We start from the raw sequence: 143,873 nt of genomic DNA, 5'->3' as shown, positions 1-143,873 counted from the left end.
GCCTCTGGTCTCTGCTCTACAAATGACCACATGTATGTCCCTTTGAGCAAAGAACACACACTCTCTCTGATGCTTCGTAAGATGGACAGCAACGCACACCTGCATGCCATTCCTCACCTAAGGAGGAAGAATTTTTCAGGTTCTGGGAATCGAACCCAGGTCCTTGGGCATGCTAAGCAAGTGCTCTAAGGATGAGCTATCCCCCTAGCTTCCATTCTGTTATATTCAATATCTAAACAGAAACAAGATTATTAAAGCCAGCATGTTCCATAGACTTTTCCCCTCAGGAAAACCAAACATTGGTATTTCATTGACTTATGGTTGGCTTGCTGAAAAGCCCGTGAAAACTGTGAGTACCCGTACAAGAAATGATGGAAGTGTATCCATGCATGAGTATAAACACAGCTAGTTAAAAATCAACGATTCAGCCTTTACTCAAGTCTAACCCTGTGGTTAAGAACTTTCTTTTTTTTTTTTTTTTTTTTTTTTTTCGGAGCTGGGGACCGAACCTAGGGCCTTGCGCTTGCTAGGCAAGCGCTCTACCACTGAGTTAAATCCCCAACCCCAAGAACTTTCTTTTTATTTAAAACATATTTATACTTTTACTTGCCAAAAGAGACTTAAGATAAAATGAACAACAAAATGGTAGCTGCATTTGACCAGAAGCTAGTTCGGCATAACCAACCGGCTTTCCTCCTCTTGGGGCTGTAGCGGAAGTCAGTGCGGTGGAAACCTCTTTTCCTTCCTCCACGTGGAGCCCTGAGTCTTTGAGCTCTCTCCAGGGCTGAGAACGGCACAGCTGTCTGGGTTACCAGAGCGCCCGCCTCACCCACCCCCATGCGCCTTTCCTTCTTTGGACAAAAGGAGGTGAACCAGAAGAGCTGGGAGGAGGCTAGGCTATCAGGGGTTGCTCCTCCCCATATTAGAATGTACTAGATTGCTGGTTCTCAACCTGTGAGTCACGACCCCTTTGACACCTCTAGATATACTTACATGATGACTCATAACAGTAGCAAAATTACAGTTGTGAAATAGCAATGAAAATAATTTTGTAGCTGTGGGTCACCACAACATGTGGAACTGTATTAAAGGGTCACAGCAGTGGGAAGGTTGAAAACCACTGTGCTAGATTTTAATTCCTGGGGAGGTGGGGGAGGCACACTGAGAACTTGCTTTCTTTCTGTTGTGACTGTTGAACTTTAGTCCAGTTAGTTAAGTTCTGACAGTGCGGAAAGATCATGGGTTACACAGTGAACTGAATGCCACGGGGACAGAACTCGACCTTCACTCTGACACCGCCCGCAGCCAGTGCAATGTTCAGGCTCATTCATGGTCAAGCCTAAAGCTCAGCCTGCAACTTGAAAATGGACCACAGTCCACAGATGTTGACAGGGATCAGTTATGGGAAACTTCCAGGAAATAAAATTATCAGCTGTGGCTGGGTCCTCAAAATTGTACATAAGCCTTTTTTTTTCCCTCCAAATGAGTTGCCTCTAACGATTCTTAGCACTTACATGAATTTTTGACCAGTGAGAAATAAAGGCCCAAACCAAACTGCTACTGTTAACAGCGCCTGTTCTTAAGGCTCCCGGAATCAGTTTTAGACATTTCTTCTTCCTAGCCACCCAGTGAAACAGCCCAGCTATTGTCTCTTACCTCTAAGGGTTAAAGGTTCTATCAAATGCCCCACTTCAGTTACAGCAAATCTTAGTTATTCTCCAAAGGTGTGACTACCTAAGAACCAACTTAGCAAGATCAGACAGCAACAAGCCAAGTGTGGTGGTGCACATCTTTAGTCCCAGCTCGCGGGATGCAGAAGCAGGCAGATCTGAATTTGAGGCCAGCCTGATCTACAGATCAAGTTCAGAACTATATGGAGAAACACTGTCTCCAATATATATATGGTAATAATAATAATACCTCCCTCCCAAAATGTCACAGTCATTCTCATTCATCTGCAAAGAAATCAGTCTAGATGTGTTCACTCATACTCAGCAGCTGAATGACAGATAGACCAGAAAGGAAGGACGGCTCTTTCCTTTAGAAAAACAGGCCAGGCAGTTCAAAGTAATCTTATTTCTAAAGCAGCATATGATCCAGTAAAAAGAGACAGAAAAATTTAAAACATTTATTTTGTTTTTGTGAGACAAGCTCTTGCTCTGTAGACCAGGCTAGCCTAAAATTCACTATGCACCCTGGGTAGGTCTGAAACTCATAGGAATTCTCCTCCCCCTGTTTCTCAATACTAGGGTTAGAGGTAAAGATCATTGTTAACAGAGATGCTGAGTGAATCTGACGGTGAATCTAACCTGAGGCTGACTCTCTCCACTGTCTCTCTCCAAATGTGCGCTTCTGTCCCTGCATCTGAACCCACAGAGGCAGCCACGTGCTTTTCATAAGAGCTGCAGAGCAACAACATGGCTAGCTGTCAGGTAAGAGGAAGCATTGGAAAAGGAGGTTTTAAAAAGAGGAAAGAGGAAGGCAGCTTTGCCCATGCATGGCCGGGAAGAATCCCTAAAACACCTTTAGCTTCTGGGAAGCTTGGAGTATTTTGATGTTACAGTCTTACAGTTTGACATGGAGTGTTGGGATGTTACAGTGTTACAGTTTAACATGGAGTGTTGGGATGTTACAGTGTTACAGTTTCACGTGGAGTGTTGGGATGTTACAGTGTTACAGTTTAACATGGAGTGTTGGGATGTTACAGTGTTACAGTTTAACATGGAGTGTTGGGATGTTACAGTGTTACAGTTTAACATGGAGTGTTGGGATGTTACAGTGTTACAGTTTAACACTTGCAGAATAGATTGTAGAATAGCCTGCAGCTCAGAGCAAATCAGCTGCTGTCAGTCAAGAATTCATAGTTTCAGGGAGTCATCTGGCATCTAACCTACAAACTTCCAGCTACTTTCGTCTCCCATCAATTTCCAAAGTTGAGCTAATTAGCATAATGACTTCTAAAAATGGCCTTTTTGCTCTAGAAGTTAGTGACTTGACAAAAAAAAAGCACATTGTTTGCCAGAAAAGGGCTGGGGTGGTATAAATTAACTGGCTTTAAGATATGTGAATGGGGGCTGGAGAGATGGCTCAGTGGTTAAGAGCACTGACTGCTCTTCCACAGGTCATGAGTTCAATTCCCAGCAACCACATGGTGGCTCACAACCATCTGTAATGAGATCTGATGCCCTCTTCTGGCCTGCAGTCACATATGCAGGCAGAATGCTGTACATAAAATAAATAAATAAATCTTTAAAAAAAAAAAAAAAAGACATGTGAATGGGCAAAGTATATATTTAGTGATATGCCCTACTGTTGGATAAAAGAATAGAAAATTCTAGCCAGCTCATCCTTGAAGATGCTTGAGCCTCCAAGCAGAAGATGTTCTTGGTTGATAATGATACAGAAACCAAATCAGAAGACATCACCATACCTCACCACAGAAAGTGTTTTGAGACATCCAAAGAGCTCCCAGGCTCACAGAGACTTTGTTGAACTTGCTGAGCTCGTATTTGCGGAGTATTTGGTGACAGCTCGCTGATATCCATGGAAGAACTGACCTCCTCCAACAAGGTGGTATAGTGAACCTCGCTGCTCACTGGTTCGCTCCCAACATTTCTATCCTTACTAATTCGTAAGGGGAAGTCAAACTCCCAGTGGGACAATATTTGACAATGAGGACTTTAGGGTTGAAGAGGTCAAAGGGGTCTTGCTCTTGTGGTGAGGATAGTGTCCTTAAAACAAGAGATACTGGGGAGTTTGCTCTGTCCACGCTTGAACAAAGAAAAGTTCATGTGAGTCACTGAGGAAAGCAGGTCTGACACACAGGGAGAACCCTCACTGAGCACTGGCCATGCAGCATCCTAACCTCAAAGCTCTAGCCTTCAACCTCAGAGGAAACAAAGTTTGCGAGGATGCTAGTCTATGGCGTTATGCTATGCCAGCCCACGCTGAGTAATACAAGACACCTACATTAATCTTCCTCAGACTAAAATTTTTAAAATGTGGAAGCTATAGTTACCCATCAATCTTACTTCCTTCCCCTCCTCCATCTTATGTTCCTGATAAAGTGAGAGTGAAACACAGCATGCCCAACCCCAAACCAAAACCCCCTCTCTTTCTTCTTCACCCAAGCCCCCTCTCTTCCTTCTTCACCCAAGCCCCCTCTCTCCTCTCTTCTTCATTTTACCACACAGTCATCCAGAGCAAATGCTACAGTACCCCGTTTCCTTTGCAGCTCACCACCACCCCATGACTTGAAGCAGAAAACAGATATAGGTTTGAGTGGCTTGTACAATTTCCAGGATATGTGCCTGTGGAGATGGGCATGTCCTTTTTCCAGTTCCCCGAAGCCAGCCATTTATGCACGATGGGTGAAGACGGACCGCCATCTTGGGCCATAAAGTAGGAGCGCATATTGAGTCTGGTATAGGAATAAGCACTAAGCTTATGCCAGCCTGGACTTCCATACTTAAGTGGGAGCGAAAAGCTTCTCCCTTATTTTAGCCTTTGGTACACTCTTTTTGCCAAGTCTAGAGCTAACCAGTATGATTACATTAAATATGTAATTGTTTACCACAGAACACCAGTGCTTCTGAGAGGTCTCTTACCAGGGAAGTTCAGTCAGTCCTCCTTGCACAGCAATAGCGGATTTAACCCTGTTGGCAAACTGAACCGCATCTTCTCCTTCCTGGTTAAATGAAAAAGTTACACATCTTGGGTATGAAGCTTCTAAACACCTTAAAGTGTTTCGTCATCACTTTTATCCATTTTTACAGTACTAAATACAATACTAAGAAGCAGCCCCATTCGCTAAGAAAGAAGAAAGGCCTGCTGGGAGGAAAGGAGGTGCCCCCGGTTTCAGGCAAGGGCTTTCGTGCTTTCATCTGATTGGATAAATCAAAGACTGAGCATTATCTAAGCAGTACCTCTCTGGTCATGGGAGGCATGTACCACACATCGCAGACAATGGCCCAGCTTGTCATTATCCGAAGCAAATAGCTCACCAGGTTGTATTTACTACTGTTCCAGAAGGCATCGCCGAACTGAGGGTTATACTGAGGAAAAAGGAAAGATGAGACATTCCAGTCAGGAATCCCACATTGCTCTCTCTTCCAAATCAGTGTTTTTCAGGAGCTGAGACAAATGGGCCTTGCAGACCCCAAGGGCATTTACTTCACTTGATAGAATTTTTCACAAGAACTAAGTAAGCCAATCCTAACAATGCCTTGTGTTAGTGCCAACGGCTTCGTGTGACTCCACACTTAACTAAAAAGTCAAGGAAAGCAGAGATCAGATAGCCCACCACTAATTCAACCTACTCCTCCAAGTCACCCCGCCTGTCTGTCCAGCTACCTACCCTCTCTATCTTTCTGTATCTATGCATCTGTCTAGCTATCTCTGTATCTAAATATCTACATACCATCTATGTGTCTACATATCATCTGTGACCTATCTAAGCCTCTATCTAGCATCTGTCTGTCAACTGTCAACTATCTGTCTAGAGAGATTGAGCACAAAATGTTCTGTACACAGAGCCAAAGAAGCTAGATACACAAGTGTTCTTCATTCTTGCAAGTTTGTAACAATACCAAATAAAGTTAACACTCAAATACTCCCTCCCACCCTTAAAAATAAAACCTTTCGTTTTACCTTTATTGCCACTGGATATATGGTTCCTCCAATTTCAAAGCTTCCCTTTTTGAACATCATGACTGAAGTATTGTTGATGCAGGTACCTGGCAGGGTGGTAAGGAAGTGAGTCACTTTCTAAAAACAAATTTTAAAGGGAATTGCTTTAAAGATTGCTACGTCGGGGGTTGGGGATTTAGCTCAGTGGTAGAGCGCTTGCCTAGGAAGGGCAAGGCCCTGGGTTCGGTCCCCAGCTCCGAAAAAAAAAACCAAAAAAAAAAAAAAAAAAAGAACCATCATCTTCGTCCACTTTGTGGATCCCAGAACTTGAATTCAGACAAGCTCCCCCACCTACTGGCCCAGGAATTACTTTCCTATAATTTAAAATATCAGCAAAGCGGTAATACTTTACTGCCACTTTGCAAGTCAACCCTCGCTTAAAGAAAAGTGAGCAATTTTAACTGCAAACTCTCATTTTGCCATTAAAAGCTCAGCAACAACTCCATCACAGCAGTTAGTAATGTCAATACATTTCACAGATAACACCTAAAAAGTCATAGCTGGTGCTGTTTAATACCCTTATAGAAAAATTACTTTAAAAGTCAAATAGGTTCTGTGACTCATCAGAAAGCAGGAAATGAAAAGACACACACCGCCCCCCCCCATGAGATAGGGGAGACCGTTCTAGAACGTTCCTCAGACGGCTTGTTGCTGCCTGCTGTAGCTTGTTAGCAGTCCCTGTTCTTACCTTCAGGGAAGATTAGAATGGGTAACTTTTTCTTATCAGCGATGTGTTCTTTTAACCTGTAAGAAAAAAAATAAAGAATAAATGACTGTACCTTGAGAAACAGGGAAATAAAGAGTTCTTTGCATCCATAAAAAGAGAAGTACGAGATAAAAAGATAGAGATCAAAAGCAAACGGAAGTCATCACACTCCCGTTTTCTCTGAGTGAAGTGATGACGTCACCCTGCTTTGTTTGTAACAGGGTCTCATTAGCTCAGGCTGGCCTTGAACTTGCCATGGAGCCAAGAATGAGCTCCAACTCCTGACCTTCCTGTTTCAACTTTCCAAATACTGAGACAACAGGTAATCAGTACCAAACCCAAGTCTTCTATCTACTCTCTGGACAGCCATGTGCTGAGAGTTCCTTGTATGAAAAAAGAAAAAGAATTCTAAGCATACTGATTTGTCTGTGTTATGGCCATTAAGTAAGAAAGTCCTGAAATGAATCAGGGTGAACTTCCCTAATAAATAGAACACCATAAGCCAAGTATGGTAATCCCAGATTCCAGGAGGCTAGCCTGGGCTACACAAGAAGAGAAAGGGTTTTCATGAAGGATGTGGGGCATCCCTGAATGTCTAAAGAGTGAGCAGAACCTCATCGGGAACAGCTTTTCCACAGCTCCTTTCTTGGCGGTCCATCTCTGCAGAGCCCAGAGACTCTATCTTTTCCTTTCCCTTCCTTTCCCTAAAGATCTCTGTAGTCTGGATGCAGCCATGAGTTCACAGCTCATCTGTCACCTGTGGCATTCCCAAGGGGCTAGAAGAAAGACTGGGTACCAGCCCTCCATGGAAAACCTGAGACCCTGGTCTCTCCACTCTCTCGGTTGCTCTGTCCCCATGGAACAAATGGGTCACCTCCGCCACAGACTTTTAGTTTGTGTAGTCTCAAGCCTGACTGAGCATAGGAGCCAAGGGACCACACACTAACTGCACCAAAACCACGAGCCATCATAAGCCTTCTCCCTGGTAAGTTGATGTCCTTATGTTTTGTGATGACAACAGAAAGTTCCAGCAGTGGTCATCACTCTGGTGAATGGAGTCAAGTGACAGTGGCCATCCAGCAGAAGAAAAAAAAAAACCAACAAAGATTTACTCAGCCAGTAAATTATCAATTATTTAACCCTCAAGGTGGGAATTTTAAACTTTGAAAGTTCGGTGGTCATACCCTACTTAGCTCTTAGCAACACAGAACAGTTGAGCGTTCCAGTCTGGTTTTCTGTAGCCTTACACCCCACAGGCGACAGGATTCTCATATCACTCCTCTCAATAACAGCAAACAAATCCAGCTGCAAACAGCTTTGCATGATTTTGTTTCCATTTTAATAACCACTGCTCCCCCCCCCCATCCCTTTGGCAAAACGACCCAAACCAACCCACTTTTCTGTTTTTCCAGTGAAAGCCACTGTTTACCTCTTAGTCACCAGATGCCGGTCCTTCATTTCTGAGCGCTCAAACCAGACATGTGGACAAGCCTTAACCATGGCTCTCTGAATGATCCCCATCAGTCCACCATGAACCTGCCCAACCTAGAAGGATCAAGAGAAACAGAAAAACATTAAAGGCCTGGCGACCAGAGAAAGCTAGGGGTCTTTCCAGGGTAAGGGAAGGGGACAATACACTCGTAGTTTCCTCTCAAGGCAAAGGCTGCCTGCCTTCTGCTGGTGGATAAGTCCTAAAACTAATCAAAGGATCTGCAAAGCTAGGCAAGAGTCAAGGTGTGCTCTTCAGCAGCTCGAGCTCAACTTGCTCGCTCCACTGCCTGTCCTGGAACTCTGAAGAGCAGAGATCCCTCAACTGCATCAGGACTGTGGGAGTGAAAGTTAGAGCTACATTGAACTATGACTTTAAATGCACCCAAATGACAAGGATTTAGCGCTTGACAGCGCACCTGATTCAAGACTTTAGGACAGGCATGCTCACGCCTTGCTTGGGGAAAGAAATGAAGAAGACATTTAACAGCCCTCGAGATTACATATTCCAGGTTGGAGATATGGCTCAGTGGTTAAGAGCACTGGCTGCTCTTCCAGAGGTCCCGAGTTCAATTCCTAGCAACCATACAGCGGCTCACAACCATCTGTAATGGAATTTGAAGCCCTCTTCTGGTGTGTCTCAAGTGTACTCATATACATAAAATAAAGAAATTAATCTTTAGAAAAGATTACATATTCAATTATCCTTCATTTCAATCATTTCTCTTCTTGGAACTCTCCCTGAAAATATAACATCAATAAAATGAAAATACATTCTCAAAAAATTATGATCTATGACATTGTTTATTATTGCAAAATATTGAAAACTGCCTAAGTGTCTAAATGGATAAAAATGAACGGATAAATGATAGTGTTGATGATGTATTGGTGGATGTATGCATGTGTATGCATGTGCACACACAAGTATGTATGTGCACATGTGTGCACATGTATGTGTGTCTACACATGCATGCATACACCTGCATATCTACAACATAATATTGTGCAGCTGACCAGAGGACGAATCTGACCCCTAGGACAGATAAGGACTACTGACTTCTGGAACACAGTGTTAAACAACAAAGACAAAGGAACAGTTGAGTGCGCGTCTTTTAAGCTAGATGAAGAGTAATACGTTTGCACTTTTTAGCCTTTCAAGAAGAAATAATTCTTCTAGAAAGAGTACAACCTTGGGAAACTACAGAGACCAACAATTTGAGGTCGTCAGTTTCAACTGTACTATAATCAATTGTGTTGGCCAGAGAACAGAAAGATGGGGTGTGGTCTCAGTAACCAAATCATAAGTAACCAGTTGTTGTTATGGTGTGAACATGTCCCCAGAAATTCAGTCCCCAGTACAACAGTGTTGGAGAAAGGACCTAATGTGAAGGGTCTGGATGACAACACCTCTGCTCAAATGAACAAATTAAAGCCACTGTAAAGGGCTCTTGCTGAAGCTAGAGAGATAACTCAGCAGTTAAGAGCACTCACTGCTCTTGCAGAGGACCTAAGGGACAGGAAACTGCTATCCAGACGTAGAAAATCCAATGCCTTCTGTTGCTAGCTTTTACTACTTTTTCCTACCCTTTACCCATCTCCACCCCACCCTACCCCACCCCATTTCATCCCCTATCACTAGGCAGTAGAGAAAGAAGGATGGGGCAGGGGAGGGAGGGAGGGAGGGAGGGAGGAGGAGGAGGAGGAGGAGAGAGAGAGAGAGAGAGAGAGAGAGAGAGAGAGAGAGAGAGGGAAAGAGAGAAAGAGAGAGAGAGATCTATGAATCTTTCCTCTTGTTTCTCCTTTGAGCAAGATTACCAGCAAACTGCAATCAAGTCACCCACCCTGCCTCTCAAGACCCTTGCAACTTCTGATCATTCACAGAATCGCAAATGTCACACAATCGCAGAAACTATCTGCAGCTGGCAAAACCACACCTCAGCTAGAGCATGAGGCAAATCATAGTCAGCTGCTGCAAAGCTGATCCCCTCATCTGGGATTAAAATGAAAGCATTATTCTAATAATATTTCTGTGGTTTTTAAAGAAACCCAAAATCCAGAATTCTCACTATATAGAGCCTTTTTCTGGCCTCCTAGGGAGTTGCAAGCACATGACGCATAGACATACATACGGTCAAGACATTCAAACGTAAAATATTAATAGATATCTTTACAAAGAGGGGAGGCTCTTGGGAACAGATCCTCCTCTTGCAATTCCAGTCCTTCTGATGTGTAAAGACAAGACAGTCAGATCCTCACTAGAGGTCTTGACATTAGACTCTTCAGCCTGAAGTAGGCCAATAAATTCTGGTCCTTACAAATTACCTCATCTGCAGTACTCAGCACGAGACGGATTGGCTGCCTAGGTATCTGCTTCCCCTTCTGCATTGAAATCCCAGGCCTGACTTAGCTGCAGTGGATGGGAAGTGCATGTCCACATGTGTCAAAGATTGATACAATGTGTCCTGGCCTGCGCTAGGGCTACCTAAATACTGAAACAATATACATAATTGTGATTTTAAGACACACTGTATATTGTTTTACAGTTTTTATTTTTCAAGGCATATAACTATAGATTATTCCTATCTTATAAAAGGACAAACAACCAATTCCCATCTCTTTTCCTGAAGATGACAAAAAAAAAAAAAAAAAAAAAGCTTTGGGTTCAAAACAACTCGATTATACAAATTAGTGATGTGTTAAAATGTACTTGCCTGAAAGTTATGTGTTCTGAAGACTTTATTCCACCTACTTATTTACTTTGATAGGGGAATGGGTACTGTGTAGCTCTGACTGGCCTGGAACTTGCTACTTAGTCTAGGCTTCGAACTTACAGCTATCCTCCTGCCTCTCTCTCCCGAGTGCTAGGATTATAGGACTATGCCACCATGCCCAGCTTGCATATTTGTTTTAGATGGTGTTGTTTTGTTTTGTTTCTGAGAGTACTGGGGATAGATCCCAGGGCTTCACATGTGCTGGGCAAAGCACTAGGCCATCTGAAGCCATGGGACTTACCATTATAGACATATCAAACATGTAGCAGTAAGTGGGGATATTAAAAACGTTTGAATATGCTTGACCCAGGGAGTGGCACTATTAGGAGTTGAGGCCTTGTTGGAAAAAGTATGTTGCTGTGCGCTTGCTTGGGCTTTAAGACCCTCGTCCTAGCTGCCTGCAAGTCAGTCTTCTCCTAGCAGCCTTCAGATGAAGATGTAGAACTCTCAGCTCCTCCTGCACCATGCCTGCCTGGATGCTACCATTTTCCTGCCTTGATGATAACAGACTAAATCTCTGAGCCTGTAAGCCAGCCCCAATTAAACGTTGTCCTTACGAGAGTTGCCTTGGTCATGGTGTCTGCTCACAGCAATGGAAACCCTAACTAAATCCAATGCATGGATAGCGAAAGCCAGTAGTATACACTCTGGCAGTCCCACTCACTCACCGTGCACACCTAAAAGCCTGCAAAGGCTCTCCCAGAAGAAGAGCATCCCACACCACACTGTCAACTTGGAAAACTGACCAGTGAGCATACCATCCTCACAGCCCAACCCCACAACCCACAACCCACTCCTGCGAGACTAGGAGACTCCGCATCCGGCCATCCTGCTCCATGCATCACTCAGGACGCACTTAACCAGCGAGCAGGAAAGGGAGCTCTGGTCAGCGTCAGAGCTTCCTTTGCCCAGCAGGTGAAATGCCAAAGCAAACTGTTCGAGCAACGGAAAACAAGACAGAGGGGAAGCACGGATGGAATGTGGTTTCTCTTCGTGCCCAGCAAAGGGCGCTTGGGGACGTGGTTTTGCTGTGGACTCTGTGGTTGTTGTTTTCTGCTCTTTTCCTTTCTCTTCTTTGGAGACTGTAGACAAGTTTGAGAACTGGTCTGTGGCACAAACACTCTGGCTTCCTTGCCAGATTTTCATTAAAGAAACAGGATCTTTTTTAATTGCACTTATCTTTCTGAAGAGAGAACTAATTGGTGGCAGAAATCTCTGAAGAGGATGACTTTAATTTTTACAGCATAATTAAACACTGGCTGGGATGTTCCAAGCAGGATCAACTCTACCACACTCTGCCAAAGGAGACCTGCGTTTCAGCGAGGCATTCCTCCACCTCAGCTATCACAGTAATTTTCTTTCTTTTTTTTTTTAAGATTTATTTTATTTGTTATGTATAAGTACACTATCCCTGTCTTCAGACGCACCAGAAAAGGGCATCAGATCCCATTACAGATGGTTGTGAGCCACCATGTAGTTGGTGGGATTTGAACTCAGGACCTCTGGAAGAGCAGCCAGTGCTCTTAACCACTGAGCCATTCCTCCAGCCCCACAGTGATCTTCTTTGCATTGTTTGTTCCTCGGGTAAATATACTGCTCAGCCTCGCAGGCTGTGTCTCAGGCAAATTCCTAATAAGAGACAGGCTTTCTAGTTTGCAATCAAGCAAGCACGCATGCGTGAAGCACCCGTGAGCTGCTCTTACCATGGCATAACATCCATCCGTCGCCAAGATTAAGACATCGATGGGAGAGGTGTGATTGGCGACACAGATGCCTCCCTTCTGGGGTCTGTACTGCCTGCAATTAAAACAACGGTAAGCACTGTGCCTCAGGAAACACTCGCTAGTTTACAGAACAGCATGGACAGACTTGTCTTACTTAAAGCGCATAGGCCCTGTGCACCTAAAAAAATCTTTTTTTTCCCCTCTGGAGCTGGGGACCGAACCCAGGGCCTTGAGCTTGCTAGGCAAGCGCTCTACCACTGAGCTAAGTCCCCTACAAAAATCTTTAAAACATTATCATCATGCAGTAGGAGTTGGGTAGGAGCTATGGCATTCTCTCTATAATTCATGTTTTACTTATGAATTATTTTTTATTTATGTTGGTGGCTCTTAGTACAATATTATGCTGTTGAGACTGGATCTCTGGTGGCCCAGGTGCTAGGATTGTGGAGTTGGCCACCATACTCGGCCAATTTAAAAAAATGTAAGGAGCCCTTTGTTGATAGACACCTGGTCAAACCAAATGACAAAATGTTCCCTCCTATAGGAAACAGAAAGACTGGATCAGGGTGGAAAGAGCTCGCTCTGGAAGTTTCACAATTACGGTGTTGTTGCCGGGCAGCGTGGCTGGAGTCCACGATCTCAGCACTTAGGAGGCCAAGGGAAGGAGATTGTGGAAGCTCACCGGTACTACTTAATGAGCTCTGACAGCCAGAGCTATGAGGCAAGGTCTTATCTCAATAATAATAATAATAATAATAATAATAATAATAATAATAATGGTGGTGGTGATGATGATGACAATGTTATTTAATAACATCGAATTAAGATAAAAAATAAATTCAAAAGCAGTCATAATCACTTTCATTTAGTAGATGACTTTGCCTAGCTACTTGTATCTTCTGCTTGGCGTAAAAAGAACAGAATTAAGTATTTTGTCTTAAGAACCAGATAGAGAACTTTAGAAACAGGGAGACTAAGTGTGGACAAGTCCTCAGCCTCTGCTGCCAACGGCATCTTCTTCAAAAGAGACAGATCCAACTCAAAGCCGGACTTGGAACCACCCTTAGCATCCAGACAAAGAGTTTCCGCTTTTCATCTAGCCCATAAGAGCAGTGCCCACACCAGGAATCACCGATGACAGAAGCTCGCCCCACTCAGCGCAGCTGTCTATGCGCACTACTCAGTGTTAATTTTATATTCCTTCTGGAAGCACAACGCTTTGCTATGTCTGAAGCACCTCAAAAGGCGATGGTGAATGCAGACTAAGTTCTCAGATCTCATGCTGCCTCCCCACCTCCTCCCAGCCTCTCACCCCTGCTGGACCTGCCTGAAGCAGGGCAGCCCTGGACCAGACACTCACTTGTTATGGTAATGGATGGTGCCAGACAGGGAGCGAACACAGATCCTGCAGCAGGTCAGGTGCACCAGTTCACTCAGCCAGTTCTTGAGGCTGAAGGAGGAAGAAATCATTTTCATTATTCCTCCTAAGAAACCCAGAAAGAGCTTCAGCGTGCCCGTCACAGCAGCATCCTGCGTTCTGCTACACTGAATGGCAGTTTGATGCTTGCCAGCTCAGTAAATGCATTTGCTATTGAAGGCCCAAAGTGTACCAAGAGAATTAGACAAGATTCTAATAGGAACTAGCTTCCGCCTGCTGGACTATAAGGAAGTCCTCACCAAGGACAGTGGAGGTTCTTTGGGCTCAGCCTTCCAGGCTCTCTCTATCTCTGTCTCTGTGTCTGTCTCTATCTCTGTGTCTGTGTCTGTCTCTGTGTCTGTGTCTGTGTCTGTCTCTGTGTCTCTCTCTGTCTCTGTGTCTATCTCTGTGTCTGTCTCTGTCTCTCTATCTCTGTCTCTATGTCTGTCTCTGTGTCTGTCTCTCTGTCTGTCTCTGTCTCTATCTCTGTCTCTGTGTCTGTCTCTGTCTGTCTTTCTCTCTCTGTCTGTCTCTCTGTCTGTCTCTCTGTCTGTCTCTGTCTCTCTCTCTCTGTCTCTGTGTCTGTCTCTGTCTGTGTCTGTCTGTCTTTCTCTGTGTCTGTCTCTCTGTCTGTCTCTCTGTCTGTCTCTGTCTCTCTATCTCTGTCTCTGTGTCTGTCTCTGTGTCTGTCTGTCTTTCTCTGTGTCTGTCTGTCTCTGTCTCTCTCTATCTCTGTCTCTGTGTCTGTCTCTCTGTCTGTGTCTGTCTGTCTTTCTCTGAGGCTCTCCCACTCCCTCTGGGTCCCTCACTCTACTTCCTTTTATCCCGTCATTTCTCCTTTGAGAAAGCACTTCCAGTTTGAACCAAAGTATAATGAAAAGTCAAAGACTATGAAGATGATGTGAGAGCGACTAAACACGAGCTTTGTAGACACAGCTAGGGAAAGAAGACAGTCCCGCTTATGGCTGGGTGGAGGGAGACAGGTCACCTGCTGTCCGGAAGCTGGCCAACCAGTGTTGTTCCTATAATCAGCAAGCTGATCCCAATGAAAGCCAGGGTCACCCTGAAAGAGAAAAGAAAGGCTACCACAGACGTTCCCGGGGGAGTAGGACTAGAGCCTGAAGAAGTCACTCGTAGGCTCACAAACCGTGAAACTGCAACTTGTAGAGCATTGCGGTGTACAGTGCAGCAATGAAAGGGGTCAGTAAATCGATCGGCTCTGACAGGATTCTATTGATTGTCCTCCGGTACATTTTGAGAGGAAGATAAAAAGATGGCAGGTTCTAATAATTATTCCATGGGGACACATGCTGGTAATCTCAGCATTTGGAGGTAAAAAAGGCAAGAGAATTGCGAGTTCAAAAGATCATTCTAGGCTGTAGAGCAAGTTCAAGGCCACCCTGGGCCACATGAGACCCTGTCTCAAAAAAAAAAAAACAAAAACAAAAACCATCAGATAAACAAGGCAAATTAAAGCTTCTAGTATTTCCTTCCCAAATGTCAACAGATAATCCTATGCATCTTCGGACTCTGGGAGCACTGGGTTAAGGTTCTAGTAACGGTTTATATACAGTCCTGAGCCTCACTGTTCATCACAGCTGCAACAACGTCCAAAAGACAGCCCTAGGTACAGTGTTAGGACATGAAGGAACTCTCTCTCTCTCTCTCTCTCTCTCTCTCTCTCTCTCTCACACACACACACACACACACACACACACACACTCAGTTAGATGTTTTCTCTCTCTCTCACACACACACACACACACATGGAGTTAGATGTTTTCTCTCTCTCTCTCTCACACACACACACACACACACACACACACAGCTGAATGTTCACACACACATAGCTGAATGTTCACACACACAGCTGGATGCTCACACACACACACACGCACACATTCATACACACCCAGCTGGATGTACACACACACACACACACACACACACACACACACACAGAGTTAGATGTTCTCTCTCTCTCTCTCTCTCTCTCACACACACACACACACACACACACACACTCAGAGAGAGAGAGAGAGAGAGAGAGAGAGAGAGAGAGAGAGAGAGAGAGAGAGAGAGATTTGGAGGCACATCTTCATTTAGAAGAAAAAACGATGTAAAAGATGTGGATAGTTAAAACATTGCCGTAACATGGGATGTGATGGTGTTTCCTAACTGGCCAGAGGTGGAATCCATTCCACAATTCTCTTAAGCAGCCGCTAAATGTGTGATGAAAAGGAAGTCTAAACTGAATGCCATCGAAGCCGGCGACTGACTTACCTCAGAGGTAGCAGGAAGCAATAGCGTACGAGGACGCCCAGCACCCACACGATGGTGAGCTTTGGACTGATGTAGTGAAAATTGACATTGGTTCTTGTGAGGAGGTTCCATGATACTAACTCCTCGGAGGAGAACCTCTGGGTCACTTCATCCTCCACAATGGCTTCCAACCCCTTCTTGGAGAAATAAAACACATCGGAGAGCTCGAAGTCCCTTCCTCGAAGACCAGAGAGCCCTTTTTCCATGGGTGACTCATCTCTTTGGATAATACCTTAAAAGAAAGCATCAGGACATGAGAAAATGCCATTGGAGCACAGAGCAATTGATCAAAGGGGCAACATTAACTTCACAGAATACAGAACACAAGCTTAGTGAACAACGACGTAGAGACGTTAGAGCCGAAGAGAGGAAGTCATGACATCTCGGACAGCCTCCACCCAGTGACGTCATAAAAACTATGTAGAGGCTGGGGTATATGCTCAGTGACAGAATGCTGGCCTGGCATGTATAAGGCCCTGAGCTGAATCCTCATTACTACCTAAAGTTACTTAATAAAAAAATGTACGCCTTATATACTGGCGCTCAGGAAGCAGAGGCAGACAGATCTCTATCTACGGGTCTGAGGCTAGCCTGGTCTACATAGTGAACTCCAGTCCAGTCAGAGCTTCACGAGACCCTGCCCCAAAGCAAAACCACAAGCTGTTTCAGAAAAATAAGCACAGCACAACTGCATTGATAGGAATAAGTGTGTTAATAAAAAGATAGATACTTTAGAAAATAGATACTCGAACAGATACTTTGTTAAACAGATGTGCTTGAGTCAGTCATAAAATCTGGTGACTGAAGTGGTACTCTCATATCTCCCTTACGTAGAACAGAATGACTTGCTGCTGGTTTTAAAAGTAACTCACCAGGAAAGGACTAAAGTGTTCTGCTGAGGACTAGTAATCCCGCCCTTAGGAAGTTTCCTAAGAGATGTAGGGAAGACATTCACTGCAGCACTCTACCCAGACAGTGGTGCATAACGCCACCGTTAGTGAGGCTCTAGTATCAAGTGGAAAAAAGACAAGAGCTTAAACATATTTAAAATATATGTGAAATATATGTCTGTAGGAACAAAACACAAAGGAGAAACTATGATTCTCTTTGGGCAATGGTGTTAGATTTTCTTCTCTGCCGAGACTACTTTCCAGAAAGAAAATAATTGAAGTTTTCAAAGCCAGGTTTACCAGAAATGGAGAGACTGGGATGTTTCTCTTTCCTTTTGATTTTCTGAAGGAATAACAGCAGGATGCCCTGGGGGAGTGTGCAGAGCTCCGGAAGTCCTCAGTGTGTGTACTGCTGGCATGGGCATAGCTGTGTGTGTGCAGAGCCCCGGAAGTCCTTAGTGTGTGTGTGTACTGCTGGCATGGGCATAGCTGTGTCAAGGACACCAATGCCCGCAGACCTGCAGACACTAGCAAAGCCTTCCTGGAGTGAGGCTCAGAGGCTGGCAAAGTCTTTCTCTGCCCAAGTGATGGCCAGGGCATGTGAATATTGGCAACCACTTCCTCCTCCCAGAGGACAGCAACCTGAGACCGACTACCAAGGCTAGCTAACTCCCAGTGCCTGAGGTTCCCTGTGGTTCTTGTGGTTGCCCAGTAACTTCCCCCCCATCATTCCAAGTGTCCTGTATGTCTGTCCTTGTATTTGTCCTTTCTACATAGCACCAGTCAGGTCAAATCCCAGCTGCTCTGGGTTCTGAACACAGCAGGGGAAGAAGGAAGAATGACTGGAAATTGAAAGCCAGACTGTGTTTAAGACAGTCACCAGCTCCACAGTGGGCGTCTTTTACATATAACAAAAAAGGAAACATTTTTAGTTTCTTTACAGGGCTAATGCTTTAGAATCTAAGAGGAGGGGAGGAGGAAGGGGCTGGGAGAGGGTGAGGAAGAATACGTATGTGGTTTTGTATAATTGTTTTATCTAATAACTTAATTATAATCATAAAGTTAACCAAAATAATTAGAACAATAAAGCAAGCTCTCAAATGTCTATTGGATTGTCTTTTTTTTTTTTTTAAGAAGGTAGGTCAAATCTTTCTTGCTTTTAATTGGTGCCAGCGGACAGTCCAAGGCAGTGTCCCTATCAAGTCACCCTCTTGCTCCACAGACTCTGCAATGCCACTCAGGCAGAGCGCTCTACCCAAGTACTGCCCAATACTTGGCAGTGCAACAGTTTCATTATTTAGCAATATATAGATTTCTTAAACATCTACAATGGGAAGAAAGTGCGAGCTATTCAGCAAATCTCTGAATGAAATACACCGGGGACAGAAGATATACCTCCTAAAATATCGTTTCTCAGAAAGGCCAAAAATGAGCCAACACAACTTTTGAGCTGATTATGTAACTGAACTAGAGAAGCCAGGCTTCCAAACCCACACCTGATCTGCAATATTTCCTCTGCCCTGGGACCTAGTTTGTTCCCTGCCAACTCTCAATAAAATGCAATGCAACCCTAAATTTTTTAGTTAAGCATCTTTCGAAATTATGTATGTGGACAACCGTGATGGCACAAAATTAACAAAGAATGGATTTATAGAATATGCTAAGCTTTGCAAAATAGGTCTCTCTAGCTGGTCTCACTTTTCTGTGATCTGAGGATCAGACCTACAGCTCTTCTGATCCAAGCCAGCACTGTACTGACTGAGCTGGTTTCTTGATCAACCAAGGTTTCAGTGGGAGGGCGTTTGGAATAATGGGCTTCTGACCTTCCAAATGTGGGTAGGTTAAGGGTCTACTTGTGTGTTAATTACCGCGTCCTCTTTCGGGCGGCAGCAGACCCGATTTTCTTGATTGGTTGCTTAGAAAGTTCCCTTTATAAGCAGGGAACAGAACACTACTGTGATTTATAACCGGGTAGTTATTCCAAAAGTTCCCTCAGCTAATTTTGAGTTAATTATGGTTAAGATGGTTTGAGCCTCTGCCTCCGTTTCTACAGGCCTTTCACATGTGCCGTTATTTATGTAGCGCTGACTTGTTAAAGGCAGGAGGCCACGGGCAGCTTGTGCAATTAATCTCTTGCATGAGACACAGAGCTAGCATTAATTTTCTTTTCATGCAAGAGCAATGGTCTCTGTTGGCTCAGCCCGAGCATTCGGTGTAAGGACAAAGTTCACACATTCATGACTTTATTTTCTGAAACCGAGCTGTAAAGTTAAAGGAAAAATTTCCTAGAACAAATCTGACAGATGGAATCACTTCACGGAGTGTGGGATCTGAAGTAACAGGATTAATCTGTTAAGAATAAAGACTTTCTTTAAAAATCATTACTATTATTTTATTTTATGTGCCTGAGAGTTTTACCTGCGTGCACATTTGTGTACCATGTGTATGCCAGTCCCCTTGAGAGGAGTGTCAGATGCCCCAGATGGAGTTAAACATAGATGCTTGTAAGACGCCTGTGGGTGCTGGAAATGGAACCTAGGTCTTCTCATGGAGCAGCCGGTGTCCTTAGCCGCCGAGCATCTCTCCACCTGCTCCTGGTTTTCTTAATGATAGTGTAAGAATTAACTCCATGTGTGTGTATGAGTTGTAAATTTCGGTCCCCTTCTAGGACACTCTTAGGTGCTCAAAGAAATATTTCCATTTTTCTAATTTCTAATTTACACGCAGTTTTTCAATGTAAATTGATTACATTAGTTTTTTTTTTTCTGCCAGAAGTTTATAATTTGGCAAATTGGATGCATACGTTTGACCTGCAATGGTTACCATATCTCAGCAGGAAGGAAGAGTTGCGATTTGAGGAGTCCCTCCTTTTAGCACCTACTTATCAATGGAATTCACCTTCACACATTGTGTGTTGACATTGCACCTTAGGTGGTAGCTGCTTGTTCACAATACAGATGTATTTTCCTGTTGTGGTTAGTACACAGACACACACAGATATACATACATACACACAGATATACGCATGCATACATGCACAAATATACACACAAACACACAGATTTACATACACACATACATACACACAGATATACATACATACATACGTACATACATACATACAGACAGACAGGCAGATATACATAGATACACACAGATATATACACACATACACACACATATACATACAAACACACAGATATACATACATACACACATACATACATACAGATATACATACATATATATACACATACATACACATATACACACATACATACACACAGATATACATATATACACATACATACATGCATACATACGCACACATATACACATACATACATACATACATACACACATGTTTCTCGTGTGCATTATTATACGGGTGCTCAGCATCTGGTCAACAATAACACCCTGAGATATGGGAGGCTTATGTATTTAAGGTTGCCTAAAGATCTGACATGTTAATGTGCTATAGGAGCTTGGGTTGAATGGTTGAATCTGGGATCAGGAAAAAATTGGTTTAAAGGATCCTATTGTGAAAATCTGAATCAGGAAGATTAGGCAACAGCCTTGCATTAGTGCCAAACGCTTTGATTTTGACACAGTTGTTCTGGTTAAATGTCCTGGAGAAATGTCTGTTGGGAGATAAAGAGCGTGTTGCGTACAACTCATTCTAAGTGGGCCAGAAAGAGTTATTTTTATACACAGAGCTAGAACAACAAAGCAAACGTGGCAGAAGGGAGGTAGTGACGCATCCGCACAGTCTTTCTATGAATTGTGTGTTTTATGACAGATCTTCTCTGAGTGGAGTGCCTGAGTCATACTCTGGATGTCTGGTTCTCCTCCACAGTGCTGAATGGGTTCCCAGTACAGTTATATTAATCATGTTCCCCCGTTCCCATTCTCAGAGCACTGGGATCATCCTATGGTGGTGGAATTGACCCTCTCTTGGTTTACTGGGGCTGGACATCTTTCAGAGTATCGGGTCAAAGGCTGCATTCCTACCACTTTCTCGGCCTTTTCTCTCTCTGAGCTTGGAAGTTCATTTTCCTGCTCATTTTATTTTGCACATCTTTTTTAAAAGATTTACTCATTTATTTTATGTCTATGAGTACACTGTAGCTGTCTTCAGACACACCAGAAGAGGGCGTCAGATCCCCTTGCAGATGGTTGTGAGCCACCATGTGGTTGCTGGGAATTGAACTCAGGACCTCTGGAAGAACAGTCAGTGCTCTTAACCACTGAGCCATCTCTCCAGCCCTTATGTTACAGTTCTTAACAGTAGCAAAATTAAAGTGACAAAGTAGCAATGAAAATAATGTTCTGACTAGGGTCAACACAACATGAGGAATTGTATCAAAGGGTCGCAGCCTTAGAAAGGGTGAGAACCACTGCTCTTGATGAAAAAGAATTATCTTTGCAAATACAATATATTGTGCGTTTTTAATTTCCTACATATACTGTCCTATTTCACCCCCAGTTTTTGAGCAAGTTGGGCAGAGAGGAGTTTACCCACCCCCAAACCAACTACAAAGCCCAAAGCCCCTTTTCCGGTATGGGAGGATCCTCCTACTTGTGGTCTGAGTAAGGGTCCCTCCCTATAAAAACCCAGCTTCCTGCTGCCCCACAGATATGCTCGATTTTAAACAGACTGAGAGAAAACAATTCAATGCACAGCTGTACGTTAGAGCTGGGGAGGAAAATGAAGGCCTGCTGGGATTGAAGAACAGAAGGACTTAATACCAAGGGAGCGGCTCGGCAGAGATCCAGTGACTTGTCATTGGTCTTATCATTCTCCCGGCTATCTGTCACTGTGAACATTGGTGTGTGACTCACTGCACCAGCTACACAGGCAAAGAGCAGGCCCCAGTCCACCTTTCCCCACCCCTGTTCACAATGACTTAGCAGTAACACAGCAGGGATGGGCCCCAGACTCACCACACCCAAAGCATCCCTCGGGGGCCACCAGGCAAGTCTCACCCTCAGGGCTTAGTTAGTTAGGCACCGGCTCTGCTTGCCTCACAGTGACTCTTGGAGTTTCTGGTAATCACTTCCCGAGTACTTTTTGATGACCACCTCCTGATCCTCCTACCTCCAGCCTTGCACCGATGATCAGAGACATGAGCCACCCCTGCTAGCTTATGCAGTGCCGGGAACTGAACCCAGAGTTCTGTGCACACCAGGCCATGAGAGTGTAGGTGACTGTGGAGGCCAAAAGAAGATGCCCAGGCCCCTAGAGCTGAGGTCACAGTTGTGAGCTGTCTGGTGTGGGTGCTGGGAACTGAACTCCGTCCTCTGACCAAGCAGTTACTCCCCAAACTGCTGAGTCAGCTCTCCAGCCCAGCACATGCTATTACTTAGGTGTAAATTCTAAACTTTCCGAGTCCTGTATTCGCTTGATTTACAATTAGAGTTTTAAAGATAGTTCAACCTTCCGTACTTGGATACGGTGGGTGGCTGACAGCTAAAATCTCCACTCTGGGGGCTCAGGAAGGAAGATTAATGTCCTGTCTCAAATCAAAACACAAATACCGGGGTTGGGGATTTAGCTCAGTGGTAGAGTGCTTGCCTAGCAAGTGCAAGGCCCTGTTCGTCCCCAGCTCCAAAAAAAAAAAAAAAAAAAAAAAAAAAAAAAAAAACTCCACAAGTAAACCTGGGGGGAAGATGCATGAAGCAAACGTACCAAATGGTTGATAAGTGCTCTAGAGGGTCTGTGCAAGCATTGCGGAATGCCATTGGCCGGACAGTTAGTTGCTTATCCTACGACCAAAAGATTTGCCAGGATTTCTGTACAACAATGTTCTCAGCAGCTCTGTCCCCAATGGTTAAACACTAAAAATAACCCAGTGTCAATCAACAGAACCACAAATAAACTATCAGTGTTTGTGTAAAGGAATATACCACAAAAACTGTTTTTAAAAAAACTGTTTCATACAATAAAAGGATGCCTGTGACTAGGCTGTGGGGCGGGATGGGGAAGAACGTTGTGAAGGCACAACCTCCCCACATTACCCAAATCTTATATCTTAAACATGAGTGTCAGATCTTTGTGTGAGCCATTCACAATAGCCTGCTTCATATAACAAAAACAAAAAAACAAAAAACAAACAAACAAAAAAAAAAAAACACCTCCGTATCTTCACTTCTAGGCAGGTTGATAGACATCTATTCTTCTTGAGAGGGAAAATAAGCCCAAAAGAGAATCCGTGGGCAGAAGAACGAGTGGGAGAGAAAAGGCACAGCCTGTTTATCTCCTGTTCCCATCCTTTCCTGGCTGAGCTTCCCCTCGCCCTTTCCTAGAGCACCTTTCTAGCCTGCGTGCACTCTTTCCAGTAATTGGGTACTTGTCTGGCTGGCAGGAAGGAGGTGGAAGGTTCCGTTTCCAATGGGAGGGAGATGTGGAAAATGAGGGAGAGGGCAGGAGGAAGGAAGGGAAGGAGAGAGGAGGGGAGGAGGGGAGGAGGAGAGGAGGGAAGATGGGAGGAAGGAAGATGGGAGGAGGGAGGGGAGGAAGGGAAGAGGAAGGGGGACTCCTCACTTCAGCTTTCACTGCAGTGCTCCCAAAGGTGAATCTGCAGTGCTGCCTTCTTGCCCAAGGCTTCTGGCTTTTCAGATTCAAGTCGCTATACCTTGAGGAATGGCTCCAGCCCCACCGTACCTCTACCTGCCCCACCGTCTCCCATCTCCTCCTACTCCTACTCATGCCGCACCTGTCAGTCAAATTAGGTCAGTTCCTGAGCTCCTACCATTCCCTGGGCTCCTTCTCTCCTGCCTTTGCTCAGTCGTTCCTACCTGATACCCTTTCCCTCAGGTCAGTAAGGGTCATTGCACCAACAGACCCCCCCACGTCTGTGTTTGCTTTGAGATTAGATGCCCCCCCCCATTATGGGATGTGGTCTTAACCAATTACATAAGCAAGGACAAAAAAAGAGCAAGTCAGGAGGCAGAGGCAGGGGGATCTCTATGACTCCAAGGCCAATATAGTCTACACAGGGACTTACAAGACAACCAGGACTACACAGTGAGACCCTGTCCAAAAAAAAAAGGGAGGGGGGGCCTGGAGAGATGGCTCAGTGGTTAAGAGTGCTGACTGCTCTTCCATAGGTCCTGAGTTCAAATCCCACCAACCACATGGTGGCTCACAACCATCTGCAATGGGATCTGATGCCCTCTTCTGGTGTGTCTAAAGACAGCGACAGTGTACTCACATACATAAAATAATTGTTTTAAATCATATCAATTGAAATATGATTTCAAAACTTAAAATTGAGCTTGATTAAAGGAGGTAATGCATATGTGTCCGTTGCATAGAAACCTGGGCAATATATGAGTTGGAAACCTGCCAGCACCACACCCTGACACTGAGAGGTCCTGTGGGCTGGGCCAACGTAAGATTGCGAGCACACACTGATTTAGACACATGAGCTCAAGCACACATGCTGGTGTGAGTCAGCAGAAATGAGGATGTTAACTCAGTCAAGCAGATCTGTGCCGACGTCACTGCAGAGGCAGGAAGAGGAAGGGCCATAACGAAACACTGATAGGCACCAAGGTAGCAGAAGCCGTGCCACATTCTGTCAGAGGACGTATGCTGTGACGTCTTGCAAAAGCTTTGATCTTGTGCTGTGTTTGCTGAGAATAGGTTTCCTATGTAAATCAGGCTGGCTTTGAACTCAGAGATCTGCCTCCCTCTGCCTCCCAATTACTAAGATGAAAAGCACGTACCAACACAATTCATAACTTGGATTACTTTATGTATTCAAGCAAGTAACCAGAACGTGTCTTCTTTACCTAGTCTCAACGTCTTATCTCTTAGCACCTCTCTCTCTTTCCACAACTTGGCAATCTGAGTTCAGTCCCCTGCACCCAGGGACTTTGCCCTCTTCTGTCCTATGAGGGCACTTGCACTTATATGCACATATCCACACAGGCGCGCACACACACACACACACACACACACACACACACACACACACACTTTCAAAACGAGTTTTAACATAATTGTGATGTAGGTGTGTATATGCAAGGGAGTTCAAGGGCTTGTAGAGGTCAAGTCATCAGATTCCCCTGAGGCTGGAAGAAGAAACACGGTTGTGAAGTGCCAGATGTGGGTGCTAAGAACCAAACAGATCTTCTTTGAAAGCAGAAAGCAATACACACTCTTGAGAAGTGAGCCATCAACCCAGCCTGGATTCTTCTTTTAAAATACGAAGAGTTTCATTATTTAACAAAGTTCATAATTCTCAACTGTCTAATTCTAACTTGGTCTGGTTTTCCAATCATTTTAACCAATAAGGAGAGTTCCCTTACATACAATTTAATGATTTGATTTTGATTTAAGCCAATCTTTCATCCTGAAGAAAAAAGTAAAGTTTCTAATAGTTAAACAAGTAATCCCCGCCCACTAGTGACTAAGTCCCACCCACTCTAAGACTAAGCCCCACCGACTCTAAGACTGAACCCCACCCACTCTAAGACTAAGTCCCACTAAGCTCTGCCCACTAGTGATCCCTCTTTTTCTCCTGGATTTGATAAATAGCCATCTCAGATCCTATTCATTTCTGTTTTGCTGTGTGTGTGTGTGTGTGTGTGTGTGTGTGCGCGCGCATGTCTACGTGTGCATGTGTGTTCTCTCCCCTTTACTGCCTTGGGATGAGGTCTTTTGAACCAGAAGCTCCCCATTTCTGATGGGCTGACTAGTTAGTAAGATCTCAGAATCTGCCTCTCTCTCTTCCCTCCCAGCCCAGGTGCTGGGGTTGCAGGCAGGAGCAGCCACTCACAGGTTAAACCACCACGCCACAGATGCCTCCTTATGCCCATCTACACAAGCTGACTGTTTGCCTTCCTCCTGCAAACTAGCACATGGACGACTATTTCCCTAGTTTAAAAATCTCCTCGCCCTAATTCTGACTCATTTCCACAAGGCAGGTTCAGCATCGATTTGTCCACCCGAAATGATGTCATCTCACGAAGTACTCAAGAACTATCTTCCTCAAATTAATTGCATGTATGCATTTCTGGAATTCAGTGACACATTCCCTGGTTCTCATTAATACTTAGGTACTGGTAAACACCACCCCACGTTGAACCTGAGTAATGTAAACACACACACGCCCAACAGCGCCACAGTACAGGCTAAGATTACTAGGTGTGTGGAGACAGGGACGTGGCAGCAATGCTTCTCAGTGAGGGATGGCTTGAGCAGCCTTTTATTGCACGTCTGAACCTACAGGCTCTGGAGGAGGCTCAAGCAGGCTATTGTGCGTCTGGAGGCTCTGGAGGCTGAAGCAGCTGGCATTGCAAGTCATCTGCATCTTTCTAGGTTCTAGCTTTGCCCTGTTTTTCACCGTAGCTATTTTTCTTCCTCTGACATTTTGTAGCAAACCTTTCTCTAGTATGTAACCAAGCGTCCTTGTTAGAGCATCAGGAAATCCGTAAACTCAGGAGTTGGGAGGTCAAGAGACTAGAATGCCTGGCCCGATGCTCGCCTAACATTCCAGCTGAGCCAGCCCCATCACCTGGCCAAGGCAATCACAGCTAGGAAGGCAGGCTCATCTCAAACCATGCTAAAGAGATAGATGGGGTAATTCTCCCCTTCATGAGATCCTATCTTTTCCTTCCCTGAAGTCCAACCCCCACAGACCAGGCAGCCATGAGCTGCTTCTGAGTCCTGACTCAGAAAGGGACAACTTTTCCTCCTCTTCCTCCTCCTCCTCCTTGTCCTCATCCCCCCCTCCTCCTCCTCTCCATCTTTCTTCCAGATGCTGACCAGAACCCAAGTATATTTTTTTCTGAAACTTTGTCTTCCTTACTCTTTTTATTAAGCTGCCCCTCCCTCCCATGTGTCTGCTTCTCTGACATCCATCATGGCTTGAACAGCCTGGTTATTTTCCTTTTCCCTCTCCACTCTCCTCCTCCACATAACTGCTGAGACTTACAGCTTGTCTGTCCTGTGCTCTGTGGTGTTTTTCTTTTCAACTTAAAAAAAGTTGTCATCCAGCTCCCGTTTAAATCCAAAAAACACACACTAATAATATAAAATATTAAAGACCTCAGGGAAAAAAAAACCCTTATCCCTTCTGCCACTTAAAGGCACAGCAAAAAGAAAAAGTTTGTCTACAGAACTGAAATACCTAGTCTCTGAAATAAGAAAAATAAATTTCTGTTGCTTCTAATCCATCCAAATTATCATATTTCATTATATAAGCCAAAATATACTAAAGTCACGCTAAGATGGACATATTAGAAATTTACTCTTTTACTGAAAACAGTGAGTAAGAAAAATCTATTTCCGTTTTAATCACTGTATGCTCTGCGGAGGATATTTATAAAATAATTAATGATGAACATAAGATGAGCTCTCTAACCCAAATATGAGTATTACTTATGAAATGAACCCTGTGCTTTGAAGCATGAAAGGAAGGGGCGGGTCTTAGACATTGTCATCGGTTGTCAGTCAACGCCACAGCATAACGAAAAAGCATTTGGATTAGTAGGTACAATTCCAGTCTAACAGCTCATTCGATATCCTGGCTGACAGCCCACACCAAATGTGTTGTTTGATACAGTTAACTCAATTAAGCAAGAATTCCACAAGACAGAAACATCTGGAAAGCTCCCTTGCAGAATGAGCCAGCGAATCCATAAAAAATGTTAGATTTTATGGTTTGGCATATCTGTAGTGTCCGCAACTGTAAAATGAAAAAAAAATTTATTTTTTGCTTTGTTTTTGGAAGACAGGGTCTGAGTTCTGGCTAGCCAAGAACTCACCTTGTTGTCCAAGCTAGCCTTAACTCACCTGAGAGACCAACACTAAATGTTCTTTTTGAAACAGGACCTCTCTATGTACCCTGACTGTCCTGGAATTCGCTATAGACCAAGCTGGCCTGGAACTCGGAGATCTGTCTGCCTCTTCCTCCCATGAGCTGGAATCGAAGGTATGGAGTCAAATAAGATACAAAGAATTAAGAGTTGAGTCTCACAAAACCACTTCAGGTGACCACATCAATTCTGAAGCCCCCGACACTTCTAAGAGGCTATACCAGGGATACCCAAAATCAATCCCTTCTCAGAATCAATCAGCCCTCGGTAGGAATGACTGCGGAACCAAGATAACATCCTACCTGCCAATGCCCATTACTAGAGGGATATTTTAAAGGATACACATGTACAACCAAATGAAGAAACACATAGGGCAAGGTTCAGAAAGGTCTAAAGCATGGGCAAGTCCATCCTCGGGAATGGGATGTGCCTCCAGGGAGCTCTTTGAACCCTGTTCGTTGGGGATTTGTGGAGGCCTCATTAGATTGGCATAATTAATTAGATCATTACTACACAGACACATACTGTAGCCATTACTGTAACCACTCATTTTTGCAGGAGTTTGAATGAGAAATGTCCGCCATAAACTCAGGCATCTGAAGAGTTAGCCCCAAGTAGGTGGCACTGTTCAGGAAATCTTATAAAGCAGCACTCTGCTGAAGAAGCCTGTCACTGGGGCTGAGCTGAGACTTTAAAGCTTTACCCCATTCCAGTTCACTCTCTGCCTCAGGTTCAAGACAATGCTCATTTGCCCCCAGTGTTGCGTGTAGTTTTGAAAGCATCTACTGCCTTTGTCCCGGGTGGTCCACTGCCTTCGCCCAGGGCGCCGTGCTATCAGCCCCTCCTGGATCCCTTTGTTCCACCCGGCCAAGCTCTGGTTCGGCGCAGCCAGCCCCAAGCCCACTTCCTTTTCTACCCACCTTCGCTCCGGGAGGGGTAACATTACTAGGCCGCTCCAAGACACTTGAATCCCCTGATAAAAGACACATACACACACACACACACACACACACACACACACACACACACACACACAGCTCCATCACCGTTTAACTTGCCCACTAAGCATAATTGCTGCTCCTGTGGGCCTGCCACATGCCACCATGCCTCCCGGCCTTGATGGATTCCTATCCTTCCGAAACAGTAAGCTCAAATAAACTCTTCTTTTTATAAGCTGTCCTAATCATGGTTTAACTAACACAGTTCCTATCCCCTGGGGTTGGAATTAATAAAGATCATCAGCCCCACCCTGAAGCTCTGCAGGATCTCCAGCGCCAACCTTTCCGCTGGTACAGCAGAAGACACTGCATTGTCAGGGGTTCTTAACACTGTGCACAGAGCATCAGGAAAGGGGTTGAGGTAGGCTGTAAGAGGTGGTTCTGATACTAATTGATTCAATAAAGAAGGCCAGGAGTCATCTGCTGGGTGGAAGGTACACGCGGGACTTCCAGGTCGTAGAAGGAAAAGGAGCATCAGGGAGAGGGGCTTTTCTGCCATACTTTGGAAGAAAAGGAACATTGCAATCATGTAAGGCCTTGGGACATGGAGACAAAGTTTGGAGCAGAGACTGAAGGAAAGGCCATTCAGAGCCTGCCCCACTTGGGGATCCAGCCCATATACATACAACCACCAAACCTACACAATATTGATAAAGCCAAGAAGTGCATGCTGACAGGAGCCTGATATATCTGACTCCTGAGAGGCTCAGCCAGAGCATGACAAATACAGAGGCAAATGATAGCAGCAAACCATTGAACTGAGAACAGGGCCCCCATTGGAGGAGTTAGAGAAAGGATTGAAGGATCTGAAGGAACTTGCAACCCCATAAGAACAACAATACCAACCAACCAGAGCTCCCAGGGACTAAACCACCATGCAAAGAGTACACATGGACAGACCCATGGCTCCAGTTGCATATGTAGCAGAGGATGGCCTTGTTGGGCACCAATGGGAGGAGAAGTCATTGGTCCTGCCAAGGCAGGACCCCCCTACCCCTAGTGTAGAGGAATGTCAGGGCAGGGAGGCAGGAAGGGGGGGTGGTTGGGAAGGGGGAACACCCTTATAGAAGAAGGGGAGGGGGTTGGGCTGGGAAAGTGGGAAAGGCAATAACATTTAAAATATAAATAAAAAATGTCCAATTTAAAAAAAGAACTAAGCATCAGGTAGTAAGATATACACATGCATCTGAAACGGAATATGAAGGGATACGGGAGCATAGACAGCCATCCCGGTTCAGAATGAATCCTTAGAGAGCCTGCAACATACGACAGTATCAGAGTATAACCTCTTGGTTTAGGAACTTTGTGCTTACTTTAGGGTTAAAGAAATTTAATTTAAAGGTTAAAAAAACGAATTAGGATACTTTGTTGCTTCTTTTCATTTGATTTTATATTTTATATCCTTCAGGGATGTGTAAATTAGGCTAGTAGTTTCACAAGTTATTAAAACCTCTCTATCTGTCTTTGCTCAGAGTAAATCTATTCTGTATATGTCATGCAAATATTTGCAATACCTGGTATCAATAAAATGTTCAATAAAAGAGAAAGAGTGATGACTAAAACAAAAAGATTAGAGCCGGAGAAACGGAGATAATAAATTGTTGCGGGCACACCTTTTCAGGCGGGAGGTATCAGTGTCCCGCAATTGTGCTTAGTAGGCGAGTTAAAAGATGACGGCTGTGTGTGTCTTTTATCCGGGGACTCAAGGGTCTCGGCACGTAGGCTGGTGACGTGACCCCTCCCGGAGCAAAGGTGGATAGGAAAGGAAGCCGGGTTGCTGCTGGCTGCAGCTAGGGCAGGCTGCGGCTGGTCCAGAGCTAGACTGGGTGGAAACGAAGGAAGCCAGGAGGGGCTGACAGCGCCTCAGGCCCAGGGCAAAGGCAGTAGAGGTTTTTAAAACTACACGCAACAGTGGGGTCAAGTGAGCATTTCTTGTTAAGCCACCGTGACAAAGGCAGAGGAGGAGATATTTTGAGCCACCTCAACCCAGTGGGTGAGAAGTAGGTGCTGACCAGAGGAGCAAGAAGGACAGCAGGATTCTAGCGTGTGCATTTGGGAGGGAGGGGTTTTGCAGGGACAGGTCGGGATTCTGTTTCAGACTGCCTCGACTTGCGGTGTGGTCTGGCTCCAGCTGCTTGAGTTTCCTCACAGTTTCTCCATCCAGAGAGTGGGGCTAGTAAGACTTGTCTCATATAGATAAGGTGCATCTTGTGGGGGTGGGGCAAAGATTTCACACGATCAGTCTGAGGGCAGCAGGCATGCAGGCGTGCGGAACCTAATGAGCCGGAGACACATAAGTCTCTTATCTTCAGTGTTAAGCAAATCCTTGGCTCTGAGATGAGACCTAGACCCACACAGTGCCTTCTCATTGGGTTACGAGTTGCAGAGGCCTAACCTGGCTCTACCTTTCCTATAGGAGCATGCTTCCTTGTGAGCCAGTGTCCTCTACTAACGTGCTACTCATACGGCCTACCCTCTTCCACCCTTCCTTTTCCAGACTAGCCACTGGAAACTGGAAACCAAGTCCTATTAGATGCAAAATTTAGCCATGTTAATAACGCTGTATATATTAGCTGAATGCACCATTGTAAGACGGTAGCCAGCAATCCGGGCGGACACAGGAGGGACGGCACAGGGTCCTGTTGGCCAGGTGGGTGCACACTACTGTTGGGCACCAGGCAGGAATTGCTGCTAGGTATCTTACAAGTAGGAGACTGTGTTGCCCACCACACACACACAAAGAAATGACCAAGTCTCCCAGTCTAAAACATCTACAGCGGGGACGTTCACAAGCCCCAAAGTCATATACTTGGCATCCACCATGGCTTGCTTTCTCTGGTTTCAATCCTAGACACCAGTAAGGCTAAAGGAAGGTGCGTTTTGCAGGAGGCAAACTCCTGAGGCAGGTACCTAGTTTCCATTCCTATGAGACTATCTATGTTATTTATCAGATTCCTCATTCAAAAAGGGCCAGGGAGTTGGTGTGTCGGTGGGGAAAGGCATGTACACCCAGTCTCTGTGTGGCTGGGGACTGAGCCCAGGGCTGGCTGCATGCACTTTGAGCAAGCATTCTACCAACCAAGCCACATCCCCAGGCCCAACTTCACACACCTTCACAGAAAAAGGTCTACCTTGCTGTCTCCTTCCTAGAAGACAGCTCTCCTGAAGGATTTATCATTTCCAATACATCTATTTATCATGCTCAGTGATAAATTTTAACGTGTGTGTGTGTGTGTGTGTGTGTGTGTGTGTGTGTGTGTGTGTTTATGTTGCTAAATATAGGGTTTTCATGCCGGGCATGGTGGCAACACCTTTTATCCCAGACTTGTCTACACAGTGAGTTCCAAGACAGCCAGGGCAACACAGAAAAAAAAATCTATCTCAAGGAAAGGAAAAAAAAAAAAAAAACCAAGGTTTCTCACATGCTAAGCAAGCATTCTACCACTGATGGATGGCTGATGTGGGAGGGCCCAGCCCGCCATGATGGCACCGCCTCTGGGTGAGTAAACCTGGGTTGTTTTTTTTTGTTTGTTTGTTTGTTTTTTAATTCTTTTTTTCGGAGCTGGGGACCGAACCCAGGGCCTTGCACTTCCTAGGCAAGCACTCTACCACTGAGCCAAATCCCCAACCCCGTAAACCTGGGTTTTACAGAAGAGCAAGCAGGCAGGCAGTAGCCGTCCTGACATCCTGACCACATGAAGCCTACTCTAGATTGAGAAAGGAGGGATAGAAAGAATATGTGAGCCAGGGTCTCACTGTGGATTCCTGGCTGGCCCAAAACTCACTTTGTAGCCCGGGCTGGCCTGAGACTCCAAGATCCTGCTGACTCTGCCTCCCAAGTGCTGAGATTAAATGCCTTGTGGGAGGCAGAGGCAGAGGCAGAGGCAGAGGCAGAGGCAGAGGCAGAGGCAGAGGCAGAGGCAGAGGCAGATGGATCTCTGTGAGTCTAAGACCTGAGTGGTCTCCCTGCTGAGCTCCAGGCCAACCAAGGCTACACAGTGAGACCTTATCTCAAGAAACCAGAAACCCAAAACAAAGAAACAAACAGAAGGCCACGGTGGTACTTTATTACTTCTGTGCAGATATGGACTGGTATCACCATAAGCAACACCTATCCAAGAGGAAAATACTAACAAAACCAGAAAACAGGTAGACATCTGGCCATGAAAAATAAAAAATAAAAAAACAACCATCAACACATCTCCTGCTATGGTTGAATAAGATGTCCCCCCCACCAAGGACTATTTCTTATTGGCTTGGTCGTCAGCTTATAGCGTTATTAGGAGTTGGTGGAATCTTCAGGAGACAGGGCCAAATAGAAGGAAATTTGACCACGAGAGGTAAGCCCTTGGAGGAAACACTGAGATACTAGCCCCTCTCCATCTCGCCTCTCTTTGCTTCCTGTGCAACAGGAACAAGCCTCCCCCAGCTCCTGTATTACATGGTTCCACCAGATTGTTGTCAAAGCAATGGGCTGAGCAACCAGGATTGGACATGGTTGGGCAGAGAAAACCTTTTCCTTTAAGTTGATTATCTCAGGCATTTTTTTTTTTTTGTCACAGTGGCAAGATGTGACAAACACATCCTCCAAGACCTGACTGGGTTGGTTTGCTCTAAACCGCTATACAATGTCAGTTTAGTATTTCAGTAATAATAGAACTCCATTAAATTCATTACACTCCACAGACTACTGGGCTGAGGGGCAGCACAGTGGTTCAGCACCTGCCTACAACATACACGAAACCTGAGTTTGATCCTTAGGACCTCAGCAGGCAAAGAACGGACTATCAAAGACAACTTAATAACTTTCCCTCGTATAGAACAAATGAAACGTGTTCAAATTTCTGCTGCCAAATTATTATCCCCCATTCTCTGTGGACTTAATAGACTACTAATGTAATGTAATCAATGTTTACGGTCTGCCGAGACGTTTAGTCTAATGCCTCCTAGAAAGAATTCCAGACAGAAAGTAAGAAGGAAACGCTTAGGCAACCCCCATTCTCTCTGAACCAACTCTCTGTACCACATTAGGTTCACCTGAGCACTCCGTCCTCGCCGAGGGCTTAGATGAGCAGAGGCTGTGAATCTGAGGTGCGAACTCAAGAGAGCTGTGTCAGTGAGCTAAACTAGGTAAGCTGGGTAACCCCAGATCTCCCTGTGTCGCTTCAGATGGAGCTATGGAGGTCACATGCATTCCTCGAAGTGTCTAGGAAGGCCAGAAGCAGGTTCGGGGGCAGGGCCATACATACGACTGCCCCAGCTCAGCACAGCACTTGCCTGTGTGACTCACTCTCAGATCACTGCCCTTCCCTCAGACCAGCTGACTCTGGGTTAGTAATCATTCTAGTATCCTAGTGCCACTTAACATGATTTGCATACACTGATGCAGAAAACGGCCAGTTCAAGCCTAACCGTGCACTGACATCAGCCACATTCCCAGAGGAACGCAGAGAGTTCCAAGCCAGACCCTATCTTTATATTAAAAATTAATAATAATTTCCCAAGTCTCAAAGGCGTTTTACTGTTTATAACAAGTTAAAATGAAAGTTCCTAAGATGTCGGGTAGATCACATCCCAGAGGCCTGTGGCTGAAGTGATAGAAGGGAACACAGGAGCTGTTCCTCCTCAGTCTCGCCCTTCCTCCTCAGTGTCTGCGGGATGCTTGCGATCCCGGAAAGAAGAGGAGGAAGGGAGTGGTTCTATTCCCAGCAACTGAATGCCAGTGTGGCAGGACTTGAAGGGGTTAACCTTCACCTACATGTTAACAACGGAAAAACTAAGAAACCCTCTAACCTTAAAGATGGTGAAGCAGAACAAGGAAGATCCCACTCATATGCATATCTGAGCCCAATCAAGGACACCACCTTCTTCAGCCAGCCCAAAGAATCCGGTTAAAGACAGAAAAAGATTTACTTCTCCATGAAGATAATATTTTCCTAGGTTTGGGTTTGAGGATATAGCTCAGTGGTAGAGCACTTGCCTAGCAAGCGCAAGGCCCTGGGTTCGGTCCCCAGCTCCGAAAAAAAGAAAAGAAAAAAAAAATATTTTCCTAGGTTCAACTGCTGACGGCTTACATAGTAACAGCGAGGAATATGAAAGGCACTTTGCCAGTACAGAGAGAGACCTGATGTGTCCTGAAATACGTGTTTCATTAGGTAAGAAAGCAGCAGGAGGAATCAGTGTGCGGAGTGTACAGAGGGTAGTCACCATCACTGCCTAGCCGACAGCACCTCTGTGTAACTCAGAGGGCATGTCATATATCCTGCCGCCCGGGGCCCAGGCCTGCCATGACACTGCCTGTGACCCTTGCCTGAGCTGGCTGGCTCCCCACTGCCTTGTGCTTCTGTTGGCCTCAGTACAGAGACACAATGCTCCACAGACGGAAGGTTGCGCCAGCCCAGCATACGAGAGCTCTGAGTGTTTCGTCACCTTCTACTGTCTAGGGTTGTGACACCATTTCCCCAGTGACTCCAAACACAGGATGGGTCAACAGGGCCACACCCCCTAAGTGCAGGTTTCCTAAGCAGAGTCAGAAGTGGGGCAGAGGCACACAGCACACGGCCGTGAAACAGGCCATAGATTAGCGCCGATTAGTGCAGACGAGGATACCCTTACGCTGTCTTTGGCTTATTCGCCTATCTTAGCACCTGTCACAGTGGCCCAGTGGATGACATCTCCAGGCGGACACATTTTAATGAACGTAGGATCCCATGCCAGGCTTAGATATCACAGATGTCCAATACCTTTGAAAGTTTATTCTGATTTCCCAGGCTGAAGGACAGCCATTCTGATTTAAATATAGCAAATTCCATAGGTGCTAGCCTTGTTCTACATTATGACACGGTTTCTCCCACTCTTTCCTTTGGGGGTCTTATGTAGCCCAGGCTAGCCTCAAGCTCTAGTCAAGGATTACCCTGACCGTCTATCTATTCCTTCTGCCTCTATCATCCCGGGTGCTTGGGATTACAATGCACCCCACTTCCTTCAGTGTAATGGGGGAAGGGGGAGGACTACTATCAAGCTTTCCGAAACACTGAAAAGTTTAGCCTTCTGATTAATCCAGTGATCTATGTCTTCCTTATTGCTTGTTCACTGCTATGAAATTTGACTTCCTGTGAATCTAGTGTCTGAATTCTCACTCCAACTAAAATGGTTTCTTTAGAGACATAAACAAACAAAGACTGGTTTTGAACTCACTTCTACCAGGAGCTAAGAAGTGTTACATGGGAAAAGGAAAGACTGCAGTCAAGTAACCTCAGAAAAAGTATTTAATAAATCTCTCTCTCTCTCTCTCTCTCTCTCTCTCTCTCTCTCTCTCTCTCTCTCTCTCTCCTCTCTCCTACCAGGTTTCTCTGTAGTAGCCCTGGCTGTCTTGCTCTATAGTCTTGCTGGCCTTGAACTCCAAGATCCACTTGCCTTCCTCCTAAGCATTGGGATTAAAGGTGTGCACCACCACCCAGATTATTATTATTATCATTATTATTATTTTCATTATGTGTTGATATGTGTACATGAGTGAGGCCAGAGGTATCATCTCTCCTTGGAGTTGCAGGCAGTGGTGAACCACCGAACACGAGTACTGGGTACTGCATTCATGTCATCTACTTGGTCTGAACCACTGAGCCATCTCTCCAGCCTGTATTTTTGTTTCTTGTTCAGTATTATTGATCAGCATTCAGCAGTAAAATGTATTGTAGATAACATACTTTGAGAACCTCTGGTTAGAACCTCAATTTCTAAGTTCTAACTAACTCAGATTAGTCTCTGCTGTGGCTTAAGTGTAAAAGTCTCAAAATTAGGATGTAAATGATCACACCTTTAATCGCAGCACTTGGGAGGTGGAGGCAGGCCAGTCTGAGTTCAAGGCCAACCTGGTCTACAGAGAGTTCCAAGAAAGCCAAAATAATAATAATAATAATAATAATAATAATAATAATAATAATAAATAATGTCTAAAACATCTAAATTCTAAATGTGAATAATTAAGAGCCATACAATCTCTGCAACTGGAAAATGTATCAGAGACAACAATAACCCCACCCAAAACAAAGACACACGAAAACAAATAAACCAAACTAAGTAGTGAGCTCATTAGCACCGTGGGAGACTGAACCACGCCATGCATGTATGTCAATGAGCCGAACACACATGTTATCTGGCAGGAGTCCTTAAACAAAACACACATGGTCTGTAACCTTTTCATCCTTGACATCTTTAAAGCCGTGAACATTCTCTTGAAACACAGTCCTTGGAAATAAGATAATATGTGGAAGAACACACAGGAGCTAACACGCACTGCCCAATCCTCCTGATAATAACCCTATCCGAACCCAGGCGACTGCTAAATTGTGAACAAAACTATGAGTAACCAGAGGCCAACTTTGAATTTGGAGGGAGGCTCTAAATGATTCAGTTCATGGACAGCCATAAGGAAGGGAGGACTTACCCATAGAAGCTGGGCTTTTGAGAACTGACTCCTTAGGGGCTCCTTTCTCGATCCGTAACGTAGCCCACTGTTCAAAACAAGAAGCATCCATTAAAACTCTTCCACAGACACATGCAAACGTTGAAACATACTTAGACAGCGGTGAACTTAAACACCAAGGCTGGGCACTGTCTGAATTAGGGAGAGAGGCAGACCCCAGAGAATCTCCCATGTACACGAATGCTTGTACAAAGCTAAAGTCACCTTTTAAGTTTTAATTACTGTGGTTAAGAGATCTACAGAACCAAAACATCTCTAGCCTGTAAGCCCCACTTCTCACGGATAGATAATGCCGTAAGCCCCACTTGCCCAGGCCTGGTGTGTTGGGGGCTGTCGTCATGTTCAATACCCAGCCAGGTGTTTTCACCTCCATAAACAAGCCTGGTTGCCCCAACAGCACAGGATGTGCTTGGTCACAAGTAGGCTAGAGGTCACAAGCCCAAAATTTGCAGGAGTCTTATTCTCGCCCAGTGGAATCAACACTGGTCCTTCGAATGCTCCTCCAGTGGTCACCGACGACACCCTGGTAAATACATCAGTTGCTTCTCGAGAGAGCTGTGAAGCCCGTGCAGCAAAAGTACAGCAGACGATGGCTTCAACGATGTCTGGGTTGGGAAAGGCTAACAAAACCAGAACCAACCCAAAACCCAACCAACCAAACCAGACCAAATAAAGGGGAAGAGTGTACATATCCACAGAGCCCTCAAATGCTGTGTTGAAATAAATCCACCAGAAGCCATGAGGTGGTGGCACAAGCCTGTCATCTCAGCACATGGAGGCAGAGACAAGCAGATCTTCTGAGTTGGAGGTCAGCCTGGTCAATAGTAAGTTCCAGGGTAGTAATAATAATAATAATAATAATAATAATAATAATAATAATAATGATAATGATAATAATAGCAAGTTCCGGGCAATAATAATAATAAATAGTAAATACTAATTCCCAGCACTGCAAAAAAGTCAGTAAAAATCACATACACGCAAAACCATCTTATTTTTTATCCTCCTTACCTATTAAAAATGCATAGAGAAAATGTGAGAGGAGGGCATCAGGGAAGTCAGAGACCAAAAAGAACAAGTGCCAGCTTGCTCTGAATACACTTAAAATGTGATGAAGACTGTCGTGGCTAATGACATTTTAGGCTTATGGTTCCCCACACCAAACATCATAGAGTCCTCCAAGTTCCCATCGCACCGGTTGGTCCTGCACCAGTGTGATAACAAGGTGTCAGGGTTACATGCCACACAGTGGCAGGCGGACCCAGTCATCACACTAGAAACTAAACACACAAGCAAACAGATCCTCATAGGTTTCCCACACGTTTGTTTGGTTTTTGGTTTGGTGTTTGCTCATTTTTTCAGACATCATTCTAATACAGCCCAAGGCTGGCCTCAACTCTCTAAGTAGCCGAGGATAACCTTGAACTTTAAAACAAAACAAGAACTGAACTCAGTGCATGGAGCCTTCCAGGCCAGCACTTACTGCTGACTGCACCCAGACCGTCAGCACTGGACCCCTGACCTTCCTGCCCCGCCCCACCCCATCCCCCACACCCCCACTAGCATTACAAACAACACCTGGTTTGTGAAATCCTAGTGACTGAATCCAGAGCTTCATGAACTCAAGGCAAGCACTGTCGGCTGAGCATTTCTAATGTTACCTTACAAGGTGCAATGGATTTTTTTTTCAGCATAGCATTTAAAGAACCTACGGATATTATACCCCGCTCCTTTAAGTCGGTCGAGTTGAGTTTTAAGTTTAGCAAAAAGGGCTGGAAATATAGCTCAGTGATAGACGAGTGCTTGCCAAGCACATTCAAGGTCCCAAGCTCAATCCTTACCAGCACATAGATGATAGACAAATGGGAGATAGATAGATAGATAGATAGATAGATAGATAGATAGATAGCTATAGATAGATAGATAGATAGATAGATAGATAGATAGATAGATAGATACATACATACATACATACATACATACATAGATAAATAGATACATAGATAGATACACAGTTACATAGATAGATAGATAGATAGATAGATAGATAGCTATAGATAGATAGATAGATAGATACATACATACATACATACATACATAGATAAATAGATACATAGATAGATACACAGTTACATACATAGATAGATAGATAGATAGATAGATAGATAGATACATAGATACATAGATAGATACATAGATAGATACATAGATACATAGATACATAGATGATAGATACATAGATACATAGATACATAGATAGATACAATAGTGTGGCAAGATTGGATTTCAAATCCCAAGAGCCCACATAGAAGCCAGATGTCTTACAACATCTGTAATCTCTCCTCTAGCATGGATGGGATGAAGAAACAGGAGAACCCACAGAGGTTCACTGGCTGGCTAACTTCACGCATACATCAGAAAAGCTACGGTCTCAAACATAAGAAATGGACTGACACCCAAGGCTATCCTCTGCATACATGTCACAAGGGAACCCACATTCACACACAAGGATGTGTATGCACACAAGAAAGAAAGAAAATAAAAGAAAAAAAGACATTGTCAGGGATGTGCGTGAAGACTGTGAAGACACAGTGAGAATTGAAACCAGTCCCATGGACCCCATGACCTGAGACTTCCAGGCTCCAGAACTCTGTAGAAATCTTTATTGTTTAGCCTGCTAGGCCTGTGGTATTGTCATACACAGTGACATCCCTCAAACAGCCAGACCAACCGCAAAAAACATTTGAAAATTCATGAGATTTCCTCACTTGAGTCTGTCCCACAAAGGCTGCTTAAGATAAACACATTTCAAGGCTGAAGAAGCTTCAGTGCCCACGGCGATCTGTAGTAGATGCCTGCTTGGGGCTCTGTGTGGACACCTGATTTCCAGAGCCTGTTCACCCTGGAGAGCAAAGAAGCGTGGCAACCAGTCTGGTGTCAGGGAGAATTTGCCTTCCTATTTCCGGCTGAGACTTTAAGCTCTCGGGGCATCTGCTTCATCATCTCTCTAAGGAGGGTCAATATCAAAGGTGACAGTAAAAAATTAGAGAGCCAGGCAAGGCCTGGGACACAGGTCTGTAAGCCCAGCTGCTTGGGACGCCGCAGCAGCAAGGTCATAATTCAAGGTCTGTCTACACTAACTGCAGTCACTAGAGTAGCGAGCCAAAGGCCAGCCACGTAACTCACGGCTGAGACCATATCTCAAAATACAGAGTAAGCTGAGGACTGGGGGGATAGCTCAGCGGTACAGAGCACTTGCCTAACTGTGCAAGTGCTTAGGTTCAAGCCCAGTGTGGGATGTGGAGCATGTAGAGGGACAGTAAAAAAGGACTATGGGTGCCCACCAGATGATGGCATACAAAACAATTCTGAACGACCGCTCTTTCCTCCCAACACCTCATACTTGGCTCAAGTACCAAGGAGGAGCATCAGTGCATCCCCCAACAGGTCACTGTTTATCGCTGACCACGCAGCTTCTCCGCCCCAGTGGGTGAGCCCCAGTACAGAGACAGTATAGTTCTTCTGAGGACTCTATGTCTCCTCGGGATAATCTCCGAATGCTTCTGCCTCAAGACCTTGCAAACAGGAGGAGCCTGAGGTGCAGAAGCAGCATTAGCCACCGCTGCTGCCACACCCACGCCTGCCCACAAGCCCCAAGGAAAGCCATAAAACAGAGCTTCTGCGCACTTACTTTCCAAACGTGAAGGGGGAAAACAAGCTAAAATTCGTTTCAAGCCACATTTCATGAAGCAAAGATCTCGCGGTTTCCAGGTTACATAGATGGAGATAACTTTACATGAGTGCCATTTTGATGCCATTTTCATCCATCCTTCCCGTTTTCCATGTCCCCCACTACTCCCCCTCAAATTCATAACCTCTTCCTTTAACTATTAGTGACAAAGATATTTGTGTGTGTGTGTGTGTGTGTGTGTGTGTGTGTGTGTGTGGTGTATTCCTGCCTCTAGACCCCGAGTGCTGAGACTACGGACATACTACGCCATGTTGCCCAGTTTATGTGGTGGTCGGAATCAAACCCGAAGTCCTGGAGGACACTGGACCAACTGGGCTACATCCCTAGCCCTCAAGTTTGATTCTCAGTTATAAGGTTTCCACCCTAAACAACTATAACTTCCAAATGTTATGCCCGTAAAGATCCAAGGAGTGGCTAAAGGCAGGGGAAGAGATGTGGAAGCTGAATGAAATGGCCTAAAAATTCAAATGGCAAGGATTATCTGTGGGCAACGGAGCACTTCTCGGCGGAGCCTGTCACTTTGACAGACTGAAAATCCCAGCTCCAGGTTCAAACTGACAACCCAACTCCACAACAGACAGACCCATGCCACTGGCTCTAAATCAATAGCAATAGTGACAGGCCCCTGCAGAATTAAGATAAATGAAGGGCCAGCTTTTCTTCATAGTCCTCGCTCATGTAAACAGCCTGGGCCTTCGAGCACACTGATCTCCATCAGAGACTTACACAAACATGGTAACAGCCTCCTGGGAATTATGGGTATGCCTCTTCCAAAACATGGGAAAATCTTTGGTGGATGGAAGAGAGCATAGAGAGACGAGAATCTGGATGCAATCGGCAGGAAGAATGCGCTGAGAATGTGCTCACCCATCGAAGTGAAGAAGTTAAATCTTAGTCTCAAGCGAACAAACAATACAGTGCCAGTCACACTGTCCCCTGGCGCCTTCATTTTCTCTCCTAATTTAACCCTGGAATAATCCATTAGGATACACTCCATCCGTACACAAAGAACCCAAGGCTGTGATGAAGTGACCAGCCAGGGACCGCAGAGCCAGAAACGCCAGAGAACTTGTCCACGCTTCCATTTTATTTCTCAATAGGGAGGGAGGGAGTCACTCCTTGCAGTGCCCACGTTATCAGAAACAATTTGCATCTCACAAATCCTTTTCTTTCAGAGTTGGCTGTGCCCCATAGGCACTGTGTCCACAGCTCTCTCACCTTCTTCCTGTCAGCAATTTGATTCTCTTTCTGTTCCTTGTTTCTTTCTAATCATAAACCTCAGACCACGGAGAGCAAACCCTGCCTCCTCTCACCTTAATCCTGAACCTTACAATTAACTTGGAAAGCAATGGGCACCTTACAATGTTCAACCTATGCTCCTGTTGGATAAACATGAAACACACACACACACACACACACACACACACACACACACACACACACCCTCAGTCTGAAGGTTTACTTTTTAGTTCATATCCCCAACCAATTACTTCCCCTAATACTAATCTTTGGCATACCTAATACCTATCAGGTTCTTATCAACCCCTGAGAAATTACTGGTTTAAAGACCCCTTCAACTTATTCTATCCTCGGTACTCTAAGCATTGTCGTCAAATAGTTTGTCATACCAGAGACACGTAGACATGCATTCATACCTAGGGACACCTAGCAACAAAGGTAGCAAGAGGTAAATGCTCAAAAAAAAAAAAACTGTTCAAGCACATATGCAAATGCACACACAATAAATAAGTGTAACAACTTTCTTTTTTTTTTTTTTTTTTGGTTCTTTTTTTCGGAGTTGGGAACCGAACCCAGGGCCTTGCGCTTCCTAGGCAAGCGCTCTACCACTGAGCTAAATCCCCAACCCCAGCAACTTTCAAATTAGAAATACTTTGTTTAAACTAAACACCAAAGCAAGGATAATCAATGTTGCCTGTCAGTGTCTTAATGCCCCATTGCAAGATTCTGCCCCACTTAGTGACAGAAAAGGTAGAGAAATGGAAGGAGGGAAAGGAGGCATCAAACAAGAAGATAAAGCAGCCATTAGTCACAGAAAATGTAATGTCTACTAGAGTATCTGAGGACATCTACACGGGTGTGGTGGTCAGTGGTCGGCGGTCATGGTAAGCCATGTCGCCCCCCTCCTAGCACACACCACTGCCCCCATTGGGTTGCAGGGATCAAACTCAGGTCATCAGGCTTGGTGACAACTGCCATTTCACCAGTCTCCTGATGTCTTTTCCCCACTTTGAGATTGGATCTTACTCTGTAGCTCAACCTGACCTCATAACAGCCCTGTCCCAGCCTTTTGGGTGTTGAGATTATAGGCGTGATCACTATGTCAGACAAAGAGAATATTGGTATCTCTAACTCCATGTTGGCGTTTAAAGGGTTTAGCATACACCCTTTAGCAGATCAAAAGAATTTGTTCTGTGTCTACCTGTTAATAACTTAAGACATATCAGCATATACTCGCTGTAGAGAGATGGGTTTCATAAAGCCGTCTTCCTTCAGACATATCATGTACTTTGACCATCATTACCACATACCTGCCCCTCCCCCTCTCCCCACAAGTTCCTTCCCTTCCCCAGAGACTCCTTTCTACTTTCATGTCATATGTATCCATATGTAGCTACATAAAATCCATGTCCTAAAGAGAAAATGTAACAATCAAATTCTTAGAGCCTTCTCAGAAAGTACTAATAATACTTTCTTTTTAATTGTTTTAATTGTTTAATTGATTTATTTACATCATGTGTGTAGGTGTTTTTGCCTGCTTGTATGTTTGTTCACTACATATGTACAGAGCCCGAGAAGGCCAGAAGAGAGCATTGGAATCCCCTTAGAACTGGAGTGAAAAGGCCACGTGGGTGTTGGGACTTGAACTTAGGACCTCTGGAAGAGCAGTCCATGTCCTTTGCCACTGAGCCATCTCTCCAGCCCTAATAACAACAATTTTTATGGCCATCAGGATGGCCCACAGATTTTTTTTTTTTAAGACAAGATCTCACTCTTTAACCTGTCCTCAAGCTGGAAGCAATCCTCCTGTCTCAGCTTCGCTGACGTGCTAGGATTACACTTGTGATGGTTTCAGTGAGCCACCTGGCAATGTAACAAACACCACAGTGAGCTATTCAACAGGCATCCAAGCCCAATTCAACCTCCAGAATTCGAGTATGGTCATTTAAAAAGCTGCCTGTTAACAATAAAAATGTTCAAAGTATACATACAGTGGGCAGTGGAGTGTTTGTATGTGTGTGTGAGTGACTGTGTGTGTGTGTGAGTGTGACTCGTGAGTGTGTGTGTGAGAGTATGAGTGTGTGTGATGTGTGTATGATGTGTGTGAGTGTGACTGTGTGTGTGTGATGAGTGTGAACGTGTATGTGTGAATGAATGTTAAAAGTAAACATACAATGGGCAGTGGAGTGTTTGTATGTGTATATGAGTGTGTGTGTGTGTGTGTGTGTGTGTAAGTGTGTGAGTGTATGTGTATTTGGCTTGTGGTGGCAGGTTGTGGTATGAGTGTGGTGCTGTGTGTCATGATGTGATTGTTGTGTCAGGGTATGGTATGAGTTCGCCATGTGTATTAACTTGGGTTTAAACTCATGTACATGTGGAGAGAAATAGAGATCTTCTCTGAAGTTCCTTACTGCTCTGGATGGAAAACTCTTGGGGCCCTGACAAACTGAAAAGTCAGAACCTGGGAGGGAGTGGGAGGGAGTGGGTGGGTGGGTGGGTGGGTGAGAGAGCACCGTCATAGAAGCAGGGGGAGTAGCGGGTTTCTGGAGGGGAAACCAGGAAAGGGGATAACATTTGAAATGTAAATTAAAAAATACCCAGTAAAAGAAAAAATAAATTAAAAAAGTCAGAACCTGGACCAGCAATCATTTCGTCAAATACAGTAATTTGACAGCTGAGAACAACTGGGTGGTGCTACCCTCTGGAGATTAAAGCAGGGCCGTAATAAGCACCCAAAGGCTGCATGTACCTGTGATTCCCCTTATCTGGTTCTCCAAAGGACACCGCAGCCCAGGAACGCAGCCTAATCATTCAGTGAGGGCTAAGGAGCATCATCCCTGTCTGTGGAGTTAGCAACCTGAGGAACGTCCAACTTACGGAGGAGACGAAAATCCACAGCATAGTGGGACTACACTGTGTAATGTCAAGACGTAAAAAAGAACCTTAAAACTTTGAGGGCTACCTGGCAAGGTAGTACACACCACCCAGTGCTTGAGAGCCTGAGGCAGCAAGAGCCAAAGATCAAGGCCAGTCTGGGGTACTTTGTGAGATGCCATTTTGGAAGAGAGAGTGGGACGGACTGGAGGTAAAGAATCTAACAGCTTCAAGGACCAAAGAAGTGGCCAGCAGAGAGACCTAGAGGAAAAGCATTAGCAGGCAGGCAGCAAGCACAGGTAAAAATATGTATCTAGGAGCTGCTCCTGTTCTAAGAAGGGACAGAGACAAGTCCTATGGGAGGACAGAAAATAAAGGCCAAAAAATGCACAGCTCAAAAAAGCTGGAGAAACCAAAGGCAGCAGACTCTAAGCAATCACACTATTCATTTAATCATAAAGACAGAGCACCCACCCACCATACACGAGCGCCCCCCTACGGGCTCAATGCTCAGGCTCAATGCTTGGATGTGTTTTCACTCCTCAAAACAACTGTGTGGAAAGCTAAGTCCTGCCGGTCCCAGTCCCAGTAGGTACACTGTCAAGACCCTCAAAGCCAGCCAAGGCTCCAAGGGCAAGACCCTGTCTCAAACCCAAAACAAAGTCTGTATGCAAATAGGCGTCTGTCGTTACTCCTATTTCACGGACGAATGCAGTAAGGTACAGGGATCAGAAGACCTTGCTAGATCAGACGCTGAGAAACAGGGATGAGATGTAGGTGGTAAACCTATCCAGTCTACAGGGCCTCTGCACGAAGACCGCTGTCTGTCACGCTTAATTCAAGCAAACCTTTGGACTCTGATTCTCACATCGCTTGCCTCCCAGCCTGGAGAAGCCTTCTAAATCTCACTAAAGGCCTGTATAAACTTAAGCTGAAGTCACCTCCTCTCAGGTGGACCTAGCACCTTTGTCCACGGAACCTGCCACAAACCCGGGGCCAAGCTGAGGCCAAAGAGGAAACCTTGGTGATGGTATTCCAGTGCACCCGATTAGATAAAAAAAAAAAAAAAAAAAAAAAATCCCTATGACTCCACTAAAATAAAATCAGATTCTTCTCTGCCACCCGGCCATTGGTTTTCTTATCTCGGGCACCCAAGTAGAACAGAGATGCCTCTGTGGTCACAAAAGGACCTCTGAAACCTGGGGCTGTAAAAAACTCAGCAAAGGGACAGCCCGCGAGGCATAGTGGGTAATAAAGCTGCTGATACAGCAAACGGCTGGCTGTCATCGAGTTAGTCTAGTAAGTAAAAGATTGCAGTGAAGATGAAACCCAGGTAGAGGTTCTCTCAGGTTCCCGTCCCATCCCCACCCCCCGCGGCCCCACTACTGACCCCTTTCCCAAAAGACTTTCACGGTTCTATTCAACCCCTGACACTCCAAGCTCCCTAAGTCCTCAGAGCAGCCGGGGCTCCACCTCCTTCCCTGCACTCACCTCCAAGGTTTTCACCAGGATCTTCATGTAGATCTCCGAGATGCCCAGGGATAGTCCGAAGGCCGAGGGCAAAAGGATGAGGCTGCCCACCAGCGTCAGCCAGGTGGAGAGGAGCTTCACCGCCAGGTCTGTGCCCTCCATGTCTCGGCAAGCCCTCTGGGAGAGGTCCCCAGGAAAGCCAAGCGCGGTAGGTGTCGGAGTCCCCTGGCAGTTCAGCCGCAGCTCGGAAAACACAGCGTCCAATCCGGAGTTGGGCTCCGGGGAGTCTGCGCCGCCTGCCTCGCTCTCTTCAGCTCTGCGGAGCGAAGAGGAAAGGGGAGACGAGAACTCTCAGAACTACTGCGATCTCTTTGGTTCTTCCCCTTGGGTCCCCGTTGTCCCTGGAGGCCCAGGCCAAGCTGTGGCCACGGCAGCTGGTTCAGACCTGAGTGTCTCGGGCGAGAAGACCCAGCTGGGTGACCTAGGGGACACCCTAGTGCAGTCAGAGCGCACGGAGGCAGCCAGGAACGCGCCCCACCCCGGGCCTGGTTTCCTCCGGGTAGCGATTGCGACAACCCGGCGGTGACTCACCGAGGCCCTCGGGCAGCGAGGATCCCTGCAGGCTCCCTGCACCTTGGCGTGGGCTGCGGGATATGCGGGTAGCCAGTAGCTTTCGGGCGCCGGGCTCCCTTTTTCTACACTCTGCCCTTGCCCCACCCCCCTCGCCACCCAACAGGGAGCTCCCTGGCACCACCGCGTGCCGGGGGCGCCGCCGCCTAGAGAGCCGCCGCCCTCTGCCCCGCCCCGCCCCCCGCACTCCCAGCAAAGGTTCTTTCGGTAGCAGACTTTCCATCTTCACCCACAGAGTGGACCTCTGACGTCTCCAAGACGCCGAGGAAGACCTTGTTTGTGAGCGTGCAACACGACCTCCTGGGAAGGGCTTTCGGGAAGAGGAAACTACAGAGCCAGGGTGAGCAGTCACGCACCGCCGCTCGCGGCTCTCCCACACCTCCTTCCTCACCCTAGCCAGCTGCAGTCAGGGAAAGAGAAAGCTCGCCCGCTCTCTCCCTCTCCACAAGTCGCCTTAGCCACTCTGCCACTACCTCCCTGGCCCGGAATAGACCCAGAAAACTGAAGCGGTGGTGTCGCAGGAGACTGGAATTCCAGCACTTACACTCGGGAATCTGCGACTGAAGGATCAAGAGATGGGTCTGGGCTGTTTTGAGTTCCAGCAGTGAGCCTAGGGCTAAATAGGTAAATCCTTTATAGACCTTTCTTTAAAAGGGCAGGCGAACCGGTGAGCGGGCCGGGGGAGGGGAGGACGGGACACCCTAGAGGCTGTTTGTCACTCCCCTCCCTAGAGGAGATTCCACTCTGAGCTTCTCTTGCGTACGTACACAGAGCACAGACTGCAGAAAACGCTGCGCAAACGCTAGCCTTAACCCAACCGACCTGAGTTTCTCTGGGGTCCACGTCCCACGCCGCTACGGTGCTAACCCTCACTAGAACAAAGAAGAAAAGAATCCTGCATGTGCATGCCACTGCGGGTCAACCAGCTTTAAAGATGAACGTAAGAAGGGATGTTGAGAGCAACAGTACTCAAAACGACTGACGAAGATCCAAACCATCACTGAATCCGCTCTAAATTCTTCGAAGGACTAAACTCTTTTACAGTTGACAGTCGCGAGTTGGTTTTGGAACTGGAAAAAGTGGGAGAGCCAGCAAAATGGACTGAAAGTATTTACAGCAAATAAATATTGCAGAGAACGCTGTCTCTTCTTCCCCCCTCCCCCCCCAGGAGTGGAGGAAGGAGGAAGCTGGCCTTCAAAGACTGTACAGGTTTGGCCTCCTGCCAGTTGCAGACAGGCTTTCCACTAAGAAGGAGGGCTGGGAATAATGAAGTTGTGAAGGAAAAAGCGTCAGGAGCTTTCTCTGAATGCAGCTTCTGGGGCCAGTGAGACGGCTGTCAACAAAGGTGCCTGATGCAAACCAATTATGATGAACCGTCGGTCAATCTTTGGACATCACCACTACCGCCCCACCCCCACCCCACCCCGCATAAAGGGAGAGCAAATTTATTTCCTGACCACACGTGCTCGGTGGCATGCCTCCCACACACACGAAATACATAAAACATAGTAAAAAATTGTTTTCTGAAAAGTATTCACCAGCTATGATGGAGAATCCCAGCACTTAAGAAATGGAGACAAGAGGATCAGGAGTTCAAGACCAGCATGGGTTTTTAGACCCTCCCCCCCCCATCTAAAACAAAAACAAAAGTAAACATCTATGGATATGCAGAAAGACACTGGAAGCTGGCCAACACATCTGGGTACATGTGTGGTTTGTACAGTTAGCCCACAAGCTAGGGTTTATTAGCTCATTTAATGTTCAGGTAGAATATTTAACCTCCATTATTTCCTCCAGCTGAAGTAACAAAGGGCTGCTGAGTGACTGCTCCCTTGTCCACCATGCAGAGGAAACATACAGGAGGCCCTGTTTCTGCTTAGCCCCACACTGTTGCTCAATACACACACACACATACACACACCAGGAAGTTTTGTTGTGTATAACCAAACCTGTGAACCGCTTTGGTTTAGGTCTTTTTTTTTTTTCTTTTTTAATGCCTTCGTAAGTAACCAGAAATCAAAAAACAGGCCACGGGGGCAGTGTTCCTTCCAACCTGACACACAGCAATGTCAACAAAAAGCCTCCTATAAGACACAGGCCCCCCACTTGGCAACCTTAAGAAAGCAGAGGCTCAGGGCCTGCCTCTCCCTATCTCCCTTTATCCTCAGAAACTCCTTCCCTTCCTGCAGTGAGGGCTCCCCGGCCTTAACAAATCAGCTTTTACCTTTATGGAAGCCAGAAATCTGAAATTAAGGTGTGTGCTTTATACATGGTCAGGCTCTTCGCAAGAGCTCTAGGGGAGACTTTTCTTGCCTCTTCAAGCTTCTGAAGTTCGAAGACTCTGGTCTCTGCCCCTGTTCCCATGACCTTCTCCCTGGGCATCCCTTTTGGCATTTGAATGAACTCAAGGAACAGGCAGGAGTCTGTCCTGGTGATTTTTACTTAAGTCTCTTATTCTGGGGCAGACTGAGACCTCAGGGTGGGGTGGGAGAGAGTTTCAGGTTCAGTTCTGCAGTGTGGCTTCAATGCAGATAAAGGAGTTCCAGAGATGTTCTTCCTACCCTGCAGTGCTTTAGATCAGATGTTCAGCCAAAGGACAAGATCTCCACTTGGGGTTTGTTTCTTTTTTCTTCCCTAAGTCCAGTGGCAGAATGATCCAGGGAACAATCCTCAGCACTACGTTTGGGTTTCAGTCTCAAGGGTCACCATTTTGGTCTTCTGTAGAGGGATAGAAGGAATTGTGTTCCCTTGGGAGAGATGTGGTCAGATGCAGCAGATAAGGAAACAAGTCCCTGCCTACAAAAAGGAGGGAAAGGAAGGAGGGAGGCAGCCTGAGAATGCATCTCACCAGTAGAGCGCTCGCACAAGGCCCTGGGTTCAAATGAAATAACATGCCAGCATTCTATCTGTTTGGTTAGTTGTTGCAGTACTAACAATCAACGACAGTTGTCTCTCTCTCTCTCTCTCTCTCTCTCTCTCTCTCTCTCTCTCTCTCTCTCTCTCATTGTCTTTTCTTGTTTGTTTTGAGGTCTGTTAGTCTTTTGTTGTTGTTTTGGTTTTAGACAGGGGCTGTCTATGGCCCTGGCTATCCTGGAACTTGCTGTATAGATTAGGCTATCCCTGAACTCACAGAGATCCACTTACCTCTGCCTGCAGTCGGTTGGGATTAAAGGTGTGCACTACCACACTCAGTTCCTAAGTTGTTCGTTCGTTTATTTGTTTGTTTTTTGAGACAAGGTCTCCTGTAGCCCAGTGCAGAGGAATTTTAATCCAGCAACATGGCTGCTCTGGCAAGGGATCACAGTGTCTAAAGACCTTCTAGGTCTATGTGATCTAACTGGAAGGACACACCTTTTATCCCTCTGACTGGAACAGAGACAGTCCCTGAGTACACACCTTTAATCCCAAACCTTGAAGGTAAGGTTGGTTTGTAGAAGGAAGCAGCCATTTTGGAAGTGATGTCTAATTGGGGGGCAAAGTTATGAATCAGAGAAAAATATGATAGAATGAGTCAGAGATGGGATACACCCAACTCTTGGTAGAACAGACAGGAAAGAGAGGCAACTTAAGAGCAGCAAAGACTGAGTCGTGGAGGAAGGCAGTTCAGTTGAGTTTGTGCAGTCAGTGAAGTCAGTTCGGTTCAGTTCAGTTCAGGGAATTCAGAGGCAGTTTTCCCAAGCAGAGCAATTCAGTGAGAAGCCAAGAGAAGCCAGTTTGAATCACTCAACTGGAGAAGAGTTTTGAGTCAGAATAGCTGAGTTGAACGAGCCAGCCACAGTTCAGAAAGAACTAGAAAAAAGCGAGCTTATTCAGCAGTAAACCTCCAAGATGACAATTACATCTAGCAAATAAAAGCAACCCTTCTAAGTAGACAAGGCTAGACTTGAACTCCTAGTTCCAAAATAGGATTATAGACCTGGGCCCAAATACCCAGTTTAGTTCCACAAGGCATCCCAGTTTGGAGAGACAATACCATGAATTCTCCACGTTCCACAGTCTGCATTAACTTGAACACATTTCAACAAGACCTTTCTTATGTGCTTCCTCCAACTCCCAAACCCTGACTCCCCTTCACACAGGGACTCTTCTGTAGACCATTTTACCAGGATGCAATGCTTCTCTCTGTGGCCATATACACTCCTCTCCCTCAAATCTCTCATGCCACACATCAAGGAGCCAATACAGATCATATCGATTGCTAAAGATGGCTACAGCACTTGAGCATTCTAGAACCGGGAAAAACAACTACGGTGTGTTTAAGGGCTCACTGGATCCACTGCTGATGACCTGAACTTAAAGTCCATCATCACCATAAGGTCCTGTGTTTACTACTGGACAAAGTGACGTTTGGAGTATCCAGGTATTGATCCAGAAACAGTATCCACATTCCCTGAAAGTCTAATTACCTCTCATTCAATGCACGGTCACTTCATGGGTCCCTCTGGGGAAGACGGAGAAACACATTAGTCAGGGTTCCAGCAGCTTGGCTTTCGAGAGGTTCTAGGTCCACACACTGGATCAAGCTCAAGAACTGAGTGAAAGATCATGACTGTTTTCTGATTCTGGCTGGACTTCAGCGCTCTGTTCAAATCACATGGAAATACAGTAAAGCACTGGTCTATTTCATTATAAACCACAATTCAGTGCTAAGCCAGCCATTCTGATACAGTTACCACATCACACACAGCACGTCTGTGGGGATTGATATGCCCTCTTATCACTTATATCACTATAGACTTGTAAAATAGAGCTCAATGGTACATTGCATATACCATGCCAACAGGGGTCGGCCAAGTCTACATGAAAGCCAACACCAAAGCACACCTTTAGTCCCAGCACTTGGGAGGCAGAGGCAGGTGGATCTGAGTTCAAGGCCAGCCTGGTCTACAGAGTAAGTTCCAGGATAGCCAGGGCTACACAGAGAAACCCTGTCTCAAAAAAAAAAAAACAAAAAAAAACAAAAAAAATAAACAAAAAGCTAAATTGCCAAGAACTGAGTATTCAGGAAAACTACAGGGAATCAGAACTTAAGGGATATTCAGTCTTAGAGATTTACCAGCTCTGACCATTTTACTGTTGGTCAGTAAAAGCCAGTCTTGAAAACGTTAGTTGAAATGAAGAACAATATTTTTGGAAACTGGAGTCAAGACCACCAATATTAACAAGATAGCTAACAGAAGGAACTTAAGGAAGGATTTATTTTTGGTTCAGTTTGGTGATTTACTGTTCTTTCTCATTTTTGATTCATATACCACACACACATGTATACCACACACAAACAAACACACAGGCACACACATATGCATACACATAATACACACAGAAACATACACATATACCACACACAAACACACACACATGCACATACACCCACGTCCATACACATATACATACATACACACAAACGTATATACACACATGTACATACATATGCATGCACAAACACATGTACACACATGTACATACATAAACACACATGCACACACATACACACATATGTACATACACACATGCACACACACACACATTTGACCACATTCCCCCAATCATCCCTCACGCCTGCCAATCCCTTTCTTCCGAACAAGTCCTCCCTACTCTTCTCATGCCTTTCCTTTTGTAATGTGCCCCGATACTTTTAATAAGTCCTGATTTCATGAGGATGGGTGGGGTGTTACTTGTTTGAGAAATTCTCAATGGCTACACCATTGAGAAATATATTCTGCACTCCCACTCTATGGTGGTTTGAATGAGAATGTTTGTCATAAACTCACTGTGATGGTTTGTATATGTTTGGGCTAAAGAGTGGCACTATTAGGATGTGTGGCTTTGTTGGAGTAGGTGTGTTACTGTGGGTGTGGCTTTAAGGCCCGCCTCCTAGCTGCCTGGAAGTCAGTGTCCTCCTAGCAGCCTTCAGATGAAGATGTAGAACTCTCTGCTCCTCCTGCCCCATGCCTGCCTGGATGCTGCCATGTTCCTGCCTTGATGATGATGGACTGAACCTCGGAACTATAAGCCAGCCCCAGTTAAATGTTGTCTGTATGAAAATTGCTTCTGCCCTCCATACCTCTGTCTCTGTCTCTCTATGTCTGTCTGTCTGTCTGTCTGTCTGTCTGTCTGTCTGTCTCTCTCTCTCTCTCTCTCTCTCTCTCTCTCTTTTTCTCTGCCCTCCCCTTCATGCTTGTGATTCAAGATGTGAGCTCTGAGCTTCGTAAGCCCACACTTCTCCACACTTACTCTCCTTACTGCCACACTGTCTTCACCATTTTGGACTCTAACCCATAAGCCCAAATCATTTTTTTTTCCCTCCATACGTTGCCTCTGTCATGGTGTTTTATCATTGCAATATAAAAGTAACCAATAAACCTCTCTCAACAAAGATTAACTGCTTACAGCTCCTGGGGGTAGGGGAGGGCCTGTTAGCCCTCCCCCTCCATGATGGAATGTTGATGGGCTGCATGTTTGTGCAGGTAGCAGAAGCTGTGTGAGTTCTGGCGGGGGGAGGGTGGGGGGGAGGGGGAAGTGGGGGGCAGTCATGTCACATCCAGGAGGCTGTGTTTCCCTGCACTCCTTCCCATCATCCACTCTCACATTCTTTCTGCTCGTGTTTTCTCCTTTTAACCTTTAACAAAACGTTGTTTTTGGGGATGATGCTCACTTGGTAAATTCATGGTTGTAGATTCGCCTCCAATAGCCATGACTTGCCTAGCTAGGTTTCCAGTGCCAGGCACTGTATCTGTCTTTTAGAACAGGTCCTAAGTCCTCTTAGAGGACAGTTGGTTACCACTGAGGCATATGTGCCACTACCGCACCCACAGGGTTATCGGGACATGATGGTCATCGATGTGACTCAAGGTGGCATAGCTGGGTAGGATTGTTGGTGGCCTTCCTCTTTTGGAAAACTCTAGTCTTCATGGAGGGAACATTCAGGTCAGTTGCAGAAAGCCTAGGTTTTAATGGAGCCGCCAGGATGTTGGAGATGCCAGGACCTTGGCATGTCTGCTGGGAAAACTGAAAGCATGGAGTGGAACTGGGGCCAGAGAAAGGCTACACCTGCTGCAGGCAGTAGAGCTGGGGTGGGGGTGGGATAGAGCTACCCAGGCCTTTGGGGGTCCACACTCGCCTATCAGTAGCGCAGATGTCGGATACATTGTTGCAGAGTTTGGTGTTTTCCCAGCTGGGTTTCAACCTTGAGTCTGATCACTTCTTGCTGTGCCCCACTCTACCCTTTGAGAATGGAAGTGTTTATTCTGTGCTATTGTATGTTAGAAGCGCATAAAGTAACTTGTTTTTTTTTGTTTGTTTGTTTGTTTTTGTTTTGATGTTATAAGAGCTCACAATTGACACAGCGCCTGAGTCTCAAAGGAAACAGCACTTAAGCTTTTGAACAGTTTTGGAACTGTTAAAGACTCTAGGCACCTTTGAAGTGGACTGAATGCTCTCTGCGTTATGTCATGAGCCTGTGGTCACAAGAAGTGGGAGATATGGCTTACCGGTAATAAGTCTGGGTATCAAGCCGATGAGGGGGTGGAATTATTACGGTTAACACTGATTGTTAACTTGGCAGGATCTAGAATCACATAGTGACAAATCTCTGGGCCTGCTTGTGAAAGATTATCGAAACTAGGTTAATTGAGGAGGGAAGCCTCCCACTATTGGAGCTGAGGACGACTTTGAACTTCTGATCCTCCTGCCTCCACCTTCTGAGTGCTGGGATTCCAAATGTACATTGCAATTTGGGGTTTTTGTGTTGCTGGGGATCCAACCCAGGACACTCTGCACGCTAGGAAAGCATCCTATCCAGTGAGCTCTGTCTCCACCCCTCATTATTGCCTTTCTTAATAAAACATTGGTTCACTTTTGTTAGTTTGCTTGTTTTTAGAGACAGGGTTTCTCTGTATAGCTCTGGCTGTCCTGGAACTTACTCTATAGACCAAATGTACTGGCTTGTTTTGTGTGTCAACTTGACACAAGCTGGAGTTATCACAGAGAAAGGAGCCTCCCTTAAGGAAATGCCTCCAGGAGACCCAGCTGTAAGGCATTTACTCTATTAGTGATCAAGGGGGAGGGCCCAGCCCATTGTGGGTGGGGCCATCCCTGGGCTGGTGGTCCTGGGTTCTATAAGAGAGCAAGCTGAGCAAGCCAGGGTAAGCAAGCCAGTAAGTAACATCCCTCCATGGCCTCTGCACCAGCTCCTGCTTCCTGCCCTGCTTGAGTTCCTGTCCTGACTTCCTTTGGTGATGAACAGCCATGTGGAAGTGTAAGCTGAATAAACCCTTTCCTCTCCAACTTGCTTCTTGGTCACGATGTTTGTGCAGGAATAGAAACCCTGATTAAGACACCAAGCTAGACTTGAACTCAGAGATCCATGGCTCTGCTTCCTTTAAGCTGGGGTTGAAAGTGTACACCACCAGTCCCAGCTCTTTACTTACCTTTAAACCCATCAGATCTGTCCGCTCCAGAAGGCTAACAACGTTTGGTTGGCATTTGCCAGAAACTTGGAGAAAATTACTGAATTACCATTGGCCCCCTGAGTAAACTAGGTGACTGTAACTGCCTCCCTGGATTCCACAAGAGACACAGACAGGCAACCGAAAGTCCCTAGGTCCTTTGTGAGTTTTCTGCTTTGAATCAATGCAATAATGTACAAACATTACAAGCTATGTAGAAACCTCATTTCATTGTTGCGATGGTTAATTTCCCTTGTCTGCTTGATCTGGTTAAGAAATACCCGGGGCAGTGACTAGACACATCTTTGGATGTGTCTGGGAGGTCTTTTCCAGAGACCATGAACAGATGGGGAAAGAGCCACCCTGGAAGTCAGTGGCACAGTCCCACGGCCCACGGTCCTGGGCTGAATAAAGAGGAAGAAGAGAAAGTGATTTGAGCACCTGTAGTCCGTCTCTCGGCTTCCTGACGCATGACATCATGGACCGAACTGCTACAGGCTCCTGCGGCCAGAAAGCCCTGGGCTGCCAAGGACCGAATGAACTCAAAACTAAAATAAACTTCTCATCCCTTAAGCTGCTTTGTGTCAAATCACGGCTGTGAGAAAAACACCAGATACAGGTGTCTACCGCCTCGTTCGCACTTACAGGTTGGGCAATGCCAAGCAAGTTCACAAGCCTTTAAACCCAGCATGCACACGCAGCATCCCTGAACTCCAAGAGTTCCCAGGTTTGAGCGTCTCAAAGGGGAAGGAGAAGGCGGGAGGGGAAGAAGGGGGAGGGGGAGGGGGAGGGGGGATGTAGTTCTGCAAGTACCTGCCACTAAGCCTGGGGACCTGAATTCAATGCCCAGGATCCACATAGCAGAGGGACAGACCAACTGCTGCAAGTTGTCCCCTTACCTCCACATGAGTGCAACGACACACCAGCCCTACCATGCCTAAGAAACAAACGTTCAACCCAGGACTACCCAGGACTATGGAAAGAGTCCCTTTGAAAGAGTCGGTGTCAACCTAAGGCCAGTGGGAAAATTCCACCACAAACCTCCAAGCAAAGAAGACCACTCCCTTCCAGGAGGGGTAGAGCTAGTTTAAGTTCCTGGAACGACTGCAAGCCAGACTGTTAGACGAAGCCACCTGTGACTCCCAACCGACCCCCTTGGAAAGTCCTGAGTGGTCCACTGACCAGGAGTCAGTTTGAAGGTCGATTCACCCCACCTATAGTACCCTCCCAGTTACTATTGTTTGGAATCCGCCCTTATCACAGGTCTGAAACTCCATGTTAGAGTCTGCTCAGTGTCATCTCCCCCTCAAAGTGGGGTGACCCCAGCATGCTGGAACAATAAAACTCTTCTTGCGTTTGCGTCAGTCACTGCCTCCAGAAGTCTCATTCAAGGGGTCCCAGAGGAGAGAAAGTCCATCCTGTGTGAGTACTTGCAGAGTGATTCATTCACAAATACGCCATTGACTGGGTCGAAGGTTAACATTGTTAACTGAAGTTTTAGTCATTCATGTTAAAGGGTTGGAGGGCATTTTCTTTGCGATCCTTCTACCTGGAAACTACGGTGACCCATGATACCCCAAGATTCTTAAGGGCAAGCCCACACGAATGTGTAAATATCTTACAGAGATTCAACACAAGTGCCCAACTGCGAGTTCCCTGGTTCTGTAGCTTCCTTCGGTGTAATTCCTGGAGAGAATGAGATGCCACATGAAGCTGAGCACTGAGCCCCACATGATGACTTCTGTTTTATAGCTGTGGTGGTCCTTACCCAGTGTCTTAGTCGGGGTTTCTATTCCTGCACAAACATCACGTCCAAGAAGCAAGTTGGGGAGGAAAGGGTTTATTCAGCTTACACTTCCACACTGCTGTTCATCACCAAAGGAAGTCAGGATTGGAACTCAAGCAGGTCAGGAAGCAGGAGCTGATGCAGAGGCCATGGAGGGATGTTACTTACTGGCTTGCTTCCCCTGGCTTGCTCAGCTTGCTTTCGTAGAGAACCCAGGACCACCAGCCCAGGGATGGCACCACCACGATGAGCTGGGTCCTCTCCCCTTGATCACTAATTTAGAAAATGCCTTGCAGCTGGATCTCAGCTTTTCCATTGTCATAATAAGGAATTTTACTTCCTTTATAGGAGACTAAATTGCAAATCAGACCCCAGGAACCTTTTTGTATATTTTTCTAGTATCCAGAACATTTTCAAAATTGTCCTTCACTGTGTCAAAAGGATGTGCTATTGAGGATTCTCTCGGTGAGCCTGAAGAAGCCTGGGGCAGGATGGGTGGTGTGTGGCCAAGAATGGGCACATCGCCCAAGTCAGTACCTTCCTCCTCCTCCTTCCTGATTCCATCCACTCTCTGTTCCTCCTAGAAAGGGCAGTTTCTCTTTATTTCAGTCCCATTCTAGTCAACTCTAGGAAAATATACTCGTTGGGTGTTATCTGTCATCAGCAACACATTTGCTAGTTTGGTCTCGGGGACAGTTTGTCTGTTTTGAGACTGTCTTATGTGTATCTAAGCCAACCTTTTACTCAGGATCCTCCTGCTTCAGCCGCCTAAGTGCTGGGACGACAGGCGTGTGCTCCAAGCCGGCTCTACCAGGTGTTTTTGCTTGTGTGGTTGGTTTTGTCCTGAAGGACGTTATTGGTAGAAATGGTGGAACACCTTTATAGAAGAAGGAGCGGGAGGGGAAAGGGGGCTAATGGACGGGAAACTGGGAAAGGGAATAACATTTGAAATGTAAATAAAAAATAAACAATAAAAAAAAAAGAAATGGCTCATCATGGGGGATTCGTTCATCCTCTCGGATCAGAATAAGTAATTGAGGGAGCTGATGGAGAGTCTGTGTTTATAATCTCACCACTCCACAGGCTTGAGGCAAGGAGTTGCTATAATCTCTAGATAAGTAATATGTCCCCGGGACTATGCAGTGAGTCCCAGGCAGCCTGGGATGCTGTCTCTGGGGAAAATGTAATAGAGAACCAAGGAGAAAAATGATATGATTTTGGTTCTCAAAAGGGGCTCATTTCTAAATTCTAATCATCAAGGGATATCTTACTTCACACTCTGAATAATGATGTTATTAGGTATACAGAATGAAAAAGTTTATTTGTTCAGAAAGCAAGTATAGGGGACAGACACACTGAAAGATAGATAAATATGTAAGGGTCCATGATTTGCCAAAGAATGACATCCTGGTCTCAAATAGTATGTAAATGCAAAGAGTGTTTTATTCTGCAAAAGTCCAGCATGCTGGGGTCTCCCATTACCGAGATGGAGAGACAACCAAATGAGCTCTCAGGCCTAATTTAAAGCACATTAGGGGTTTCCATGATAGGGGACCATTATCTTGCTCCCTCTGTAGAGACATTCCATTACTAGGGCTTAGGGACTGGAAACTGTTGCTGGGGAGGTCCTGGAAACTGCTGAGGAAGTCTGGGAACTGTTGCTGACCCATTGTCCTTGCTTCAGGCCAGGACGGCTTCTGATGGCCAGGCAGTTTCTGACGAGCTGCCTGAAGCCTGGGGTTTCTTCTAGTATCTGACATGACTGGACTTGCCTAGTTCTTAGGCCTAGTCTCCTAAAGTGCCAGTTTGAAGCCTGCCATGGAGTCCACCTAGCCTTCTCAGATAGATAGATAGATAGATAGATAGATAGATAGATAGATAGATAGATAGATAGATAGATAGATAGATCTATCTTATGGGTTAGAAAGAAAATGGAAGGAAGAGGGAATGGAGAGAGGTTCAGTGGTTAATAGCACCTCACGCTCTTTCAGAGTACCAAGTTTAGTCCCCAGTACCCAAGATGGGGGAACATACCGTCTCAGAACTGTCTGTTACTCCCACTCTGGGGACACTGGGGACTTTCTGGACTCCATGAGCACCTACATTCACATGTGTGCACATTCTCACACGCAGACACAGAATTAAAAAGAAGTAACTTATTAAAAAAGGAAAACCATGAAATGACTTAGTGCATGGTGAAGAAATTAATAAATGCAGAATAATATAAAGCAGGTCCGCTTTTCTCTTTTTAGATTTATTTATTTATTCTATGTGAGTACACTGTCGCGGTCTTCAGACCCGCCAGAAGAGGGCGCCAGATCCCATTCCAGATGGTTGTGAGCCACCACGTGGTTGCTGGGAACTGAACTCAGGACCTCTGGAAGGGCAGTCAATGCTCTTAACCGCCGAGCCATCTCTCCAGCCCAGCGGGTCCACTTTTGCTTCAAACAATCATTGGCCATATGGGTGCGTTTCGGGTTTTCTTCTTGGGGTTGTGTGTGGAGCACTAAATACACAGCACGGCCTGATATGTGCTGAGCGCAGTTCCTCTGTTTCACTGTCTTCTTCCTGAGGGTGAAGGCTCCAGGTCCTTCCTGCGGGTCTGAGGCAAAAGCTCTGCCCCACTGGCGACCAATTCTTGACAAACAAACAGCACCGTTCTGCACAAGGTCAAGCCTCCTCCATTGTAGCACGCACTCTGGGTGAATCGAAGTCTGGGAACACATCTTAACCCAGAAGCAAATGGGTCCCCGGGATTGGTTGGTAATAAACCAACTGTACAGGGTTCTATGAGGCAGAACGCAGTGCTGACTAAAACTTCACTCTAAGTCCAGTGTGGGAGCAAACGCCTTGAATCCAACAGTCTGGTGGCAAAAAGCAAGAGGATCTCTGAGTTCGAGGCCAGCCTAGTGCACACCCTGAGTTCCAGGACAGCCAGAGCTATGTAGAGAGACCTTGTCTGAAAAGAACAACAACAAAAAAGACTTCTAAGATTTCCATACTGCTTTGGTTTTCTACCAAAAGCAAAGGGTATAAGTGCTTGCTTTATGTTTGTTTAGCTAAGGCTCCAGAGAAAGTCTTGAAAGGAGATTTAAAAAAACAGTTCCTCTCAGTTCAGCTCGCCCTTTTCCCAGGTTTTGCACTCTACCAGGGGGGTGATAATCCACCCAGCGCCCAGAGAGACAAGGCCAGCAGGAAAGGGCCAAAGAGTGAGTGACTGCCAGGTAAGCGGACAGATACACAGACGAATGTCACTGTATGAGTTATCAGGGGACTTGGCTAAACCTGTCAGCAAACTGCAGGACCCGTGGTGTCTGCAGTGTCTTAGCCAAAACTCAGGGAAAGCTGAGAGGCTTAAGAGTTCGGTTCTCAGTGCCCACATCAGGTGACTCAACCAACTGTAACTCACACTCCAAAGTGACCCAGCACCGTCTTCTGCACTGCACAGCGCCTGTGCCCACATGTCATACCACGCAGGCACACTAATTAATTAATCGATTAATTAATTACCTTTACACCCTGTCTGAAGTTTCCTCTCTTCTCTTCCCAGCCTCCCCTCCCTTCTTCCCCTTCCCCCATCCACTCTTCAGTTTCTCCTCAGATAAGGGGAAGCCTCCCATGGATGTCAACCAGCCATGGCATATCAAGTTGCAGTAAGGCAAGGGAGGTCCTCTCCTACTAAGGCTAGACAAGGCAACCCAGTAACATATGCAGGCACATAATTTAAAATAAATATGTATCGTTGAAATAAAAAGGATAAGGGAGGCTTGGTGTGTAATTCTCAGACTGAACTCAAAAGGCTGGGCCCCTATGAGAGTCTTCAAGTACCAAGGCCAGGGGCATAGAGTTTGGTGTCTAAGAAGAGAAGTTGTAGATCCCAGAGATCACTAGCTCCATGCATTTCACCCTGTCTGGTTTTATTCTGTCTCCCTGACCAATTTCGTGGTACCCACACACATTCAGGGAGGATTTTCTTACCTACTCTACCTGTTAGCATTCTGTCTAAGCTCCACCCCCACAGTTGCCTGGCAACAGCCAGGTATGGCTGACACTATAAAAGGGGCTGCTTGCCCCCTCCTCACTCTCTTGCGTTTGCTCTCTTGCCCCTTTGTCCCTTCTCTCCCCGTTCCCCTCCCCTCTTCTCTCCACATGCTCATGGCTGGCCTCTACTCCCCATGCCCTGAATAAACTCTATTCTATACTATAATGTCATGTGGCCGGTCTCTCAAAGGGAAGGGATGTCTCAGCATGGGCCCGCTGAGGCACCCCCTTCCCCCAGATCCCCATAGAACATAAACCCCCTCTCTCTTTATCCTTTCATTAACAACATTGGTGCCCAAAACCTGAAACCGAACCAGGGACCTGGGACATATCCTCTCTTTATCTTTTTATAAACACATCATCACCGAGCCTCACACCTCCTCTGGACACACCTTCACAGGCACACCTCCAAAACAATGCTGTACCAAGTCTCTTAGTTACTTTGCTATTGCTGTGATAAGACGCCATGATCAAAGCAACGCACAGAAGAGTTTATTTGGGCTCACCGTTTCGGAGTGGGGAAGAGTCCATGGGTACCAGAGCATGGCAGCAGACAAGCATGGGACTGAGCAGCTGCTGAGAGCTCACATCTCGAGACACAAGCATGAGGTAGAGAGGACACTGGGGATGCTGTGGTCTTTTGAAACCTCGAAGTCTGACCTCAGTGACATACCTCCTCCAACAAGGCCACGCCTCTGAACCTTCCCTAACAGGTCCACCAACTGGGGATCAAGTAGGAGCCTATGGGAGCCAGTCGCCTTCCAGCCACCACCCCAAGTTTCTAGATTTTCTTTAGAGCAGTCAAATGGGCACCTGTGATTCACCACAACTGAGGTGGCAAGGCTGAGAGCCGAGAACTGAGCTTCCCTGAGCTCAGGGACCCACCCTGTACCCGGCTTACTTAGCAGAGCCATTGGCTCACCCACAGAGAGCTTAAGGCCTTGGAGTCAGATAACAGAGGATTTGGATCACAGGAAGGCACCTAGACTCACTTGCTTCCTAAAGAGTTTGTGGGAAGGCCCTGGTCGGATTAGTAAAATGAGGTTGTGTAGTCCAAGGACTGCAGGGTGCCTGATCCAAAGTAAGCATGCATCTGGCAAATGGATCAACTTCCATAAGCAGTGGTGGTTTCCTTCGATGGCTTTGCTGCAATCATGATTTGCTCTGAAAGGACAGAACACACAGCCACAGCATGTGAAGTATTCTCTCTCATCGCCCCTCATTGCCCCGCTAGCCAGCCAACTTTTGGGTTACACAAAACCCTGACACATCTTTGTGAAGAATAATTTACCTTAATCAAAGCAGCGAGCAGAGAGCATGGGGGAAAAGCTTAGTCAGTCAGGTCCTTGCTACACAAGCAGAGGAGATGAATTTGATCACCGGCCCTCCCCTAAAGTGCTGCCTATGGGCCAGTGTCTGTAATCCCTGCGGCTGATAGGAGGATCCCAAGGTTTACTGACAGCTAGCCTCGCCAAATCGGGGAGCCCCAGGTCTCAGTGGGAGATGCTATCTCAAAAATCATACACTACAGTCAGCTCAGAACACATCAGACACCAAATTCTCAGCACAAAGGAAATTTGTTACCTCTAGAGCAGGGTGCCTCTGGATCAGACAAAGGCAGACAGCAATAACAGGTGTTTTTTGGTTTGGTTTGGTTTTTCAGGAGTGGGTTTTTAAGGAGAAAGTGGGAAGTCTGTGTTAGGGTAAGTAAGTAAGTCTTGATTGGACAGGTTAGCTGTGTAACCAAATAATAAATTTTTATTGCTGGAACTAGGTGTTTAGTCTCGGGAATGAGTCAGTGGCCAAATGAAGGAACAGACCTTGAGGCCTAGCTTTAGGAATGTAACCTAAGAAAGGACTGAAAGAGCTGAAGGGACTTGAGACCCCATAAGAACAACAATGCCAACCAACCAGAGCTTTCAGGGACTAAGCCACTACCCAAAGACTATACATGGACTGACCCTGGGCTCCAAATTCATAGGTAGCAATGAATAGCCTAGTAGGGGCACCAGTGGAAGGGGAAGCCCTTAGTCCTGCCAAGACTGAACCCCCAGTGAACAGGATTGTTGGGGGGAGGGCGGTAATGGGGGGAGGATGGGGAAGGGAACAACCATATAGAAGGGGAAAGGGAGGGTTTTGGGGATGTTGGCCTGGAGACCTGGAAAGGGAATAACATTTGAAATGTAAATAAGAAATACCCAATTTAATAAAAATGGAAGAAAAAAAAAAAGGATTGTAACCTAATGTTTAGCAAGGGAGAGGGAAGGGGTGGGCAGACCTGTCAGCAATGCTTGGGCCTATTAGAAAGAGCCCTTTGAAGAAAACCCAGGCCCACATAGTAAGGCAGAACACAAGTGCTCCTCCATGTACACCACCAGTAGGGCATGCAACAGGGCACTGAGGCCTCCTGTGATGGTAAAGAACGTTTGAGAGAAGAACCAGACTCTTACAAATTGAGCCACTTCCAACACAGCTGCTTAGTGGGAAGTCATTTCAGTTAGCACTCAGAAGGATGAGGCAGGAGGATTACCTTGGGTTCATGGCCAGCCTGGGCTACAGAGTTCAAGAAAGCCTGGCTATAGAGTGAGATCTCTCTCTCTGCCCCAACCCCAGACCAGCATCCCTAAAAAATAAAGGGTCGATGCTGTGGCTGAGCAGGTAAAAATGCTGTACAACACAGACACACACAGACACACACAGACACACACACCAATACACACACAGACACATACACACACACACACACACACACACACACACACACACACACACACACACACACACACACACAACACACACACACACACACACACACACACACACACACACACACACACACACACACACACACACACACACACACACACAGACACACACACATACAGACACACACACAGACACACAGACACACACACAGACACACACACACACACACACACACACACACACACACACACACACCAACACACACACACACCCACACAGACACACACCCACACACACACACACAGACACACACCAACACACGCACACACCAACACACACACACATATACACATACACACACACATACACCAACACACACACACATACACCAACACACACAACACACACACACACACACACACACACACACACACACACACACACAGAGGCTACTGTCTCTGATAATAATGATGCTACGGCTGCAGCTGACTTACCAACTGACTGTTTACTTATTATGCTTCAGGCCCTGGGTTTTCAGCATTGAAACAAAATAACAGAAAACAAAAACAGGGACTGGAGGGATGGCTCAGTGGTTAAAAGTACTTGCTACCGGGTTGGGGATTTGGCTTGGTGGAAGAGCGCTTGCCTAGTAAGCGCAAGGCCCTGGGTTTGGTCCCCAGCTCTGAAAAAAAAGAAAAGAAAAGAAAAAAAAAAAAGTCTTGCTTCTGTTAAGGAGGACCACGTGGAAGGGGCGAGGTGGGGGAAAGGAGTGTTCCCTACTCCCTGCAACTCCAGGTCCACGGCATCTGGTGCCCTCCCTCTTCTGGACTCTGAAGGGGTTTACATCACACGTGCACAGAACTACACTCAGAGATACATATACACTGATAATTGAAAAATTCTAAAAACAATATTTTAACAGCAAAACCACGATTAACTAAAAACGTCTTTCTTTTCTGTATGTACACTAGAGCCCACATGTTTCTAGGTTAAAAATATTAATGACATATAATTATTAGAAAAGTTTTGCAATCAGAGTTTAACCCAACAAATTTAACCTTCTCTCTGCATTTACATGTTTTTATTTGCTTATGTGTTTGTTCAAAGGAAAAATGTTAAGGAGATAAAAACCATCTCATGAAAAATTTAAATAAACTCATTTATTTTATGCTACTTTATAAGTAATGTTTCTACTTTAGACTAAATATGATTTACAAAGGAAGAAAATATGTTAAAATTCTCTTTATTGATTCATTAAATATTTATTTGTGTAAAAATTTATATAAAGGAATGTTCTATGATTATATATTACATATATTATATATATAATATATATTATATATATTATATATATGTTACACACACATGTATATATATAGAGAGAGAATGAGAGAGAGAGAGAGAGGTTGAGAGAGAGAGAGAGAGAGAGAGAGAGAGAGAGAGAAAGAGAAAGAGAGAGGTTTTGCTGTTTACTCCAAGAATTCATTATTTCCCTGCCTCCACTTCCTCAGAGCTAGGATTGCAAACATGAACCATCATGTCTGGCTACTCTTTATAGATCTTTGAACTACAACTGGAAACTTAGTTACAGCTCAGTATGTGACTATTCGGCTACTATTCAAGAAAAAAAAATGAGACATGGGCTTTAAAAATTATAGCTTAGCTCTGGAGAGAGGGCTCAGTGGTTAAGAGTTCTTGTTCTTGCAGAGGACCCTGTTCATTTCCCAGACCCATCTGGTCACTCAGAACTGTCCATAACTCCAATCCCAGGATCGAATGCCTTCTTCTGACTTCTATAGGTGCCAGGCACACACGGTACACACACATGTATGAACAAAAACATTCATAGATATAAAATAAAATAGATAAACCCAAAGTGTTTTAAATTTAGCTTAACAAAGATTTAAAATTTGACTTAAGCCTCTGTGACATTTTTAAAAACTTCCAATTTTCATGTTTGGTGGACCGTCACAGAGCATTTTCTGTAAGAATAACAATGTGGCTCCTTAGGTCAGGGCTGTGTAGTCAGCTTTTCTTTGGACACCAAAGCAGTTAGGAAGACCTAAGGTTGTCAGGGTTAAACGTTTTTATGTTTTAACATTGAACGATTGGATCGAGTGAAGAAAAGACAGTTCAAATCCTTGTCAAGTCTAATGTATGCATGGAACTGTCAGACTGAAACCTGCACAACTGAATATTTCAGGCTTTTATACCAGTGGGATTGACCTAACCTGTTTCTCCTCTATATTAAAAAAACTCCACAAATCAACTTGATATACAGAGGAAAAACCACCCCAGCCAAGTCCAGCAAGTACTGTAACGAGTGACACAGGTAAAGCGAAGCTGCAAGAGGACACTCACCCCAACTGGGAATCAGAGTTTCTCAGAAGCGAAGGTGAAGAGAATTCCACCTCACAGACTGCCAGCCACCAGCGTGTGTGCACTGTTAGCCCATGGCAGATGTTCAATCGGTGTGCTAAGCAAATGAATGTATGTGTGTGTATATGTATGCATGCATGCATGCATGCATGGATGGACAGATGTATGTATGCATGGATGGATGGATGGATGGATGGATGGATGAATGGACAGACAGACAGGTTGATGGATGGACAGATGTATGTATGCATGGATAGATGGATGGGTGGATGGACATAGACAGATGGACAGATGTATGTATGCATGGATGGATGGATGGACAGATGGACAGATGTATGTATGCATAGATGGATGGGTGGGTGGATGGACAGATGTATGTATGCATGGATGGGTGGGTGGACGGACAGATGGACGGATGGATGGACAGATGGACAATCTAGGTCAACAGGTGCCCCGCTTCACCAGACACCAATGATATGACACACTTCCTTAGCAGCTTCTATGCTTAGGCACTTGTCAGTTGTTATTTCCCACCTCTCTTCACGACCAGAGACTTAAAAACATTTCCTTGAACCACTGAACCAGTGAGTCGGACCTAGTACATGTCTGTGTCTTGCTGGAAGCCTTTGGCAATCTTGGCCAATTGTGGAATTAAAACAAACCTACTTACGCAGGTGAAAACATGTGGCTTCTCCAGGAAAGAGTAGCATTAATGTCTGCTCCCACTGCTGCAGAAGGTGCCGACAGTTTCACGGAGCCCCAAGTCTACAGGAAAGCTCATTTGAAGCCTGGATTCAAAGCTCTACAGCTCAAGAGGCAACTACGGACTCCCTACAGACAAACCAGTGTCTGGGAGGGTGAGTTGGCTGCTTTCAGGTCTCCTTGACAAAAGCTGGAGTCATCTGAGAGGAGGGAACGCAATTAGAAATTGCCTCTGTCAGACGGGGTTGCAGACAGACAAACCTATAGGGCATTTTCTTAATTAGTGATTGTTGAGGCTTCCCTCCATGGACTGTGATTCAGGATGGGAGCCAAACCAACCTTTTCTTCTCCAAATTGCTTTTGGCCGCGATGTTACACCACAGCAACAGTAACCCCAAGGCAAAGGTTACTAGTATATGTGCACTCCATTGTGCTTGCCAGTGACTCTGTTGGTCTTGGCGCACACTAGCCTACCGTGCAAGGAGGACTTGTCTCGTCGCAGTCGGGCACATCAAACTGCTCATTGGTAGCCTGCTGCAAGGCGCAGTCACTCTAGGTAGGATTCAGAATGCTATTCTCACTACAAGAAATTATTTACTTTTGTTTCTCTTTAAATCATGCGCCCACGTGCAGGTGTGTGTGTGTTAGGGTTTAAAATCTCAGCCCGTGTCCAGACAGCGCACACCAAGCCAACATGGTTCCTTGTGGAGAGGTTTAATGAGAGAAGAAAGGAGAGGGAGGGCTGGGAGTAGAGGAGGCTGGCCATGGGCATGTGGAGGGAAGGGCAACTGTGGGACAGAGGGTACCTGGCTCTTGCCAGGTAGCTGTGGGGGTGGAGCTTAAACAGAATACCAACAGTGTACAAGTGTGGACAGGTGTGACCACAGCACACATGGGGGGAGGTGTCAGGGGGCCACCTTGGGTTTCAGTCCTTGCTTTCAAGCTCTTGTTCACCACTGGATATGTCAGGCTGGCTGGCTTGTGAACTTCTGAGCAATCTCCTGTCTCTGATCCGGCATTGCCATAGGAGCATTAGAATTGCTAGTGCGTCCTACAGGCCGAGCTTGGGATGCTTCTGGGGAGTCAGACTCAGTTCTCCACATTTGCATGGTGAGTGCTTTACTAATTGAGTCATTTCCTCAGCCCTTTAAAAATGTGTGTGTGTGTGTGTGTGTGTGTGTGTGTGTATTCCATGTGGTGTGGGATGTGCATCTGTGCATGCGTGTGTGTGTAACGTGTATGTGTGGGTGTGAATACATAAGATTTGTATTTTTTATATTATTCCAGTGATGGTTACTATCAGTAAAGTTATGTCATGGGAACTTGTTCCAAAGAGAATGGTTAAAAGGTTATTTATTAGTGGACACATTAGACATTTCTACATCCATTTGGCTAATCAAGAAGTATCCATTCAGATAACTAGACACCAATAGAGCTCTTGCAGCCAGAGTGTTTTAAATCTGTCCTTTAAGGTACGATGGTGATGATTATGATGATGATGATGGCGGCTTTATTGAGATACAATTCAAATATTTTAAAATTCAGTCTCAATCTGCACAACAGTTTCTTACAAAGGACACGAAGATTCCACTCTGAGACTTTTAGTTTCGTTAATAAAAGAAAGGGGGCTGGAGAGATGGATGCCTGGTTAATAGGATGCCTGGATGCTCTTCCAGAGGGACCTGGGTTCAAATCCCAGGACCGGCTCTTGACCATTTGTAATTTCAGTTCTAGAGGATCTGATACCCTCTTCTGGCCTTCACCTGCACCAGGCGTGCCCATGGGACACAGACAAAATTCTCAAATCCATAAAATTAAAATTGTTTAAAAAAGAAAAGAATCTTGAGGACAACTTTCTTACAATTTAAGTAAAAACAAACAAACAAAACAAACCAGGACAGGCAAGTTATAAACCTTGGAGAAGGGGAAGAGAAGAGCAAGAGAAAGACAGAGCCACAGACACTGGAGGCTGACAAGCACCCAGGAGGTAGAAGGAGAAGAGACCATGGGGAACAAAGTGGACGGGCAAGTCTTGTGGTTATTGTGACAGTGGCTTCAGGGAGCTGTCCTGAGAGAGGGGCTGCTGGGAAGCAAAAGTATGTTACCTCAGTAGAGGTGTTGGGAGACAAAATACACACATGTTCATTCACCCCCAGTGGGGAACCCACAACAGACCAAAGTACGGATAACACAAAGTCCAACTCGGTGAACCGTGAGTTTTATTGGGGTTACTGACAGGAGCAGAAATGACTTAAATGCAGTGCACCAAAGTGCAGCGGGTTTCTGGACAGCTGATCTGCTCCCAAGAGTCTTCTTGGCAGCTTGGCTTGTCTGAGGCTTTGCAGCTTGGCTCTGTTCTTTTGAGGGGGATTCTCAGTTTTTACTGCTTCCCCTGGCAGGGAGGGGCCTAGTCACTCTAGTGGATTTGGGGGACTTCCTGGAGTATTTTGAGTTGTTTACCTTCCTGCTTAAGGAGCTTCCCTGCAACACTGTAGTAAATATTACTTGGGGGGTTTCTACCCCACCTTAGATCATTTAATCCCTATGTAAGAGACACAAAAGCCTTTATATTTATAATAAGCCTTAAAGCACTAGAGCTGGGCAGATCTCAACTCTCTGTGCTATTTTGTCTATTTCCCTGCCAATAACCCCAAGACACCACTTGCCACCTTCCACCTTCTTACTCCAATCGGCCAGACCTCGTGACCATATTCTCATGATTCACCTAGCCTCTCTTCACCTTTCTCCTCTCCTCTTGGTCTCTGCTTCAGACTCAGCCCTCCCCCAACCAAGGCCCCGCCCACTTCTCTTCTGCCCAGCTCTAAGCTGTAGGCATCTTTATCCAACCAACATGTTTAAATTAAGTAGCGAGGTTACATAGTATCACTTAGTGTACCCAGGTTCTCCTCCTCCCTGGGGGTGCCCAGACCTTGGGGGCCAGTATTTATTGTTACAATCCATAGCCACAGTCCGAACTTCCACACTGCATGGATTGTTTCCATTTCTGAGGAAACTGTTACACAACACCAGGGATAATCATTCCTCCTCTTGCCTTCTGAGCAGCTTAGAATGCTGGCTCTTTCCCCGGGGCTAGAGATGAAATTTAGAGCAAAGCTAGACACCTCCACGTGTGCATGTGGCACATGAACTTTCAAGGAATGGTAAGACTGATGCTTGTATTTCTAGTGTTACTGGGAAACGGCTGTGTGCAGTGTGAGTGTGTGTGTGTGTGTGTGTGTGTGTGTGTGTGTGTGTGTGTGTGTCCAAAGCTTCGGCAGTCTAAGGCTGCTTGGCAAGGTTTTAGAACATAGACTTGCTGTGGGTCGTGGTACGGGTTCTGCTGAGTACCTCTGTTACTTTATGATACCCAGCAAGATGGACCATGGACAGTAACAACCACGAGTTGCCTCACAGTTTACAAAGTGTTTTTGTTTCTGTTATCTTAGGTGTTCTCCCCAAACCCACCAGGTGCAATAGTCAGAAATGGCTGGTTCCTGTTTGAAATCAGCCTGACTCACTCCCCTAGTTAAAGGCTGGAGTGAAGCATAGAGTTTGGCTGAGTCTCTAACTTGTCTGTCCACTGTCTGGAGAGAGCTTCAGCAGGGACAGTCAAACTCCAGAGGAAGGACGGTCAGTCCGGACTGCAGTACTTGAAACCCAACAGCCCACTTCCCAGCCGCCCCAGAGAACAGTCAGCCTGCTTCTCCAATGAGTGGGCAAGCCTGTCTGTGAACTGCTCTCTGTGGGCTTCAAAGACAGAACTGCCAGGAGCCAGGAAAGAGTCTTCCGTTCTCTTAGTCCTGTCCCTGCTTCGTCCGCCATAGAGTTACTTATATTGTCTTTATAGTGATAAAGTAAGACTTGGCCAAGCTTACTCATAACCCTGCAAGATTATTCCTTCTTAAAATTATGGTAATAGCATGTATATTCTCCTAGAAAGCAGTCATTTAGAAAAGTGGGACTGAAGTTCAGTGGCTAAGACCACTGACTGCTCTCTCAGAAGACCCAGGCTTAACTCCCAGCACCCACATGGCAGCTCACAACTATCTGTAACTCAAAATCCAAGGGATCCAATGGCCTCCAAGAGCACTGTACCAGAGCCTGGTGTACAGACATAATGTAGGTAAAACACTCATACATATAAAATAAAAACTAATAATAAATTTAATTTAGGATTCCTATTATCATTATACTGAAACTGTTTCAATGCGTGGGCACCATCCCGATCTTGATTCACTTCATCTGCAGGACCTGGGAACAATTTGGTTTTTTTAATTAATAATATCTTCCCCTTGGGATGGTGTTCTAGTAGCTTTAATCATTACTGAGAAGGGAGAGATTGCCCAGATTATCCTGTGCACATATTGGTGCGGGACTGCCTTGGTTGTTAGCTGAGGTAAGAGGGTGTGGCCCTCTGTAAATGACACTATTCCTCTAGGCAGGGAGTCCTAGCCTAAGCCTGCTAGCAAGCAAGCCAAAGAGGAGGATCTCTGCTCCCAGTTCCTGCCCTGACGTCTTTCATTGCTGGACGGACGATAGCTTGTGAGCTTCTATGAACGCTTTCCTCCCCTAACTTGCTTTGGGCCAGAGTGTTTTTCTAGTTTGGTTTTGGTTTGGTTTTTTCCAGACAAGGTTTCTCTGTGTAGCCCTGGCTGTCCTAGAATTCCATCTGTAGACCCTTGAACTCAAGAGATCTACCTGCCTCTGCCTCCCGAGTGCTGGGATTAAGTCATGTGCCACTATGCCCAGAGGTCAGAGTGACTTTGTTATTGTTGTTTTGTTTGTTTGTTTATCACAGTGTATTAGGATTTTACTGCTGTGAAGAGATACCATGACTAAGGCGAGTCTTATAAAGGACAACATTTAATTGGGGCTGGCTTACAGGTCAGTCCATTATCATCAAGGTGGGAGCATGGCAGCATCCAGGCAGGCATGGTGCAGGAGGAGCTGCAAGTTCTATATCTTCATCTAAGGGCTGCTAGTGGAAGACTCACTTCCAGGTAGATAGGATGAGGGTCTTAAAGCCCATACCTACCGAGACACACCTACTCCAACAAGGCCACACCTCCAAATAGTGCCACTCCCTGGGCCAAGCATATATAAACCATCACATTCCATTCCCTGGCTGCCATAGACTTGTTCAAACACAGGAGTCTATGGGGCCATATCTAAATATAGTACAATGCAAAATACATTTAGTCCAACTTCCAGAGTCCTCAGAGTCTATAGCAGTCTCAACAATGTTAAGAGTTCAAAGTTCAAAGTCTCTCTGACATTCATCCAATCACTTACCTGTAGTCCCCAAAGCAAGACAGGAAACCAACTCCAAACTCCAACTGGGCAAACTCCAAACTCTGCATCTCCATGGCTGATGTCAAAGCGGTCTTCAGATTTTCAACTCCTTTTTCATCTTTGTTGACTACAACAGACTTCTCTCTCCTTGGCTGGTACCAGTCCCTATTAGCAGCTTTCCTCAGCAGATAGGCCATGGCTCTGGCATCTCAAACATCTTGGGTTCTCTAAGGCAACTTCAGTATTACCGCTTCTTGTTTCAGTGTCTGGGATCCACACATGATCTTCTGGGCTCCTTTAAAGGGCTAATGTCACTTCACCAGCCCTGCTGTCTGTAGCACTCAAAGCTCAGGTTGATCCACTTCACTGCTGCTGCTGTCCTTGGTGATCCTCCCATGCACTGGGGTCTTCTGCTGCAACCAGGCTTCCCCAATAGCCTCTCATAGGCTCTCTTCACGGTGTCAAGTCTCAAATCCTTTGCATGACCCCTTCAGCCCTGAGCCGTCAACTGCAACTGAGGCTGCACCTTCATGAATGGCCTTCCATGGCCTCTCACAGTGCCAAGCCTCAGCTGCTCTTCACGATGCCCTCATGCCTTCAAAATGAGTACTTCCTGGGACTCTTACACATTACCAGGTACAGCTGCAGCACGAGGTACGACCTTGGCAATCTCTGGAACACAGTTTCTTTGTGCTCTCAGAAAACACTTCCCAGAAGATTTCACCTCAGTCATGCTGTCTCTTCTTAATCACCACTAATTTCTTAGCTCACACAGCAACAGAGATAAAACGAAAACCAATGTTTTTCTGTGTTGACCAAGCTGGATTTTGAAGTCTTGGGCTCCGGCGAGCCTCTTGCATGAGCCTCCTCGGTAACAGTGACCACCTAAGCACAAATCACCCTAGTTTTATAAAAAGCAACTCATACATTTTATTTTTATTTTTATGTGTGTAGGTGTTTTGCCTGCATGCGTGTCTGCGTCTGCTGCCCTTGGAGGCCAGGAGAGGACATCGGACCCTCTGATCTGCTGGAGTTACAGATGGCTGGGAGTGAGCCACCCTGTGTGTTCTAAGACCCAGTCCTCTGGAAGAACAGCAAGTGCTCTTAACCACTAATCTATCCAGTCCCCTCTAAAGTAGTGTTTTAAAGGTAGCAAGAGATGTTGGAGGACTGGAAACAGAAATCAGAAAGAAACATGCCAATGTATGCTCAACTGTACCAACTGTCCGGAGGGGAAACCATATGCCATTAAGACCCCTCCTGCAACTATAGTGGCCCGTGTGAATGCTGTACACACAAGGTTGCTGCTGGTGGATAGCTCATCCCTAAAGCAGTGTTAGCTAATGGAAACGTATCCAGCCTTCAAAACAAAGCAGACAGACAACACAAAAGCAGAAATGCCAAGCTTCTGTCCTGTAGTTGCCCTGGAGATGGGTCAATGATTTTTACCTCTGTCGCATGTCTCGTTCCAGTTGTGAGCCTTCACGATGAGTCAGGGAAAGCCCCAAGGACACAATTCTGTGGGTAAGAAAAATACATCCCCTAATATCTAAAATCAGCTTCCGGGTTAAGTTGTTTCAAAGCCCCTGCGTTAATTGTGGCCCCTGCCAAGGTGCTTGGACGCCCACGTTTGACTGTCCACGTTTATCATCTTGACATAAACACCAACAAACTTGCTCATTTTACTTTACTCTAATTCATTTTCTGTCAGACATCGGGGACCTGGGTGAAACAGAGGAGTATCGCCCCAACCCCAGGCCGAAATGTCGAGTGGCATCCCTGGCTCTGTGTCTGGAACGGCCTTGACAATAGCTCAGCAGGTGAAGTTTCATGGCATTTCCTGATTTCCTGAAGCAGATGAAGAAACACTCATTGAAAAGGCAGGGCCACCTCCGAAACTTACAGAGAGAGAGAGAGAGAGAGAGAGAGAGAGAGAGAAACTGAAAACACAGGGAACATCCATCCTCAAATCACCAAAAATCTGAAGAAGACACCATAGTAAAGCCCTTGTTACAGCGCGTGTGACAGACATGGATGAACCATATAACTGTATGGTCCATGGCCCTTCAGAGAGAGTAACTAAATTACCCAAAGCTGTGACTCGTCTCTAAGGCAACTAGACACAGAACGGAAGCTTGATGTTTCTTATTTTGTGTTGTGTCTGTCTGCTTTGCTTTGAAGGCGGGATACGTTCCCATTAGCTAATACAGCTTTAGAGATGAACTTTCTGTACCTTGTGTGTATGTCATTCACACGGGCCACTGTGGTTTCAAAGGGGCCTTGATGACATATGGTTCCCCTTCCAGACATGTTGTACAATTGAGCTCAAAGCAAGGTCATCTAATTTTGTTTCTGCACAGGGGTTAATAATACAATATTAGATTACCCTCATCATGCAGCTCACAATGCTGCACCCAGTCCTTGACTTTCAGTTCTGCGAGGGCTAAAGTTTTTAAGTTTTAACTACTGTGCTTAAGAGATCTACAAAACAAAAATGCCTCTAACATGTAAACCCCACTTGCCCGAGGATGGAGAACTTCCTGGAATGCTGGGGACTGTTGTTCATGTGAGATAACAAGCCACGTTTTTTTTCATGAACAAGGTCAGTTGCTCCAACTGCACAGGATGTGCTTGGTCACATGTAGGCAGGAAGTATGTCAGGATGTGTACTTGCTCCTGATTGGTCGAAGGCAGGAATATGAAGTCTTGTGCAGTTTGCTGTCATAAGCCCCTGTGTAATGTCATTTGCAGTCATTCTCTGGGATTCCCAGGTATGGGCCTGGCCAGTGTCCACCATCCTGACCAGTATTTAATGAAGCCTGCTTTACACTTTGCTCAAAAGTTGTGGTGCTGGTCTTACTCTCACCCCGTGGGATTAACATTTCCTCTTACTGCTTCGTATAACATTGTAGTGTCACAACATGGCGATGTATTTTTCAGGCAGCAATAGGGTCTAGTGAGGGTGTTTCCTCAGAACACTGTTGTGATGGTCTCAATGACATGCCCACATAGTCTAGATATCTGAATATTTAGTTTCCGGTTGGTGGCACTGCTTGGGGTAGGTTCAGGAGGTGTGATCTTGCTGAGGGAAGTAGGTCACTGGGGTCAGGCTTTGAGAATTAAAAGACTTGAACCAAGTTTAGTTTGCTCTCTGCATCTTGCTTGAGGGTCAGGCTGTCCTCAGCTTGCTGTTCCAGTCACCGGGCCTGCCTGCTGCCAGTCTGCTGCCTGCCATGCTCCCTGCTGTGATGCTGATGGACTCCTCTCTCTCTCCTCAGAAGTGTAAACCCAAATAAACTGTCCCTTCTGTAAGGTTCCTTGGTCACAGTAGTTTATCACAGCAACAGAAAAGCAACTAATACTCAGCAGAAATGTCACCACACCCAAGGTCATCTGCTCCCTACTTATTCATATGCATTCAGGGAATGAGAGTTGGTGGAAGGAAATCATGTTTATTCAAGAGTCAGTATTCTGAGAAGATGAGGGACACTATCTCTCCCCTCAAACTTCCGTATTAGGGAACTCAGGTACTTGAAAATCCTTTCACAAGGAGGGAAAGGAGGTGCAGAGGTCAAAGGGCAGCAAATGTATGGCATGCCTGGTAGATCTTCAGCATCTAGGACTCTTGTCTTTATTCTCCTGTCACAATCAGCTCTGAAATCCTGTGGCTAGCTCATGTAATTCTTTAGATAAACATATTATCCTGAAAATGAAATGTCACAGCAATATATATAATGTATAATTATATATATGACACATATGACATATACCACAGAAATGTCTATCTGTTAAATACATACTCGATGTAGGTGCAGCTCTCCTGTAAGAAGCTCACACCTTTGCATAGGTATATTTAATTTTTCCCTGAGCATCTGTGTTAGCCTCTATGCTCAAAGATCTGTGTTTAAGAAGTCTTTTAAGAGGGTCTGGAGAGAAGGCTCAGTGGTTAAGAGCACTGACTGCTCTTCCAGAGGTCCTGAGTTCAATTCCCAGCAACCACATGGTGGCTCACAACCATCAGTAATGGAGATCTGATGCCCTCTTCTGGTGTGTCTGAAGACAGTGTACTTGCATACCTGAAATAAATAAATCTTTAAAAAAAAATGTCTTTTAACAAACTCTTCCTCTGCTTTATACTGTTATTCCGAAATTCCCTAGGGGGAAAGAGCACTCTACAAGCTATTAGTGGCCGCAGAGTGGAGCTGTGCCCTTTTCCTCGTTGCCACTGACAAGCCAATTGTGGCTATTACACAACAAAACCCGGACATGCAATTCTAACTCAGTTCAGGAGCACGCCACTTTGCCAACTTTCACTTACTTAAAAGCCATCATTTTTTATAATTGTGTATATGCACAATTATAAAATACGTCAATTCCTCACCTTCCCACTTACTTTACTTATATCAAATGATCCAGCACAATCTGATCGTGCTTAACATGAAACTATCACAATGGTAAAACCTATGTAGTCTTTAAACCGGACTCAGTTCATAATTTTCTAATTTCAAGCAAACAAACCATAGAACCAAATACACACAAACAGAAGAATGCAACACGGCTGGAATACTAGAAGATAATCCCCAACCACCACTGGTTTATTGGTCTTCTATAAGTTCCAATAAAAGAAGGGCAGTGGAATACAGTTAGAAAACCCAAACGAGACATACCCGTGGTATTAAAATATTGCTAAGCGACTCTTGTTTACAACCATTAGCAGCCTTAAACTAACCACGCAAGCCGCAAAAGGCGTTTCAGCCAAATGGGTGAAATAAGGACCCTTCCTGGGCTAGAGGGCGCTCGCCTTCTCGCCAAGCGCCTCCCGGTGCGCAGGCGCAAATCCCGCCCACCTAGGCCCCGCCCTCATTCTCCAGCCTCCCGTCAGGCGCCGCGATAGTGGCTGTGGCGGTAGCGACTGAGGCGGCAGTATGGAGGGCGAGAGCACGTTGGGGGTGTTGTCTGGCTTCGTGCTTGGCGCGCTCACCTTCCAGCATCTCAACACAGACTCAGATACGGTGAGCCGGGCGCGGCTGCCGACCCCGCCGCCCCTGCCCGCAGTCCCGTTCGCCCGGCGGGTTCGCGGACCGGGTCGCCCTCCCCGCCTCTCATCCGGGTCCTTTTTATCTGCTCGCGCTTGGACGTGAAGGAAAGTTCCCGGGGCCCTCCGGCTCGGCGAGGAAAGTCGGGTAGCTTTCCTGCCTCACTACCCAGCCCTTTGCGAGGGATCCCGGTGCCGTTCCTACCAGCAGCGCGCGCCGCTAGACTGGGGAGGATAGATACTGCTGCCAGCCGCAGGGGGTTGGCCAGTTCTTGGGGCTAACCTGGCTTGAGACTCTAAGATCCGGCTACTTCTGTGCTCCTTTCCGTTACAAACGCAGTTTGTCCAGGATCAGATGTGTAAAAGCATTTTTAAGCCTTTGCCTACTTTCGAAGCCAGTGAATGAAATTGAAAACAAGTTTTAAGCCTGTCTTTTAAAACTTAAGAGATTAAAAACTTACCGAAAAACGTTGAGTTCTGGCAGTAGCATCTCATAGTAAGTTCTAAAATGAGTTGGGGACTGCGCTAACATAGTGCCGAGAGTACCGTACTGAACAGTTTGGAGTTACACTGCGAAGTGTTGGCTCCTTCGCTATAAGTGTCAGATCTGTCTCGCCTAAAGTTGCTTCTCAGCACAGTCCTAATGATACGGAGTGTACATGGTGTGCATTACATCGAAGCACCAAGAGAAACAGGTGGCATCTTTGAATGCGTGTTGTGCTCACTGGGCAGCGCGTACTAGTGTCTCCACAGGAGGATGGTATACAAACTGAAGCACTTCATATTAAAAACGGACATGTGCATCTCTGGGACTTGTTTTAGATGTTCAGTGTGAATATAAGTAAGCTGCCCTAACTCTGTAGTTTATGAGATTAGCCCTTGTAAACTACATCTTGGTGTTAGACCCTCGTTTCTCAGATACTTTAACTATAGTTTGTTTGTTTGTTTGTTTGGAGATTCATTTATTTTTATTTTATGCGTATGTTACCTACTGAACATCTGTGGATCAGACATGGGCAGTGCCCACGTAGGCCGGAAGAGGGCATCACATCCCCTGGAACTTAATTGGAGATACAGATGTGGTCACTGAGAACAGAACCCTGTTCTTTTGCAAGAGCAGCCACTGCTCTTAATGACTGTATCGTACGTCCAGCTCAACTAAAATTTTTAGAGTGGGTTTCTGAATAATTGTACTTTTCCTAGTTTTTAACACTGAGAGTATCAAAATCAAGAACATTTGCTATTACAGATTTTTACCCATTTGATTCTGTTAAAACACTGGGACCTTCCTTTATGTTTTTTTGATTGATTATTTTGATGAAACGGAGGCAGGGCATTATAAATTAATTTTAGTGAATAGAAGAGTTCACTTGATCTTTAAATGCACCTAAAGCAATACCTGAGCCACTGAAATGAAAAACAAAAGAAAACAAAACAAATCTGCCTGTATTTTAAAAGAAAACAGGCACACAGTAGACCTCTTGGGAAGCAGATGCTGTAACTGAATTACCAATCTTTGTATTTTTTTCATATTTTTAAGAGAGATTTAAATCTGAAAACATTGATCACTTTGGCATTCCATAGCTAAGAAGCCTCCACTGATGTCCAGAAATATGCATAAAATCCAGATTTGGCTGCTCATTTGGAATATCTTGTGGGCTTTACTCCCTCTCTCCAAATGCCCACAGGAGCCTTGTGCTTCAAGACAAACTGCTCTCCTGGGCTCTTATACACTCTCCACTTCTATGCTTGTGTATGCCTGCAAGGTGCGTCACCCTCTGCCTTCCCAAACTATTACCCAGCCCTTTAAAGTCAGTTCCATGCTGTCTCCCTCACACCTTTCCCAGTTAGCCATGTGTCACGACCTGTAACACTAGCATATAATATGGAACTGCTGGGAAACTATGCTGAGGAAACACAACACTGATCCCCCCAGTGCTTCATACTGCTGCTTGTGTTTACTCTCGTAGGAGGGTCTTCTCCTCGGTGAAATGAAAGGTGAAGCCAAGAATAGCATCACTGACTCTCAGATGGACAGCGTTAAAGTCGTCTACACAATCGGTGAGTCACTTGGTTCTGTGGTTTTGGTAGTTTACATGCTGAGTGTAAGCAGCATAAATGTTGTCACTTTTACAGTTTAGTTGTGGGGAATACACACATGTCTAGACTTGTGTGTGTTTAAACTGTTAAAATATATACTTTAATGTTTTTGAAAGCACTACAAAAAAGAAAAAGGAAAAAAAAAAGATCCCAGAAACCAAAAGCTTGGGTGCAGTGGTACACACTTAAAGAGTGGAGGCAGGAGGATCAGGAGGTGAGCTCTGCACTTTGGCCCTGTAACACACGTAGCTGCAGGTGGACTTCAGGTTGGACATGTCCCTGCCTCTCTGGAGAGTCACTTGCTTTCTGAGTAAGAGTGGTCTCTCTAAGGGTGTGTCTCAAGAGGGAACGAGTACTGCATAGTGAAGCTCCAGTGTGAGGTGAACGTTCCTCATTGTGGTGGGCAAGCAATTAATATACTCATAACTAGAACTCCTTTTTCTTCTAGACATTCAGAAATATATTCCATGCTACCGGCTTTTTAGGTGAGTAATAGTATTAGTAAAAACAAGTAAATTATCTGTTATGAAAATTGTTTGCAAGTTAAATAATTTTAAAAACTAACAGTATCTTAATAACCAGGCATGGTAACTTAGTGTCTTGGTTACATGAAAGGGTTTTTTTCCAATACCCAGAGTGCACTAGTCCATGCCAACTGCACCTGCATTTCTTCACTAGTTACTACCTTATTAGTATTACCTTTAGCTGCTTTCCACTGCCTCTGAAAAACCAGTTTTCTTTGAGAATTGCTTTTTCTTCTCACACACAATCTTTTCGTTGCATATTATAAATTCATGGCCAACATCTGTTCTGTTACTAACAGTCACCAAGCAAACAGATACAACCATAGGATGGTGTCATTTTAAAGACTGTTTTATGATTTACATCAGCCACACAAGAAAAACAATCACTGTTGTATGTACACTCACACACTGTATACATGTCTAAGATGGTCTGAGTCACAGGGCATACATGTGGGGGACAAGGGTATGACAAACAGCATGGTGTGTTCTTAAACGGAGAGGGCAGGATGTGTCCGTCTTCTTCTAGCCTATACTACACACTGGACATGCAGATGTATTCATGAATGAGGAGCTCCTAGTGGAACCTCCTAAGAAGGATGTCGTAGGGCTTCCGGATCAGCAAAGGATGAAGAGAGAATAAAAGTGAACCTGAATTTCTGGGCACCTACATTAAGAGTCAGGCTAATCTAGTAGTCCCTGAGCTGCAGAAACCACCTGATCACTAATGTCTGGGCCTTGTCAGTTCTGAAGGTAAAGAGGACATAAGGAGAACTATCTGGAAATACATCTCACTCATAAAGTTGCTCTACGCTTCGTCTTCAGTTAGAACCAGAATAATAAGCTGAAGTTCACAATTTAATGGAAACCACAGAACTACTTAGTGTAGTGATTCTCAATCTGTGGGTAGCAACCCCCTTAGGGGGTGGCTGGAATGATCCTTTTACATGGGTCACCTAACACCATTAGAAAACACAAATATTTATGTTATGATTCATAACAGTAGCAAAATTATAGTTATGAAATAGCAATGGAAATAATTTTATGTTTGTGGGTCATTACAACATGAAGAACTAAAAGGGTGCAGGCTTAGGAAGGTTGAGGACTACTAACTTAATGGTAGGACAAAACTACAAGAAATGGGATTTCTTTTTGTTGGTTTGTGTTGGGTTGGGAGGTGGGAATGCAACCTGGGCATGTATGCTAAGTAAGTTTCTGCCAAGTCATAGACCAGACTCTAGTATTTCTAACAACCCATCATGCTGGTCTGTCCCCCCTTACAAATAACATAGGTGAATATATTTAAAATGAAGTCTTCTGATGATATCTCTTGAAGTACAAGTTAGATACGTGTTAATGCAGTTTTATTGGACAGCCCTACAAGGGTTGTGAAAATAGAACCCTGCGAGCTGTTTTTATACAGCCCTTCATCTAACAATATCATAGGGGAGTGAGAGAAAGAATATACAGTAGAAAGCAAGCATCGATGGGTGGAGAAGTTTGAACTGTTCCTGCTGGCTGTTTACATATAAGTTGTACCACTCTGCACTAACTACACTGCTTCTCAGACTTTCCAACCGAATACACTGGTTTGTTCATCTCAGAAGTCTATCTTGAAACCCAAAACTTAGTAACTTAAAAATTAGCACATAGGGGTTGGGGATTTAGGGGCCAGGGGTTAGGTCCCAAGCTCCAAAAAAAAAAAAAAAAAAAAAAGAGGAAAAGAAAAGTTAGCACATAAATATGAGTTCTTGTTTTGGTTTTTGGTATTTGAAGACAGAGTTTCTCTGTGTAGCCCTGGCTGTCCTGGGATTTGCCTTTTTTAGACCAGACTGTCCTCGAACTCACAGAAACCCTTGTGCATAAGCAACGACAAAAACACTGGACTAAATCAGATGTATCCCCCCTTCCCAATCTCCCCAAATACCCTGAACAGACAGCTTTGGAATCATCAATGAATCGTCCTTTCCTTACTGCTCTTCACCACTCATGTATTCTGTCATAGGTCATCAGGACGTCAACTGAATTGTGAACGAGAAAAATGAATGGTCTGATTCTTGTATTAATGAACACTTTTCTGTTCTGTTTTAGTTTAAAAATGTGATAGGCAAACTCATACCTGGAAGTTTTTCTGTCCTTTTTTGTTGTCATTGCCTATAGACATAATGCTTCTACCTTTAAGTGTTGATTTTTAAGTTCTCTCTACTATTATTGGCGCTCACAGGATGAGCGAGTGGAAGCGCATTTTGGTTGCACAGTACAGCTTAGGAGTGACTAATGTTAAAGTGCTAATAAAACTGTTCAGATTTTTATCTTATTTGAAAACTCTTTAATTTTGATTTTTATTTTTACAGCTTTTATAATTCTTTAGGTGAAGTAAATGAACACGCACTGAAGAAAATTCTTTCAAATGTCAAAAAGGTATTACCCTTTCTTTGTTAATATTATTTGCACTATTTTGTGATCCTAAAAACAGTACTTTTACAGAACATTTAAGCAGTACTAATGGCATTCATTATAGCATGTAAGAAAAGACTTATTCTTCCCATAAATGCAGGCAGTGTGTCTCTAAAAGCAAAACTACTCATTAAAAGTATCCATCGTGGGGCTAGAGAGAATGCTGAGTGGTTAAGAGCACTGGTTTCCTCTTGCCCTTGCTCTCCCTCTCTTACCCTTTCCCTCTTCCCCTGTCCCTTCTCTTCCCATTCCCCTCCCCCCTTCTCTTCATGTGCTTATGGCTGGCCTCTACTCTACTCCTCTCCTTCTCTACTCTGCTCTTCCTTGTCTCTTTGGTTCTTTTTTTTTTTTTTTTTTCCGGGCTGGGGATCAACCCAGGGCCTTGCGCTTCCTAGGCAAGCGCTCTACCACTGAGCTAAATCCCCAACCCTGCTCTTCCTTGTCTCATCCTTTCATTAAACCACTCCACGTGGAACCAAAAAAAAAAAAAAAAAAAAAAAAAAAGAGCATTGGCTGCTCTTCCAGAGGACTTGGGTTTGGTTCCCACATGGTAGCTCACAACTGGATACAAATCCAGTCCCAGGGGCTACAGTGCTTTCTTCTGTCCTCTGTGGAGACATACACAGTAGTACACGCACATAGTACACAGACAGACAAGCAGGCAAAGCATACATAGAAAATAAAATGGAAAAAATATTGTATTACTATGATTTACACTGACGTCTGGCTGATTGCTTAACCACAGCCTTTTCCAGTCTGATTTATTCTAGGGTTAGTCCGTTTCTGTTATTGTCACATGGCTGAATTTTATTACTAGTGTTATTATTTATTGTCTTAGGTGCTGAATTTAAGTAGCTGGGACTTGAGGTGTACGTCGCAGACCCTGGCTTGGCAGTTACTCTTTTATATAAATGTAGTTTCCTATGTAGCAGTTACATTTAAACCCTCCATATAATTTGTGTTCAAAAAAAAGTTACCAAACATTGAGAATCCCACCCCCAATCTAAGCTTCTTTTGAGGTATGCATTTTTGTCTTTAAAATTGTATATGTCTGAGAATAAAAGGAAATTTCAGGAAAAGTTTCAGTCACTTGGGATGGCAACACACATCTGATTTTAGAATGGAAGTAGATCTAGATGTAATCCCAGGTATATAGGAAGCTAAGACGGATGGATTGGATGGATTTCAAGTCTGAGGCCTGCCTAGGCAACCCAGTGAGATCCTGACACCTGCAGGCAAAAAAAAAAGGGGGGGAGGCTACGACGTTGTTCTGGTGCCCGGCTGCCTTGCACAAAGGCTCTGGGTGCAGTTTTCTACACTGAAGCACAGGCCTGACGCCTGAGCTCAGTCTGTGGAAACCATCTGGAGGAGGGGAGAAGGAGTCCTGTTTGCTGTCCTCTGATCTCCCATGAGTAAAGCACTCAAACATACCTGCATATATGCATAAATACACACATACACATGTAAGTATCTTAAAAGAAAATGGGTGGACTTAAAAAATTATATTTGGAACCAACAAGATGGCTTAATGGGAAAATGCGCTGGCTTTGAGGCCATGACCTGAGTTTAATCCTGTGGACGAACAGGATGGAGGAGAGAAATGACTTCACAAGGTGTCCTCTGACCACCATACCTCACCTCCACATGCTCCAGAGCATGCCCCATGTGCACACGGCACGTGCACAAACAGAGTTAATGTATTTACTCTCAATTAGATTATTTAGGAAGTATATCTGTGAGGACAGTTTTCTTCAAAAAGAGTGTTTTGTTTTTGAAATAACCTCACCATGTAGCCCACTTGGTCTCTGAGCTTGTTATTCTCTTCTGTATTCCAAGAGCTGAGATTACAGGTACAAGAGCCATTTCTAATTTCTTGGCTTTAATGTACAAATAAATATATGGTAGGGTTTTTGTTATAATTACTATTCAGTAATGAGAATTATTTTTGTTTGAGTTTATTGATGTTAATCATGAATTTGTTGGAACCCGGGTCTTCATGAATGCTACATAAGCATTTTACCACTGAGCCACACCCCAGTTCATAGTGATCTAACACCAGCCACACTTGCTGCCTAGGAATCCTGAGAAATGCCAATGCTGTTACTGCTCATAGTAGGGAGTCGCTCCCGAAACCATACTCAGGTCTGTGTGAGCACTCGGTTTGTTAAATGTTAAAGTATGTACGCTAAGATAACTTAAAAAGCTTTGTAATTGGGTCTGTTTCTGATTTATATAACTGAAGCTTTACCAACAGTTAGAAAAGCCATTTTAAGACAGGTGGGTTTTGATGCCTTTGATCCCAGCACTTGGGAAGCAGAAGCAGGTGGATGTGAGTCTAAGGCCAGCCTGGTCTACAGATGAAGTTCCAGGACAGCCAGGACTACAGAGAAAGGCACTGGCAAATGTTTTTGTTTAGTCTTGTTGTGTCCCCAGGCTACACCAGTGTTCTGGAGCCACTGGGTCACTGGGTACACGGCAGCTACTGCTTCAAGACCATTAATTTTTCCTGTATTCTCTTCAGACTGTGGTGGGTTGGTATAAATTCCGTCGTCACTCGGATCAGATAATGACATTTAGAGAGCAGTTGCTCCACAGAAACTTACAGACGCATCTTTCAAGCCCAGAGCTTGTTTTTCTGTTGTTAACACCAAGTATAACAACAGAAAGCTGCTCCACTCACTGCCTGGAACACGCCCTGTACAAACCTCAAAGTGGGTAAGTAGTGGTTGGCCCTGGCTGTTTTCAGTAGAATTGTTAGAGCACTTTGTAGCCCTAAGTGTCTTCATACAGTGCTGCACTGGGTGTCATAATAATGGGAAAGTAAATCTTACTCCTGTGCGTATGGACTGGTCTAGAAACAGACTCCTCAGTCTGATGGCTGGCTTACTGCAGTAAGTCCAGGCACTTCCCTTGGGTGTACTCATAGTCTCCTTGAATATAAGAGTTAAGAGAGTACTGCCAACTGAAGTTAATTATATTGCTTATGTTGCTTATGGAAGATAAGATAAATCTCAACGTAATACCTGAAAGTTGGAATTTCACTTACTTCCAACACTAGGACTAGATGGAACTAGACACTTTGTTAAGATTTTGGAATATTTGCATATGCTCACTGAAATATGTTGGGATTGGGACAGGCTCAAGTCTAAACAAAAGTAAATATATATACATATATATATATCCTATAAATATAACCTGGTCAATTTTTTTTTAACAATATTGCTTTTTTTTGAGTCAGTGTAGCCTAGGCTGGCCCTGAACTTGAGGTCTTACCACCTGAGTCTCTCTATTGCTAGGATTAGATAATGGGTTATCATACAAAGCTTAGAACATACACTGGTACAGGCCTGGCATGTGAAGGTCAGATGGGAAATCTTCCCTTTGTTTTTACTGTTTCCTTGAGACCGCTAAGCTGGATAAGGAATTGACAGATTGGCTTGTCTGGCATTGAACTCTCAATCTTCCTGTGTTAGCCTTTCAAGAAATTATTTTGTGTGACAGTGTTCAGAAGTTTTCACATTTTAAGCTGTGTGTGGTGGTGCACACTTACATCCCAGGAAGTAGAAGCAGGAGAGTTTCGAATTTGAGGTCAGTTTAGGTCACATGATGAGACCCTATCTCAGAGTCCAAGGTTTTGGACCAGGGATGCTGAACGTATTTGTTGTGCCCTTTTGGTGGGTGAGGACACAGTGCAGGGTCACACGCAGGCAAGAGTCCCTGCGGAGCTTCATCTCCAGCAAAGCTCCTTTTCCTCCCCCACTTCCTTTCAGAGTCTCGGGTAAGTATGGCAGTGCATTCCTTGTGCTTGGGCGAGTGCAGGATTGTGAGTTCAAGGTTACGCTCAGATGTATGGAGCTTGAAATTAGGTTGGACTAAAAAAAATAAATAAAAACAGAAAAAGGACTGGTGACATTGCTCAGCTGGTAAAAAGCTTTGTCCCTCAAGCCTAAAGACCTGAGTTCCATCCCTAGAACCTTCATTGGAAGAAAAGAACCAACTTGTGACATTGTCTGCCAACACTAAAACATTGAAAACGTACACACAGTATAATAAAGGTTTCCCCAGTGTTGCTTGTCATGGCCTTTCAACTCTCGTTCTCCTCAGCCCCTGGGGTAGCGTTACTTCCTTACTTCACATGCCCATGGCAGGAGAGATAGCCATTAACCTATCTTCACACAATCTTATGCTATGTACTTCTTGGCTTTGTTGGCTTTTGAGACGGGGTTTCTCAGCAGCTCTGGCTGTCCTAGAACTTTCTTTGTAGATCAGGTTAGCCTCAAATTTGACCTGCTTCTGCCTCCTGAGTGACATCTTTTAAAGGCTAGTTGCTTCAGGAGCTAGAGATGGGTCAGCAATTAAGAGCACTGGCTGCTCTTCCAGAGGATTCCCAGTACTCATTCAACAGCTCACAACCATCTGAGCTCCAGTTTCAGGGAGATGTGACACTCTTTTTGGCCTGTGAGGGCACTAATGGTGCACAGACATACATACATGCAGGTAAAACACCCATATGCATAAAGCAACAAAAATTAAACAAAACTAGCTGCTTTGATTTGGCTCATCTGGGTAAATTCTATATTGCTAAATAACGAGGTGGGGAGTATTTTAATGCTGTTAGAGTGGCCATACTGATGGCAGATGTTGTCCTTTTATTTTAAATTTTATTTTAAATGTTTTTTCATCAGGCTTTTTCATAAGGTACCTTTGGTGGTTACCAATCTGGGAATGTCTGATCAACTGGGTTATAAAACAGAGTCTGTTTCCTGTACATCCACTGTCTTTAGCAGAGCTGTGAGGACACACAGGTAAGACTTACTCACGGGCAATAAAGGCCAAACGAATCCTCATGTAACTGGGAATATTTTCACCTCCATGCTTCCTTTTAGACTTGTCTGCTTAAAGCTCTGTATATTTACTGAAGGAAATCATTTTCTTACAGTTCTCAATTTTTTAATGAAGATGGATCATTAAAGGAAGTACGTAAGATAAATGAAATGTATGCTGCTATACAAGAAGAATTAAAGGTAGGTTAACAGAAAGCACATAGGGACCACTTCAGAGCTCACATCTACAGATGGCTCTAAATTGTTTCATAGAAACATTGGCATTTGTGGGGCTGAAGAAATGGCTCAGCAGTAAGAGCACTGGTTGCTCTTCCAGAGGTCCTGAGTTCAGTTCCCAGCACCTACATGGCAGTTAACAAATGTTTGTAATTCCAGTTCCAGGGGATCTGACACCCTCACACGACAGAAAGATAGGTAAAACACCAATGAACACAAGATAAATAGAGAAATTGTAAAAGAAAAATTGGCATTTGTTGGGTGTGTATTACATTCTTCCATAAGAGAGACCACTACCTCTGTGAGTAGCTATACAAGACTAACTTTGTTCTCATTATTCACGGCTATATTTTCTCTTTCTTCTTGTTTGAAAAATGGTCTCACTGGAGCTCTGGCTGTCCTGGAACTTGCTGGGTAGGCTGAGCTGACTTTGGACTCAGAGATTCTCCTGTCCCTGCCCCCCAAATGCTAGGATTAAAGGCATTTGCCACCAGGCCCAGCCTCGTTGTTTTTGTAAAATGAAGGGAAAGCAGACATTTAGAAGCACAGTCATCTCTACAGCATTAGAGTTTGTCTTATTGTTTCAGTGTAGCTCACTGTAGAGAAGATGAATCCTAGCTGCAAGACAGTTATTGGGCCAGTATAAAATAAAGGGGACAGGATTGAGGATGAGTGGAATCTGGCCCGAGAGCTGGAGAGCTGTACCATCTAAGAAAGCCGAGCATAGCCTTGACTCATACATAATCCTGCCCTCACCTAAGCACAGGGATTACAGAAACGTGCCACTGAGACCCTTTCTTTATTCATTTATGATTTGTGTATGTGCCATGCTGTCTGCGTGTACACCTGTGTGCCAGCAGAGGGCATCAGTGCTCTTTATAGATGGTCATGAGCCACCCTGTGGTTGCTGGGAGTTGAGAACTTCAGGCCTCTGGAAGAGCAGTCAGTGCTCTTGGCCACTGAGCCCTCTCACCAGCCCCTGAGTGCTTTCTTAAGGGAAGGGTTAAAAAGGTTACATCCTTAATTGGACAAAGTGGCCCAAAGTTGTTCCATGGGCGTGGACTACGGTCCTCACTGGGCCTCAGGCCCTGGGGAGCTGCCCTGTGAGGCTGTGCACGCAGCTCGGTTGGTGCAGTGCTTGCCTAGCGTTCACAGGGCGCTGACCCCAGCACACAACAGTGGTGGTGCACACTGCAGGTGTGCAGCCCTGGGGAGCTGAGGCAGGAGCTTAAGGTCATCCTTGGCTGCATAGGAAGTCGGAGGCCAGCCTGGGAGACACAAGGTTTTCTCTAGTAAGTTGAAAACTCATGAGTCCAAACTGGGAATATCAGTCAGCATCCTTAGTTGAATATCTAAAAATCTATTTTCATGGTAACCAGTCTTTCATGATTCCCTTAAAACAGTCACCTTTGTCTTATTTTAGTTGTTTGGTTTTGTGTTGTTTCTTGGTGTTGTGACACAGGCTCTGTAGCCCAGGTTGGCCTTGAACCCTGCTCTAGAGGATAACCTTTAACTGCTAATCCTGCCCTGCATCCTAAATCTCAGTTCTGTTTGGGGTGGACATGGGGACTTGAGGCTGTGCTGTGTCACTGAGCTCTGTCCTCAGCCCAGGGTATATATTTTATTTCAAAACAAATTTTATCTGATTTCTATAATCAACAAAATATCTGGTATATAAATCCAGAAATAAATGGAAAATTAACACATCCAAAAAGCATGTTAGTGTCTACAAAGCAACAAAATTGTTATTAGGGTCTTCCAAAAATAATTCCAAATTAAAAAGTAAATGGTATTTTACATTTTATACCACTTCTCAGTGGTATTATATTGTGAGCCTAGATTCCCATTAGTATGAAACGTGCAATTTTTTTAATCTGTGCCCTTACTGTATTTTGTAGACTATATGCCAAAAAGTTGAACAAAGTGAACGAGAAGTAGAGAAACTATTGATGGATGTAAACCGATTAAAAGAAATTAGAAAAAAACAGCAAGCACAGGCTAAAGGAGCAGGTAAGCAGCAGATGGACACACAGACTGTCTTTCCTCTGCTCTGGCTCAGTGGACAAGCCGGCTGCCCTAACTGATGTCCTGACGTACTGGGATTATGAGTGGTGACTACACTGTGCCCTTAGGTCTTCCCAGAGCAGGGCACTGCAGTGGCTGTGCTGTGTTTGATAAAAAAGTGTACAGCTGACATAGAATAGTATGACACATGAATAGAGATTTGGTGTTATGTCATTCTTATTCTGAGTATTCTGTCTGTTGGAATCGATTTTTACGTTGCTGATACAGCTAATTATCAAAGATTGTGAAGCAAGTGCGTGTTAAGCTCTTTCTTATTTCCTTTAGGAGAGAAGAGCCAAAACCATCCCCAGGAGAACATTCTCCTCTGCCAAGCTTTACGAACATTCTTTCCAGAGTCTCAAGTTCTTCATTCTTGCGTTATTTCTTTGAAAAATAGACATATTTCTCACAGTGGGTGTAACATTGACCACCATCTTGATGTGGTGGATAAGCTGACCTTAATGGTGGAGTACGTTTACAGCCCTGAAGCTAGTCCAGCACCTGCAGCCCCACTGAGCAAACGTAAAGCTCTAGACACACAAGACCAGTGGCCTGTGAAGAGACCACGGCTGCTAGAGTCAGAAAGCAGACCTGGGCCAGCATCTCGAGGCAGTCACCAGGACAAAGCCTCCTCAAGCAGCCTCGATATAGACACAGAGGTGGGGAGCCCGGAAGATGATACTGACTACCCTCGCTCTCCCACGTTTTGATTCTTTGTAGAGGACATTTTTTACTAGACTGGAGTTTAGGGCACTTGTTTTATTTTTACTCTTTGCTTCCTGGAGTAATAGAGTTCATGCTTTTACTCTGTTCAGCTGTTTGTAATACATGGATATTTTTACTGTTCAACTGCTTATAATATATAGGTAAGTTAATATTTTATAAAGTATTTTAAAAATTCTTTATGTATGTGTGTGTATATATATAGTTATATTTACATATATAAACTTAGGGTGTGGGAATTATGAATGGTAGGCAACTTCTTTACCACTGAGCTATAATCCAGATGTGTTTGTTTATTTGTTTTTGGGTTGGTTTTTTTGGTTTAGCTTGGGTGTTTGGTTTTTCTGGGAGTTTTTTTTTTGGGGGGGTGGTATTGGGACAGGGTCTCTCTGTGTAGCTCTGGCTGTTCTAAGCTCACACATATCTACCTGCCTCTGCCTCCCAAGTCCTGAGACTAATGCTGTGTGCTACCGTGTCCAGTCAGCTAAGATGATTTTATTTCAAAGCCACAAACCTCCTAGCTCTCTCCCCCCAGCCCTGGAATTGTTGAGGGAAAGACATAAATAGGTGCATTCTTTTCAACTAGAACATTCTTCAAGTTGGGAAAGGAGACACTAGCCTTATTCACCACCTGGGAAGAAGCACGGGCGTCTGTAAACCTGGGCCTCAGACCTGGCTCGGCTGGCACAGGCATCTGTTGTCAAGACCGATGACCTGAGATGGACTCTGAGGCTCCTCCCACAGGCTCTTCTGACTTCCACACACATAAGGACCATGGCATATACATGAAATCCCCATAAATACATGTAGTAAAAATGTTAAGGTTTGCAAAATCTTATTTTTATCTAAACTTTAAGATTCTTACTGAAGAGAGCCCAGCAGTTAAGAGTGCTTGAAGCACTTCCAAAGGGCTGGAGTTTGGTTCCTGGCACTCACATTAGGCAGCTAACCACCACCTGTTACTCCAACTCTAGGAGATCCGTTGCCCTCCTGTGCACTCCTACACACGCACTCATGCACACACACAGAGAAACATAAAGGAACAACTCTCACTTAAAGTGACTACAGCATGCTAAGGGGGACTTCCTGATTTGCATCTATACACAGTTCCTGTTCTATGGGTTCAGGCTAGATGGCGACTTGAGCTCAAGGAATCTCAGAAACAGTCCTTGTAGATGTATTGTCTCTTCCCCTGTGGTATGACGTGTACACATGGCCCCCTCATGTCCAGTCAGTGGGTGTTAACACTGAGTGCACACTCCACCCCTGTTCTTCCACTTGTTACTTCCTAGAGAAACCACCCAAGATGGCCGTGGCCCTCTGATCTGGGTGTGGATATGCACTGACTACATGGAGTCTGAAGCCTACCCAGAGGGTGATGTAACACTGTGCAGGGCAGGAAAAGGGGAGCCCCTGTTGTCAACGGCTCCTACTCGCATCACAGGCGACTGAAAGCGGGTTGTGGATGTGCTGTCCTTCCCTGTAAGAAACAGTCTGTTTAAGGATAGGCTGGTCCAGGGGTACACAGTGTATCTCACTGAAACTGGCCCAGTATCAATCCCAGTGTACATCTCTGCAAGGAGAACCCTCATAACCAGGTACAGGTAAACATTTACTGGTTATCCTCTGGCATTTGCCAAGTACACACAGTTTTGTTCTGTCTAAACCCGGGCCTACTGGTGTGCACATGGAGGCAGTGCCTAGCACTGACAAGGCAGAGGTGAGAGGCTGCCCGGAGCTTCTTAATCAGCTGGTCTAGCCTAAGTGAACTTTACATTCCGTGGAGACACACTGAGAACCCCTGTATCAACCTCTGGCCTCCAGAAACCCCTGTGCACTTGCACACAAAAACGAAAATGACTCCAAGCAAATTTAATGCCACAGCCGTTAACGTGGGATTCAAACAAACACTCTGACTTTCTAGAACCATTCCCCTAAAACCATCCCATCATAAGAACAGAATCTGCGCTGGGTTGGGATTCTAATAGAAGCCCTCTCCTTCCATAATCTGTACTATAAGTTGTGACAACCATGAGGAATCACTTTACCAAAGTGTACAGTATCCATTACCATCAGAAGCACTGCCTAGAGCGCACTCACTGGGGTGGAGAGGACTAATTCATCCTAACCCACGGAAAGACACAGCTACTCAGATGAGCCGAGTCTGCTGACAAGAGCACTCCCAGGCTTATTGGCAGGAACGTTACAAAATTTATTCTCGGTATCTGATGTTGCAAACTTTAGGGTCTTTGAGATATGCCGGATCCTTGTATGTAACTGGCATAAACCCTGTAAAGAGATAAGTAAAGTTCTTGACAAAGATAATGAGCAAAACCTTAGAGTGGTCCGGCTCGGTTGTGCAGGTGAACCTACCCATTTTCTGAGCTCGCTTAATGGCTTTAGTCACTTCCTTCTGCTTCTTCCCACAAAGACCTGTGAAAATAGAAGAGGTGCTTCTACATGACCGGGACGTTATTACTACATTCACAACACGTTATTACTACATTCACAACACATTATTACTACATTCACAACACTTTCTAAGTTGACGATGCCAAGTTTTCTCTGCGAAGAGCCAGAAAGGTAAATCTTTTGCGGGTCCTTTGGTCTCTCACACTACATTCTGTTACTGCAGTAACTGGGTATCAAGTGAACATCCATGTGGCAGAAACAAAACAAACATAAAACCAAATGACAGTTTGGATATCAGTTGCTGGCACTAAGTTTTAGTCTAAAAATGGTAGTTTAAAAATGGATTTGGTTTTATTTTCAATTGAGTGCAGATGCTTGCAGAAGCCAGATATGCTAGGAACTGAGGGTGGTCTAATCCTTGGTAAGAACAATGTGCATTTTAGGCTGCTGGGCCACCTGTCTAGACTGAAGACCCCGTTTTCCTGTCTTCCTGAAGCCTAGATTTCTCTATGTTGTCACCCTGTAGTTACTGTGAGTAAAGGCACTGAAGATAGTTCTCCCGAAGGACCTAACTCCGGGCCTTGTGGTTTAATCGTGACTTGGCATGGTTTGAGGACCTGCCAGTCTCCTGAAATAAAAGCAGTCGATGCAATTCTTACCTGCACTTACTTTATTTCTTCTCCGTTTTGAGACAAGGTGTCTCTGTGTAGCCCTAACTGTCTCGGACTCACAGAAATCCACCTGGCTCTGTCTCCAGAGTGCTGAGGTTAAAGACGTGCACCACCACACCCAGCTTACAAGTACATTTCTTTGATTAAAAAAAGTACCTGTTATGTGCCTTCCGTAAATGCATCCGGTAAATGGAGAAATAAACTGGGACAAAAGCTGTTTGGAGTTATGTAGAGGGGATAATATTAGTATATTTGTTATTCAGCCCTAAACTATAAATTTAATTTTTTATAAACATCAAGTTTTGTAAACATTTAATGTTTCAGACAGAGTTAATAACATAAAATAAAATGCCTTGTAGCAACAAGCCATCTTTACAAGTTAACATCTAGTGTGTCAAAACTCCACAAGACCAAGTGTCATAAGTCAGCCATGTGTTTAGTGCTGTGGCTACTGACTCCTAAGCTACAAGCATCTAAAATACTGCTGCTCACAGCCAGTGAGTGGGCCTTTGCCCTGCCACGGCGGGCTGTCACACACGAGGGCATCTACGCTAACTTACTTCCGTAGAACACGTTCAGAACACTGTCTAGGTACTGTGGCTCTTCCCACAATTACTGCTGTACTGTAGTTTTTACAATTTGTTGCATTTTCTCCTTCAAAAGTGGCTATTTTACACTACCATAAAAACACTTAACTATAATATCACATCATTCACTCTCCCTAAATTTGTTACTTTGTTTTGTTTCGAGAAAAGGCTTCTCTGGGTAGCCCTGGCTGTCCTGGAACCCCCTCTGTAGACCAGGCTGGCCTAAGACTCAGCAATCCTGCTTCTGCTTCCCTAGTGCTGGGATTAAAGGCGGGCACTGCCATCGATCGCCCAGCTAAACCTACTGTTCCTAATTTGCTGAAAGCTTAAGGAGAAATAGTATTTAAAACAATAGCATAGTGAACTGCAAAGGTCAACTTCCCAAGAGGAGCTTTCCCAAAACACGCATCTATCAATGTGCATGAGCTTCTGTGCAGAAATAGAAAAAGGAGAAATAGTAACCCAAATACTAGTGAAACGAGGGGATGAGGGCTCCAAATTGAATAGAGCTAACATAGGAAGTTATAACAAGATTTGATATCTTGAAGTTGCTGATCCAACCTACATAAAACCTGCCGACAGTGCCAATCCTCTGAGCAAATAAACAGCAGACCCCCAGTCAAGTGTTGCAGAGGGAAAACCAGTGTTCACCTGTACATTCTTGTAATCTACACGTTTCTCACACAAGACGCACTTCTTAAGAGGCTCCTTATAGGGGTTTTCCATTGGGATTGGCTAGGATAAAAGGAAATCTCATGAAGAAAATGGGTTGAGACTCAATCAGAGAAATTAAAGCTATAGCTACATTTATACATTTCTATACAAGTACTTTATTTTGTGTCAGTCTGGCTAAAGAGAGATTGCCACCTTAAATATCCCGCCTTGAAGCAGAAAAGGATTTCCAAGATAAGTTGATTAAAGGATTCTTGCTCGAAAGCTGTGTTTCAATTGCATATAATCAAAGTATCTTTGTTTACTTAAAATTAATTCAATTAAAAGTTTATTTCAAGACAGTTGCTTGGTATAAACATAATTCATTTCCTTTTAGATTAATTTATTAGAAGTATACATGTGCTAAGTCATTTATCCATCCACAAATGTCCTGCCAGGTGTTCTTTACCATTTCACTTTATAAATACAGTGTTCAATGGTTTCCTGCAGTACGAGGTTTGTTACCATCTCCTTCATAGAATGCTATGTGGTCTGTGGGCCCTGCACATTTTTCCACCTTGCTGTTTCTGACACAATGCCTCCCTCTATAAGTATAGTTGTCACCAGTATAGTGACATTTCAAGTTTTGGTGAGCATACTAACAGGATTCATTGTGTGAGAGGTGTGTGTGTGTGTGTGTGTGTGTGTGTGTGTGAGAGAGAGAGAGAGAGAGAGAGAGAGAGAGAGAGAGATTTTTGTGTGTGTGTGTGCACATGTGAATGTGCATGCCCCTGTGTAATTATGCTTTGTTCTTATTTACCTTCTGCTGCTCTCAATCACCCGGCCTCTCTCCTCTTTCTAGTTCACGTCTTCATCCCCAATAACATCCCTTTCTGCTCTTAGGACTAACACAACATATATATTCCATGAACCTACCTCTTTTGTCCCTCCCCTGCCCTTTTTCTCTTTTTCTCATCACAATCCTTTTTCAGTGTTCCTGTTTTGTTTGGGGTTTTTTGTTTGTTTGTTTGTTTGTTTGGTGTGTCTCCTAAAATAAGCTCTCACTGTTAGCTCCAGCTGTCCTACAACTCGCTATGAAACATGGTAATCTCCAGTTCCCCATCCTTCTGTGTCAGCCTTCCAAATGCTGAAATTACAGGTTGTACCACCATACCCTGGCACAGGGTCTTAGTTTAGAAATGGCTTTGAAATCTCTAGTTTTCCTTAATTGTGATGAAGGAGTATGACTGTGTGCATCTTTCTGTGTGAAAGAAACAGAATTTCCATTAGTCACACAACCTAAAAAAGAAATGTAAATTCATCCTTCTAAAGTATGATGCAAGAATTAGATGGATTCACATTTGTGTAAACAACTTCCTAGGTATTTAACAGTTCCTTTAAGATTTCTTTGATTTCTTGCTGTTTTGTTTTGTGTTTTTTTTTTACACTTGATTTTAGCCAAAAGATCAAAAAGTGATTGTTTTTGTTGTTGCTGTAGCCCAGGTGGCTTCCAACTCATAAGCAGGCTCCTCTGGCCTCCACTTCCTAAGTGCTATCACAATGTGTGTGTGTGTGTGTGTGTGTGTGTGTGTGTTCACCACCGGATCTAGCGTGCCCTGAACATAAGCCGTATCCCTTCTCAACTCCAGCTAAGTTCTTGAGTGCATGTTCACAATTTAAACCCATAAAAATACACCCACAGTTCAGAAGCAACTAGTTGAATGTCTTATTGTAAAACCTGAATTTAGATCTTTTATCAAGGTAGCCTGTTAACTCTGACGAATGAGATGAAGACAGTGCCTTCCAAATTTCTATTACTTATAATTATCCTATCCACCAAAGCTATCTTTAGACATTCTCAAATCAAGTATCCTTATATTTAAAGAGAAATATATTACAGGCTGATTCTAGGAATTTTCTTCAAACCCAAGTGACTATAGTCAATAATAGGTAACCATTATTTTGTCCTATAATAGAATTTCAAACACTTAAAAAAAAAGGTAGGCTGAATTTGGAAATTAATTAGTAATATAAGGGGGGAAATCTAGGGCTGGCAGGGTGTCCGTGGTTAAAAGCACTGCCTAACCTTACTGAGTACAGGGTTTGGATACCAGCACTCACTCACATCCAATAGTTCACGACCACCTCTTAATTCCAACTCCAGGAGAATCCAATGCCCTCTTCTGGTTTCCACAGCTGCCCTCCCCCCATGTACACCCAAAGAATAAAATAATGTTTTCTTTAAAAAAATAAAAAGGAATCTTACCAGGTCTTCATTGCTGGTTACCTGTTCATACTGTGAAAAACATCTTCTCCATGGCACAGAAACTAAAGAGAAAATGCGACGACATAATTGTTTTAATTTGCTGAATATCTAAGACTTACAGTTTTTAAAGAGGCTAGATGAACCAAAAGGCACAATCATGAAACATCCTTTTCGCACAATGATTAGTTAACATCCTGTTAGATTTGGGACACAATAGGACTCAAAATGAGCGATTCCAAAGGCTTTGGATAAAGGTCGTAATGTGTGTGTGTGTGTGTGTATTACAGTTACAACGGATTGTAACACAAATATGTCCAGAAACAACAGAATTACTGTCATTCCAAAGGGAAAATTAAAAGATTCAAGTTGACAAAGAAGCATAGAAACAAAAACAAAGTTAATGGTTGACTACACCGTGCAGACAGGAGCCTAGATAGCATAACTGTTTCCTGAGAGGCTTCATCCAGTAGTGGATAGAAACAGATGCAGAGATCCACAGCCAAAAACAGTCGGTGCACAGCAAGTTTTATGGAGAGTCGGGGGGAGGGGTGGTGTTGAGAGAGTCAGAGGGGTCAAGGACACCACAAGAAGATCTGCACAATCAGCTAACCTGGGCTCATGGGGGCTCACAGAGACTGAACCACCAAGGAGCTGGCCCTGGGCCAGCTACACACTTGTAGCATTATGTACACATTGGTCTTCATGTGGGTTCCCTAACAATTGGAGTGGGACCTGTCTCTTATTCTGTTGCATGTCATTGGATCCCCTTCCTCTCTCTGCGCTGCCTGGTGGAGCCTCAATGGGAGAGAATGTGCCTAGTTCTGCGGCGACTTAATATCGGAGGCTGCGGTGGTACCCAAGGTGGGCATTCCCTTCCTCTGAGGAGAATGGCTGAAGTGTAATGGTAGAGGAGGGGTTTGTGAGGATAGACTGGGCGGAGGGGGCTGCGATCGGGATGTAAAGTGAATAAACAATGAGGAAAAACAGTTGACTACACCTCAAAGTCCTCTTCAGCTCTAGGAAACCAGTCTAGGGCGAGTCATGCTTCCCACCTATCTCAAACCTAATCGTATAGAATCATTTTGCTAACAGTGAAGACCCCACCGACAATCGGAACCGGAGTGCGGCTGCAATGCCATGCCGGACATTTTACCCGCGTGAGTTGCGCGATCCGTGAAGCAGCCAGTCGCGGTTGTCAAGTTCTTCCTCCCTATACAGCTGCGCAGAGCAAGCAGAGCTGCCATGGTTCTCCGCCCTTCCTCTTCCTTTCCGTTTCCCTAAGCGCCCCCGACAGGTCCCGTCCGATATTCTTCCCCTGCTGGCCCGCGATGCTTACGCAAAGGTTCCGGTGCGAACGTAGCCAGGATTTCAATGCTCCGTACCTTTGTGTTCCCGCGCTCCCCGGGCCGGAAGTCACGTGACACACGGGCTGTGCTGCAGAGAGATGGAGAGCTGATGCTCGGTCACTTGCTTACGGCTCCAGACCCGCGGCACCAGCTCCGGTCTGCACCGAGGGCGGCTGTCGCAGGGACTCTGGGCCGTTGTCATGGAGGAAAGTTCTCCCCGCATCCGCCGGCGGGTGTCTGTCCGCAAAAGAAACCGCCGCAGCCTAGAGAGCCTCGGTGCCGCCCGGGCCCCAGCCGAGCTCCAGCCCGCCGAGGACACGGAGGACGAAGCTGCGGCTGGGAGCCGCCGGCGGAAAACCGGGAGCCCGGAGCCCGCCCAGGTACAGCCCTGCTGAGTGCCCGCATCCCCGCAGGTTCACCCGTTCCCTTCATCACAGGGGCTGCGGTGACAACCGCGTCCTTCCCCCGCCCCGGGCATGGCTAAGCGGGGACGAAACCGCCCTCTTCCCAGGTGCACACCATTGACCACTTAGATGAGTAGCCTTCGCTCGCTCTCCTCACCTTTGTTATCCATGATCTCCAGCACTTGGGAGACCCTTAAACACCTGACTTCTAGGTGGATGTGAAACCTACACACTCCCATCCCCGTCGAAAGAAGTGTTCGCGGGCCAATTAACTGACTTGACAAACGAGAAAGAGAGCCCTACAAATGGCTCGTTTCTACTTTACTAATAAAACTTTTTTATTGATAATCCATTAAGTGCTACTTACGTTATTAAACTAGCCATATCATGTAGATTTTACAACAGTAACTGGGTCCTAGGAAGTTGAGAGACTGAAGTTCGGACTCAATAAATAATTATTACCTCCCAGTTTACATCTTTTCTGTTCAGTAAGCCACCCTGCATGAGTGTGCACATAACTGTCTCCAAATTCAGAATGGAATTTCCTTCTGGGGTCTGGTGGTACAGTCAAGATTTTGTATCAGACTGGCTTCTACGTTCCAGCCTGGGCCCGAATTACTGTAGTTACCAGAAGCATCTATTGAACCAACAACCCTGTATATGGTTACCGTTCTTTCATTTCTTGATGCTTTAGCACACGTTTAAGAATTAAAATGCCAAAGACGAGGTAGGGGGATGGAGGGTGGGGCTCAGCGATGGAGCCTGGGGCAGGCCCTGGGCTCACACCACAGCACCAAATAATTTAGCATTCCAATATCACCCCTTGTGCTGATAAGAAATAAGAATGCTTACTTAGAATGTCCAACACCCTGGGCTTGATCCCGGCACCTCATAAAACCAAGTATGGTGATGGCATTCAGGAGACAGAAGTAGGAGGATCAAGGATGTGTAGCCTCTGTTATATGAGAGCCTGTACTGACTCAAAAATATTTTTAAACATCCTGATATCCATGATAACCCAGCAGCGCTATTTAGGCAAGTCAGAACCACTCTCTGGACTTGTTTCTTTTGTTTGGTGATGAAAATATGTGTTCAGAGGATAAATTGCATATAGTGATATATTTGGGGATAGCCTTTTGCTGGAACTTTTTTTTTAATGAGGATAGAATTCATTTATGTATCTTTGTTTCCTTTTCAGGAAAATGACAGTGAAGAGGACATGTTTGGTGACTATAACAGCTTTTCAGAAAATTCCTTCTTAGCTCAAGTCGATGACCTGGAGCAGAAATATATACAACTGCCTGACTGTGGGAGCCGTGATACAGACTCCGGCACCAAAGATCTCTGTTCAAAAGGCCTCGGGAACAACCTCAGCGTTCCTGCTGTAGGCGACTTCACTGACTCTGAAACCAGCGGGCACATAAAGAAGCAGGGTGATCTAGATATCCCTGTTGAGCCAGAGGCTGGAGGTGATCTTTCATTCGATATGCCTTCTTCTCAAATCTTATACTTTGAAAGTATGCAGAACTCCTCAAAAGATTTGGGTGATCAGTCCACCAAGGGAAGAGATGGGAAGTCATCGAATGAAGAATTGCCTCATAGCCACAGAGAGCAACCCCAGCCAAAGAGCGACTTCTCTGACATCGGTGGCTCCTCAGAGACGAGCAGGAGGAGAAGTATCAAAGACTGCCTGAAAAGTGCCATGACTGGGAATGCCAGGGCCCAGACCCCAGCATTTCCCAGGAGTAAACAACTCAGGGAGACACTGCTGTCTGAGGAGATCAGCGTTGCTAGGAAAGCCATCGAGTCACCGTCAGATGATCTTGGTCCCTTTTATTCACTACCCAGCAAAGTGAGAGACCTCTATGCTCAGTTGAAAGGAATCAAAAGACTATATGGTAATGCTTCTTATAAAAGGGAAACCAATCTCACAATACAGATAGTATTATGATATTAATCCAAATCGGTGGGAGCAGGCGACTCCCTGGTTCTGTTTCTCATCTCCAGCGACAGGAATATCAGTTGCGTTAGCCCTGCATCACTGTCGTGGACTTCTTTCCTTCCATATGTATGTCCTTCTCAAGCCTGGCTTTGTCTCTTGCCGAAGTAGCCTTCGGTCCGCCCAATCTGGGCCCTGTTTCCAGAGCAGCTTCTCGTTCCACTGTGCACCACACAACTGAATTCTCATCCCTTCATTCTCTGCTTCTGACTTTCTCCTCTGATTGGCTTTTGCTGTTTCTTCGGCAGTCGTTGAAATCCCTTTGAATGCTCAGAGCCTTAAGTGAAAGAAGTCGGTAGTAGCAGTTAAGAATTAAACACATTTAAAGATGGCTAAAGATTTAAGTGCAAAAGAGACAGCAGTGTGGAGGCTAGAGAGTTGGCTTAGTGGTTAAGAGCACTGGCTGCTCTTCCAAAGGACCCAGGTTCAATTCCCAGCACCCACATGGCAGCTCACAACTACTTCCAGGAAAGCTGACACCATCACACACACACATACAAGCAGGAACACCAGTGCACATAAAATAAAAACCATTTTTTAAAAAGACCTCAGTAATTATTTCATGTTTTTCAAAAGTCCTGCATCCTTGCATATATTTCAGAGAGACCATGGTAAACAAGGGGACAGCAGCTGACATACTAGGAGATCAGTCCGTCAGCCATCACTGAAAGCACCACTGGGAGAACTTCTAAACTCTTTGAAGACCTGGATTGTCAGAAGACAGGTTGGAGACGTAGAATGATAGGAAACTAATCGCCACCTTCAGACAGTAAGAATCTGAGACATTTTAGATGGCTGTTCCCTTAGAACTACCTGGTTCCCGGCACCCACACGGTAGCTGACAGCCTTCTGTAACTCCAGGTCCAGGGGATCTGAGGTCCTCTTCAGACCTCTGTGGGACTAGACATGTGCTTGTACACATAAACATGGAACCCAAGGCATTCTAAATTGTGAGGCACATGGCTTGTGAGGGAACAGCTGAGTATTGGGTATTGTGTACAGCCCTGCAGTCCTCGCCCTCAGGAGGCGGAGGTCAGAAGATCAGGACTTCAAGGTCATTCTCCGATACATAGGAAGTTCTAGGCCAGCCTGGGCTACATGAGGCCCTATCAGCAATACTGAAGGGACCTTCTGTTACCCTAGGTACATGCTAACTTGCTTCCCTCTGCCCTTCTGCCAGCTGCTTTGTTCAGTCCCAGCCTGCTACCGAGGGGATCCCTTGAGGGAAGGAGCTTAGGGCTTTCCTGTTTTGTTTTGCTTCTGGGGTCGGTAGGTATTTTGTAGTATTCGACTTTGAACCCATGCTGAATTACATCCCCAGCCTTCGTGTTTTCAAACAGGGCCTTATAGCACAGACTTGCCCCAGACTAATGATCTTTGGGATCTGTGTCCCAAATGCCGAGATTACAAGCGTGTGCCACGCTGTTCAGCCAGGATGGGGATGGAGCTCAGCGTTCATGTCCCTAGCACTGTACGTAGATACATGCTTTAGAGAGTCCTCAACTGCCAGGTTGTGCGGCCTCTTTAACCCTGGCCATTTTACTTAAGCAGTGCACTGTTTAAAAGGGGAGAGTACTGTAGTTATTTTTACCAACCACACGATAACTTAATTATAATGACTGTCAGTTATATCCGTAGTGTCTAATAAAAGCCTCAGCAAGCAGCTTTGCATAAGTGAGGGCAAGTGCATGTGTGCACACGCATGTGCGGCTAAGTTTTGGTATAACACCTGCAGTTTCATAACTGGTGGGTGAGACCAGTCTGAAATACTTAATTTACATTCTAAGTATTTTGGCTTATTTACCGTCTGGAGATCAAACCCAAGGCCTTGCACATTAAACACACACTTTACTACTGAGATGAAACTCTCAGCTTAATTTCTTTTAAGATTCACTTCTGTATATGAGTTCACTATACCTGTTTTCAGACACAATGAACATCGAATCCGACTGTTACTCAGGCATAACTATTTTAATGCCTTGTTTTGAGGAGGGATCTCACTGTAGCCCTGGCTTGCCTGGAATTCACAGCCGTCTACCGTCTCCCTAGGACTAGGATTAAAGGTCTGCACCCACTCCCGGCCTCACCTTTAAAACAAACATATTCAAGCCCTTTAAGTTTGGGATGAATTCTCTCAAACTATTTTAAGTGTATAAAATGCTCAATTATAGACTCAGTTTTTAACTTTTCTTCTATTTATTTTTGTATACTTGTATGCGTATGTGTGGGTCGCACATGTGAGTCAGGACAACTTGTGGGGTTCGGTTCTCTCCATTCACTGCGTGGGTCCTTGGGATCAAGGCGTGGCAGCAAACATCCTTTTGCAGCACTGAACCCTCTCACTAGCCCTACATTCCCATTCTTAATTACGTAATTGCAGTAGCTTTCTTAATTCCCCACCCCCCAACCCCAGTACTCATAAACATTCCGCAGGTACTGTTTGCACCCTTCTCCATGTCCATGGAGAATCCTAGAGGAAACGCTGACGTTCCAAACAGATCCTGGCAGCTGATGTTCTCATAAACTGTACAGTGGTTTCTTCCCTCTGTAGTCAGCTCTGGACTTTCTTTCTTTTTGTTTTTTAAGATTTATTTATTTATTATATAAAAATATACTGTAGCTGTCTTCAGACACACCAGAAGAGAGCATCTCATTACAGATGGTTGTGAGCCACCATGCGGTTGCTGGGATTTGAACTCAGGACCTGTGGAAGAGCAGTCAGTGCTCTTAACCACGGAGTCATCTCTCCAGCCTGGCTCTGGGTTCTCTGTGTGCGACTTTTCCCCCTTCCTGTTTGTAGGTTACTCGCTTTTATGTATGGATTATTTTGCCTGTTTCTCTAATGATAAAATTCTACTTGGTCTAGAGAGATGGCTCAACAGTAAAGAACACTCGCTGATCTTCCAGGGTCCTGGGTCCAAGGCTCAGCACCAGGGTACATCAAGTGTTACGATGGCACGTATGTATGTATACATATACATACATGCAAGCTAAACAACCACACAGAAACATGCTAGTATTCACTGTTAATGCCCACTTCAAATTACTTCCTTCCGTTATCATCGTTTTGATCCAGGGCCCCATGAAACCCAGTCTAGCTAAGTAGGTGGGAATGAGCTTGATCTTCTGATCTCTGTCTCCACTACCGAGGGTGCTAGGTTTTCAGGCATGAGCCACCACAGCCCAAACAGACTCCTCGGGTGAGCACTCTACCCTCTGGAGTGCATCCTTAATCTATTCCTCGGAGCTCCAGTTATCAGTGTCTCCCAGGTTCTGCTTTTGTTGATTATTTCTCAATGATTGGGAGTGGGAACAACAGGACCCTGGACGTGCCAGGTAGTAACTGAAGCCCTCTACGGTTTAAATAGTCCTTACCTAAAATACCATTTGGGCTAATCAAAGGCCATTTGGGTGCTTAGGAACCAAAGGACATTAGGGACTTGAATTGTCCTTAAGAGAGCAACCTGAAGACTTGCAGCGTGTGCAAGATCTCTCGGATTTCCTTTTCTCCCTCTCCCTATTTCTGCAAAGAGGCTCTTCAGTGGGTGAGGGAGGTAAGCTATATGGTCCTGAAGAAGAAGGAAGGTTTTAGAATGATCACAGGTCCTCACGCTGGCCCTGGCCGCAGACAACTGTCTGCCCTGCTGGAATCTGACACAACTGTAACCGTTGCCAGTCCAAGCCCAAAATCCTGAAAATGCACAGCATTACACATGTGACAAGAATCACATATATCCTCACGAGACGATTACCACATTGAGATACTGGATTTCCTCCCAGAAAAAAAATCTTAAGAGCTTAGAAGGGGAAATAATCTCTTGCATTTTTCTTTAAATTCTACAGACTGGCAGCATACTTGCTTAACGTTAAGTTCTGTGCAAGAAAGGAAAAATTTAATATACTCCTTGCCAACGAGTGGCGGAAAGACCCTTGTGGCTGAGATCTTAATGCTGCAGGAACTTCTCTGCCGACAGAAAGACGTTTTACTGATCCTTCCCTATGTGGCTATTGTCCAAGAAAAGGTGTGTGGCTACATAGTTGTAACTTCCTAGTGTGGTGTTTTCAGATCTAAAGACTAGAGTCAATGTATTAGCTTTAAGTTGAGTCATGATCTTTTTGGGAGGGAATATACAAAAGTAACACTAATACTTAATTATTTTCAAGTGGTTACTGTATATAGTTTTTCCTAAGTCGCTTTGAGCTGTATCTTACATGTTCCATTAATACTTAGCCTGCTTTTTCAACCAGAACCAGCTCACTACCTCATCAGGATAAGTGAGTCAGTCTGATGTGGCTTTTATATAAAAGGTTATGAATAAAGTCTGTTTTCATATTATAGTTTAAAAGTTAACACGTCAGGGTTGGAGGGGAGCTTAAGAGCCTTGGCTGCTCTCCTGGAAGCCTTAGGTTTATCTGTGGAGCATCCACCTCAAAACCATCTGTAACCTAGTCCGAGGGAAGCCATCACTACATGCACACAGTGCACAGGTAGGTATGCAGACAGAACACCCACACACATGTAGTAATTAAAGTGTTACATGCACTTAATTCGTAAAGACAAAGGCCTTATTTAAAAACCAGCAGTTGCTAGATTGGACCCCCAGATGGGGACAGTTTTAAATTAAGGGAATCCCTCTGACTTTTAACCGGACCTCTTATTTGTGGTTTTCTTTAACTAATATCCTAGATTTCCAGTTTGTCAAGTTTCGGTATAGAACTTGGTTTCTTTGTCGAAGAATATGCTGGCAGCAAAGGAAGATTTCCTCCAATTAAAAGGAGGGAAAAGAAGTCGCTGTACATCGCCACCATTGAGAAAGGGCATAGCCTGGTGAACGCCTTGATTGAAACGGGAAGGATGGGCACTCTAGGCCTGGTTGTTGTCGATGAGGTTGGTTAACGTCATGTTTCTGATACCAGCTCTTTCCCCAGCTATGGTTTGGATCCTCTTGGTAACTACCTTAATGTACAGGGCACAAGGGGAGACATTCCACGGTAGATAATCTTAAATCCGGTCTCCCGCAGATGTTTCCTGAAATGTGAACATGTATCTTAGGAGGCATTTTATAATGTTACTCCTTGAATCCCAGATGTATCAGGAGGCTGCCCCAAATTTTACTAACGTAAAGCATTAGTGAAATTGTGTGTGTGTGGTGTGTGTGTATGTGTGTGTGTACATGTGTGTGTACGTGTGCATGTGTGTGTACGTGTGCATGTGTGTGTGTGTGTGTGTGTGTGTGTGTGTGTGTGTGTGTGTGTGTGTGTGTGTGTGTGTGTACTGGCGTTCTAATAGCCAGGATAGGTTCATTCTGCACCAAACAGTTGTTTTATATGGACAGGAAGTGAAATCTGTCTCTTTTCCTCCATCCCCGCCTTAAATCACAGTTGCACATGATTGGTGAGGGAGCCGTGGTGCCACACTGGAGATGACCCTGGCCAAAGTCCTCTACACCAGCAGTGAGTATTGACTTGCAGCCGGTTCTGTGTGGAAATGGCAGATTCCATCACTAGTTTATTCTGCCTCGAACAAGATGTTTAAGATTCCTGCCTCCGCCTGTAAGCTCCTACGTTCTTGTTGAACGGATATGGATGGTGACGATTACAAAGGTGCTTAGTCAGGCCATCGGCCTCCGTATCGCTGTGAGATGGAGACTGAGGCGGGGCTGACCCGGTGAGACAGTTGTGAGGGTCACGTGAGAAGTAACGCTGCTTCTCCAGTGACGCCATGTGGCACTGGGTAAGATCTGCTGCCACCGTGGCCCTCAGCATCACCACCATCTTCCCAGTGGAGGAACAATATGTACTTTTTTTTTTAAATATTTTTTTAAGACAGGGTCTTGCTGTATAGCTCTAGCTGCCTTGGAACCTGCTTGGAGACAGGGTGGTCCCAAAGTCACAGAGAGCCTGCCTCTGCCTTCCGAGTCCTGAGATTAAGGGCTTGCACCTCTTGGCATCCACAATAGTGACTGGGTTTGGTGACTGCATGTGGGATGGATCCCCATGTGTGACAGTCCTGGATGGCCTTTCCTTCAGTCTCTGTTCCACACTTTGTCGCTGTATTTCCTCCTGTGGATATTTTGTTCCCTCTTCGAAGAAGGTCTGAAGTATCCACACTTTTGTCTGACTTCTTGAGCTTCATGTGGTCTGTGAATTATATCTTGGGTATTCCGAACTTTTGGGCTAATATCCACTTAACAGTGAGTGCGTATCACGTGTTTTCTTTTTGATTGGGTTACCTCACTCAGGGTGATATTTTCAAGTTTCATCCGTTTGCTTAAGAATTTCATGAAGTCATTGTTTTTAACAGCTGAGTAGTACTCCATTGTGTAGATGTACCATATTTTTTTAATCCATTCCTCTGTAGAAGGGAATCTGGGTTCTTTCCAGCTTCAGGCTATTATAAATAAGGCTGCTATGAACACAGTGGAGCATGTGTCCTTGTTGTATGTTGGGGCATCTTTTGGGTATATGCCCAGGAGAGGTATAGCTAGATCCTCAGGTAGTTCAATGTCCAATTTTCTGAGGAACCTCCAGACTGATTTCCAGAGTGGTTGTACCAGCTTGCAATCCCACCAACAATGGGGCAGTGTTCCTCTTTCTCCACATCCTGGCCAACTTCTGCTGTCACCTGAGTTTTTGTTCTTAGCCATTCTGACTGGTGTGAGGTGAAATCTCAGGGTTGTTTTGATTTGCATTTCCCTGATGACTGAGGGTGTCGAACATTTTATTAGGTGTTTTGTGGCCATTCGATATTCCTCAGTTGAGAATTCTTTGTTTAGCGCTGCACCCCATTTTTAATAGAGTTATTTGATTCTCTGTAGTCTAACTTCTTGAGTTCTTTGTATATATTGGATATTAGCCCTCTATCGGATGTAGGATTGGTAAAGATCTTTTCCCAGTCTGTTGGTTGCCATTTTGCCCTAATGACAGTGTCTTTTGCCTTACAGAAGCTTTGCAATTTTATGGGGTCCCATTTGTTGATTCTTTTTTTTTTTAAAGATTATTTATTTATTATATATAAGTACACTGTAGCTGTCTTCAAACATACCAGAAGAAGGCATCAGATCCCATTATAGATAGTTGTGAGCCACCATGTTATTGCTGGGAATTGAACTTAGGACCTCTGGAAGAGCAGTTAGTGCTCTTAACCACTGATCCATCTCTCCAGCCCCCATTTTTCGATTCTTGATCTTAGAGCATAAGGTATTAGTATTCTGTTCAGGAAAATTTTCCCAGTGCCCATGTGATCAAGACTCTTTCCCACTTTTCCTTCTTTTAGTTTGAGTGTATCTGGTTTTATGTAGAGGTCCTTGATCCACTTGAACTTTAGCTTTGTACAAGGCGGTAAGAATGGGTCAATTTGCATTCTTCTACACGCCAACCTCCAGTTGAACCAGCACCATTTGCTGAAAATGCTATCTTTTTTCCGTTTGATGGTTTTGGCGCCTTTGTCAAAAATCAAGAGACCATAGGTGTGTGGGTTCATTTCTGGGTCTTCAATTCTATTCCACTGGTCTATCTGCCTGTCTCTGTACCAGTATCATACTATTATTATTTTTATTACTATTTTTATTACTATTGCTCTGTAGTACTGCTTGAGTTCAGGGATAGTGATTCCCCCTGAAGTCCTTTTATAGTTGAGAATAGTTTTCACAATCCTGGGTTTTTTGTTATTCCAAATGAATTTGCAAATTGCTCTTCCTAAGTCCATGAAGAATTGACTTGAAATTTTGATGGGGATTGTATTGAATCTGAAAATTGTTTTTGGCAAGATGGCCATTTTTACTATATTAATCCTGCCAATCCATGAGCATAGGAGATCTTTCCATCTTCTGAGATCTTCTTCAATTTCTTTCTTCAGAGACTTGAAGTTCTTATCATACAGATCTTTCACTTGCTTGGTTAAAGTCACACCAAGGTATTTTATATTATTTGTGACAATTGTGAAGGGTCTCGTTTCCCTAATTTCTTTCTCAGCCTGTTTATCCTTTGAATAGAGGAAGGCTACTGATTCGTTTGAGTTAATTTTATATCCAACCACTTTGCTGAAGTTGTTTATCAGTTCAGGAGTTCTCTGGTGGAATTTTTGGAGTCACTTAAGTATACTATCATATCATCTGCAAATAGTGATATTTTGACTTCTTCCTTTCCAATTTGTATCCCTTTGACCTCTTTTTGCTATCTGATTGAGGACTTCGAGTACTATATTGAATAGGTAGGGAGAGAGTGGGCAGCCTTGTCTAGTCCCTGACTTTAGTGGGATTGCTTCAGGTTTCTCTCCATTTAGTTTGATGTTAGCTATTGGTTTGCAGTATATGGCTTTTACTATGTTTAGGTATGGGCCTTGAATTCCTGATCTTTCCAGGACTTTTATCATGAGGTGGTGTTAAATTTTGTCACATGCTTTCTCAGCATCTAATGAGATGATAATGTGGTTTTTTTTCTTTGACTGTTTATATAGTAGATTACGTTGATGGGTTTCTGTTTATTGAACCATCCTTGCATCCCTGGGATTAAGCCTACTTGATCATGATGGATGATTGCTTTGATGTGTTCTTGAATTCCATTTGCGAGAATTTTATTGAGTATTTTTGCATCGATATTCGTAAGGGAAATTGGTCTGAAGTTCTCTTTGTTGGGTCTTTGTGTGGTTCAGGTATAAACATAATTGTGGCTTCATAGATGGAATCAAGTAGTGTTACCTCTGTCTCTCTTTTGTGGAATAGTTTGAAGAGTATTGGTATCAGGTCTTTATGAAGGTCTGATAGAATAATTCTGTACTGAACCCATCTGGTCCTGGGCTTTTTTTGGTTGGGAGACTTTTAATAGCTGCTTCTATTTCTTTAGGAGTTATGGGGTTGTTTAGATGGTTTATCTGATCCTAATTTAGCTTTGGTACTTGGTATATGTTTGGAAAATTGTTCATTTCCTCCAGATTTTCCAGTTTTGTTGAAAATAGACTTTTGTAGTAGGTCCTGATGATTTTCTGAACTTCCTCAGTTTCTATTGTTTTGTCTCCCTTTTCATTTCTGATTTCGTTAATTTGGATACTGTCTCTGTGCCCTCAGGTTAGTCTGGCTAAGGGTTTATCCCTTATTGATTTTTCTCAAAGAACCAGCTCCTGGTTCTGTTGATTCTTTAGATAGTTCTTTTCGTTTTTACTTGGTTAATTTTGGCCCCGAGTTTGATTATTTCCTGCCGTCTACTCTCTTGGGTGTTTGCTTCTTTTTGTTCTGGAGCTCTCAGGTGTGCTGTCAAGCTGCTAGTGTATGCTCTCTCCGGTTTCATTTTGGAGGCGCTCAGAGCTATGTGTTCTCCTCTTAGCACGGCTTCCACTGTGTCCCATAAGTCACTGGCTCACCACCGTCCCGGCTGCCATCTTTCCAGATTGTCAGGAATGAGAAACCTCTTTCTAGGAGGCAGCTCCTGTTCTGGGTACCAGGGCCCCAGCCTTTTCTTTGCTCAGGGTGAGTCCCTGTGGAAGTTGCGTTTCCTGAAGCCCATCATTTCCGTGGTCTGATCAGAAAGAAGAAACGTAAGTGTCTCCTTCGAGTATCTCCATTCTGCCAGGATGGTTATGCTACCATCATCTTCTCCACACTCGGAGGACTGGCTGTGGGCTGTGTGCTGTGCTCACACGTTACACGTCCCTTCCAAGCAGCATCTGCTCCATGAGTGTTCTGTGAGCAGCCACCATCACCTAAAGTCCGTTTCCTTCAAACCATTCTTCAGTGTGAACTTCCCGTCACCATTTACCAGCAGATGGCTAAACCAGAATCTTATAATCTTTTTAAATTTCCTCATTTCAGTGCTGCCCAGACTGTCCTTCTGCCCCAAGTGATCCTTCTGCCTCAGCCTCCCAAGCAACTGGGTCTATAATCTTTACTCTTTAACACTGTCAGCACCCAGTTCCGATCTGGTTACCCCAAGAATCTGCTTGATTCATGTACAGAAATCTTAGTACACAGTTAACCCAGTTTAGTGACGAGTTCTTTAGCCTTTGCCTTTTCCAGCTTACAATTACGAGCAACAGACTTAGGACACAGGACATGGCCTCCCCAATGGTGGCAGATGTCATCATAGCTGTCGTTATAATTGGTCCTAATAGCTTCCACCAGCTTAGCCAAAGCACCCTTGTCTTCCGAGTTCACCTGTGTGAAGGCAACAGTGGTGCACGTCTTCCTGTGGACCAGACGCCCCAGCCTGGCCTTTCCCTTGATGATGCAGTGGGGCGACCCCATCTTTCGACAAAGGGCAGGCAGGAAAACCACCAGCTCAATGGGATCTACATCATGGGCAATCACCACCAGCTGAGCCTTCTTGTTCTCCACCAAGGTGGTGACTGTATTGACCCCTGCTTAGAGGACAGGTGGTCTCTTAGTTGGGATGTCCCCTCTGCTTATAGGACAGGTGGTCTCTTAGTTGGGACGTCCCCTTTGCCAGCAGCTTTCTTCTCAGCGTGGGCCAGCAGCCTCTGCTTCTCCTGCTCTGTCTCTGGCCTGTACTTGTGGGCGAGCTTAAGCAGCTGAGTCGCTGTCTGCCTGCCCAGGGCCTAGGTGAACTGGTTGATGGCAGGAGGTACTTTGAGCCGCTTATAGAGGATGGCTCTTTGCCACTGCAGCCTGATGTAGTGGGGCTGTTTGACGAAGCGCGTGAGATCTCTTGGACTGGATGTCCTGCCCAATGCTGAAGTTCTTAGGCTTCTTCTCAAACAAAGGATTGACCACCTTTTTCGCCTCCTGTTTCTTGACTATGACTGGGGCTGGAGCCACCTTCTTCCCCTGGGCCTTCTTTCCTTTGGGCACCTTGCTCAGCTGGAGGAGAGAGCCAAGATCTTTATGTATATGCAAATATTCCAAAATCTGATAAAAAAAATCCTAAATCTGTAACATTTCCGGTCTAAACATTTCCGGTAAAGCTCATCCTCCCGTTCCCTGACTCCAGACCACCCAGACAGGATGACCCTGAGGTATTGCTGTTCCTTTAGGACAGAAATGAGACCTCTCCCTGATACTTTGATTTGTTTTTAGAAACAACTCAGATTATCGGCATGAGTGCAACACTAAACAACGTAGAAGACCTACAGGCGTTCCTGAAAGCCGAGTATTACACCAGTCAGTTCAGACCAGTATGTACCCAAGGTTTGCGCTGTATTGATTCTTATGTACTCGTCCTAGACATGAGAGCGGAGAGCTCGGTGTGTTGTAAACGGCGGAGTGGGAAAGGTGCATCGGTCACGCCATAGCTCTACAATAACAGTTCACATACGGAGGATGTCACCCGAGGCTGGGGTCACGTGTTACACCTGGAACAGTGACCGGAGAACGAGCCCCAGTGAATGCTCACTGAATGGGCTCTCCCAGAGCTTGTCTTATGTCTCACCTCTTCGTATCTGAAGTCAGGTCTTTAGCTGGGCAAGATTTCAAGAGATGCGCTGGGACCTGCTACCAACATTGAGAAGTCACCTTAGTTCCCACTTCAGGAGCACGTGTGCTAACTCAGAATAGTGTGGACAGTTAGCATGGCTCCCATGCGAGGGCGGTGTGAAAATTACACATTCCATATTTACAGTCTCACAAAGCCACCACCCTTAGGTGTAGAGCCAGCGCCAGTCAGTGGTGCTAAAGGGGAGGCGGTCTGGAGGGATGGCTCAGTGGTTGTCGCACTGACTGCCCCTCTAGAGGTCCTGGGTCAATTTTCGGCATCCATGTGGTGGCTCTCAAAGTCCTTATACTCCAGTCCCTTGGGACTTAGTGCCTTCTGGCTCCCAGGGACACTGCACACATGTGCACAGGCAGAATGCAGGCAAGACATATAAATTAAATAAATAAGAGACAGAGAATCAGGCTTTTCGGGGAAGAAGACCCTGATAGGTTATCCAGTCCCAAGTGTTCAGACCTAAAACACTTCTGCATACAAACAATGCTGAGTGAACTCAGTAGGGGGTGGGTGGGTGTGTGTACGTGTACAACGATAATTTTTAAAAATGAGGTCATGAACTTGAGAAAGAGAAGAACAGAGGTAGAGATGGGGTAGAGATATAAATTTAATATTTGTGTATGGATACTTTCTTTTTTTTTTATTATTATTTAAAGAAATGACCTTAGGCTTGATGGTGAAACGTGTAATGCCAGCATTCAGGAGGCTGAGGAAAGGAAGCTTGAGCTTTAGGCCGGCCGGAGCTCTATCCTGAGCTCAGGGCTAGCCTGGGCTGAGCAGCAAGACCCTGTCAGGGAAAAAGCTCATCAGCCTTTTCGGGTGCCTGGGCTTTGGTAGTTACCGCTCTTTTCAACATAAGCTAGGGTGCGACATGGACTTTTCCCCCTTGGTTTTGAGACAAGGTCTTGTATGCCAGACTGTTCTGGAACTAGCTACTTACCCAAGGATGACCAAGGAGTCTTCCTAATCCTCCTGCCTCCACCTCCCAAGTGCTGGGGTTATAGGTTCAACCCCGTACTTCACTCACATGGATTTAGATTTAAATCTAAGAACAGCATTCCTAAAATGCTTGGCCAAGTGCGAGTGTAGCTCATGGTTACTTGAGGGCAGTGTGTGATGAACATATACTGTCTGTCCGAAGTACCAGTGTGGATGTTCTGTGTCTGGGTTTTTAAATAATCTCAAAGGTCACTAAGTAGTATCTTGACATTTATTGTTTACACTTATACAAAGTATAAAAAATTTCAGGAAATATCTTCTGACTTTAGATGTCAAATTGAGAATCTACTCTTTTTGTTGTTGGGCTGTGGTGGTGCAGCCTTTAATCCCAGGCAGAGGCAGGTGGATCTCTGAGTTCAAGGCCAGCCTGGTCTACAGAGTGAGCGCCAGGGCTACACAGGCGAGCACCGTTCTTGGGAAAGCAAACAAAGAACCCTAAGACTCCACCTTTCCACACCAGTGAACCGAGGGCAGGGGAGAGAGCCAGCTGATGAGGTGCTGGCCCCGCGAGCATCAGGGCCTGCACTCAGTCCTCAGAGCACGCACACAGAGGCCAGGCATGCTCGCATGTCTTACCAACCCAGTGCTAAGACAGGAGCTCCAACCTGGCCTCCTTGGCAAGCTTCAGGGAAGAGAGAGACTTACCTTAAAAATAAGACACACGCTGCTGAGGGGTGACACCTGAGGTGTGTCCTCTTACCTCACGCATGTGCACACACGTGTGAGCACTTGTACATACATAGGTACCTGCACTGTGTACCTGCACACACACACACACACACACACACACACACACACACACAAACCTACACACATCTCCCCACCAGCAGAAAATCTGTGTTTAAAACTTCCTGACCATGAGTCCTTAAGTGGCATTTAAAATGGAAACTGATGACCAACACAGAAAGTCGTAGATCTTAAGAAATAATACAAAAGAAGAGAAAATGGGACTATCACCTGTTCCTACATGTATTCTTTCTTACTTACTTGGGTGTGTCTGAGGGTCTGCCATGTGTCTGTGCTGCCTGCGGAGACCAGCCAGGGGCATCAGGCCCGCTGGAGCTCGAGTTACAGGCAGTTGCAGGCTGTTGTGGGTGCTGAGAACTGAGGTCCTCTGGGGGAGGGGCAAGCACACAGCCACTGAGCCCCCTCTGCAGCCCTCTTTCCTGCTGCTCACAACAAATGCCCACGCGTCCGGCCTCCTTTTCAGTGTCTCCTACTCAACTCAAAGGTAAAATTCCCAGGATGTTAGTTCCTGTTTTTCTGTAAAGGAAAAGAGAGGCAGGGGAAAGGAGAGAGCTGAATCCTGTCTGTAGTGTCCTAGCAACGCTGGGGTCTCTGTGTGTGTAGCTGTCCTGTGTGAAAACATGGTCTAGAATTTCAGACTACAAATTGTATATTAATCGGCCATTTCCTTTCATCTCCAGGTTGAATTAAAAGAATTCCTGAAAGTAAATGACACAATATATGAGGTAGACAGCCGGGCTGCGGACGGCATGACCTTTTCACGGCTCCTGAATTATAAGGTGCGAGGGAAACCCCTCAATCCGGGTTCCCATCTTTTGTGCCTAGGTATGCTGGGCACTGCAGCAGACTGAAGGGGTCTCGCTGGTTTGTATTTGGGGGAGGGTTTGAGAGGAGAAGGTGCCTGATCTCTCATGGACAACAAGCTGCTGACTGAATACAGCAAGTTTCTTCTTTGTTTGGTTTGCAATGCTAGGGCTCGAGCCAGGGCCTACATACAAGGCACACGCCACCTCTGAGCTACCCCATACAAGGCACACGCCACCTCTGAGCTACCCCATACAAGGCACACGCCACCTCTGAGCTACCCCATACAAGGCACACGCCACCTCGGAGCTACCCCATACAAGGCACACGCCACCTCTGAGCTACCCCATACAAGGCACACGCCACTGGGCTACACCTAGTCCAGTGTTAGTGTCAGGTCATACTGGATTCTTTGCTCTGGCGTATCCTTGTGAAGCTGGGTATCTTATGGCTGCTGGATATAATATGTATAAAAACTAGCAGAACAGGACTGTGTGCAGCCCCGCTCTAACACCACAGCGCACATCCTGTCAGTGACTGTTGTGTGAGTGAGTAAAGTGCTTGCTAGTCAAATGACACTGATTTTGAGGAAGTATTTATTACGTTGTTTGCACCTGACTGATTATTGAGCCGGCTCCTGAACATGAAAATCCGGAGACATATCCTGTGGATGTGTCATTTATCCAACAGCAAGAAGAGCGTGCTGTGTAGTCTGACACATTGCTGTACAGAAGAGTTCCTGCTTGCATGCTAATGGCTTACATCGGCATGGAGGATCTTTAAAAGGGAAGCAGTTTTACCCCAGCTTTAGGATTTCATGCGTTTTATTCTAAATCCATGTTAGTTTTCAGTAAGCACAGGAACCGAGGAGATTTAAATGACTGACTGTCCTTTTATTGCACGTCCTCCCGGCAGTGTCCAAACTGCCATAAACCACTGCTGCCGCCTCACTTCTGACAGTGTTAGGGAACACGGGTCAGAGCAGGATGAGACGCCATTCTGGACGAGGTATTTGACTGTTGGTAGCCGCAGTCCTTATCTCTCTCTGGCTTTTTGTTCTGCTCGGATGGAGGTGGGCATAAAATAGTTAATAATAACCAGAGCTGCTTTCACTTCCTTTGATTCTTAATCATTTAATCCTCTTTTTGGACTAAATGTGCCCCCAAACCAAATCTCTAAGGAGTAACCTAGGGAAATTGACCATGCGATGTTCAGTGCAGCTGTCATCTCTGGTTTTAGCGATGGATAACTGTAGTGTTTAATGCTGGTGACAGTTTACTGTCTTTCAAGTCACGCTTGCCTTGTTGCAGTACTCCGATGCCCTGAAGAAAGTGGACCCTGACCGCTTGGTAGCATTGGTGACAGAAGTCATCCCTAACTACTCCTGCCTGGTTTTTTGTCCCAGTAAGAAGAACTGTGAAAATGTAGCAGAAATGCTGTGCAAGTTTTTAAGCAGGTATGTTCATCTTTTTAACTTTGTTCCTTTTTTGTCATAAATTGCAGACTGAATGATACATTGTTTGCTGAATGATCATGGTCTTAGCAGGGCATTGTATTTATACTTTCTGAAGGAACTGACCTTAAAGTCAGCCTAACTGAAATCCACACTAAAGTAGAAAATTGTGGAGTTGCAAGAGTGTCCACCGCAGAGGCGCACATTTGAAGCCTGGCTGAGCAGTGGCCCAGGGTCCAGTTGCGCCTTAGACCGGTCATGTCTGCGAGTGGGAAGGGCAGGCTGCAGGCAGGGTGTCCCCTGTCACGCCCCGAGGCCGGCCATGGCTGCAGCTGAGCTTCTCTTTGTTAACACCTCCCTTCCCTTCTTAACTCGTCTGGGCACCAGACAGAATTTCCTACGAATTTTAGAGGTGTCTGGTTTGGAGTTCATATCCAAACTATGAACTCTGCTGTGCCCACAGGGATAGTGTCCGTGCTGATTGGTCTCTGTTTTCTGTACCTGTTTGTTGTGTGGGGTTTTAATGTTTACACCGTTTGGCCCCTTACTTGAGGCTTTCATTAGTCATAAACTAGGGATGCGAACTTATAATCTGGTCATTCTCCACCCTGCCTCCCAGTCCTACTGGCATAGACTGATGTAAGTGAGGAGTAAATTTGCTGGCTTAGTAGAATGTCAGTGTTCAGGGAGCAAGACCCTGGGTTCGGTCCCCAGTTCCAGAAAAAAGAAAAAAAAAAAAAAAGTGTTCAGGGAGCCACCAAGGAGTTGAGCTTCAACGATTGATAGTCTGCCTTTACAATGACAGTTTTAATTATTTAAGAAAAAACCAAAACGGGGCTGGAGAGATGGCTCAGACGTTAAGATCACTGACTGCTCTTCCAGAGGTCCTGAGTTCAATTCCCAGCAACCACATGGCGGCTCACAACCGTCTGTAATAAGATCTGATGCCTTCTTCTGGTGTGTCTGAAGACAGCTACAGTGTACTCATATAAATTAAAATAAATAAATCTTTAAAGAAAAAAACCAAAACAACCAGGCAATAGCTCATGCCTTCAATCCCTGCACCTGGAAGGCAGAGGCAGGAGAATCTGAGTTTGAGGCCAGCCTTGGGTACATAGTGAGTTCAGGACAGCCAGGGCTGTATAATGAGACACAAACAAACCAACATAACAGCTAAGTGCACTGCACTGGGGAGATGGTGGTTGTTGGTCGTGAGCACCTCCTGCTCTTCCAGAGGGTCTGACAAGTTCTCTCTGACACCCAGCTCCAAGAGGAGTCAGAACATCTGACCTTCATGCATGCACACATAAACATACACACACACGCACACACACACACACACGCACACACTCACACACACACACACACACACACACACACACACACACTCACACACACACACACACACACACACACACACACACACACTCACACACACACACACACGCACACACTCACACACTCACACACACACTCACATACACACACTCATGCACACACATACACACGCACACACTCACATGCATGTATATACAAGCATGTACACACAGATTTTAAAAACTAAGAAAAATAAGGAAATCATCATTTAAGCTTTCTGTAAAACCACTCACCTTTTGAGCATAATTTAAGACACTGTTGAGGTCTCTACAGTGTTAGTGTTTAGACATTGTTTCCATGAATGGAACAACTCCATTTTCAGTGCAGAAAATTTCTACCTTAAAATAAAACAGACCATCTCTCATAAAGACATATATTGTAGAAGAAATAATCTTGATATCTAGATCAGGATCTAACCTGATATCATACGAAGTTTAGGGACAAAATTCAGGAAATCTGTGAAGCGTCTGAAATTGTTTCTAAAGTGTCGTGTTTATATGAACAGCTGAACTTTTCCTAGTTTTATTTTTGTGAGGTATCCACGAGGTTCTGTGATCCACAAAAGGCCTGGAGGGTATTTCTAATGGTTGATGAAGTAAGAAAGTTAAAAGAACGTTTTGTGGGGCTGGGGAGATGGCTCAGTCAGAGAACCCATTTGTATCCCTAGCCTCCTTACGAGAGCCAGGCATGACGGCACACACCTGTAATGCAGTGCTGCGACACGGGGAGGCCCTGCCGCTCACTGGCCAACGAGCTTCACTGAATAGTGAGTTCCTGGTTTAGTGAGAGATGAGAAAACCACCTGCTATCAGCCTCTGTGCAGACACGGCTACAGACATGATCCGCAGTACACAGATACAGACACATGCATGTTCATACAAAAATACATGCAAAGGACCTTTTCTGTACTTACACTGATAAAAGTAATACATAACTAAAAAGGATGCTAACATGATACATTAAAGAAAAATGGTTAGTACTTCCCACCTGTAATGCAAGGACTCAGAGTTCCTCCTTTTAAAGATTTATATATTTTATGTGTATGCGCACACACACACACACACACACACAGTCACACTTGTGCGTGCCTAATGCCTTCAGAGATCACAAAAGGGCATTGGATCCCCTGAAACTGCAGTTGTAGATGGTCGTGGGGTGCCCTGTGGGTGCTGGGGGCTGAACCCCTGTCCTCTGGGAAAGCAGTCTGTGTTCTAACTGCTGAGCCATCGCTCCAGTCCCAGGCGGCTGTGTCTAATGGATCTTTCCCCTAGGGACTATCTAAACCACAGAGAGGAAGAAAAGGGGGAACTGATTAAAAGCCTGAGGAATGTCGGCCACGGTAAAGTGTGCCCTGTCCTGAAGCGCACCATCCCTTTCGGCGTCGCCTATCACCACAGCGGCTTAACTAGCGATGAGCGGAAGCTTCTGGAAGAGGCCTACTCCGCTGGCGTGCTCTGCCTCTTCACCTGCACGTCCACCCTGGCAGCAGGGGTCAATCTGCCTGCACGGAGGTGAGGGGTGGCAGAAGCTTTCCTGTGCTGACTTGGTCGGCGCGTTTCCTTTGACGGTTTAGTGAAGAAGCACCTTTCCTGACGTTAGAGCTCTCCCTCCCTTTCGTGCCCTCTCTCTTCCGTGTGTCTGGTTGTCTGAGTCTTCAGCTTGTGAGCCGGGTCCAACTGGAGGGAGTTCTGCCTCAGCCTCCTTCCTAGAGCCGGAGTCGGGATCTGACTCTACTTCTGGGAAGCTTTGACACGGTCTAGTGGGTTCATTTAATCCACCTCCTTGAAACGTCAGTGAACTGATATGGAAAGCCGGTGGAGTTCAGTGGCTGGAACCTTGTTTGACCTGTGTTCAATTCACAGGGAAGGAGCTGATTAAAGCCATCTGAATGCACTGTGTGTGTGTGTGTGTGTGTGTGTGTGTGTGTGTGTGTGTGTGTTTGAAACACGGTTTCTCTGTGTAGCTCTGGCTGTGTGTGTGTGTGTGTGTGTGTGTGTGTGTGTGTGTGTTTGAAACACGGTTTCTCTGTGTAGCTCTGGCTGTGTGTGTGTGTGTGTGTGTGTGTGTGTGTGTGTGTGTTTGTAGCTCTGGCTGTGTGTGTGTGTGTGTGTGTGTGTGTGTGTGTGTGTGTTTGAGACACGGTTTCTCTGTGTAGCTCTGGCTGTGTGTGTGTGTGTGTGTGTGTGTGTGTGTGTGTGTTTGTAGCTCTGGCTGTGTGTGTGTGTGTGTGTGTGTGTGTGTGTGTGTGTGTGTGTGTGTGTGTTTTGAAACACGGTTTCTCTGTGTAGCTCTGGCTGTGTGTGTGTGTGTGTGTGTGTGTGTGTGTGTGTTTGAAACACGGTTTCTCTGTAGCTCTGGCTGTGTGTGTGTGTGTGTGTGTGTGTGTGTGTGTGTGTTTGAAACACGGTTTCTCTGTGTAGCTCTGGCTGTGTGTGTGTGTGTGTGTGTGTGTGTGTGGGGGTGTGTGTGTGTGTGTGTGTTTGAAACACGGTTTCTCTGTGTAGCTCTGGCTGTCCTGGAACTCATTCTGTAGACCAGGCTAGCCCGGAACTTGGAGACTCACCTGCTTCCCCCTCTTCCTCTGCCTCCCAAGTGCTGGGATTCAAGGCCTGCATCACTGCCACCTGGCATGGATGGAATAACTTTGTCTTAGGGTTTTACTGCTGTGAACAGACACCATGACCAAGGCAACTCTTATACGGACAACATGTAATTGGGCTGGCTCACAGGGTCAGGGGGTCAGCCCATCATCATCATGGTGGGAGCAGGGCAGCGTGCTGGCCAGCATGGTGCCTGCATCTAGTCTGAAGGCAGCCAGGAGAAGATTCTTCCACACTGGGCGGAGCTTGAGCACTAGGAGACCTCAAAGACCACCTACACAGTGACACACTTCCTCCAACAAGGCCACACCTCCTAACAGTGCCACTCCCATGGGCCAAGCATATCCAACCACCACAAACTCTTAGAGGTCAGCCCCTCTGTCACCTTTTCAGATATTACCACACAGTGGAGAACTGCATAACTGACCTCTCCTTATAACTGCTGACTAGGGGGCAGGGGTGGTGTGAGGAGGTGTGCTAACAAATAATTTACTTTCACAAAATGTTTATGAACATTAAACGGAATGTTTTTCTGCTGGGTAGACAGTCTTATGTCTCCGTGTCATGGTCATTAAGTATGGTGTCCCCTCCGTATTCATGCGCATTTATCCATTTACAGACAGGGTCGCACTGTGTAGCCCTGCCCCTGCCTCCAGCCGTGGGCACTGAAGCCTGCACCGCCATGCCCAGCATGGAGGCAGCCTTGTGGCTGTGGGCCGGCAGTTCTCTTCTCTCCAAAGCTCTTCACATTCACTGCGTCCATCGGGTAGAGGAGCACCATGCCCCAGTGGGCTTGTGGAGCTCCGAGGTGAACTTTGGGGTTCAGGAGTCTGTTGGTTTTCTCCGTCCACCGTGTGGGTCCTGGGGATAGCAGTCATGTTGTCAGCCTTGGCAGCCATCAGGGCCTTTCCTCTGAGCCGGCCCCTCCAGCAGCTTTGCACTTTCCTCTGTCACCTTCCATTTCCTGTAGTGAGGAATGGCGCTTGTTATAGTTGGTGTCCCCTTCCCTCCTGTCCCCACATCACATCTCCCACACTGACACCCAAGTGTGTAACATGGGTTGTTTAGTCAGCCTTCACGATTTATGACCAATATTTTATACAATTGAAATCTATAAAATAATTAACTTTCCCAGCACTCAGGAGACAAAAGCAGGTGGATCTCTGAGTTCAAGGCCAGCCTGGCCTACAGAGTGAGTTCAGGACAGCCAGGGCCACACAGAGAAACCTTGTTCAAAATTGATGAATGAATGAATGAATGAATGAATGAATGAATGAGAGAGAGTAGAAGCTTCTTGAATGTCACATCAAAGCCAAATTGGAGCCCAGGCCCTGATCAGTAAGCCCTACAATCCCAGCTCCTCTGTCTTTGGTTAGGGCGAGGCACTCCATCTTGAGCTCTGTGGTCTCGGTCTTGGAGCTGTTGCTGGTCATTTCTGTGTTCCAGCTTTCCATCAGCTTCATTCTCTTCTGTGACTTAGGCTAGCCTGGGGTAAAGACACGTGGTTACAGCTGTCAACTCTTTTCCTCCAATTTTACCTTCCATATAAAATTCAAGTTTTTACTGGACTGGAAGACAGTATAGTGCAGACTGTTTGCCTAACACCTAGAAAATCCCAGGTTCAAACCCCAGTACCACTTCCAAAATCCATTTTCTTCTAAAGACACAGAAGTAGGAGGTTAGCGAAGTGGGTTGGGGTGAAAAGGACGTGGGGTGAATACAACGGCAACAGTACATGTGTGGGCTGTCGGGAGAACATGCGTGTGGGGTGTCGGGAGAGCATGCCTGTGGGGTGTCGGGAGAGCATGCCTGTGGGGTGTCGGGAGAGCATGCCTGTGGGGTGTCGGGAGAGCATGCCTGTGGGGTGTCGGGAGAGCATGCGTGTGGGGTGTCGGGAGAGCATGCCTGTGGGGTGTCGGGAGAGCATGCCTGTGGGGTGTCGGGAGAGCATGCCTGTGGGGTGTCGGGACAGAAAAGCTAGCTTTTTACTGTTCTGTTAGCTATGTTCATTCATTACATCTGTAGATTTTAAATGCATTCTAATCCGTGATGTTTCTTGTAGACGTCTGCTTTATAACAGTGGATATGATTCCCTCTGGAATTTTCTGTGGATACTATTTACAATTTTCCAAAATCCTTTACTGTACTTGTTGTATGCAGTCATTTCTCTGTGTTCTCTTTTCCTTCATTTTGTTTTCTTCAGGCTGTCCTCTATCCGCATAGTCTGGTGGGATTTATAAATGAAGAAGTCGATAGTGTAGGCAAATTCTTGAGTTCCCTTGAAGAGGAACTCTCACTACAGACTTGTTTTTACCTGAGCAGGATTGAAGTTGACGTTTTTGCCGACTGAAGCCAGCTGAAATCCGCAGTGCCCGATAGTTAAAGATAATATCAGTTCATCAGTCGCCAGCATATGGTAGCATATGGTGGCGGTACAAGGCCAGATCTTTGGGTTGGGGTGTAAACTCAAGAAGCTTTAGACACCACTGCTTCAGGCTCATCCTAGGCCTCTCCGCTGCAGAGGCTTGAGTGCAGGTGACAGCCCTGGCCTTTACTCATTGGCCGTTTAAGGAAAGCACTGTTGAACTCCAGCTGATTCCTTCATGAGAACATAGGAAGTAAGGGCCCTGCTAATCATTTTGTAAGAGCTACAGGCAATGTGTGTAAGAACTTAGGACGTCGGAGAGCCAGTGTCCGTGCAGTCTACTTAAAGTTAACACCGAATAAAGCGTGCAGTGGAGCTGGGTTTGAGAAGTAGTTGTTAACACAGAGGATCACTTTTATTTTCATACCCTCCGTAGAGTCATCTTAAGAGCTCCCTACGTGGCTAACACGTTCTTGAAGAGGAATCAGTATAAGCAGATGATTGGCAGGGCTGGCCGAGCTGGGATAGACACTGCCGGGGAGAGCATCCTTCTGCTGCAAGAGAAAGACAAGCAGCAGGTACTGAGCTGGGCCACACCCACATGACGTCATCACTTAGAAACTCAGTGGGACCGAACCTCTGTTAAGTCCAGCTCCTCCGGGGTTTTGTGTTTTGGTTTTGTTTTGGCTTTGGAGGAGTTTGGGGCTTCCAGGGACCTTACAGAGTGTGAGGTCTTAACGTGGAACACTGCTTAGTTTAGTGACAGCACAAACGTAACTGCTTTAACTTTATAGGTGCTGGGACTAATAAACGGACCGCTGGAAGACTGCCACAGCCATCTTGTCAAGGAGTTCACCAAGGGAATCCAGAGTTTGTTCCTCTCCTTAATTGGCCTGAAGGTATTTTTTAAAGATCTTCTTAAATCTGACAAGCGTTACCTGAGATAATAGAGACCTTTAAAAATTAAGGGAATTATAAAATGAACAAAATGGTAACTTCTAATGTGATAGGAAAAAGTACAGTCTGTGACATAAAAAAAATCTAGATCTGGGAACAGGAGAGACGGATCAGCAAATAGAGTGCACTGACTGCTCTTCTTGAGGACCTGGGTTCAATTCCCAGCACCCCGTGTCAGCTCACAGCTGTCTGTAAGTCCACGTCCAGGGGATCCGGCACCCTAACACAGATACACATGCAGGCAAAACACAAATGTACTTAAAATAAAAGTAAGTTATTTTTTTTAAAGACTCTGACTCTGGGTCTGTTTCATTCTTCAGTAGAGAAATGTAAGAAGTCAGAGAACAATTGATACCACCCGGAGTGAGTTACTGTACAGGAGGCAGTGCCGTGGATGTCGTGAAACAGTGGACCCAGACACAGGGCAGCCCATCCCCTCAGATCACGTGAAAAGGGAGGTGTGCCTGTCACCATGCGGTACAATGTCACCACCTCAGTGCTGGGAGGCTGTAACAAGCCCCAGCTCTGCAAACATGAGGGGCAGCAGACCTTATCTCAAACCAAAAAAAAAAGAAAAATAGAGTTATTGATTAATCTCTTTTAGACTTATTTTTAAGTTAATTAAATTCTGTCCTTGTGCCCAAAATGCAGTTGGCCACAACAACAATACAAAAATGTAGTCAAAGCCAGAGTTTGAATTTAGCTTTTTCTAACGGCAAGACCATCGTTCTTAGTTCATCCTAGAGCTTGTCCTCACTAGTACGAACACGGAAGTAAAATGAGAGACATAACTGAAACAGGTATCACAAGTTTCAGTCCCTTTGGCACCTTGCAATGGATGGCAATAGTCCTTACAGTGTCACCTGCCACACTAGAACCAGGAAAGTCTAAAGAAGAAAGTGATTAAATGCTGAGGTCAAGGAGAGACACAGATTAGATACAGAAGGAGGAGATAAGCCACACTAGGCATTTAGAGTAGAACGCAAGAGAAAAGCTTAATGTGACATGGGTGGGGAAGGGCTATGACATTGACATGGGTGGGGAAGGGCTGTGACATGGGTGGGGAAGGGCTGTGACATTGACATGGGTGGGGAAGGGCTGTGACGTAGTGATAGTCACAGGCTGGACACTGAGGAGTTGACATTTGGATGGAAACGGTTGCCCCAGACCAGATGGTATTGGTTGGGGTAGCAGGAGAGCATGTTTAACCATCAGAGAGGTCACCGTCCTCATAGAGTCTTTGTGCCAAGACTTGTGACTTGCAGTGTGAGGCCAGGGGCTAAGAGGACGTAGGTGAGCATCCCTAGAGACACAAGAGGACAGGAAGAGGAGGAGACTCCAGGGAGAGGATTCAGGGAGTTCCCGATTACTTATCGCAGCCACATCTCAGATACCCTGTGTCAAGGACCTGTACCACATGTCTGAATCCACACTTTTCTGTCTCCTGACGGTCTCCCTCCACCCACTGTCTGACCCGCCACATCTTCACACGGAATAATTACAGAATGGGAATGATTAAGTCACTCCTTCCACTTAAACTTTGTCAGTGGTTTCCTATTGCCATAAAAACCCAGAAAAAAAAAGGAAAAGATTAGTCCCAAATTTCTCACCTTGGCGTCTGGATAGCGTGACCACGGCTAGTCTCTCCAGTCTGGCCTCTTACACTTTATTCCAGGAACACTGGCTTTCCATTTTCATTCATCAAATGTGAGGTGCACTAGTGTCTTAATGGTCCCCAGACTGGGACTCACCCATTTCCCTTCTCTACACCCACCCTCATGTTCGCCCAGCCTCATGCTCACCCAGCCTCTTGCTCACCCACCCTCATGCTCGCCCAGCCTCTTGCTTACCCAGCCTCATGCTTGCCCACCCTCATGCTCGCCCACCCTCATGCTCAGTATACCCCCTTATCTCGTTGACCCTCCTCACCTGCAGCTGCTAGCCTAACTGTAACTTGCTGGGGCTGCATTCCCTACACCTCTGAGTCAGTCTGTTATTACAGAACTGCCTTCCTTCCCTACGACAGCACCAATCAGTTTGGGATCATGGCTTTGTTACTGTTCGGCTACTAAAGCACCGCTGCTTTAAGAGCCCTAAAAAGGGTTGGGGATTTAGCTCAGTGGTAGAGCACTTGCCTAGCAAGCGCAAGGCCCTCGGTTCAGTCCCCAGCTCCGAAAAAAAAGAAAAGAAAAAAAAAAAGAGCCCTAAAAAGTCAGGGCTCACACCGTGCTTCACATTTGATTTAACATCAATAAATATTTTAACAAATTTGACTGTGGACATATCCAAGGGTAGACAGAGACTGGCCTAGGTTTAAATCATGGCCAAGCGTTCCAGAGAGGAGTGAAAAGGAGTGGGAAGATGACTTGAAGAAGGTGGACAGGTCAGGCAGAGGCACTCCCTGTGCCTCCTCTACCCGACCGTGGGCCCCTTCAGCCATCAGAAAGAGCTGCACTAGTTACATCCTGTGACTGTTGAGACACCGTGACCAAGACAGCTTTCAGAAGAAAGAGTTCGTTTGAGCTCACGGTTCCAGAGGGTTAGGTCCATCGTGGTGGACACAGGTTGCAACTGGTAGCCAACGTGACCCCTGGAGCTGGAGGCCGAGAGCACACATCTCAAACAGCAAGCAGGAGGCAGAGGCTCAGGATGGGAATGGGGTGGGGCATTTAAACCTTCAAAGCCCACCCCCAGGAATACATCCTCCCGCAAGGCCCCACTCAGACAGCACTGCCACCCAGAGACAAATGCCTGAGACTCTGGAGAACACCTCATTCAAATCCCCACGGAGGCCAAAGTACATTAATGATCCACAAACTGAACGTCAGCTGGAGAATATCTTATAAGTGCATTTGAGCTTGGATATCAAGAATGATTGTTAATAAAAGGAAAGAGAAGCAATACAAAAATGAATGCTCCATAATATTTTTATTATCCCTTATATTGGTTTAATATAAAATGACTACTTAAATATTCCCGTTGAAGCATAATCAGAATTGTAAGAGAGAGCTATTGATCCATCCGGTTTTTAATATAGCATGCTGATGTTGGTGAAATTGACTAATAAAAGTGCATTCTAACTCTGGGCGTTTAACTCCTGAATACCAAGTGCAGGGTCTTAGCATCGCTGCCGTCGGTGGTAAATAACAAACAGATGGGTGGGGAGGAGACGTGTAAGGACAGGGAAAATTGCAGAGCCCAGACAGAAGAGGGAGACTGATCGATCGCTAGCTAACCCTTCTGCCAAGCAGCACCTTGCCCAGTGCTGGCACACTGGATCCCCTCAGCTGTGTTTCCATGTTTCTCTTTTCTGTTTAATGCGGGTTTTAGGGCTAAAGCATGCTCCGTGGGTAGGTAGAAGCGGGTGAAGAGAGGGTTCCAAAAGGAGTCCGGGTGGAATTGGGGGTCTGCTGGAGAGGTTGAACAGAGCACAGCTTTGGAAAGCATAAAAACAAAACAGCACTTTGGGGCGTGAGGATGGCCCATGGGTTAAGACTGTTCTTACAGTGATCCCACTCACAGTTCCCAGATCCCCACCAGGTAATTTCTAACCATCCCTAACTCCAGCTCCAAGGGGATCCAACACCGCTGTCATCCCCAAGCACTGATGTGCGTGTGCCTCACACACACACGCATGCAACTAGAATAATAAAATAGGAGCCAAGGTGGTGGTGCACATCTTCAATCCCAGCACTCCGGAGGCAGAGGCAAGTGGATCTTTGTGAGTTCAAGGCCAGCGTGGTCTACAGAGTGAGTTGAGGACAGTGAGCACTGCACAAGAGAAGCCCCGTCTTAAAACAAAGCGAAGCTAATAATAGTAATAATGATAAAATAAATCTTTTTGGAAATGTGTATAAAAAGCATGAATGTGATAACCGTCTTTTCCTTCGCTGTTTTTCCTGTTCATTTTTAATTCTGTAGATTTCATGCTAAGTTTTTCTTCAGATAGCTTCAGGATATGAACATGAATAATCCTGTTCCGTGAACTAAGAAAGCTGTCCCAGTGATGTCCTGAATTCTTTCAGATTGCAGAGAGTCTCGGGGACATATATCAGTTCATGAATGGCACGCTTTTTGGCGTCCAGCAAAAGACTTTACTGAGAGAGAAAAGCCTCTGGGAAGTTACTGTCGGCGCACTTGAACACCTAACAGAGAAAGGGCTTCTACAGAAAGACAGCCACGGCAGCTCCGAGGAGTCACGCTGTCACTTCCGTATTACCAAACTGGGGCAAGCTTCTTTTAAGGGTAAGTTTACCTAAATCTCAGTATTTTCTAAGGGAATGCATTGGAAACAATAGAAGTTAAGTAATTTTCTTGCTTTAAATTGGATTTATGATTTCATATTACAAGCTTGAATTGTAAGTTATTGCACGAGTAGATAAAGATGGCCTTGCTTCCTACCCGCTCCCTCCCTCAGCACACACAGCCACACGGCCTACCGTCTTCCCTGGGGTAACACCTGCCTGTGTGTTCTACTTCAGTTCACACTCCATGCTGTAAACAGGTTTAAATTTTTGTTTTAAACAAATAATTCTTGCTGTTCTGGAACTTGCTTTTTGCTTAATCTATAGATTCTATCTGTCTTAGGGTTTTACTGCTGTGAGCAGATACCATGACCAAGGCAAGTCTTATAAGGACAACAGTTAATTGGGGCTGGCTTACAGGGTCAGAGGTTCAGTCCATTATCATCAACGCGGGAGCATGGCAGCATCCAGGCAGGCCTGGTGCAGGAGGAGCTGAGAGTTCCACATCTTCATCTGAAGGCTGCTAGCAGAAGACTGACTTCCAGGAAACTAGGATGAGGGTCTTAAAGCCCACGCCCACAGTGACACTCTTATTCCAACAAGACCACACCTTCAAATAGTGCCACTACGTGGGCCAAGCATATTCAAACTGTGACAGTATCTGAATAGAGAATATTGGTTAATTTATTTATTTTGCTTTTTTAAGACAGGGTTTCTCTGTGTAGCTTAGTTTTCCTGGAAGAATTTATTTCTTAATGAGTAATTTCCTTCTGAAAAATATCTGTTCTTAAAAAAAAAAAAATCTTTGGTTAGAGAGATGTCTCATTCAGTAAAATCAGTCAGTAAAATCATAAAGACCAACCTGAGTTGAGATTCCCAGCACCCACATAAAAGACCAGGCATGGTGGTGTGGGTCTGTGATCCCAGCAGGAGGGAGGTGGGGACAGCTGGGGCCTTGGAGCTTGCTGGCCACCCGGCCAAGCCAAATAGTGAGTTCTTGGTTCAGCCAAAGAGTAGTGTGGGATGACTGAAGACCTTTACTTCAGCCCTGGCCTTCACTCCATCCTCCTGCACACATGTATGCACATACACACACACACACACACACACACACACACACACACACACACACACACACACACACACGGAGGAAGGGAGGGGGGGAGGAGGAAGGAGAGAGAGACAGAGACAGAGAGAGAGAGAGAGACAGAGAGAGACAGAGAGAGACAGAGAGAGAAACATTGTCCTGAGAACTCAGGATTATGTTATCAGAACTCCATACATCTGTCCCATTCCACTCCTGGGAACTCCCAGTGTTCCCAGTTCAGGATCTGTTCTTCCAGACACATCCGGCCACCACATAAAATGTCAGCGATTCACATACCACATACATCACAGCGGTTCAGAAAGATCGGATCTAATGGTGGTAGCCACCTCCTCAGTGTTTGCACAAGGCCAGCCTGTCCCTGGCAGGTGGCTCCTGACTGTATTTTTCTGTACAGACACATGTGTGTCTATGTTCCTCAACCACTTTTTCATGGAATCATGCCCATTTATAAAATACCATGAACCCAAGGCATCACACGTGTTAGACGGGCACAGTGCCCCTGAGCTACGTCCCCAGCACTCTGTTTTTGAATCTGGGTTTCACTCAGTTGACCAAGCTGGCCGGTCTCCTGTAGTCCAGGCAGACCTTGAGCACACAGTCCTCCTGCCTCAGCCTCTAAGTAGCTGAGATCAAATGTGGGCTCACACTAAGAGTCCAGGCCCATGGTCCTTTTATGCTGTATTCATCCATAATAGGGCTGGAACATAAATTATTTAACCATCTTTGTATTTATGAACATTTCATTGCTTGTGATTCTTCTGAGAATAAATAGCTACGTGACTTATAAACAGAGGGTGTCTATTTATTTTGAGTACACATTGAAATGGTTTGCTTCTTGTTGTTGTTGTTTTTTTGTTTTTTTTGTTTTTTTGCCAGATTACCAAAAATAGAGTAGTTGTATCACAACTGTCTAAAATTTGATGCATGCTATTAAGATAACCTCCAAAACTGTTACAAATAAGGGAGCCTGAGGAATTCCTGGTAGGGTCTGACTTAGGGCTGGACCGTGTGCAGGTGAGGAGCCCCTCAGCAAACAAGAGTAGCAAACAAGTCTGTTATCTCGGTCTACAAAGTGTTCTTTTCATGGCATTAGCACACCTCAGTGCAAACACACCAGTATTTAATATCTTTGCATATTTCACACATATTCACATTGTTTAAGAACTATCCCAGTTAACAAAGCCCAAACGTTCACTGTATATTTTCTTATTTGTGACACAGTTGTGGTTGCTCTGTTGTCTCTTAAAGCTGAGGAAATTAAAACTCCGTGAGGTTAAATATCCTTGCTCAAATTTAAACTAATGGGAACAGGGCTTGGCCACTGGGTCTCACGCAGGTCGGTCTGGCCCCCCAGGCCTGCTGTGTAGCTGTGATGGGGACAGACATGCCCAGCACAGCTGACTGGGACTGTGCCCAGCACTTCCTGGATTTGTGTTTTTGTGTTTCTTTAGGGGCCATTGACTTGACCTATTGTGACACTCTGTACAGAGACTTGAAGAAAGGTCTGGAAGGACTCGTACTGGAAAGCCTTCTTCATCTGGTCTACCTAACCACGCCCTATGACCTCGCCGCTCAGTCTGAGCCTGACTGGATGGTGTACTTCAGGCAGGTGAGAGGACGGGACTTTTCAGCTTAGGCTTGGTTGGCCGTGTGTCACGTGACTTGGTGCATTTGGAATTGGGCCTGGTGTCTTTCAGAGTTTCTTTCTTTCCATGCTGAGGCTGCTGTGTGTGAACTGTACGAACTGTGGGTCCTAACGTGACATCAGCATATATGTCCATCAGGTTTTGAAAAATACTTTCTGTGTATGGAGTCGGAGGTCAGGCTGAGGTGTCACTCCTCCGGAGCCATCCACCTTGGTTTTGGGGACAGGATCTCCCACTGGGACCCGGAGCCCACACTTAGTCTAGGCGAGTGAGCTCCGGGGGCCTGCCTGACCCTGACTCGGTGTGGAGATCACAGGACAGGCCTCCCCGCCGGGCTTTTTACGTGGTTCCAGGACGGCCAGTGCCCGTGCACCTTCCTAACTTAGCCTCTCAGCCCACAAAGCGTGTACTTCACAGCCAGTCACACAGGAGAGCTGGCGCTGTGTGTGAGAGTAACAAACACATCAGGATGTTTTCTATCAACAGTCCACCTAAGTGAACGAAGGCACAGGATCCCATTAGGCAGAAATGGCGGCTCGTCTCCCCACGCCCCCTAAGCTTTAAAGATGGAACCCAGAGCCTCGTGTATAAAGTGTGTGCTCCACCCTGGATCCACACCCTCAAGTCCCCAGTCCACCGCTTCCTAACCTCGGGAAGTTAATTTAATTCTTTTAAAAAAAGATTTATTTATTCTATGTATATGAGTACAGTAGCTGTCTTCAGACACACCAGAAGAGGGCATCGGATCCCATTACAGATGGTTGGGAGCCACCATGTGGTTGCTGGGAATTGAACTCAGGACCTCTGGAAGAGCAGTCGGTGCTCTTAACCACTGAGCCCTCTCTCCAGCCCAGGAAATTAACTTCCATAGTGTCATTTTTAAGTCCTCTATGGCACAGTTACCTTTAGACCCTTCCACTTCTAGCTCACTGTACTATTAAACACAGTCACGGTCCATAAAAGGCGCTCATGACCTTGTCGTCATGCATGGTTATGTGCTACCCTGTGGTGGAGACGTTTTCTGAGAGACATGGTAAGGCAAGCTCACCACCACGTGCCTGTACAGCCACACAGCTGAGCTGTCATCTGGCCATGTAGCTATGAAGCCACCATCACATTAGCCTGGTGTTGACGAAACAGTGCTCTGCTTATGATGACAATTTTGTAAAATTCACAAACGTCGTGGGCTTTTCTTATCCTTTGAAATTATGAAGATGTGACCTCAGAATTAACACTGGTGTTGGCTGGAATGAGACTTTTAACGCTGCAGTTGTAGTTTTCATTGTTTATTCCTTCTCTACGTAGTTTAGTCAACTCAGCCCAGCAGAGCAAAGTGTGGCTGCTCTTCTTGGAATCTCCGAAAGCTTTATTGGGAAAAAGGCGTCAGGACAAGCCGTCAGAAAGGTGCCGTATCGCTGTGACTTTCTACGTAATGTCACTCGGGAAAATGACTCCTTACATCCTCTCCTCCACTGGCCTGATCGCTTTGTTTCCCAGCACCGGGGAGGCAGAGGCAGGAGGATCTCTGTGAGTTCAAGGCCAGCCTGGTCTACACAGAGAGTTCCAGGCAAGACAGAACTACACAGTGAGACCCTGTCTTTAAAAAAAGAAAAAAATCAACCCCCTCTCTCACATTAGTCTGTTAGGTTTATTTTATAAAACATTTGTACGGTATCATATAACTGTGTATGTAAATTGATTTGAAATGTTTTATGATATACATTATGCATACAGGTGTATATATGATGTGTGTCTGTGTATGTGTGTGTAGTATGTGTGTGTGTAGTGTGTTTGTGTGTGTGTGTGGTGTGTGTGTGTGTGTGTGTGTGTGTGTGTGTGTGTGTGTGTGTGTGTGTGTGTGTGGTGTGTGTGTGTGTGTGTGTGTGTGTGTGTGTGTGTGGTGTGTGTGTGTGTGTGTGTGTGTGTGTGTGTGTGTGTGTGTGTGTGTGTGTGTGTGTGTGTGTGTGTGTGTGTGGTGTGTGTGTGGTGTGTGTGTGTGGTGTGTGTGTGTGTGTGTGTGTGTGTGTGTGTGGTGTGTGTGTGTGTGTGTGTGTGTGTGTGTGTGTGTGTGTGTGTGTGTGTGTGTGTGTGTGGTGTGTGTGTGTGTGTGTGTGTGTGTGTGTGTGTGTGTGTGTGTGTGTGTGTGTGTGTGTAGTGTGTGTGTGTGTGTGTGTGTGTGTGTGTGTGTGTGTGTGTGTGTGTGTGTGTGTGTGTGTGTGTGTGTGTGTGTGTGTGTGTTGATGAAACCAGATACTAGGCTGGGGCACCCGAGCACTCTGCCACTAAGTGTCCATCCCTTAAAGAAGCCAATATGGTTCCCAAAAACTATGAGCTGTCCGACTTGAGTGTGTGTGTGCACGCACATGCATAATATGTATGTGTTGTGTTTGTGTCACAGCACTGATGTGGAGGTCCAAGAACAGCTTCGTGGAGTTGGCGCCCCCACCCCACCCCCGCCTTTCCACGGCTCAGGTGCTCGCACAGTGCTTTAAACCACGGAGCCATCTCAGCAGCCCCCACCTCTTCTTACTGACATCCTTACAAAGGCTTGAGATGGTCATCAAGACATCTGTCCTGCCGTGTGATAATTCTACCGTTTTTCCTGGCTTTGGAATTACATTCTAAGCAAAGTCTACATTAACTCAATTTATAGTTAATGGTAAAAGTGCATTAAAAATGCCAAATTAAAATGCTGTCTTTGCCTACCCAGAGTTCAATATACTTTTTCAGCTTAATGCTTCTAAAAGGATGGTCCATTATATACATGCTGAATCTGTAATTCAGAATCCACTGATACATAGCCTTTTATCTCAAATTCTTTTCATATCTTATTTATGTTTTCATTTTCAGACAGGGACTTGCTGTGTAACTCAGGTCTAGGTTTCCTACTCAGAGTGCTAGGAGTAGAGGCATACCGCCATGCCGACCAGTGAGGCATTCTCCTCTTGCAAGTCCGTCTGTGAAATTGTTTCTCACGTCACCTTGATCCTAGTGACGAGATGCTTTGCACATGAGCACTAGCACCACAGGCAAAAGCCGACGCACATACCAGAAACTGCCAGCCATGGGAAGTCTTTTCCTACTTCTCTGTTTCAGCTTGGAGAACACTGTGATTATCATGACCGCGGGGAAACCATAGCATATTTCTTTGCAGTTTATAGTCTAGACAAGCTTACCATTTAGCCTTTTTGTCTAACGTCCATTCACATGCAAATGCAGTGCACTTACAGCAGAGTCACTGGAGGGCTCCGTCCAGCCGAGTATGGACCCACACTAAGTACTGTGTGGTGTCCACCCTTCAGGAGCCCATACCGGTTCAGACTTGAGAGCCTGGTCCTGAGTCTCTTATTTTAGGCATATTTAAGCACGGCACAATTTGGTAAAATTTTTCCTGGTGATAAGTAACTTAATCCTATGTGCATCAAAGGGCTTTGTGAAATACATGTAACATCTTCCATTAAGATAGGTCCTGTGGATTGACTGAGAAAACAAGCCCATGGGAAGACAAAGGTCCCTGAGTGTTAAGCACATCACCCCCAGCCTCCTAGGTGTAGAAGAGACCTACACCTCCTCCCGGGAAGGAACAACCGAGTATCAGCACTCCTGGTTCCTACTGCTTAGCTGTGAGCACAGGGGCCTCCATGCCTAACTCTAACGCTCACTCTAACGCTGCTGGAAACAGACACTACCAACTGGGCGGGCGGCTGAACTGAAGCCCAGCTTCAGTCAGGGTAGAGCACACCCTTAGCATATGTGAGGCCCGGCCCAACTCCTCACAGTCCTGGAGGCTCCACTGGCTTCTTGGGTAGGCTACAAGGTGAAGCCTCCCTTGCTCCCTCCTAGTTGTGTGGTCGAGCTTGGCAGCTCCTTGGCTCACAAGTGCATCTCTCGAGCTGGAGCCTCGCTTTTCATTGACTTCTGTGTCTCCTTGTCCTGTCCTCATTTATGAAGATTGCAGTCAGCAAGTTCCGGACCCGTGGTAAATCCTGGCTGGCATTATTTGCAGGTCCTGAACTAACCTCATCTGCAAAGGCCCTCGTCCCAAGTCGTCACAGTTTGAGTGCCAGGTGCCGGCCTTGAGCATTGTGCAGGGCTCTCCTCCCTCCCCAGAACAGCGAGTGTCCTTACACTGGGAACACCTGACCTTGTCTCCTCCGGGGCTGGCAAGTGCACGTGGAGCCAGGGGCCTCTGTTCCCCTCTGTCCTTGCCGCTCAGCCTCACCCTCTTACAGCTCCTTTTGTGTCTTCCTAGAAGGTGGACAAGAACGCTGTCAACAGGCTCTATCTGTCTTTTGTGCTTTATTCCTTGCTGAAAGAGACCAACGTTTGGAGCGTGTCTGAGAGATTTAACATGCCCCGGGGATACATACAGAACCTGCTTATGGGAGCTGCCTCGTTCTCGTCCTGTGTGTTACATTTCTGTGAGGTAATCAATTAACCATCGTCTCCTCGATTAACTGCTGGTAAACTTGCCTCTCTCCTCCCTGCCGAGTCACCGTGCTCTGTGAAGGACACAGATTTATTTAGAGCCTTTCTTCACTTCTGCCTTTTACCCGAGGGCCGTGTGCACTCATGGGGATGATGCAGAAACCCCTGAGTCAGCTAAAACACTTCAGCAGTGGGCAGTGCAGAGCCCGCCTGTCCTCGGGGCCTGGGCCGATGGCGCCAGCTTATCCCTTACAGCCTGGCTTGTGTGTGATGACTCAGGGGTGATGGGGGTCCATCAGCAGCCACGTGACTGCTCAGTCCCACGTCTTCCGGACAGCCACAGCGACATACACGTTTACTTCTAGTGTCGGGCAGGCAGCCCTACGTCAAACACAGGGCTCTACATGATAGGCGTAGGTGTATATGAATGATGATAAATTAATATAATAAATATCTTATATATCTATATGGCAGCCTCTGCCTCCCAAGCGCTGGAATTAAAAGTGTGCACCACCACACCCAGCTCACCAGCTTTTAGTTTCAATTTTCTTCCCTATCTTAAACCTCTGTAGTCTATGATTGTGAATAATTCATTGTACTGTATGTGCCAATGAAGGGTGTTGGTGACTTTTTCCTCTAATTCTGTTCTCTGTTCAGCAGCTGTGTTGGTGGGGGTGACTTTTAACCAGGATTAGTAGTGAGAACGCAGTGAAGTTTCTCCCATGTGGTGGGAGGCCCACACGAGGCCCACACGAGGTCGTGCAGCACCGGCTGTGGTGGTTGTGCTGGAGGCTCTCACACCGCTGTCAGTGCAAACGTGACTCAGGGTCTCTCAGGGAGCCTGGAGCGCACACTCTGGCTGCACACCATGTACACGCACACCGTGTGGGTTACAGGCATGTGTCGCCGAGCTGCACACGGCTTTTCTGTGGGTGCTGAAGCTCGTGCTTTACCCAGAGCCAGGGCCCCGGGCCTCACAGATAGACCTTACACAGACAAGTTGACATGATAGCCTCTGAGCCATGCGTCATGCTTGAGTCATATTTCCTGTTCTCATAGCGTAAGTGTTCTGTTGAATACCATGTGGCATTCGATTCTGTCCTTATTTAATACTTTGTCTCTGGGTTAACTTTCTCAAGTAAAACCTGTTTATAGTCCCTCAACAAACAAAACTGTACAGACACTTCCTGAAATCTTGATTAGAAATAACTTTATTTTCTTCTTTTAAGATTTATTTATTATATGAGTACACATCGCTGTCTTCAGACACACCAGAAGAGGGCCTCGGATCCCATTATAGATGGTTGTGAGCCACCATGTGGTTGCAGGGAATTGAACTCAGGACCTCTAGAAGAGCAGTCGGTGCTCTTAACCGCTGAGCCCTCGCTCCAGCCCAACTTTATTTTCACAATGTTCAGTCCTTTTCCCTCCTCCAAAAGCTGGTTCATCAAGCTCCCGTGGTCCCCGTGCTCTCCGGCAGCTGTGAGGGTCAACCTTACTGCTGGCCTATCCAAGTGACAAAGACTCAGGAGTAACTTACGTGACCAGTGTGTAACTTACATGACCAGTGTGTAACTTACGTGACCAGTGTGTAACTTACATGACCAGTGTGTAACTTACATGACCAGTGTGTAACTTACATGACCAGTGTGTAACTTACGTGACCAGTGTGTTACTTACGTGACCAGTGTGTAACTTACGTGACCAGTGTGTAACTTACATGACCAGTGTGTAACTTACGTGACCAGTGTGTAACTTACGTGACCAGTGTGTAACTTACGTGACCAGTGTGTAACTTACATGACCAGTATGTAACTTAGGTGACCAGTGTGTAACTTACATGACCAGTGTGTTACTTACGTGACCGGTGTGTTACTTACGTGACCGGTGTGTAACTTACATGACCAGTGTGTTACTTACGTGACCGGTGTGTAACTTACATGACCAGTGTGTTACTTACGTGACCAGTGTGTTACTTACGTGACCAGTGTGTAACTTTCCTAAGTAGATCGACTTACACTGATCATCCTTGTTTGCTCAGGAGCTGGAGGAGTTTTGGGTTTACAAGGCCCTGTTGACGGAACTCATCAAGAAGCTGACGTACTGCGTGAAGGCGGAGCTAATCCCTCTCATGGAGGTGACAGGGGTCTTAGAGGTCAGCCTCACCCTGCCTCCCTGACCGAGTTCATGTCTCCTAACAGAAAAGTCAAGTTGTACCATTTCTGATGTGTTGTTACTGTGTGATAGGTTCTAGAGAGAGTCCTGCAGTTCCAGGTCCTGAGGGTGAGCCCCCAGCAGTTCCCGGCTGCTGCTGAAAGCCTGGGGTTCCTGGGGAGCTGCTGATCCTCATGCTGAAGACTGAAGAAGCTGGGTTTCAGCAGCATCGGGGAATGGTGGCAGCCGCTGCAGGGTAGATGCAGTCAGCACCAGAGCCAGGATGGGCGTGTGTGCGGGATGACCTGTGCACTGTGGAAAAGCATCTAGCTCAGTGTAGGCCGGGTGGCCAGGCAGGGAGGACAGGCGGGAAGATCACCACCCAGACTCCGGAAGGCAGGCGGGTGTGCGAAACTGAGGAGAAGTAACCAGCCACACGGCAGACATAGAGTAGTGTGACGGGGGTTGATAGAAGTTAAAAGCTAGTTAGGAGCAAGCCTAAACTAAGGCCATAGCGCTGTTAGTTATAGTGTCTGTGTCACTCGGGAACAAGGGAGGCATAGAGGAGCCCCTTTCTTCACATGGGCAGGCAGAGCGGCCCTACCCCTGCTTCCCTCAGACTGACTAACTTCCTTGCTTCCCTTCCCTTCCCTTCCTTCCTTCCCTTCCCTTCCCTTCCCTTCCCTTCCCTTCCCTTCCCTTCCCTTCCCTTCCTTCCTTCCTTCCTTCTTCTTTCCTTCTTTCCTTCTTTCTTTCGTTTGTTTCCCAAAACAGGGTTTCTCTTTATAGCCCTGGATGTCCTTGAATTCTCACTTCAGACCGGGCTGGCCTCAGTCAGACTCCGCCTGCCTCGGCCTCTGAGTGCTGGGGTTAAAGGAGCCCAGCTCCCCTCCGACCTCTCTGCCTGGGCTGCTGGCAGACCATAGAAAGAGCCACCTACTCTAGGGTCGTCCCCTTCAGGCGGTCCTTCCAGACCATCCAGACAGGAGGCTCCCAGACAGGAGGCTCCGCTGATCCAGGTCAGACCAGCTGGAAGTCGTTGTTAAATAAGATGTACCATGCCTCCCTGGAAGCCATTGCTTTTGAGACGTGGATACAGAGGAATATGTCGGTTATGAAAACTTGGGCTGGACGGCAGGAAGGTCATTTACATTCTCTAAGACGATGGGAAGAAAGGATCCTCTGTTGTCAGCTTTTTGTTGGCAACACTCCATCAACTTCAGTCCTTTCTGTCTTCAGTTTTTCATTCTACTCAGGAAACGTGCACACACAGACACACGCGCACACGCGCACACACCCGTGCCATCTCCCAAGTGCCTAACTGGGCTCCCGTTCCTGGTCTTGCCCGGCAGCTGACGCACACTGTGTGGAAAGCCGCCCTCGGCAGATTAGCCTCCCAAACATCCCCACTGTGCTGCAGACCCTGCTGGTCATCTCTTCACACTACATTACTCTCTCTGTCCCTCTCTGTTGTGTGTGGGGTTTTAATAATCCCAAATACTCATAGTATTTCTTTTTCTTTAATACTTTAGGGTCGAGCAAAACAGTTATACAGCGCAGGTTACAGAAGTGTCGTGCACTTAGCCAATGCCAACCCAGAAGTGCTGGTGAAGACAATTGATCATCTGTCCAGACGCCAAGCCAAGCAGATTGTTTCCTCAGCCAAGGTGAGCTAGCCTGGCAGGTATGCCGTAGCACCATGATCAGATATCTGAGTCAAGCATGTCACGTGTAATAGTTTATGGTTACAAAAACATGTACGCAGGGCTGGAGAAGTGGCTCAGTGGTCAGCACCGGCTGCTCTTCCAGAGGTCCCAGGCCCAATTCCCAGCAACCGCATGGCAGCTCACGGCACTCTGTACTCTAGTTCTAGGGGATCTGATGCCCTTTTCCAACCTCAGGGCACTGCACACACACAGGGTGCACAGATATGCGTCAGCAAACATCCACGCTCAAAACAAAATTAAAACAAAACAAAAGGACCTGTGTCCTCAGATTTCACAGGCAGACAGACAGACACCCTAAAAGTTCATGCTGTCTTGATGTTTTATTGAAGCCTGGGGGCCGGGCAGTCCCACAGCTTTTCCGCTGCCTCCTCACGGAAGTCCTCTCTTCAGTGCGCCCACCTCATCTTCCCGCCTGCAGGCTCCTTCACCAACAGGGAGCACTGCCAAGACCGCTGCAGTGCGTCGAGGTTAAATTTTACCTCTCGAGATTCCTACCACCGCTCCTGCGTGCTGCCCGCTGGAGCCGGCCGGTTCTTTCTGACTGTAGTTTTCATACTTTCGCAGCAGGGGTTTCTCTTTTCTATGCTGAGCTCTGTAACTTCAGGCTGTTCGCTGCCTTCAGTCCTCTCTTCAGTCCTCTTTTCAGGGTCGCCGTTGTGCTCCTGTTCGTGTGGGTGAAGCCTTTACAGCAATTTGGGGTTATGTCCTTGGTCACAACTGTATAAATGGCTCAGCTCTTTAAAACTTCATTGTTGCCACACTGTGCTGGCTGGTCTTGTGTCAACCTGACTCACAGCTAGAGTTAGCTCAGTGGAGAAAATGCCTCCGGAAGATCGGCTGTTTCACGTTTTCTTAATTAGCAGTTGTTGGGGGAGGGCCCAGCCCATTTGGGTGGTCACGTCCCTGGGCTGGTGGTCCAGCAAGCAGGCTGAGTAAACGGGTAAGCAGCACCCTCCATGGCCTCCACATCAGCTCCTGCCTCCAGGTCCCTGCCCTGTGTGAGTTCCTGCCCTGACTCCCTGCAGTGGTGGACAGCAGTGTGGAAGTGTGAGGGACAGCAGTGTGGAAGTGTGAGCCCCAAACCTCAGTTGCTTTTTGGCCCTGCTGTTCTGTTACAGCATTAGAACCCTAACTAAGAGAGTTAGTCACATACATGAAGCAGAATTGCTTTAAAAAAACCCTCTTTCTCATGTTTTTGAGTGGTGCTCATATATGAGCGTTGCCTAACTTGATCTTTGTAGTGATCTATGATGGAGACATTTTGAGTGGTTACAGATACAGCGTTCTGTATGCTGTGTCCCAGCAGACAAGGTGTTCTTGGATGGGTAGGAATGCCCCTGCCTCTGCTCCTGCCTGAGAGAACTAAAGGCAGCCCAGCACACAGGCTGTGCACTGTGCGTAGGAACACTTTCTTCCTTCTGTGCTGCTTTGGAAATTAACCCTATTTCCAGGCCTGGCAAAGTGCATATTTCTTACCTTGACACAGGAATATCACAAAGTTGAAGCCATCCTAGACTACGTAGGGAAATCCTACCTCAAAAACTATAGGAAGAGGGGGCTGGAGAGATGGCTCAGTGGTTAGAGCACTGGCTGCTCTTCCAGAGGACTTGGGTTCATGCTCCCTCCCGAACCCGTACGGCATCACAACACCTGTAACTCCAGTCTCAGCAATTTGGGCAACTCTTCTGGCTTCCAGGAACCATGGTGTGTACACGTACATGCAGACAAAACACCCCTACACGTTAGCTAATTAATTAACTAATTTAAACAAAAAATACAGGAGGGGAAACGACAGGCAGGGGAGGGGTAACGGATCCGCGCCGTTCACTGGAGGGGCCTTAGAACTTCGTCTGCAGCACTGATGGGCTTTTAAAGCACGCTAAATCAGTCTGCAGAGCTGATTAAATGCATGCTGGGGAGAACAGTTTCAAGAGCTAATTAAATTTTTGCAAAATTTTCTGAAATTTTATAGGTTATAAATTAAGTGTAAGTGCCTGAGTGGAGCGTGGGAAAGCGCTTTGTGTGTGGTACACTGAACGCTGTGATCGGCTGAAACGGTTTTTACGGAATTCCTCGGCTTCGTTCACTGAAACACTGGTTCTAAAGTGGGCGTTTTCAGTCTCACGGTTTTAGTTCTGGCGTTAGGTATCAGTGTGTCAGGACTCGGGTTTCTAGCAGACATAAAACGCTGGCAGCTCCGTAGCCTGGAACATCTGGCCTCATGACTGCGTTTTAATTGCAGATGCTGCTGCATGAGAAGGCAGAGGCGTTGCAGGAAGAAGCAGAAGAGTTGCTGAAATTGCCTGCTGACCTCCCTGGGCTGGGGGGTCCCGGCTCTGAAAGGGCAGGAAGCCATGCTGGGGACTCGACTCTGCACTAGGGCGTTGCTGAGATGCCTCAGGCCCTGTGTTAAAGCCTCAGTGCCTCCAAGAAAGCAAGGGCTGGAGGGGTGTGACGTGCATGGCGGTAAGCTGTATTCCAGCACTTGGGAGGCAGAGGGGGATGGTGAGTGTCAAAGGACAGCTTCAGCTACTCAGAGTTGGAGGCTAGCCTGGGCTACATAAGTCCCTCTCAGAAAGCAAAACTCCGTGCAGCTGTCTGATGTATGTTTTTTAATTTGACTTATTTATTATATATGTATTATTGAAAATCCCCTGTGTAAGTGAAATCTATTTTAATTATACATTAAAACCCGTGGATGAACTTTTAGAAGGCAGCCTGGATGATTAAGTCTGCGACCGCCGCTATCTGCTGAGCCGTCCGCTGATAGCACATTTCTTCCTGTACATTGTTTTCCTGCTCGGGACGTCCTCAGCATCCCACCGGGCCTTCTGGTGAGGTCTTTCCCCAGTGTCTTGTTCTTGCTAACATGTACTGACTGACATGTGCTGACACATGCTGACACCTGCTCACATGTGCTGTCACATGGTGACTCCTGCTGGTGTGCTGACACATGCTTATACATGCTGATTCATGCTGACACATGCTGATACATGCTGACACCTGCTGTGATGCTGTGTTGTAAACTCAGCTTTCACCCTCATTTCTCTGATCAGTTTGCACCAAAGTTACCAGAACCCTGTGTGTCCTAACTGATGCAGTTATTACCACTATATGAAAATGTTAATATACTTCTAGTACCAAATCAAATACTCAAACCCTACTCTATGAAGTTACTCCATACTCATCCATGTAGCCCTCTCAGGGTGCTCCTCGCTGTAAGTATTACGGATTTTTTCTTTTTGTTACTATTTCAAGAGTGTCTGACGTTTTTACTAATCACATTCGTGTGCCACCAAGCATCCACCACAGATCACAGAGCAAGAATGTCCGTGGGGAAGAACCACATTAACAATTTGAAGAATCTATGTTTATAAACTTTATTATTGAAAAAAACAACTTGCAAATACTTACACCAAAAATAACCAGAACAAAATCTTTTCATGAATCTCTCAAGTACAAGGTTTCCTTTATCAGAACTGTAGTGAAAAAGGACTAATCTAGGACCCCTGAGAGACTCAGTGGTCAGGAGCACCGGCCGCTCCTGCAGAGGACTCACGTGGCAGCTCACAGCCACCCGTAACCGACCCCAGGGGATCCACTCCCCCATTCTGGTCTCCACTCACTGTGGTGCACACATCTGCAGGCAAAACACCCATGCACATGAAATAAAAACACGAGTTGAGAGCTGTTTGGCAGCAAAGCCAGGATAAGGAAGCATGGGGCCCGGCAACATGGCAAGCATTGGGTAAGTTCTGATCACCTGAGCAACTTCTACTGGGAAGTTTTCCGAGGGGGTTCACGGCCACAGAGCGGGTTTTCAGGGAGGTGGAGTGTTTCGGTCTCAGAGGAAACTGCTACACAACGCCTCCAGCCTTGTCTTTATCCTAGCGTTGCACTCCTACTCATGTTCCGTCTCTAAACTTCTCCACCCATACCAAAGTCTCACGCGCTAATGGCTCAGGAGAAGCTTGGGCATCACTGCGCATACTGTTTATGACGGCCAGATATAAGCTAGCCCGCTGGTGCTTTGACCATCTTCTGAGGGCTGCTCCCAATGGGGATATCCCTCTTCAGTCTTGTTACTGCTGGAAACCCCAACTTTATTTAGTTTTCCCAATGAGGTGGGGTTCTGGTGTGCTCAGTAATCAGTAAGAGAGAGGTTTATAATTCAAAATTAGTTTACTAACTTAAAAGTAGAGGTGGGAGGGGGAGGGTTCCTTCACAGTAGCTGGACAAGTATTGGGGCCCTTTAGGTGATGCCTATCAGAAGTGAATTAAGTGAATTAAGACACCAGAGCTGCACATGTCATGGGAGTATTGAGTCCCTCACTCCTCTGATGTGCACCCACCATGACATCCTGTGCCACCAAACACCCAAAGCCAAGTGGCCTCATGGCCTGCAAAGCCATGAGCTGAATAAGCCGCCCCGTTTTAAGCTGGCTCATTTCAGGTATTTGTTACCATAGTGCAAACATGGGCATTAGGCTGTAGAGATAGCAAAAGCCCGAAGGAAGTAAAACAACTTAATTCTGGAAAAGAATAGAAGGGTACATAGGTCGGCAGGGAATACAGACACAGGCGCGTTTCAGAGTTTATGACAAGCGTTGCTTCGCTTCCGTGTGGTGGAAATCTAATGATAACCTACGCAGAACCCTGGGACTGTGGGCAGCAGCAGGCACACGTGAGGGCAGCTAGAACCAGAGACCGTGGCCATCGGTGCGTTTGGCCTTCTCCTCGTCTGTCAGCTCTTAGACTGACTTCATTTGTGGCTTCAAGATCGAAGCACAGCGGCCCCCACTGCCAGAGCCCTGGGAGGGTTCTTCCCGGCCCAGGGCACAGCCATGCCCTACGCATTTGCCAGGGTTCCAGTTTGAGCTTCCGGAAGGCGGCAAGGAG

The 143,873-nt window shown here is 45.6% G+C and overlaps 4 protein-coding genes across 4 annotated transcripts in view; 2 read left to right on the top strand and 2 right to left on the bottom strand.

Moving 5' to 3' along the window:
- Gpat3 (glycerol-3-phosphate acyltransferase 3) overlaps positions 1–47,386 on the bottom strand; it is a 48,916-nt gene extending 1,530 nt beyond the window's left edge. Inside the window, exons 1-11 of the mRNA XM_032916697.1 lie at positions 46,672–47,386; positions 37,278–37,344; positions 16,078–16,348; positions 14,783–14,857; positions 13,738–13,827; positions 12,357–12,450; positions 7,824–7,939; positions 6,377–6,432; positions 5,650–5,735; positions 4,926–5,054; positions 4,608–4,687 (exon numbers count right to left, since the gene is read on the bottom strand). Coding sequence (XP_032772588.1) covers positions 4,608–4,687; positions 4,926–5,054; positions 5,650–5,735; positions 6,377–6,432; positions 7,824–7,939; positions 12,357–12,450; positions 13,738–13,827; positions 14,783–14,857; positions 16,078–16,348; positions 37,278–37,344; positions 46,672–46,812 — 1,205 coding nt within the window. The 5' untranslated portion in view covers positions 46,813–47,386. The remainder of the gene's footprint in view (positions 1–4,607; positions 4,688–4,925; positions 5,055–5,649; positions 5,736–6,376; positions 6,433–7,823; positions 7,940–12,356; positions 12,451–13,737; positions 13,828–14,782; positions 14,858–16,077; positions 16,349–37,277; positions 37,345–46,671) is intronic.
- Positions 47,387–77,509: 30,123 nt separating this feature from the next.
- On the top strand, positions 77,510–90,775 carry Abraxas1 (abraxas 1, BRCA1 A complex subunit). The gene is made up of 9 exons (XM_032916062.1): positions 77,510–77,645; positions 79,639–79,729; positions 80,217–80,253; positions 82,644–82,710; positions 85,268–85,461; positions 87,432–87,551; positions 87,686–87,770; positions 89,705–89,816; positions 90,156–90,775. The coding sequence occupies exons 1-9, from the start codon at positions 77,559–77,561 to the stop codon at positions 90,578–90,580; spliced, it is 1,218 nt and encodes a 405-aa protein (XP_032771953.1). The 5' UTR covers positions 77,510–77,558; the 3' UTR covers positions 90,581–90,775.
- A 1,675-nt stretch (positions 90,776–92,450) lies between these two features.
- Mrps18c (mitochondrial ribosomal protein S18C) lies at positions 92,451–98,470 on the bottom strand. Its single transcript, XM_032916060.1, has 6 exons — positions 98,334–98,470; positions 97,181–97,242; positions 94,915–94,998; positions 93,833–93,890; positions 92,967–93,026; positions 92,451–92,882 (listed from the first exon to the last, which is right to left on the bottom strand). Exons 1-6 carry the CDS (start codon positions 98,422–98,424, stop codon positions 92,806–92,808), a joined length of 432 nt encoding a protein of 143 aa, XP_032771951.1. The 5' UTR covers positions 98,425–98,470; the 3' UTR covers positions 92,451–92,805.
- A 65-nt stretch (positions 98,471–98,535) lies between these two features.
- On the top strand, positions 98,536–141,683 carry Helq (helicase, POLQ like). The gene is given in 19 exon segments (XM_032916061.1): positions 98,536–98,906; positions 100,129–100,828; positions 104,773–104,951; positions 105,617–105,817; positions 106,312–106,330; positions 106,333–106,383; positions 111,957–112,054; positions 114,792–114,890; positions 116,226–116,371; positions 119,017–119,256; positions 123,147–123,288; positions 123,505–123,609; positions 127,693–127,912; positions 130,471–130,628; positions 131,971–132,069; positions 134,918–135,091; positions 137,135–137,248; positions 138,780–138,914; positions 141,217–141,683. Coding segments are annotated over 19 exon segments (3,198 nt in total). The 5' UTR covers positions 98,536–98,726; the 3' UTR covers positions 141,355–141,683.
- The last annotated feature ends 2,190 nt before the right edge of the window (positions 141,684–143,873 follow it).

Source organism: Rattus rattus, chromosome 11 (genome assembly GCF_011064425.1).
Source record: "Rattus rattus isolate New Zealand chromosome 11, Rrattus_CSIRO_v1, whole genome shotgun sequence".
NCBI classification, from domain to species: domain Eukaryota; kingdom Metazoa; phylum Chordata; class Mammalia; order Rodentia; family Muridae; genus Rattus; species Rattus rattus.
The sequence above is the reverse complement of the archived record's forward strand: the minus strand, read 5'-3'. Positions and strand labels throughout refer to the sequence as shown.

Excerpts from the sequence above, each read along its gene's own strand:
- Mrps18c (XM_032916060.1), bottom strand. The coding sequence starts at position 98,424 with ATGGCAGCTCTGCTTGCTCTGCGCAGCTGTATAGGGAGGAAGAACTTG. Across the intron at positions 93,891-94,914 it reads TAGATTACAAGAATGTACAG|CTTTTGTCCCAGTTTATTTC; the intron begins GTGAACACTGGT and ends AACTCCAAACAG. Across the intron at positions 92,883-92,966 it reads TAAGCGAGCTCAGAAAATGG|GGTTTATGCCAGTTACATAC; the intron begins GTAGGTTCACCT and ends ATCTCTTTACAG.
- Abraxas1 (XM_032916062.1), top strand. The coding sequence starts at position 77,559 with ATGGAGGGCGAGAGCACGTTGGGGGTGTTGTCTGGCTTCGTGCTTGGC. Across the intron at positions 79,730-80,216 it reads TAAAGTCGTCTACACAATCG|ACATTCAGAAATATATTCCA; the intron begins GTGAGTCACTTG and ends TTTTTCTTCTAG. Across the intron at positions 80,254-82,643 it reads CCATGCTACCGGCTTTTTAG|CTTTTATAATTCTTTAGGTG; the intron begins GTGAGTAATAGT and ends TTATTTTTACAG.